Source organism: Sylvia atricapilla, chromosome 4 (genome assembly GCF_009819655.1).
Source record: "Sylvia atricapilla isolate bSylAtr1 chromosome 4, bSylAtr1.pri, whole genome shotgun sequence".
NCBI classification, from domain to species: Eukaryota; Metazoa; Chordata; class Aves; order Passeriformes; family Sylviidae; genus Sylvia; species Sylvia atricapilla.
In genome coordinates, this window is record NC_089143.1 from 68,909,153 (window position 1) to 69,053,331 (window position 144,179).

Genomic DNA, 144,179 nt, shown 5'->3' on the forward strand with positions numbered 1-144,179 from the left:
TGCTAAATCGAGGAACTGCAGGAAACCACAGAAAACCTGGCCAAAAAATTCCTAGTGGGGACAGTGGGAGGAGAGAAGACCTTCAGGGAAGATGACCTTGAAATCAAGCTTTCTTGGTATTAAAGTCATTATCAAACACAAGATACTTGCATTCCAAGTGTTGTCTCATGAAGGGAACTGGTGGATCGGAGCTGTCCTGGGATTTCTATTGTCGCGCACACACACACTCACAAACGCACAGGTTCTCTTTCCAAGCCTCTTTGACTCCTACAAGTCTTAGTTTTTTGTATGTGACTCCACTGCATACCAACATCCAAGAATCCATTGCACAGCTGCTGTAGCTACTTCCAAGAACTGGAGACAGGATTCCTGTGTTGTACACGACGAGGGGCTTTAATATCTCCCCTCCCGACATCATGTGTGGCCCGGTGCACACAGACACTCCATGCACATGGTCTCTGTGGCCATAAAGCAGTGCCTGTACTTCATCCACGAGTTTTGCCAAACTGCTGCACACAGCATTCCAATATATCCCTCCTGCTTCCTGTCCTCAGGGAAAACACAATGTTTTATCACAGGCAAAGAAACCCTGAGCTGTCCAGCAAAACTGATGTAGGCACAATGCAATGGAAGACATGCAGTGCTTTCCGCCAACACTCCAAGGTGCACTCTCCTAACTAAGGCAGCTTGATAAAATGTTTAATTCCTGAGCACTAATCTGACTTTTCTGGAAAACTCAGAGCAAGCTGAATTCTCCCAGAGCAGTGGATTCCAACAGCGGGGAAAGGAGCCCCAGAGCATCTCCCGTTTCTTTACATCTAACGTGGAAAGCCCAGCAAACAAAACCCGGGAGGAGGCATTTTGCCGGGCACTTCAGAAGAGGACTAAACTGGAGCCACTCCGATAGGCACTGCTGGGGGTCTGCAAGGCGCCGTCCCGCCGGCGTGAGCCCAACGCTACGGAATGAGGAATGAGGATGAGGAGGCAGCCGGCGGGAGGCAGGCCCAGGCGCGGCGGTAGCGTGGAGCAAGGCTGACACCTGCGGGGAGAGCCGGGCATGAGCGGGGAGGATGCCCCGACCACCACGAGCCTCGGGGGCTCCTGTCAGCCACCTGCTCCCGCTCCGCAACACGGCCGGGCTACAGACAGGGAAAGCAAGGTCGGAAAAAAAAAAAAAATCTGCCTCAAATCTCAGCACCGAGAATATTTCCACCCTTTCAGCTTTAAAATTCAACCACTTTGGGGTTTGCTCACATTCTGCCATCAACATTTGAGATATCTGTCTGGGATCATTGTTCTTCACCCGGTTGCTCCCTGGAAAACCAGAGTGTAAATGGAGCAGGGCAAAACCAGATCTTGGGATCGCACACAGTCCGACCAGGTTTCCTTACCAGCTCGGCTCTAGGCTTTCAGTAGCAGAGCCCCACACCTCTTGCTCCCTAAATAATTTTAATGCAGACACACACAGCTCCTCGCCGAGGGCACCGGCCGTTCCTCCACCCTGGGCACAACCTGCAGCTGCTCCCTGAGCCACCTGCTCTCAATGCGCTCCTCAGCAGGCGGGGAGGGCCAACAGAGACAGTTCGGCTCCTGGGTGGCCTCCTCAGCCACCTCTCTGAGAGCCTTCCCTGCCTCTCTCTGGACAGCTGACTCCGGTCCTAACAGAAAAGTATGGAACCTCTCAAGCACATTCATCTTTCATCTCAATTAATCTTATCTGCCAGTGAAATTCGAGAGCCGGTGTAGGAATTCGGGTGAGCTACTTACTTACCCAGGAAGGTCAATTTAGGTCAAAACTACTTCCCACAGATGGCTAATTTCAATCTCTTACACATACAACGCAATTGTTCAATAAACTCAAAATGAATAGCGTAAGTAATTAATTGAAATCTGCCCTAATTGTTTCTCAACTTTCCCTATTACTTTAACCTATAACACTCCTCCTATCCAAGCTTCAAAGCTCTAACTTAACAGCCAATTAAGCTTCTTTACGGAAAAAACAAGCGCTGTCAGCACCGATTTCTTCTGACTGAACCCCTTGAAGCACTTGGGAGTTCATTTAAATTTCACCAGGCTTAGAACCAAAGTGCTTTTTGCAGGTATAATGTTCTCAGTAAGCTAATGAGACAATGGACAATTAAGACTAATTAAGATTTTTAACTCGGTATCAAATTTCTGATCACCCTTTGGTTTGACAAAAGCGGTTTGACGCTGGAGCAAACAAGAAATTCCCAAGTCTGTCAGCAGGAGCTGGCAAGAGTGCACACAGTTTTCCCCCAGCTCACCGAGATTCGAGGCTCTCTCCTCCTGCCACAACAGCTACGACTGAGGATCTCCCTGCAGAATGCATTTCCTCTGTGCTTCTTTCCTAAATTAGTCTTACTAACTTCATTAGTTGCAAACTTGGGTGAATGGGAAATGCTGAACCAGAGAAGCAGTTACAGAACAGAAAAGAGAAACTAAGTAAAACAGAAATGAACCATTCTGGGTCAGGCTCCCAGGAAGTTGAAACGCAAGTATCTTAGAGCTAAGCCTGCTCAATTCTTATTGTGAACAGGCTTCCTCTGGGAAACTCCAAGGTCCTGGGGTTACATGAGGGGAAAAGGTACCCAGAGCACAGAGCAGCTGAGCAGAGGAGGAGCTACCAGCAGGTCTGCAGGGGCAGGAGCAACAGCACTCTAAGGACACTAACAGGAAGAAATCTCAATAAATGATTGATTGGTACAAATAATCAAGAGCTGCTGCTGACCTAATCCAACTTAATTTGGGGAACCAAATGGCGCAACACAAATCTGGAGGTCAGACAGGACAGCTGGTTCTGTTGAACACCTGGCCTTGACTGTCAGTGTGGATTTTAAACTCCCATCATCCCCAATTTTTACTTCACATTACACATCTCTGCCATGGGAAAACCCCACACACTCCTCATACTTTTTGGTTTAATGACACCAAACACCTTTGCAGGGGCCTTCCCAGCACAGGACTGGCTGGGAGGACCAAGTGAACCAGGATTACCCTGTGGCACACTTGTCTGCAACTTTGAAACCAGAAATCTTACTATACCTAGGGAATTACTGGTTTTCCCCCACATTTTTTTTTATTATTTTTTTTTAGCAGAAAACACATTAAAATCAGCTGGTACACAACATACAACTTTTCTTACTGAGGCAATGCAAATTTTTGGAAGAGTCTTGCTCACTAGTAAGGCCTTTCTGGTCCTTCATAGAGTATCCAGGGAAATCCCCAAAATGCTAGTAATTATGATCTCAACTAACCAGAGATTGCTCTTGCACAGTGCAATTGCAATTCCCACAGGGAATGACAGCCCTCAGTGTTGTTAGATCTGACAGGTGTGTTCCTGGCCTCTCTCACTGAGGTTTGCAGACTCGGGCCTACCTGAGAGGAAGACATGACTGGCTCAAAAGCATGTCTCTGTTGTTTCAGAGAGCTGAAGGGTATGAGGGAACCCCTGGGGGGCCCAATGGGTTCAGAGGTTCTGAGAAGTCCTGGAGGATCCTGGAAGGTCTGAGGCACCCCAGGGCTCTGAGGTATCCAAGGTATCTCAGGGGATCTTGGAAGTCTGATGGGTCCAGGAGGGACTGAGGCACCCCAGGGTGTCTCAGAGGGTTGTGAGGGTCTGAGAGCCCTGAGGGGCCCTGAGAGTCTGAGATGCCCTGGGGGGTTCTGCCTGAAGGCTCTGAGGGGTTCTGGCAGGTCTGAGGGATCTGAGGCACCCCGGGGGTCTGAGGAGTCCAAGGCACCTCAGGGGGCCCCAGAGGTCTGAGGGCTTTGAGGTGCCCTGAGGGGGTTCCAAAGGTCTCAGGGACTCGAGGAGTCCAGGAGGTCTGAGGAGTCGGAGGCACCTCAGGGAGTCCCGGCGGGTCTGAGGGCTCTGAGGGGCCCTGAAAGGTTCCAGCAGGTATGAGGGGTCCCAGAGCGACCCCAGAGATCTGAGGGCTCAGAGGGTGTCCAGGGCGATCCCAGAGATCTGAGGGCTCCCAGGGTCCCGGAGGTCTGAGGGCTCTGAGGGGGTCTCAGGGGCTCGAGGGATTCCGGCGGGTCTGAGAGGCCACAGGGATTTGAGAGCTCTGAGGGATCCCGGGAGGCTGACGGCTCTGAGGGGTCCCGGACGGTCTCAGAGGTGTGAGGGCTCTGACAGATCCCGGGAGTCTGAGGCGCCTCGGGGCATCCCGGCGGGTCTGACGCCTCTGAAGTGTCTTGGAGATGGGAGGACTCCAAGGCGCCCTAAGGGCTCCGGGCACTCGGAGCGGCCCCGGCGCCTCTCGGGCGCCACCTCGCGGTCATCGCCGGCACGGGATGGGCGGGGCTGCACTGTGACGTCATCGGTGTGCGCCGCGGGGTGACGCCATCACGGCCGTTCCCGGCGCCGCTCCCGATCCCGATCCCGCTGCCGGTCGCGGCCCCCGGCCCGGGAGGACGGCTTGGGGCGCTCCGATGCGGTGGCGGGCAGGATGCACCAGAAGCTGCTGCGCAGCGCGCACTACATCGAGCTGGGCAGCTACCAGTACTGGCCGGTGCTGGTGCCCCGCGGCATCCGGCTCTACACGTACGAGCAGATCCCGGTGTTCCTGAAGGACAACCCCTACATCACCGATGGATACCGCGCCTACCTGCCCTCCCGCCTCTGCATCAAGAGGTGAGCGCGGCCCGCGGCCCCGGGCCTCCCCCGCCCCCGTCGCCGCTCACCGCCTGCCCCTCCTTATGTCTCCTCTCCCTCAGCCTCTTCATCCTCTCCAACGAGACCATCAACATCTGGAGCCACCTGCTCGGCTTCCTGCTCTTCTTCACGCTGGGCATCTACGACCTGACGGCCGTGCTGCCGGCGGCCGGCGCCTCCCGCGAGGACTTCGTCATCTGCTCCGTCTGCCTCTTCTGCTTCCAGGTGGGCGCCGGCTCCCGGCGTGTTGAAGCTGTCCCGCTCTGCGGGCTCGGGGCGCGCCGGGAACAGCGCGGTTTGGGGGGCAAAGCTCCTCGAGGTGAAAGCCGCTCTGGTTGGCTCGGATTTGACCTGGGATAAGCTGGGGAAAACTGAACACGGCTGGCATAGGGTAGAGTCAGTGGTAAACAAGCGCATTTGTCCAGGCCGAGTCTTAGAGCTTCAGCAGTTTGAGGGGGGCCTGCCGCGGCTCCAGGCGGCACCACGTGCTGCTGGAAAAGGCCAAGCACCGGAGCAGGGACATCAGCCGTGGCCTGATGGTTGGGAAGGGCAAGAGGGCTGGTGGCCTGACTTCTTACTTGTCTGTAAAAAAAAATCTGTTCTTACTTGTCTGTAACATAAATCTGTTTCCACACCACTTCAAAGGGCCACTGCAGCTCCGATGAAATGCACTGTCCTTGCAAGAGCACAGAGAGATCTTGTTTGTGTTCTCTGCAGGGTACAGGATGCCTTTGTACAGCCACAAGCGGGGAAAACTCTCTCACTGGCTGGAAAAGCATTACTCTAGTGCTCCTCCCTCCTCTTGCAGAAGGTTACAGAGAACCAAGCACTTCTAAGGGAAAAGATTTTAAGCCAGCCTAGGAGCAAACAAGCAGCCTGTGCATTAGGAGTTAAACTTCTGTATGTTCCCTCAGTAAAGGCACATGGTGGGTGCTGGGCAGTCAGGGCAGATTTGAGCTTTGGGCTCTGCCTGGGACAGTTTGGCCCAGTGGAATTCATCCTCCCCCTGTATTGGTGCAGATGTGTCTCCCTGGAGCACTGCCAGCTCACGTTTCTCACTTGTGCAGCTGGTCATCATGGTTTGCAGTGTCCTGCTCCTCCTCCCCACTGCCAGAGCAGCTTTATGGCTGGCTGGCAGGGATCACAGGTGCCTGCACCAAGGAGCACTGCACAATGTGTCATGGGCCGGGTGCCTGCTCCAGCTGCAGAGCTGAAACTTGCTGTGCTCCCTGTTCCTTTGTAAGGAATTAACCCTCCTCCTCTGGCCCTCTGTGTAGGTCTGTATGCTTTGCTCAGTAGGATATCACCTGTTCTGCTGTCACCGCTCTGAGAAGACCAGCCGGCGCTGGATGGCTCTGGATTACGCGGGAATTTCCATCGGGATCCTGGGCTGCTACGTGTCAGGGGTGTTCTATGCCTTCTATTGCAGTAACGTGAGTCAGGAGCGCATGTCCTTGCAGGGTTTAATTTGTGTGGTCTCACTGTAGCTTCTGTGCTGCAGGAAGGGGGTTCAGTACAGGCGTCCAGATAGAACAGGAGTGGGGAGACAGGGATGGGAACTGGAACACGTCCCTCTGACCTCAGCAGAACTGTGCCAGCTGAAGAGACAGGCAAATGCAGGTTTTCGTTTCCAACTGTTGATCACACAGGCCAAAAGGAAATATTTAAATTTCTCTCAAGGTAGGGAAAGTACAGGTCCTACCTGTATCCTGTGCCTGAGGCTGATCATGGGATGTTTCCCATCACAGGTACTTTATTCAAACCGCATTGCCCATGAGGTAGCAGCTATGAGGGAAAAACAACCTTGTTTTCCCTCCATCTAATACAAGATGAGTAAATGAGTTCCCTGTCAGCCTGTTGTGGACCTGGCTGTCCAGGAGCTGAACTGGGCTGGTGAGGCACAGGTGCATTGAAATGTTTGGTGCCGGAAGTGCTTGGAATAAAGGATGCTTGTGGTGCTAGGGGCCCCCAAGCAACTGAGTTGCTTCCCCTCAGAGCCAGCTGACAAACACAGGCCCTGCACTGAGACCCACCACTGGTACTCGTGGCAGGGACAGGTTGAGGTATCGCTGTGCTCAGTCACTGAAACTTTGTGCCCAGAGCTGACTTTTGTACCTGATAAGAAACCCACAAACTTGCCTTTGTTTCTTTTTGCCCTCAGTACTGGCGCCAGGTGTATTTGATCACTGTGCTGGCCATGATCCTGGCAGTATTTTTTGCTCAGATTCACCCCAGTTACCTCACACAGCAGTGGCACAAGCTGCGCTCCATCATCTTCTGCTCCGTGTCTGGCTATGGAATCATTCCCACCATCCACTGGGTTTGGCTCAATGGTGGCGTGGGTGCGTCCATTGTACAGGTAAAAAAAAAAAAAAAAAAAAAAAAGGAAATAAGATTCCCTTTTGCTTTTCACTTGCCATTTTCTTGAGTATTCTTACACTTGGGGAAACAACAGGGAAGCAGGAGGAGGTAAAATTCCTCAAAGGACAAAATTCTTTTGGTCAGTACGATCCAAACGGGAGCACTGAGAAATGTACTGAAAGGGGGTAAACAGCTTGGGAAGCTTCATTCTGCTGTGCTGCCTTAAAGCTGCACGGTGAGAAGGAAAGTGGGATCCAGGTGTGTCTGTGCCTGGGCACGGAGCAGTCTGTGCAGGCAGACCACACCCTCACCAGGGTGGGGAGCCAGGAGCTGAGGTGGCTGTGGAACAGGAAAGAGCCTGTCAGGCTGCATGAGTGCTCAGGGCTGGCCACCTCCACAGCTCCAGAGGGCAACCAGGAGACACTGGGATGATTATCTGTCTCCTCTTCTGTTTCCTAGGATGGCAGCAGAAATCAGCATTTACCTGCTCAGCCCTCTGTCTGCTACACAATCCCCTAACAGCTCTTTCATGTTACTATTTTCCTGTTTGTTTCACCATTTGGAATTACTCTATGAAAGCAGCATCCCAGTACAGCTAAAGGCAGTCCAGCGTGCCCCACTATGAACCTCCCTGAAATCACTGCAGTCACCCAGGGACACCTGATGTTGCTGAAGGAAACACTTCCTTTTCTTAGTGCAAAAGTGCACAAACTGCACATACCTGAGCTGGCCTGGATGGATGGCTGTCCCTTGGGGTGAAAGTTTAGCCTGGTCCAGAGCTGCTGTGGAATGTGGCAGAGAACCATTTGGAAATAGATGTGGCCTTTATACAGGGCATTTCACACTCGCCCTCTAAAAATCGTATCAACAGCAGTTGTGCTCCCACACTTCCCCATTGGGCTTCCTCTGGGATAGCAGGATGGTGTCTACAGTACACAGTTTGTTTCCACAGTTCAGAAAAATGGTCCACTTTTGGTATTCTGCTAACAAAATCCACCTGGTGGCTGAATTGCTGGTTATTGACCAGGCAGTGTGGGCAGTGCTGTGGGCTCTGATGCAGCAGCTACAATCCCAAAGTGCAGTGTCACTCACCCTGGCTGTTCTGTGCAGCGGCAGGGGAGTGGCAAGTGACCTTTCACAGACAGATGCTGTCTGCTGTCGCTGAACTCAGTAGCTTGCATGTAGAAGTAAGAGGCTGGAATAAAAGAGGTTTCTTCCCACTCAGGCTTTCCCGGAGTTTGGCACGTGCATCCCCATTGGATTTGTGCGTAGCTAACACTGGCAGGGAAGGAAGATTTGGTGCTGTCATGCCTTCTTTTTTATCTTCAGCGACTTTTTTTTTCTGTTTTTGCCTTCTAACAGAATAGGAGAGCTTCCTTTTCTTTTGCAGGAGTTTGCTCCTCGAGTATTTGTCATGTACTTCATCGCTGCTGTAGCTTTTCTCTTCTATATTTCCAAAGTTCCAGAAAGATACTTCCCAGGTAGGAAATTCTCTTCTGGCTTTTTTTCTTTTTTTCCTGCAGTTAAGCTTCCCGCAGTGTCACAGTCCTTGCTGTGGGTCCTGAACTTCCTGGGAGAGAGCAGGCTGACCATGTTCCCCATGCAGAGTAAAAGAGTGGGAGGAGGCAGACAGCTTCCATCAAGTTTGTTAAAGAACTTTCCCTGTCACCCCTTAGGGACAGGGTGTGGCAGAGCTCTGCAGGAGGCTGATTGCACTGCAGGCGCTGTGGCCTGATTTTAACAGCTGAACTCCATGCCCCTGTTCTCCCCTACAGGCCAGCTGAACTACCTCGGCTCGAGCCACCAAGTGTGGCACATCCTGGCAGTAGTGATGTTGTATTGGTGGCACCAGTCCACAGTGTACATCATGCAGTACCGACACAGCAAGCCCTGCCCTGAGTACAGCGTGGACTTGTGAGCCAAGGTACGGCTGTTGCCATCCTCGGGGAACAGGATACTCTAAACACAGGCTTCGGGAATCCTGGCCTGAACCTCAGGTCACTGCCCCAGAGTGGGTCCTGTGAGCTGTTTCAGAGCAGGCTGGACTTAGCCCTGCCAGAGCCCTTCCAGCTCAGTGTCACAACCCTTCTAGTCTCAAACCATCGGGGTTTTCCTCAGGCTCTTGTCAGGTTTTTAGTTTGCTTTGCATTGATTTGGATGTTGTCGAAATCAACAACAATGAATTGCCAAGTACATGTGCACAGTTATTTACCTCATTTCCCTGCTCTGTTTCAAAGGGCAGCACAGGAGGATTTGCGACTGAGCATCTGGACCTCATGTGATGAGCTGTGCTGTCAAGAACTTAGGCCATTCCTTTCCAGACTCCTGGACTGTTACCTTCTTGCTGGGACAAAGCATTACTGCAAGCTTTGATAAACACAGCAGCAGTGCCTGGGATCTGTGGGGCATTTCCTTCTCAGCCAGTTCCTGCTCTGCAGTCAAGCACCAAACAGCTCTTCCTGGAGTGGGACAGCAAGAGGCTGAGCTATCTTGGCATGCAGATCCCAGCAGGATGTTTTGTTGCCTGGCAAACACAAACGGCTCAGCCAAGGGTTCTCGGGCCTGGACACCAGGTTTTTGGGTGGTGTGCACCATTAGGAGAATGCTTCTGACAACGTGCCTGTAAAATTGTAGGAACTGTGGGAACCGGTCCTGGATCCAAACCATAGCCCTGTGGGCTGTGCATCCTTCAGTCTTTGCATGGAAGATGTTTTTTTATGCTTCAGCATTGGCACAGGAACATATGAACTGGAATCCAGTGGATTTGCGTCCTGGTCTGGACAAGCTCTTTCCCATTCCCTGGGAGATAAGATCACATGACATCCAGCACACCTACATCTTCACTGCAGATCTTAAAAATAGCCTCCCCCAAGGGGGGGTCATGCCATTGCCTGAAGAAATCACTCTAGCTCCCTTCAGTAATCTGGAATTGGTATTCCAGAATATTCCAGGAGTAGCACTAAACCTGGGTGTCCATATTTGTTGCTGTTTTGCAATCAGTGAACCTGCTGGGGCTGCAGATTACTGACCTTTGGCCTTTCCGTGGGTGCAGGATGATACTGTATTTGCAGACACTGCTGTCCAAAAGGAGTTGCTGCCACAATCCTGCCAAAGTGCAAAGGCTGTCTGGAGTTTCAGGATGTGTCATGGAACCATCTCTTGTTAAATGAACAGCAGGGAGCCATGAAATACTCTGGTTATTGCATAGCTACAGCCCAGCACAATTAAGCTCCAGAGGTGCCAGTCTTCCAAGCAGCATTGAAATCCTTCAGACTCCTGGGTTAGAGGCCACAGTGCTGTTGGGACTAACCCTAAGTGTCTCATGTCCTTGTGGAGAGGGCTTCCCTGTAATCCACTGGGGGAGCCTGGCTCAGCGTAGTGACTTTCTCAGGGTAGGCAGGCTCTGTTATTTGCCCAAAGCTGCCTCTCCCTGGGCTAAGGCAGAGGAGCAGGACTTGTTTTCTGGTCAGGATGTGCCAAGGAGACTTGTAATGGAGGTGGAAGCTTACAGATAGGCACCTGAACTCCTTGGGCATGGAGAAGGCAGGATAGTACCTCCTCCTGATGTGCTGGACAGGGGTGCTGTGCTGGCTGTTTAGGTCAGAGGGTGGTTTTGGTACTTTTTTGTTGTGGTGGTTTTGTTTTGGTTTTTTTTTAACTCCAAAGACAAGTATTGGCACAACTGACTCTGCATTGATGATTCAGCTCCCAGACCTTTAAGCCTTTCAGTATAAGCACTGATTTTTTTTTATGTGTTTTTTTTTTTTTTTTAACTTGACAGCCAAACAAGTTTCAAGTGCACTAATTACTACTACTGAAGCCTGACAAGGAACTTGGAAGTATAAGTCTTTTTCCAGTGTTATGTGTACAGTGATACCTGAAGAATGTGTCTGTGCTCTAAAATAATACTGACTTTAGCATTCACTAATGTATTTTTTAATGGAAATTCTTAATTACCCAGCAGTTTTCACCAGATCAGGAAACTGATTGCCAAGCTGTGCATTTTTACCTGACACAAAATTTATCAAGCTGCATGATGATCTTTGATGTACATACTGAACCTATAAATAAATTCCAGTTCATTAGCTTTTTCCGTGGAGTAACATCATTCCTGCATCTCATGCAGTGAAACAATAGATGTCAATGGCTCAGCCATGGAACTTGTGTCACATCCTGTGGGTTACACAGACAGGGATTTTTGGGGGAGAATCTCTAGCTGAATTTGCTGATGAACTCAGCTTTGCAGCCTACTACCACTACTCTTTATTTTAAGAGTCCTGTTGCTGCTATATCTGCTCTTGACCATTTTCATTCTTACTTCAGCTCACCCAAGAGTAAAATCAATACAAGGAGCTTTTAATACACCTGTTCCACTAAACAACTGCAGGAAGGGGCACACATCACATTATAGTTCTGTCCAGAAGCACAGAGCTCGGTCCACAGCAGTGGCATTGGGAATCATACATGACCTTCCTGCAGGAGGGCTTTAAGGAGTAACAATGAACCAAAGGAATTCAAAATAACACACGACCCACAGATTTTTAACCAGTTGACACAGCAAGATGATTGGGCAGCAAATACAACTACTTAAAACACTTTTAAGAGAGTCCCAGGTGCTTACAGCTGCAAAATAATTCAGCAGCAGCACTGCTTATAATGAGTAAATGAAAGCCTACACATGAACACTTCACAATCCAGTGTTGAAGAAACCTACAAAGACACTGTTACCAGGTTCGTTTATTTAACAACTCCAAGGATTTTTATGATATACATCAGCTTCACAAAAAAAGTTAAAAGTTCTTGCTTTAGTAGTACACAAAAAAGCTTTAGAAACTCCAAGTCTAACAAGAAATGGAAGAGTAGTTCAGGCAAGTGCACTTAAAAGCTGAATGCCAGCAATTTTAAAATAGTATTTATGCTCTTTAATACTAGGTGGTGCCTCAGTCACAACTTTAGCCATACATACAATCTCCTTGATTTCCTTTCAAAATAAGCACTATGGAACAGTAACACAGCAGCCACCCTTGGTGCTGAACTCATATTCACTCAAGTCACAAACGTGATTCTGGCTGCCACGTTACCAAAACCACAGCACCTCCAAGGGGTCTGTGATGTGTGTGAGCATGTGTATATTTTATATATACTTCTCATATATAAAAATACACGCTATAGTATAAAAAAACTCCAGATAAACTCTTTTTCTCACAGTAGCAAATATATCAATTTATTTTCACAGTACTCGGTTTTACTAACTGGGACACCCAGAGTGATTATAACCTTTTTGCTCCAACGCTGGTGCTCACAGAGCCCCCCACCACACACAGGGAAGCCAAAGCATTAATTATATTAATTACACACCTCGGGGCCCGTTGAGCCCACAAACACAACTACCTGGTTTTTCTTTCTGTGACCACAACCACTAAGGGCTTCTTAGTACCTTGGTACAGACACTCTCTCCAGCAGCTGATCCTTCAAGGCCTGTGCTTCAGTCCCTCAGCATGCTGAAGGAGCAGCTGTAAAAATCCATTGGGATTTCTGTGTGGAAGTGTCAACCTTGCCCTCTTGCTACCACAGGCAGCATGTACATGTCTACTGCAGCAAGGGCTTTCCTGATTTCAAGTAAGGTCACATTGCACTCTACACACCCTTAAAAAAGTCAAAGGATATCCCATTCCCTGACAGTCACACATTTCACCTCCTCTGAATAGTGGATAGTGGCTGAAAAGAACCCCAAACTTGGGTTCAGTTGTGCATAAACTACATACACCAGGCAAAGTCAGCTTAGTGGGGTGCACCAATCTCACATCAACCATGAGAAAGGATAAAATAGCTCTAAAGAGAAAAAGTTACATTTAAGCAAAAACCTGATTGGTGTCTCCAGTATGAAGAATCAGGTTTGTTAAGGCCATTAGGAGACAAATATCATGGGCCATAACTCGTGCCAGCTCTAGAGTCACCGGGGTCTGCAGTTTGCCTTACCTCTCCCTTCAGCTTTGCTGTGCTGCAATATAATTACATACAGACCCTCTGCCAAAAGCCCCTGCAGCCCTCCTCAGCCCGGAGTCTCAGAGTTAATCCACAATATGTGAACACATTTCCTATTTTTAATTTACCTGATCACTTCTGCCCACACTGGGTCTGCTGGTGCCCAGCCTCCTCCCTATATGTCCAACAGCCCCTGGAGCCAGGCCCCAGTGCCATGTACATTGTTAACCCTTCCCATTGCTTTCCTACTGGGAAGGCAGCAACAGCATGGCTTTGGTGAGGACCAGCCACATTTAGGACCACAGCTTTAATCTCATTTTGTGTCCACCCCACTGCACCATTTATCATCTCACTGTTCCAGGAGCTTGTCAGGCAGGTAACAGCTCTGAAGGACATTGAGAAAGGCAGCCCATAAGCATGTACAGAGGAGGGAAAAAAAAAAAAAAAAAAAAAAAAAGACCATTAACCTGAGTGTCAGAAATGCTACAAAAACTGGCATGTGCTTCTGGCAGCCTTTGGCACCAAACAGGTGAGAAGAGCAGTAATAAAGCCCATAAAGCCCTGTGTTGAAACATTTCTACTCAATCTTCTACGGGCTTAACTTCCAAGCCTGGAAAAGGCACACTGTAGCAGGCACAGCTGGAATATTCCACTTACACCCTGTGAGAAATGAAACTGTGGAAGATGAAGGTAACTATCTATACACCATCACTAAGAGCTACGTTCAGATTCCAGGGCAAAGCAATCTCACATACATCCTAGGGGGCATTTTATCAAACTGATCCCAAAGGAGTCACGTGATTTGTCTTCAATGTGTTTTCAGTGACTATTCTAAGGGACCAAATCCCACCCCTCAGAGATCTCAGGATCACAGATCTCCTGTATATCCAGCAGGAGGCATCAGGGGTGGGGGGGGAAGCTCATGACCCTGAATATTTCACTTCACCTGTGATGGGGGGGGACTTGAGGACACCCGGCCACAAACAGTGATGTCTTCCATGTGCAAACACCCAGCTACCTACTCCTCAGCCTCCAGTGGAGCAGGACAGAATGTGAGACAACCCGAGGAGCCACCTCCTTCCGTGTCCCCGTGAGGATGGCCATGGAAGCCAGGCATGGGCTGTCCTGAGGGACTGTCTGCAGAGCTGTCCTGCCTTCACACAGCACCAGCTTCTGCAGCAAGGAAGCAAGCCCTGTGCTCGGCAGTGTTCACAGCTCCTCCCATCACCCAGGGCACCTCCCAGAGTTCCTCAGCCTCCGAGGTCCTGGGTAGCAGGGCAGGGGTCCTGCCTGAAAGACTCCGTGGGGTGAAATGCAGCTCAGTGGTCCGGCAGCCACCAGCTCCTGCTGGAACACAGCCAGGGCAGGAAGCATCTCCAAAGCTCAGTGCATTTAGCAAACCTTAAAAGAGCATTAGGTTACAATCATTTCATAAAACTGTTGTGGTACAAAACCAACAGGTTTGAGAGAATACACATTTTCTTTGCAATAAAAATCCAAGAGGAAAACAGACACAAATCCCAGTTTGTAATCAAATCAGTCCAATGCTTGTACCTCATAGTCAACTCTGCAAGTCATCTGAAACACTCCATATGTGCCCAAGGACAGCCCCTCTTGCAGTGGGATGAGGAGCCTCCTAAGTGCTGCAATCCCAGCCCCAACCCTACTGGCTCACTATCCTACACATTCAGGCTTCTCACAGATCAGTAAATCATCTGCTTTACATTATCAGTTTGCTATTGTACATTAATGGCACTTACTATAGAAAAAAAAATTAAAATTGACCATTTAGGCACACAAAAAATAATCTTTCATCTCTGCTGCTGCATAGATGTCTGTAAGGTTCCATGCCATAGCTGTGCTCTCGAATTCTGGGCCACAGCCCCTTGAGGACGTGGCTGCTTTATTTTCACGATCAATAAAGGTAGCTTTCACCTAGGAAGCGAAGACTTACAATTTCCAGCGCATAATCTGGATATCAGTATGTCTTGGTTCTTAGGTCTGCTGAGACACGATGAAGCACCACAGTTCATCAGCCCCTTGTACATATGGAAAACATTTTCCGTGTGCTCCCTGCCTCTTCTGCTCCACTGGGGCACATGGCAGAGGGATGGAAAGGCAACACCAAAGTGCACAATGACAGTATGTCCCAGGGTGCCAATAACAGGGATTCATATCCAATTTCTCATTCCATTCCGGGAGCCATCTGCCATAAGGAAACAACATTCCTGATTTTTTCTTTTTCTCAAAAAGACCCAAATCAGAATTAGCCATTATTTGCAATTCCATCATGCATGCAGGCCACTGCCTCCTCAACCTGAACAAGCTCTACCTAGGCCCCTGGCATTTTAACCACATAAATTACTCCACTAAACCTTTATTCTGGGACTCAAGAGAAGTGGAGCGGAGGGAACTCACAGGAAGCCTCTACTGTTTAGAAGGGAATGGAGCTGCTCCAAAGGGATCTAACTCCAGTGACTGCTGTGGTTGGCTCTGTGTGCCCTGCACGACCAGCTCTGTGAAGGGCACCGCACCAAAGTCATCTGTTTTCAGCCCGTCCCCACTGTGAACGGCCCCATGCAAGGAGCTCTGCCTCGGCCTGCCAGCCACGACTACTGCCCCATGGTCCCCACAGCTGTCCCCAAAGCCCTGGTGCTGGGCATGGCGCATCAGGTCCGGCGGGTGGAAGGGTTTGGCTCCGAAAGGATCCAGTAGAGCCTCGTCTGTCTGCAGAGGGTTGGCTCGATCCTTGCTGTCAGACAAGGCCACACTGATGTTCTCCTTGGAGTCTGAGATGGTCAGGAACTCGTTGCTGCTCTGGGAGTCCCTGCGGCCAGCCTTCCTGTGCCGGCGGGCACGCTCCGGGGTGCGGTAGCTGGGTTTCAGCCCCTTCTTTGTGGTGGTGGGGGTGCCGTGATGGCGCTTCCCATTGTTCTTGGACACCTCCTGCTTCATGCGCCTCTGGCGGGAAGACAGTTTCTGCAGGTTCCGCTGCTGCTTCACCTTCTGATGCTGCTGGCTCCCTGTGATCTCCTCAAATGGAACCAGCCCAAACAGGTCCTCTCTACTCCCAGCAGACTTGGGGAGAAGGGATGGCTGAAATGGGGTGCAACCAAAGATATCCACGCTCCGTGGAGAGATAGGGGAGAGCAGAGGCTCCATCCCTGACCCCTGCTCGTCTTTCTGGGGCACCTTTTTGCTGAAAGGAGCTTTTATGAAAACATCAAAGTCATCCTGCTCTTGGCTTAGGTTGGGAAAAGCCATCTGAGAAGAAACATTTTTGTCCATCTTCTCTCTTGCCTGAGGCTGCAGAGTGAAAAAGGGCACAGCTCCAAACACATCAAATTCTTGGCCAGAGCTGATCAGAGTGCTTGGCACCTCAGGCGGGGACATAGGCACTGAACTGGGCTCTGTGATTTCACCACTGCCCATACCATCTCTAAACCGAGTGCTCAGGAGCCCTTCCACACGTTTTTGTTTGGTTCGGTCACAATCAGAATCAGAGCTCTGCTTTTCTTCCTCCTCCTCTTCCACCTCTTCCTCAGAATCCATGAGGAGAGGTCGGTGGCCTAAGTTCTCTGGTTCCGTATCATTGTCATCATTGAAGTCTCCATTCTCTCCATGCAAGACTTCTTCATCCTCCTGTTCTTCTTCTTCCTCACTGCTCTTGGGAGAAGGAGGATCAGATTCAAAATCACTCTCTGACTCCTCACCACGTTTTGTCATGTGTCCCTCTGCACTTCTCCTCCCTGCCTGGGGATCTCTAAACGCATGGCTCACTTTTCCAGCCTTTGTTGGAGTCCCTAAGTTCTTTCCTTGATTGCTGGATGAGTTATCCACTTGTTTTCCAGGAGAACCTGCAGGTCCAAAGAAAAAAAGCACATGAGAACTTAAAACATATAACAGCAAAACTTACTCCACACACGCTGCAGCCACACATCCAAAGAGATGATGCAAACATGTATCCTGTACTTAGGGAGGGAAGTGAGCTAAAAATCAGAACTGACATTTCAAACAACACTCATAAAATCAACAGATAGAGCTGCCAGCTTTACTTCTAAAGCAAAAGGTGTCTAGAAATACAGTACCAGTATTTAGGGAGCATACAGAGGGGCTAATGGACACAGCTGATCTCTAGAGACAGCTTTTCAAACCCAGTCATTATACTGCCACTCTTCTTTGGGAAAATGGGAGGCAACAGAATTTAAACACTTTAATTTTCTCTATTATATTTTTTTAAGCAGATAAGCTATTTTTTGATGGGCTTCTGCTTTGACAGTCTGCTCTGACAAACAATGCTGTAGTCACGAGAGCAGCTCCTATCTTCTGCAGCAACTGAGGCACAACAGCTCTTGCTTTTCCTCACGTTTGAGAGCAATGCTTTCTGATTGTGTCTAAATGCAACCTGTCAGCTGAGCTTCTCTACGGCAAGGAAATTTATCTACTTGTTTTCCTCTGCCAGCTCTCTCCCCACTATTCACTGACAACTAGAACTGAAAGAACAATTCACTAATGAGTCTTTTGTGGTTGTAGTTGCCTTGGGAACACTGGAAGCAGTAAAAATTTTGCAGCAGTACAAAAAAGACATGGCAAGAGCAGGGGAGGCTGTACAGTGGCACTTGCACTACTCTCGTCACTAAGCAATCCCAGTTTCTCCCTGTGTCAGAGCCCCGTGATGTGGGAGATGTTTTCAGGAATGTAAATGACTTGGATTTCTATGAGAAGAAGCAGGAGGAAAATCAAAACACTTAAGTCTCCACTGGGTAAAGCACATTTTCCCCTGAAATATCCTCTTGGCCACAGATAGGGTGCATAATGTTACATGTAACACCAGCAACAGCAGTGAGAATTCACCTCCTGGCAGGCACAGAGCCATTGCCCAAAACCTGTGTGCCACTCTGCCCCAGAGAGGCTGTCACAGACACCCTGGCACTGGGGATGAGCTTCTCACATCTCCAGCATCTGACACCAGCTGCGGCCAGGCTGCTCCTGTTCAAGCAGTTACTAGAGAACTCTACCCACAGCATTGCACTGGACCACTGACCTCACACAAACAAAACCATGGATGTCTTCCACTTAGAGCTTTGTTACACAAATACTGACGTTTAACCCACTCCATGTGTTCCAAGGATTGAAAAAGCTAGGGATGGCTACAGATGTCTACTATTTCTCCAAAAGTCATCTTCAGCCAGAATCCAATAGCTCTTGTTCTTGCAACATATAAAATATTTTATCAGCTATTTCCTTCTTTCACAAGGAAACTAGCATGCAACTTCCAGGGCAAGTTAGATTATTTTCTTTCTATGCTCCAGTTTACAAGAGCCATTTCTTCCAATTTTAAAGGGAATTAACAGCGATTTCCTCATTCCATCAGCTTCCTCACTCCTTTGCAGTTACACTTAAAATAATCAAAATTCAGCAGCAATACAATTTATGTAAGGATTTAAAACCAAGATGACCAGAATGACTAAAAACATCAGGTGATTAGGATTTTGAGCTGTTTCTTCTTGCCTTCTGGTGTCAGATTGCTTCTTATCTACTGTAATTTTAAATGCTACATATTTGCTTTACCCACTAAATTAGAATCTGGATTATTCTGTTGCTTACTTTAGATTTCCCAAAGGTACAGCCTTCACATTGCACTATTTAACCCCCATAACCTCCAAATCCTGCTGTTTCCAATATTTACTGGAACACTAACGTTAGCATAAATGCAAATAGATTTAAAAGAAAAAGGGATTTCTTCTAGGTTAGCTGTTAACACCACTCACAAAAAAAGGCCCAAACCTTTTCTCTGTGTCCATATTCACAAGAGTTTACAGTCCCACAGAACGGTTAGACCTTTGCACTTAATCTCAACATGCAGTAAACAACTAATAAAGCAATTTTTTTTCAAGGAAGAACTGAATAATAGTGTTATCTAATATACCTGACTTCCCAATAGGTTTAAATACTATTCGTTAAGTGCTGCTACAGTCAGAGTCCGTAGAAAATGAACTGTAACAGGCACTGAGGAGGCAGAATGCTCAACCTCTACCAAGAGCAGCTGAACTGCTTACGAGGCCGTCTGAGGCACAGGAGGTGCAGCTCTCAGCCCCAGACCTCTCCAGAGAGATGGCACAGCAAAGAGAATGCTTCCCACCACACCTCCGTGGCACCCTGGCTGCTCCAGCATCCCAACAGACCCACCTTTATTCAGAACTGTGACTTTTGCTGGCAACACACAGTAAATGATCTCGGGAATCAGGCACCGAGACAACCCAGCCTTTCCACCCTAAAATTTCCTCTCTTCAGTCTAACAAGTACTGAATCCTCAGAGGAACTCAGATGAAGCCAGGGACAATTGACCTCTTGCTTGGAGACATGCATCCACAGCAATGCAGAAGCCAGGTGTTCTCTCCATGTACTTGGAGCTCTGAACCACTCTTCAAGGAAATGCTGAGCACCTTCCTGGCTGACAGAGGCAGACACAGGGGAAGTGCTTGAATAGCCAACGAGAATACTGAAAGTTTGATGTACGTGTTGATTTTTAGCTTGCCCACAGCAATCTGTCCTGGCACCAGTCAGTTTTGTGGGCTCTTGCTCTACTGAGGACAATGCCACGGCACACTGAATATAGCATACACCAACCTTTGTGCTAGCAGGAATGAGGAAAGGGAAGCTTAAGGTGTGGATTTGTAAATGTCTGTCCCTGCACGTGAGAAAACATAGTCCAAAATATCTTAATTCTGAGGCCACTCAAAGACACGGCAGGAAGTTTTTCCCATTCTAACACCATCACAGCAGTCAATAACTGCATCTCAGCTCAGCAGTGGTTTCTGAAGGTGGCTTCCAAATTGCAAGCCCTTCAGCTGAGACTCCTCCTTCTCCAGTAGCTTTGCCAGAGTTATCCATGCGACTTACTTATTGCAGCAGGAAACCAGTGTCTAGGTATTATGTAGAGACTGGGAATTACCCAACAGTGACCAGAAACTCAAAACCTCCACTAAGAGCTCACTGTTATTGGAATTGCAGAGCCAACATACATGACCCTACATTGGCAGTCACCTGTCAATGGAAAGCAGGCGGCACACAGCAGATGATGCTGTGAAAAGTAACTGCTCCCAATATTTGGGTTTGAAGAAAATACTTTTACTCCAAGGAGTATTTCCAGAATGGTCACAACACTGCTCCCACACTGCAGTATGTCAGGAAAGAACAAATATTTTCCTTTACCCTCCTGTGTATTTGGAGGTTAGCCACCTGCTCCAAGCAGAAACTACTCTAAGATACTCCTCTTGCACACTTGTAGCCTACCTGGCCAACCCTGAGGGAACAAACCATCTCTGCACCCACCTTTGCAGCTGCAGCGGCTTCAGGTTAGCCCCAAGAACAGGGATAAAACTGCATCATATAAGAATCAAAACCAAACCAAAGAAAGAAAAATATCCTCCCCAGAACTATAATTTTTGAACTAAGATAGAAATACTTTGGTCTTCTACACTACAGTTACCCCTGTTTCTTTCACTGCTAATGAAGTTAGGAAATTAAATAAAGAGCACTACATAGAGAAACAATTCCCCAAAAGGGAAAAGCTCCTGCTTAATGACAATTGAATGCCTGAATTGAATGAAACAGATTTCCAGACTGAAGTGTTGTGTCATGTTGATTTCATGCAATCTTGTCAGGCAGCACTGCTGCAGAGATGTTCAGATACACATTTATACAGCAATGCGGCACACTGCTGCACAACATCTGCTTGCAATGTGCTGCTCAGATTACCACACTTCTAATCAGGTTTGTAGCTTGTAGGGAACAATTGTTCTTTGCTCAAATGCGAGACAGGTGGAACATCTTTAATCATATAAGAAGATCCCAATCTTCAAAGAAATTTTCTGTTCCGATGTTCTTTTTCGAGACACAAGATTATAAGAGGATGAATTGCCTTTAACAAATGCAGTAATTACATGCCTTCTGCTGGTTCCTCATTTTAAGATATCGTGAGGGTAGCCTAAGAGTGGGGCATAAGAGCTTTAATCTCCCTTGGAATTGGGAACATACTGCCACCATCATTTCATAACAATTTGCCACATGTCAGCCCATGGATTACCAGCGGGCTGCAACTAAATCTGCACCAGTTCTCTGACAACAACCAGGGCAGCAGCTGCTCAACACTGTAATGGATTTATGTGTCTTATCACCTTTATTTTCAAGAGGAACAAAAATGGAAGAACGCCACACTTGTGCCTGGCAGCTATTGCTGACATTCTTTTAAATAATTACTCCAGAGATTAAAGTGCAATATAAAATAATAGTGCAATGTGCCCATGACTGCTGTAAGATTTGAAAAAAACTTTTTAAAAAAATTGGTAGATCATTTTGAAGAGAAAATGCAGACCCTTGGCAGAGCCCAGACATACCATATATGATGGGTGAACAATTTCAGGTTACTTAGAAAGTGCTACCTAGAATAGCTAAAATTTAAGATGATCATGATACAGAAAAATATCCTGAACCTCTATTCAGCAAGCACTGAATGGAGTGCTTGAAATAACTGAAACCACAGCCAAGAAGGTACAGAGTAATATCAGCAAAGCTTTCAATGAGTACTGATATTGACAAGAACTTACTCTGCCAAGTTACCTAAACCTGAAATGTTTTATTATCAGTTATCTGACAGCCAGATCACTGCATCTTTAAACATCACTGGGCATCTTTAAACAATCAACATCAGCTGTCAAAGAAACGTAAACTGTTGGCAGGAGCATTTTTCAAGTTGTAAAAATGGCTCAAGTCTCTTTTGTTTCTATTGGTCTGGTATTAATAATTTCTTCTTAAATTCTAGCAAGCTGTGTCTCAAAGGCAGAGACTGTACAGTGGTTCCAGGACTCCACAGCCATGGTGCAGAACTTGCATTGGTTTGAAACCTTATTAGAAGGCATACACAAAAAAACAACGGAATGAACAATCATCCCCCATGTCTGCTCCTGCCAGGACACCCCATGATTCTGCTGTGACACAGTGCACAGCCAGCAGCACCACTGCACCAGAGGATTCTCAGGGATGTGTACAATGCTCCAGATGATTCCCACAGCAGTGCTATCTGGCACACAGCTGGCTGGTTTTCCGCAAGATCCACGCAGCTGGGACAAAACCACACCACACCACAAAGCCCCTCTTATTCCAAGACAGACACCTGCAGAGACCATTTGAAGACACCACCACGTTGCTGAGTCAGAAGGAATCTGTTACAGAACTGGACTTGCTTTTATTCAGTCTGTGCAAAGAGAACAGCCCTGCAGAGGCTCAGAAGGGGTTACTCATGGAGGCTACAAAAACCAAATTACTTGATCACATCTACAGCATACATGATCCGTACAATATTCAGCAGAACTGTTAACAAGACGACCTGCACTAGAACCCTGTCCCAAGATCTAAGCCGGGCCGGGCAACAGCTCATTGAGATTCTTCCACAGAAGCCAAATGCTTGAAAGAGTTTCAGGCAACATTTCCCAATATCTCCACTTCTCTCACACAGCCCATACATATAATTTTGAGTGTTACCTCAATTCTTGTAGTCCTTCTGGAAATCACAGTATTAAGCTGAAGGAAGCAAAAGGCCATCCTAGGCTGGCTACATCCTACAAATCATTAGTATGAATAAATGCAAGATGACTAAAGGCACTGACTACAACTACCAGACAACTGTACCCTATATGACATTTGCTTCTTACATTTGAGAGCAGCAAAAAGTGTGTTTTCCTGAGATTCTGAAACATTTGATAATAACAAAGGGTATTACAACACAAGCTAGTTAATACACACTTGAGTCAGAAACTTCCATTCCAAAATGCTGACCACAGGAGATGTTTTTTCCACTGTCACCATCCAGTTCGGGCATTCCAGGACCAGATCTGTTTTCCACATGTGAAGTGCCTAAGTGCCCCACTGCTGGCTATTTAATTGCACTGTCTTCTTTCTCTTTCATTAAGGAGTTTGCAATGTAGGGTTTGTTTCTACCAGATCAATTCTTTCCCAGGCCAAGTTTCTTTTCCAGTCATCTCAGGTCTTAGGGTATTAGTATTTTCCACAAAAGTTCAGGCATAAGGTAGTGTGTGTAGCAAGTTTACTTGTGAGAATGTTTATAATAGGATACACACCAAGGGTGAGACACCGACAGCTTCCACAGTGCTTCCCTATTCCCCAGACTGAGAGGAACCCAACACTTGTTAGCTCATTTTGCACCCCTTTCCCTCTGTGTATGCCAAGGGACACAAGTGTTGCTGCTGGCTCTTCATTCCCACCAGACAAAAATAAGCACAGAAGGTCTAACAGACAAGCAGCTATAGTCCATCCAGTTCCAGGCTTCTTCTCCTGATGACCCTTGCAGCAGTGCCAGCCTGAAATGCACTGTCAGCTTCACAGGAGATATCCCAAGTCACAGCAGCCCACAGATCATCTCCCAGCGACGATGGAAGGCTTCCAATTCCAGCCTCTGCTGCTCCCTTGTCTCACCTTCCCAGACACATGTTAACATACCTGGTGACACTTACTTTGCCAGATTACCAGCACTTGATGTTGGTGAGTTGAAAGATGACACATGATATTCATCATCTTGCTGCTCTCTCTCGGGAGGTGACAGTCATTTAATTAATGAGTGAAGAGCTGCTTTCAGCAGAGAACTCTTAAGCCTCCAAAACAGGAGGAATCCTCTGAGTGAACTCTACTCAGCCACAGCCCACATACACGATTTATACATCAGACCTATGCCAGAGCAAGGAAAACCAAGCAGAAAAAACCCAACCTTAGAGTTGGAACTGTGGTTGATACAGCAGAACACAACTTCAGTAAGAACTGTCACTTTTCAAGAAAGTCTATTTTATTTACTTTAAAAATCCTGTGTTTATAAGGTCAACATTTCATCTCATTGCAATTCAACAAGTCAGAACTCAGTGGTCAGGGCCCTGGGCAAACAGTGCTAACACGGTTCCCATGTGGCCTGAGACATGTTACAACAAGGAAATGAAACCTGTGTTTTAACAAGATCCAAGAGTCTTTCTTGCAAATGCTGGAATTGAATTTAAGGTGTTAAACCTCTGTTCCACTTGCTAAGCAATCACCTGCCCTTAGAGGTCATGAGTAAGGGACACAGGTGGTTCACTTCTTAGTTACATGTTTCACCATCACAGGGAACAAACCAGAAAAAACAGTGTTAAGTATGTGTGGAAATCAAAATATTAGGGAGGCACATTTGTCAAGTTTGCCCCAGAAAGTCCTCAGACAGAAATTAAGTAGGTCCAAGTCAATAGCTCTCTCCTTTTCTTAGCTGTCTTGCAACACCTCTTTTCAAGACATTACCAAGAACAGTTTGGTGGGGAACACAAACCAGCTTTTAAAAGATGTATATGGACATTTAAAGATTTATTGTACCTGATTTGTTTGCTAAGTGCATTTCACAGTTAACACATAATTAACAATACCTTTCTTGAAATCAAGCCAGTATTTACTCTTGTTTAAATGCCAGTTACAAGTCCACAGGGTAAAAGGCTATTGAAAAGTGGATGATTTTTTCCCAATGCCATAGCTATCAGTTCAACATGTCTCAAACAGCCTGGTTTTTCAGTCATGATTGAATTTCAGGGGATTTTTCCTCCCCTTAAGAGAAGCAACTACTATTTTTTTTTCCACTTTAGTATGTCAAGACTTAGAGCTTGGATTCCAAGTAACAAAAATAAAGCGCATGATACAATACAGCCAGGACATTTGTTAAAATCTAAAGCTATATTATAACCTAAAAAAACCCCAGCAACAGTTAAATGCCCTTCCAAGGTGTCAGGTGATAAAAGCAATAAAATAACCTCTGGACACAAGGGTATGAATATTTGGCAGGAGACTGAGTACCTGATGGTCCCCATCTTAAATGGAGTGTAAACTATTCCTATTCATTTTCCATGTGAATTCAGGCTCACCTATAAGTCAAAGCAACCTCTGGAATGAAGATGCCAGGGAAACCTTTCCAATCAGCACCTGTAGAGCAAACCCTTCTTCACTTAAATGGCTTTCACATGGCACTGAACTACTGAATATGAACAAGGTGACAGAAAGCAAATTTGTCCTGAGAGAGCAAAACAAAACCACAAACTAAGAATACAATCCTAAAACCAGCAGAATGAATTCAGGTCTAGGGACTGGAGCAGCCATGGGCATAGAGGGATTTTCACCAAAGGCTTTGCTGAACACAACAGCATTCCCTGTCCACCCTTCACCACATGGAGCACTGGAGCATTTGTGAGCACTTCACAGCTCTAGCAGAGCATCTCCAAGAATGCAAGATCGAAGTGAAAGAAAACACAGATACTACCTTAGGTTGACCCCAGCTGATTTATTTTAAGGCATGTTACCTGAGCTTTTGAACTTCCATAAGAACAGTCTTTACAAGTCATACTAAGGCACCTTTATCACTTTTTTTGCAACAAAATCCAAGTGGCTCCAGAATTGACTGATGCTCCTTTTACCATTCAACTACCACACAGGCTTCACTTTGTCAAATGTACCAAAATAAATACTAAAGTGCTGATCAACCAAATGTTAAAAACTGTCGCTTAAGTTGCAGGATGATGCAGTTTCCCACTCACAATGCCCAAAATACATTATTTTTACTTCCATTCAAGGTAAACATAGTTAAAGTTTAACTGAAAAGCAATAATGAATGCCCACCTTCCCCATGTATACGCAATGTAAAATGTTTCTGTTTGAGTCAACTTGTACCAAAACTGTGCATTAAATGCATAGAAGCTTACTGTCTTCACTTGGCTGGACAACTGAACTACAGAAACAGTGTGAGTCAGAAGCAGACTACAGGGAAGCAGCAAAATTTGGCCTTAGCAAGGAATCTGCCTTCAGCAAAAGCACTTGGGGTTCTTCAGCAAAAGCCCAGGTGATGCCCATTGCACTGGCCCAGCAGAACCACACCCTACACAGTCTGTCCCAAGGCTCCACAGGCACCAGGAGCTGAATGAACAAGTGGCTTTAATTTGAGGTAATGAACACACCAACACATCCCTTCAACCCAAGTGCTGTTAGAGGCAGCCGAGCCCTTTGCCATACTTTGGTCACTGAACTGCAGTGCATACTTCAGCAGATACATACACCTACAGGTATGTATGCATACAGCTCCGAGGTAATCATGTCACAGATGGAACTTGCCTTGCTGAGAAATGAAAGGAACTGAACCAAAGGGATCTTCAGGAGGACTTGTCTGTGGAGCAGCATGTGGCTCCACATTCTTATCTGAAGATGCTCTCCTGTCCACCAGCCTGTCTGTAAAAAACAAAATGAAACAGAACAAAAAATAAAGTAAAATAAAATAAAAATGGCAGGACTTACACCTATGCAAAGCTATGCACTGTACAGGGTGAGGGAGGAATATCTTCTCTGGCAGGGGGTTTGACAAAGGCTTATAAGAAGCACAGCTCTTGTCTGCACAGGAACTAGTCTGGGCAGCTCCTTCCTACTGCAAGGAGGCAGGCAGAGTGCCTGGGAGGCTCAGTACCCACACCTGTCCCTGCTGGAGCACAGGGTGATCCCAAACCTTTGTGCAATGCTATGAAAGCTGGGCTGGGATTTTTTTCCCAGTGAGAAAGTAGATTCGGTTTCTTGGCTCCCAATTCTGCACAGATGATTAAGTGGTTACAGGAGCTGCTTAAGAAATCTACTTCACAATGCTGTCAGAAATGCAGCATCAGATGTCACTTCTGGCCCATCACTAACTGATGATCACAGCAACACCAACAGAGAAACAACAACAGCCAGGAGCTCCAATCTGTCACTCTGTGTCACAGCTCTCCACAAAGGTGCTCAGTTCAGAAATCCACCCAATTGCACATTATGTTTTACTGCAACCAGCATCGTTCTACTAGAAAAATACCGAGTATAAGCAATGTATTCTGTCCCAGGAATTGGATGCCCTTTTACAAGTGAAGTGATTAATCATCCCAGCAGTAGCCATCACTGCACACACTGACATTAAGCCCCTCAACACATGAAATCTGATGGTAATGCCAGCCTGACAAATTGTGGCAACATCTTCATCCTCTAACAAAGAGTTTGTAAATTTACTTAGGTGTTACTGTCACAAACATGTAAGCTTTAAAAGCATTTAAAAGCATAGAAACCTCTTTAATTTACGTATAAAGCATCAACAATATCAACTAGGCTTCTGAGAAGAGAAAGAAAGAATTCATGTTTTGAACACTGGTCATCCCCACAAACTTACACACCACTGTATGTGAGTTATTGAATACATGACAGCAGTTGACTTAGTAACAGAAAAAAAGAACCACTGATCAATTCTGCATCTGCAATTCTCTTTTCTCTAGGTAGCAGAAAAGTTACCTAGTACTCAACAGCCTTTTTCTCTCATAGGAGATAACCTACATCTAAAGAGAACTCAGCCTTCAACATTAATAAATATCTAAGGAAATTCCAGTAAGTCTTACACAGTTAAAGACAATTTTATAGGTACAAGACTTAATTTTACAATAAATCTACTGATCTCTCATTATTCCGGCCAAGTTTGAGAAAGTACCAGTAGACAACATGAAGTGTAATTGTTTTTGCTTTGACTGCAGCAAAGGCATTAAATACTGCCAAGAATGGTCATATGATCTCTGGCAAAACACCCTCTGTATCAAAATGCCAAGTTAAAAGGTCTCTGAAGGCTGTGACGTGTATCTACACGCACACACAGACACAAACCACCAGTGCTCCCCTTCCTCTGAGGGGCACCAAGCCCCAGGAGCTCAGAGCAGCTGTAAGGCAGCCCCAATACCCATACAGACAAGGCTGCCATCTGCTGCTGGCAAGGGAGTAATTTGGGGTTATTTCTGCATTTTCTCTACGTGCGTGACTAAAATCCCAAATGCTGCTTACTACTGAGCAGGGGTGTGCTGTTGGGTTTAGTTTACTTTTCAGATACAGCATATCAAGTGCATTAGCACACCCAGCTCTCCTGTCCCCTGAATTACCTTGAAGAGCTGAGCCCAGAATGCATCTTGGTTATCATCTTCTTTGGAACATGCATTTGTTCAAAACTTGTGGCTTAACCAAATTAATCTCATCCAACTTACATAAGTGCCACCAGCAGTCCAGCAGTTACAGATTCTGAATGTGGGTGGTGTTGTGCTGACCTTTGGTACAAACTAACCTGCTCCAGATCCACGAGTGCATTATTTCAAAAGACTAAGGGTCGCATTTGGAAGAAACATGCTTACAGATATTCAATTCTACTACTGAATCAAATCCTTAACTTGGATTTGGAAGGAATGCTTAATTTCAGCTAGTACACTAGCCATTTTTCCCAGCTAACAGTGAGACATCTGACTGTAAAATGTGTGCAAGCTACATTGCCATCTCAAAAACAGGAGTCTGATTCAATCCACACAGGATACAAAGGGAAAACTAACAATCACAGTTTCACAGACTAAACCACCCCGTCGCCTTCCTAAAGGATTAACAGGTAATGTGCACACCCAATAAAAAAATATTCAGCTGAAGGCAGTATTGTTTTCAGTTACTCAAAATTCAACTTTACTGTACTTTTAATTGCAAGAAACTTGCTGATAGACAGCCAAGCATATACAATCTGTTTTTTAACAATGTCACATCTTCCAAGTCCCACTGATAAATCTGATCTCAACAAAACCAGTTATAGGAAGAGCAACTAACAAGCATGTGTTCAGCAATTAAAAACAGAAAGTAATTCCAAGTAAGAACCATGAAGATAACTGACTTCACGAGGAAAAAGTTTATTCAACTATTGCCATATCAGTACAATAAACCAGCCCTTACATGTAGCCACTCAAAAAGGACAGTACAAAACATTAACATAATGTAATAGATCAATTTTCTTTCAGGCATTTTCAAAGGACATATCAGACCCACACAATCTTCTGCTCTGGTGTGCAAGAAAAAAGCTGGAAAGGAATAAAGCAAGCAGCCAAAATTCTCTTCCCATCACAACATACTTCTGCTGTTGAGAGCCTCTTGGCAATGAAGGTGACACAAGCAGTGTAGAAGAGCTAAGATACCACCATTTCTGCAGTAATCGAGCCAGTAACTACCAGTTTCAGACGGTGAGTTCCTATTGCACGTTTTCAAAAAGGAAAAGGAAAGGAAGACAGGCCCAACTGTGCCCTCAAATGCTCAGAAAGAATGTTCTGTACACAGCCTGCACAGTCCTTGGACAAGCAGGTGTTGGAACTGCTGAGCAATCACAGAGCCCTCATTTACTGGGAAGCAAAGTAAGCCTTCAAGCGTCCCTTACTTGATCTTAGCAGGTCAAACTCTCTGTCCAGCAGCTCCTCCTCTGTCAACTTGGAAAAATTGTCCTCTCCAAACGGGTTCCAGCCTGACATATCAGGTGGGTTACTGATGTTCTGTTTCGGGTAATTGGCAATCGCTTCAGCATCAGGAATACCTGACCTGTAGAGTCGGTTCAAGGAAGCAAATAAAGAGAAACATGACAGAATTGGTTATCAGGGTCAAAATCTGAGATACTTCATAATGCCAAGTCCTACACACAAGCAGCACACATGCATGAAGAGCTCATCCCAAAAAATCTGAAGGCAAATCTAAAAGAAGCCTAATAGGAACCTAAACAAATATATAACCTGGTTTTTAACATCCAGTGAAACTGGACAGATCTGTAGGGTTTTTTTTATTTTTAAATCAGAAAGGAAGGAGTTTTTTTATTACATACACTGTTGTTCACAAGAATTAATGTAAAAGTGGTCATTTATTACCATTTATTAAACAAAGGCAGGTCTGAGGGCCACTGCTCAGGGACCATATCTCTTCCGAGGTGTACATCATGTCATGTTGCACCTCTAAGCACAGAAGCTGCCAGCCCTAGTACATCAAGGCCAACTACAAAGCTGCTCTTAACAGGGTGTTTGAAACTCCTTTCAGATGCACTTAACCCCATTCAACATAGGCTACTGACCATCCCAAGCTAAGTGGTTAGCAATCAGTTCCTGGAGTAAGTCCATGAACAAGAAGACAGATACTTTAAGAAATTGTGCCAGGCACATCTGTTAACCAACATTCTCACTTTGCTCCCAAAATATCCTTTATCACTGAACATCCACCATCCAACTCTATGTAATCTCTTACTACCAAAGCAAGTGACTTCTGAAAAAAGGATCTGGCAATGCTAACCACAAAACTAGTAATGTAAGCCATAAGTAACCCCTAGGCTCAGCTGAGCCACAATTCTCACCTGTTTGTAGGGTAGGGAGGATCTGCCACTCTTCCACCATGCACTGGGAGTGACCTGGGGTAGGAGATTAAGGCTGGTGCAAGGTCTTGTGGAGAAGTGATATATTCAGGGGACTGCACCTGCTGTGCCCGCTGCTGAGCCTGCATCTGCTGCTGCAGGAGAGCCTGCTGGTACTGCTGCACCTGGGGAAATCAGGGCTGTGTTACCAGAACAAGCATGGGTTGGCTGAAACTCTTCTGCCAAGTATCAGTGCTGCTCTTGCAGCCAAACACATCCACTACCACCACTACCCTCCAGAACACCTGAGCATAGATAGAGAAACCACATCAACAGGTCAGCAAGACTGCTTTCCTTTTCTAGCGTATTACCACTTAGATTTTCGTAATTATTGCTACTGCAATATATGCTACTGCAGCACTGCTAATTGCATTTTCATCATACTCTATTCTTAAATCTTAATACAAGATTTCAGGACAGTTTCTCCTGATCTTCAAAAAACAGGCTATGGCAGTCAGCTCTATTACTTTTCAAGTAAGAACTGGACATCACTATCTTCAGTCACACTGTTGAGTAACATGTATTTGCTGCTGTGGCTAGTACTGGAAACATTATCCAAGTATGTTTCAAATGAACACAGACCTTCTTATGAAACTTGAGACAGATCCCATCCTATTATTAATAAAAGTGCAACTCCAGTTAAGCTAGTTTGGATTAACTTCCCACCAACTAAATATTATTTTAGATGCCAAACTGCATGCTAATTACCATGTCCACAGCTCCGGACAACTAACCAGGCACTGTTCTTACTGCATCTACACAAGAGATTTACAACACAGGCTATATTTTAAGACTGTACCATCTCTGTGACATACCATGGCAGGATACTGTAACTGGGCAGTCTGCTGCTGGTACACAGATTGCAGCAACAGCTGTTGCTGGACCATCTGCTGGTGCACTGCTTGGTGATACTGAAAAGACAAAAAAGTGCTTTAAAAAGTAATGATGTCCCCTCAGAAATATGCAGGTATTGTAATTAATGCTTCTTCAGAAGCACTATCACATCTATGACACCACAGCATTTTTCAATTAAGACATCCTATAATCAAGAACCAGCTTGCAATTCAGTCACTGCACCTCAATCACTCTGTTCGGAAGCTTTTTCCTTACCCCACTTCCCAGCCAATTCTTAATAAAACAAAACAAATCAGACTACACGTTCAGTTCTGGTGCACATACAACCGTCTTATTACAAGCACAACATCATCATCCATAATCACTCTTAATATTCATCCCAAGCTCCTTTACACACGGGTAAAGCCTTGAAATCACACTGTGGTGATGCACAGCAAGATGGAATTAAGGGTCAAACTGCATGAACACAGCACTAGGCAAGCAACTTTCTAGGACAAGCATTACAGGGCCAATGAAGGGACAATGCAATAGTAAGAAGGGACAGGAGCCTTTTTAGCAGGAAAAGCACAGAGGCAGAAGTGTTGAACTGGCACACAACTCCAACGGCTACTAACACACACAAAAAGTCTCAGACACTTGTCTAACAGATCTGACTGTACCTGCTGCATATAAGCATCCTGCATGGCAGGCTGGTGCTGAAAGTGGTGCAGCTGCTGTAATCTCCAATCTCCCTGCTGCAGCTGCTGGAGGACCCTGTGCTGCTGTGGGGTGGTCCCTTGGGACTGTGAGATGTCTTGTCCATTCCCTGGTCGCGTGGTTCCTGTGACAGACAGGAACACTACTGACAACCAGACCCCTCAGCTTCACTTGGAGCTCTCCCTGGCAGTTTTTCATCTCAAACTGACTCTTTCCAGTCTGACAACCAGGACACCTGGTAGATACCAAGTTGACTTCTTTAAAAGTAATTCCACACCTGCAAATGAACCATTTCGATGTGCAAGATGCCGGAAGCTTCCTCTGGTCTCCTAACAGCAAGCTGGGTTCCAGACTTGTGCTTTACTAACACTTAAGCTACACAGCCCAGGATCTCAAACCATACAGCTTTCAACATCCAACACAGATGTATTTTAAATTTTTTTCCCTAAGAAAAGTATCAGCTCATCCACCAAACTCCCTTAAACAGAACACCTGATTAATTTTGCCACTCAACTGCTTTTTCAACTTTTGAGAGACATGTACTACCGTAAATTTCTCTCTTGCACACTGTGCTTATAATTCTGAAGTGCCCATGAAAGATCTGTTCCTTGTCATAACAGAAAAAACTTTTCAAGTTGGATGTTATGTGGATCCCACCTACTAAAAAGTACTTATACCTGAACACAAACATTCTCAGAGGCCTTTTAAAACTTTTCCAATACCATCCCTAAAACTACTCTTCCTTTTCTGCAGCAGACACGTAACAGCACGAAATGCAATTAGAAAGTGTTCTAGGTACAAATGTCAACTTTTTAAGTGAATATTTATCAGAGTCATAACTCTTTCTAGATGAGAAAAAACCAAGGATTTTTCAAAAACCCATTTTACTTGACTGAGTCTCCCCTAATTTCTCCTGCACTCACAGTGCCATGTGGAATGAGTCTGTCAATCATGAGAGAAGTGACATGGTTCCAGCCTACAAATACCACTAACATATTGGTGCTATATCATGACTTCTTGAGGCACAGGAGAATATTTTTCCTACTACAACAAACCCAGTGTGATACAGAAGGGCTCTATACTTTTTCTGAATTATTCACAAGCCAAAACAAGCAAGAACTTCTGTCTGCAGTGGGCAAGTTCATTCCAAAACCAGTGTTAAGCACAAGGGAAAAACACTTTCACTTCAAAATCTCCATCTAGTTTTTGTGGCACCTCGAATTCACAACTCAAACATTTAGAGTCTTACAGAAATATACCAAACCCAAACTTTTGTCCTAACAAACTATGAGTGATAAAACTGAGTTTTAAATGTTATCTCTAGTAGATCAAAAAAAAAAAAATAGAGGCACAGCTGCTTCTTTATTTTGGTCCATTCTTAGACTTTAAGTTACCTTTTTGTCCACGATTAACAAATTCACCAGGAACTTGTACTTTGACAGGAGCTGCTGAGCTCTGGATCGCCAGCACATTGGAAGGGGCAGTGCTTGAATTGGCCTTTGGTCTTTGTCGAGGTGCAATTGAGGTTTCTGTTGGTCCAACAGCATCTGTTATTCTGAAAGGGCAATTTTTCCCGGATAAGATACTTGATGAAAAGACAACTATTTGTACTTCATATTTGACACAGTACATCTCTTAATAGCTATGTCTTAATCATGTGCTAGACTACTTCTGAACTGCACATAAGTATCTTAAAATTCGTTTCCTAAAATTCCAGTCCTGTGCTTAAGTCCACAGACCTACAATTAGAAACAGGACTACAGCTCATATGTACAAGAAATAAGAGAAAAGAAAACATTACATGTTAGGTCAAATTATTTCTACTTCTATTAATTTTGCATGGTTTTGTTTCTCTTTTTTGCCAATGGAGCTGACAATTATAGCTGAAGGTAGAAGTACCTGAGTCACACATGCTGGTAGATTCAAACTCAAGTAACTTCCATTAACAAGGAATGAAAGAGTAAAGGATTTATCCAACATCAGCCTTAAGTGCATACACATCAGATCATAGCAGAAATCAGAAGCATGGAGAGGAATTTCCAAGGTTTTGGGTTTGTTTTTACTAACAATGACAAGAAAGTATTTTTCCATAAAAACTTCAATTTGTCAAAAAAAAACCCAAACAAACCATTTACCTTCAAAATATCAGTTTCTCTCCCTGCATTCTCAATAAAATGAAAAAAGGCAAAGGAGTGGAATCCAAACAGACTTGAAGCTCTTAGAAACACAGTTTATCTAATGACTTCTACTGAGGTAATATTTCATCTATTAACAAGCATATGATAACAGATTTTAAACAAAAATGTAGCTTAACAATATTAGGAGAAAAAAATTGTAAAGCCACATCCTCTGCTCACCTTGCTTTTATTTGGCTTTTTCTAGCAGCTGCCTCACTAGCTGTCATGGGTTCAGGAAGAGTTGAAGGGACAGGAGAATTCTTGAGGAAAAAAATATTAATAAATTAAAAAAACAAAATCCTGAATGAAAAAATTTCATTACATATCGAAGAGGAATACTGGGATTCAAGACCTCCACATTACAAGGGTTCATGCAGAACTCACAGCTGCAGATGCAAATGGGTTTACATTAATAGCATCTCTATATCCTCTCAATGTGCTGCAGAAGTAAAGTCTAACCTGACTGGTCTGACTCTTTTGTCATCTGCTTCACTTCATTTACACTGCCAACTATCAACAAGAAGGTACAACATGTTCTGCAAGCAGTTTTGTGTGACTGCACAGAGACTTACTTCAGCCTCAAGCTCCAGAGCAAATCCAGCCTTTGGACAAGACTGGTTTTGGCATACTCTGCTCTTCCACCAGAACACAAATTCCAGCAAACCATGCAGCACCAAAGCTTCAATGGGCTTTTACCTTACCCCCACCTCAATCACATTCACAAATGAATCCCACATCACCTAGACGCTCTGTTTTACAAGGAGTATGGCAGTTTGGGGCAAAGGAGGAAATTCATCATCTCTAATGGCAAATGCACATAACGAATGCAAATCTAAATCTGGTCACAAATAATAGAGACAGTTAATTATCAAGTATTTCAAGACTTCCTGGTTTATTTTAGTCTGTGTTTCTGAAAGACAACACTCAAATTTACTGAGAGCCTCCTTCCACAATGATAAAGGAAAAAAGGAATTCAAAGGAACATCAGAAATTTCACTCTTCTGCCTCTGAAGACAGAGATTACTACAACTGATACCTCTTGCAAACTATTTTAAAATGGATTTTTCCCAATACCTGTCTTGAGAAACACTTTATAATACTCAACATTTAGCTAAATGTCTCCAAATGCCATTGCACTGCAGATGTAATTACATCTGTGAAGCAGGTGATCTTGGAGACCACCCTCAGACCCCCATGGAAAGCAAGGGTAAGAAAGCAGGTTGACTCAAGTACTGGTCTGTTTGCTTTCCAACTCACTGGAGTCCTTCCAATGGACTAACACAATTGCTAAGAATGCCTAAGCAAAGGGTCTATCCAGAGCAAACATACATGCTCTTGACACTCCATTTACAACATTAAGCCTTCTATGGTCAACAAGGTTACTATCTCTAAATTTCATACTGATTGCATTAAGAGATTACTAATGGCTAAAATCCTAAGCCAGGTATTGCTATGGTATCAATACAGCTCACAAAGTCCTGCCCTTAAAATTAAAAACGCATTTTGTTTATAGAGAGCTCATACTGCGTGTACACAAGATCAGCTTGACGTGTTCTGTGTTACGTTTAGGAACCAGGCATATGACAGAATTGACGTGATCTCTCAGCTCATCTGACAGACATCTCAATACTACCTACATAACACACTGAAAATACTGAAGGAAGTCAAGAGTACTCACATTAATATTAGACACTGGACACTCCTTTTTGGCAATTTTAAAGGCAAAGTAAGACACTTGAAAGATGTCAGGTCTCTGCTCTTGATCTGGTTCAAGCATATATCCTGCAAAAATTGGTAAGATTTAACACTGCTAGATCACAAAAAACCTGTTGAGACAGTATGCTACCAGCAAGGAAAAAATCCAGCAGTTCCACCAAATCAGCTTACCACTGTAAGAGTCATTTGCACTGTTATCTTGGGTTTGGGGGGGACTTTTTTTAATACTTTTTGTCAAGTCAAATAGTTTATAGGGTCAAAACCAATTCTAGAACACTTATGCTGCTGGGTATGCTGATACTCAGCTGTGCAAAAGGGAACTAAAACTGAAGTAGGAATTAGTTATTGCAGAGAGAAACAACACAATCAACTCACCTTACTAATGTTTTCCAGGATTAATATAGAATTCAATGTAGCTAAAATGAGATTGACATATCTTACTACATCATACTAAGGCTTTTGTCTGTAGGTTACATTGACTATGAACAATTTTACATATAAAAAAATACAGTTTCATGAATAAAAGGACCTTTCCTTGACAAGACACACAATTCCTGATGATCCCTCTCAAACACTGGCTTCCCAAATCAAAAGATTTGGTGTTTTTTTAAGAAATCAAAGTTACTTGGTACTGTCTCTAATATAACACAGTATACATAATCAGGCAATCTTGCCTAGATAACCAGAGAACCCAAATAAACAGTAAAAAGCATTTTCTAAAAAACCCTAAGCCTCTAAAATATGTTCTGCTATGAAGTAAATGAACAAACTATGAAAACATCTCACTTTTGATGAGTGGAATGAACTACACTTGCACAAACACTCAGTAGAACAGCCGATCTTACACATTATTTTACAAAAATCTCCATAGGTTGAAAATATAATTCTAGACAGATCCTAGAATTTTACACAAAGCCATTATTTCATGTCCTGTACAGTTCACTGTAAGTTTAATTTTTAACAGATTTTTAAAAATAACAGATTCCAGCACTTGGTTGCAGCACCATGACATGGAAGAAGAACACTCGCTGAAGTGACTCCTGCCACTTGATTCTGAAATGTTAAATTCATGGGGTGAGGCATGTTCAGCTTGTTCCTCCCCAGCCCCTGCCTTGTAAAAGAGCAGAGATGAAGCCACAGTCCCTGAAATACCTTTTATGACCAAGTGCAGCTTTTTACAGCTTCCACTCCAAATGGAAAGAAGGGAAGTTTACACACAAACATTCTGCCCCACCCACATATATTCCACGTCAGTATTGCTCATCTTGGCACAGCCATTCATTGAATTAAAAAATCTGTATTTATACCTAGGAGAAAGGATTAAAAGCCATACTTTTCTTAAAAAAAAAAGTAACACTGTGACAGCAAAGTACTTTAGTAAACTGGAAATTAATTTCATTTTGTCAGTACTGGCAGAAGGCAAGTGCTTACTACTGTAACTGCCGTTTCTCAATTGTGAATGTGCACTAAAAAAGTGGTTTGGATTTGGGATGGTCTATTACATACAAGCATAAACTACGTGGTCAGCACATTCATAACTTAACATTACAAAAGCTCCTACTCAAACCCTTTGAATTTTTTGTATGCTGTCCATCTCACTCTTTCAAGTGAGCCTACTCTAAGTTGAAAACAAAGACAATACTGTTGATTACCATAAATAATAGCTCCCACATCTCTATACTTAGGAAATGAATGAATCACAAGCCTTAGAGTTGCTTCTTGTCCAAAATTTTCCTTCACACACTTTGTGCTTTCAAACTTCCAGACTGTCATGTCTGACACTTGGGGTTGCACAAAAATTTCCAGACTTTTGTTCTGGTGTAAATCATGCAACTACTATTAAAACTATCCCTAGTGCAATTAATTGCAGCACTGATGTTGCTATGCTAAAGCTGCACTTCAAATTTATATAAACTGTCCAACTTGGACAGAAAATACTGTCAACAGTCTGACATTCCACAGAAAATAGAAACTTAAGGGCAAAAAGTATGAATAAATAGAGCTAAATAATAAGTACAAGCACTCTTTGCATTCCCCCTATCCCTTTGGGATTTAGAGACACCTAAGGAAAAAAACCTCATCCTTAAGTCCCAGATAAACCAAAAGGTTCCCTGAGCTTCAACAACACTCCTGAGGAGATCAGAGGCACAGTTGAACATGGCAAGCCTTTACACCAACAGTGCTTAGCACCACGTGCTGTGCTTTGCTGGCGTGTGTACTTACTTATCAAGCAGTGAACGCTGTGGGAGTACTGTGAGCCATCCGGGATAGTAAAGCTTCCATCGCAAATGGCAACCTGACTTTCTCCAAAGGGAAGTGAAAAGAAGCAGAGCTTATACAGCAAACAGCCCAGTGCCTGTAAAGGAAACACGAGCCCTGTGAGGGGATGAGAGCAAGCCCTTGCTGCAACAGGGCAGCACTAAGATGCTGCACCCTGGCTACAGTGGATGTCCACACCCTGTGTAGGAGCTGCACTCTGGAACACAGCTGATGTGACAACCTGATGGAACAAAGGCAGCTCTAACAACACTTGCCCTTCCACTGATTCCTGTAGCAGACCAAATACAAAACCAGAGCACACCAAGAACTTTACTCTCAGTGCTGTATCACCCACAGATATCACTTAGGACTAAATTTCACATTCTTTTCTTCTCTGCACATCAACTAATAAAAATACCTTTCTTGATCATGCTGGCAACAGGTTCCCATAAGAAATCACTGGGGGCTATCAAGCAGACATTAGAGCTAACATAAGAAGAGTTGTTCTAAATCACATCCCCCTTCCTTTAAATTAAAAAAAAAAAAAAAATCAAACATGGAAATCATTTTATATACAAAAATGTAACTACCCAAGATACTGCTATTGTTCTGCATTCTATAGCTGCCCAATATATTTCATTTTCCAATAATTAGGTGTTTAGCCCCTAAAGGCTGGTTTTAGTCTCCCCTTCCTTAACAAGTCTCATATATCATACTATCCAATTTTTTGCTTACCCAGATATCTGCCTTGGTAGTAATTGGCTTTCCTCCATACAGATTGATCATCTCAGGAGCTCTGTATGATAGTGTAGTGTACCTAGCAATGTAAAATAGAGAGGACATAGCTAAAAATCTTGCCTCAGAACTGAGAGGGTGTTTTCCTGAACCACCATGCACACGCCAATCACACAAGCTTCAGACATGTGCCTAGAATTATCTTGCATGATCCAAACCACTGCTGCATTTGCAGTATCTCAAATAATCCCTGGAGGAGCAATGTGAGCTATCATACACAAGAACAAGTATTAAGCCAGGTAAAATTCACTTGTGGTGTTATTCCCCCAGAGCACAGACTTTTGCCTGAGTGATTGTGCATACACAGCCAGTCAACTGAGTCGGGATAACTGCAGAGTCCTACAAGGCCTCTCCCTATCTCACACTGAAACATAAACAATGCAGATTTCAAAACACTAACATCCCAAAACAACTGCTAAACTGGTACTTCAAATACTTCAGAGCTGGAAAAGGCCTGTATTACTTCTTGACTTGAAAACAACCAGCCTGTATTTACCCCTCTGCAGTAGTTAGCCCAGAAGGAGAAAAACCAAAATACAGGTTTTCAAGAGTGCGTCTAAGAAAAGTTGAAATATTTTTCTGATCAGTCTTAGAAGAATGGACATGGACCATACTCTGCAAATGAGACTCTACATAAATCCACTGAAGTGTTTATTTACATCAGTTCTTGGTATCTTAGCAAGTATTTGCTTAGCAGTATCAAAACAGCACAAACTAAAAATATCCAACTCCTAAAATGGCCAGGAGCCAGACATATATTTTTGAACAATTTACTTTCACAACAGCATGCTTTTTCCCAACAGTTTTATTTTTAAGAATCTCAGTTTTGAAAACCAATCTGTGAATAAATGCAGGAAATCTTATCAAATAGCTGTGGTTTTTTACTATATTTACGCCAAAATTAATTCAAGATCAGCCATTAATTTCAATTCATTTGTGATACATGCACACCACACACTATAATACGTGGAGTTTCCTGGCAGCACAATCATTGCTTATGACAAATCACCCAAAAGTCAACTTACTTTTTAATTTCTTCTTCAACCATATTAACACCATCTTTTTGAGGGTTCAGGAATTTGTTAGTGGCACTGCCAAAATCACAGAGAACGTAGTTCCCATTATCATTTAACAACAGATTCTCCACCTTGAAAGGAAATTAAGGCACAAAAAGTAGGTTAATATAAAAGCATTAATTTCCAGGTTAAGCACTAGTTGATGTTCTCACACACAAACAGTAAAAATCAACTGCTAAACTTTGTTTTAGCAATAAACGATGTCCTAGGCTAAATGTCTGGTTTTAGTTCCAACAACAGCAAGCTCCCAACTAGAAACCTGTCTTATGGAAACTTCTCCTACATCTCCAATCCTTTACATGCAGATCAGTGATTTTAGCCTGGATTTTCTTACAGTGAAGGTCATACCTTCAGATCCCGGTGAACTATAGGTGTTTTGCACTGATGCAACCGGGCAACAGCTTCACAGGTGTCACAAAATATTCTCATTACTTCTGACTCAGTGAAGCCTGTCTGCAGACGCTGGTTCATCTGGTTCACAACTTGCCCAGCTAAAGAAATAAGAGAAATTTTTTTCAAGTAATTCCTATCAGGTATAGAAGTAAAGACTTTGTTATATGCATTAAGTCCACAAATACCATGCAAGAAAGTTTTCCACAGTTACTGTACTTGAACAAAAAACACCTGGTTTTCCAACTGCACACTCTTGCATCACCCTAAACAGAAAAATTATTGGCTCAAATATAAAAATCCTGTCCCTGTGGCTGAAACATGTTTGAAACCAACTGTTGCAAACTCAAAAAAATGCATCCATCACACCAGTATGTCCCCTCAAAACTGTCTCTTGCATTAGATCCATAACCCAAACTCCATCAACCGAGTTCATGAATTCATTCTCTAGACACCCTCTCTGTCTTTCTGGGAGACAAAGAAGGAAGAAAGGGGAGGCGGGGAAGGAGGCAAACAAAGCCCTGAACCCGTCCTCCAAGGAAGAAGACATACCTTTCCCTTTTCATAGGTTTCTTTTAAGATTGGGTATCAATATTTCCCTGTTTCTTGGAGTAATTTTACCAGATGCCACTAAGCCCTTCCTACCACAATGCTCACTGCATGCAGGGATGAAGCAGGAGTCTTGCAGAGACACAGCAGGGTCTCCTTGGTGGCATTCTGTCAAAGAAGGATGCTTAGAACACAGAAAGCCTACCACTGCCAAGTGATCTGACAGCTGACATCCACAGGGCTATTTACCAGGATCATTAGGAAAAGAGTACTACCCACAGGACATCAGAGATGAGCTCCCACAAAGGTACAGAAATTCACCCATAGAAGCAGGGTAAAGGGCCAAAAATGCGGCCATTAGTTTTCAAGTTCTCCTTATTCCATTCCCCAAAACGTACATTACGGTTTTCTTCAGCTGCTTATGGTACGGGTTGCACAAGCTGCAATGCTCACTGCTTCCTCTGCAAATAAAACCCACAGATGCCTCAGCTCAAGGTATTTGTTGAGCAGTACAGACCATGGGATGGCTTCTTTCTAGGCTCAAAGTATTTACTTTGTACTTGCAGCACTTGTTCAAGCATCAGAAATTACCTGAGTTAACCACCATCTCATACTAGGAGGATAGCACCCAGTCTCCCTAGATTTCAGACAAACTTCACAAGTTAAATTCATTACCAAGTTTATTCCATACATGTATGACCTGGGGGAAAGAAAACCCCAAAACAGACAGTTCCTGACTTAGGTATTGTTTCAAACAAAGTTACATTGTCATGCAGGAACAAAGGGCTAACATCTTTTTGGACAGCACTATCAACCTTAACTTCACTATGGCCATTTATAGCAAACCACCAGTCCAGTAAAGCAGTAGAGGGAGTAGAGTGGTCAAAATCTGCTGATCTTTCCTGTTGAGTTATGTTCCAGGTACATGTTGCTGGGCACCACCAGCAGAACAGCACAACTGCACTTCATAGGTAGAGAAGTAACTTTCCTATTTGTAACCATATTTAATTACAAAGCTTTGTGTAACTTTTACATTTTGCCCAGTGCCTAGGTAGCAATGCCAACAGAAAAGTGAAAGGAACTACCTGGATTCCAGCTGTGACACATAGGTGTTAACTTCTTATATTAAAGGGAACAGTTTTAAGTAAAGTCACAAATGACAGTACAAATATTTTCCTCTGGAAACCTAGGCAATGACTCTTACCTCGACAGTACTCCATGAGGATGAGCACTTCCCACACATTAGCACTTAGTGAATTGACAGCACAGTCCAAATAGCTCACAATGTTCTTGTGCCCAGATAACTCCTTCTGAAAAAGAAAATGCACATTACACTTCAGTACTGAGAAAATGAAGAGCGATTTTCAGTTGCCACTGCAGCACTAGAAGAAATTCCTTTTGCTTGAGAACCAGACATACTGACCAAAGGGAATATATGCATTTGATCTGAGGTATCAAACACATATTTGAATAATTCCTTTAGAAATTAATCATGCACCAACCCTAAAGCCAGCATTAGTTTCTGTAAGTACTGGTGGAAAACCAGGAACACAGGATCAAAAGCAAGGTATTTAGAAACACTGGAGAGGCATTTGATGTGTGCACACTACAAACTGACACATTCTCCAGTCCCAAATAATGGCCTTCTTACCATAATGGTGATTTCTCTCCTGCAGATGTTGAGGTCTGACACATTATTCACACACATCCGCTTCAGCGCGCAGCGGGTCCCGCTAGGAGTGCGCACCAGAAACACCGTTGAGAACCCACCTGGAGGACACAAGTGCAAAAAGCAGGAGAGACTTGAGATTCTTGGTGTTCCTCTAGCCAACATCCCCCCATTCTAAGGATGAGCAACAAAGGCTACATTGGTCATTGAGTGACTAATAACAAACGCCCCAGAAGTTAAATATTTGTTACCTCGACCCAGTTCTTTTAAACTAGATATTCATGACAAAACCATTGAAGTCTTACTATTTTCTTACAACATTGTATGAAAATTTGAAAAACATTTTCCCATTCAAATGAGTTCATAAAGCACAGAACAACTACATACTGATATCAACCCCAAAGTACTTAAAAGCAATTCAAATCCTGAATCAAGTAAAGGTATACTAATTCCCTAAACTCACATACTAATATATAAACAATTAAATATTTAGAAAAAGTATTGAGAGGCACTGAAGAAGTCATGTAACTTTTCAGGTTAGCCTCAAGAGCCTCCCTGGAGCTCCAGACAGTGCAAGCAACCAGCCCTAAAGAAGTGCTTTTATTTAAATCACACCGAATGTGCATAGTAGAATTAAGCATTTTCTAACAAGCAGTCCCACCAGGAACATTCCTAGACCAATGAACTAGGAACCACACAGTCAAGCCCACTTCCCAGCATGAGGGTTTTTTCTCTCCTCACTGGTTAGAGAAGAATCACGGAGGCAGGAAATACACACACAAGTGAAACAAACTACACAGAAAGTACTTCCCTATGCCCAGGAAACCAAAGTGAAACCCAACACTGCTGTTTTAGCTGCCTCCTGTTAATCCTGCCTGCTGCTTAAGGAGGCCACACTGGCATCACCTCAAGGCTCACATGCACAGCTTTCCCACAGTTACAAGAAACCCACCTCATAGGAGAGCTCATGTAAATCCCTGCTTTCCTTAACTGCTGTCTGATCAAAAGCCAATCAGCACCACAGGAACTCTGCACTAGGGCAGGAGCTTGGGTACACCATCAGGGCACAAATATGTAAATTAAAACTATTAACTACTCAGATAATCAAACAAGCAATTGAAATGCACACGTCTCATGGTACCCAGTAGCATCTTCAAGCCATGTTTATAAAGTATAATGTACCTCATTTGATGCAAGTCTCCATGTGCTTGAGCAAACAAGCACATAATCACACCCACTCAAGAAACTAAGTTTTATTAAAGAATTTCTCTTCAAGATTAAATATTTATTATTTTAAACTTATTTTTCATTTAGTCAAATGACATGCTAGTCTGTCAAAGCAGAATTACTGCTGAGTTTAATTCAACAGCCTCACCCTAGTTTACATAGGGCCTTCCTAAAACATTCACAGGACACCGACTCTAAACAGCTCAAGTTCTTAATGCTGAACTCCAGCTGGGACTGAAATAATCCAAGAGGGCTCCAGCCTGGGAAATTCAGCCAGAGCAATGTGCAGACCTTAGCAGAAGAGGTTTTTTTACTATCCTCACAATAAAACTACCTGGTTTTTAAGCACCAATATTTGACCAAAAAGATAAAGCAGTAGTCAGGTAAAGCAAAAGACCTGTGACGAGAAGGTAATAATCACTTCTTGACTTGTCAACCAGTTTTATAGCCTTGAAATTCTCTCAGACTAGGAGGAGGACAAAACAGAATTCCAGATTACAAGTTTCCCTAACACCTGTTCCGATGTACATAGCCTGAGCAGACGAGACTAGGTAGAAGCCATCTGTGGAAATAAGAGAAAGCCCCTAAATTCTCAGCCAAGTGCTGCTCTTGCCATTAGGTGGCGGTATCAGCCAGCAGTTGAATCCCGGGTACTGGAAAAAGCAGACTTGGTCCTGTTCTGGCAAGCAGCAGATCCCTGACCTTGAATGGTTTTCCATCAGTAAATACCGCTGCTATAAAAATCCTTTCCTCCCAGAGTCAAGTGGCACAACCCTGAGCAAGACTCGACTAGGTGAACTGTGTTGATATCAGCTCACAGGTTTTCTCACTGCTCCCCTTCCTGTTCTCTCCCCCACACCACTGGGCTGTGTGGGGCTCCGTTGCTGTCTGGCGTTCAACTCAGAAAGAAGCTTCATCTCTTTCAGTCTTATTTCCACCAAAGTCACTCGAAGTTTAAATCCTCCAAAGGACAGTCACATTGCACTTCTCCCTGGAATACTTAGTAAGAAGCCTTTCTACAGCGTCTATAGTTATATAAGCCAATAAATACTTAACAGAATTAAACTCCTTTAAAAAGCTTGCACATCTTTCTTACCCTTCTTTCCTTGAACTGTCACCTTAAATATGCACTTTCGGGATGTTATTATCAGCTAACCAGCAATGATTTGGGCTTTTTTCTGGGCTAGTTATTTTGTTTGTTTTTAATGAAATTCTACATCAGTCACATGTGTTTGGGGTTTTTTTTCCTATGTGTATTTAAGGTCAACCTTGACTAATTTCACAGGCCTCAACATGTCATTTACACTCTATCATATTACATTCCTGAAACTCCAACCAGGAAACAGTGGAGCTGTCAGAATTTTAAGTACCCTATTTGCTTACTCAGGTAGAACAAAATAAGGCTGAAAAATCTTTCAGCAACTTTACCATCTTTCAGACTGCCAAGAGCCATTTTGTGGAGACAGTCTAGAAGAATATTAACAAAGATATTCTGAATAAAAATATGCATATTACGTACATAGAGTTAATATCATTTTTTAAATCATACTTTTTTTTTTTGAAACTTACAAAAGCACTTAATACTGTTTCTCCTAGTAGTGAATCCCTTGACTATTTATTCAAATCTCAGACAAACAGTACAGAACTTCTGGCACAGAAGGATTTTAGAACTACAGTAACACACAGCAACCACCAACCACATCTGTAAAAGCTGAACCAGCTACTACACTACAAATGGTTCCTTACAAATCCGTTGAACCTTGGCTTTTTTTGAGAGGTGACTGAGTTCTTAGCATCCATTTCCATTCAGACAAATAAGTACTCAAAAGTATGTTTTGATAAAGCTAATGATTATATAAAAGTATATTTAAAGATACAGTATCTACATCTTGTTTCTTCTGTACATTTCAAAACCTGAAATGAATGAAGAAATACATGTGTAAACCAACAGATCCTAATCATTCTCATGTGCTTACACAATTTGGACAGTTAGGTATTTAGGAACTTCCTCAACTAATCTTCCCCAAATAATTTTGGGTTCAGGAGGACAGTTTTTGAAGACACGAAGCCTTGGAGCTGTGAGCCCTAAGAGGGGTTCTAAGGCAACAGGACTGCCTCCCATTACTGCACAGTTCCAGGAGCTCCACACTGGCTTTACAGTCCCTGTGGAAAGCGGTTCTTAATAAAGTTCAATGTAAAGCTGTTGTTAACAAAGCCCAACAACAACCCAAAGGATAGTTTATCTCTAATTTCAAGCCTGCTGCCAAGACAGGCTCTCAGCTTCACATGACTTTGGCCAGTGAGATAGCCTTGTGTCCCTCTCCACAAATCTAGAGAAACAGGTTCAAGTGCAGTTATTTCCCTGTGACTTGTCTATCCACACATACCCTGCTAACCCTCTTTTTCCCCAGTTTTGCAGCAAGACGGCTGCATCTGTTCACATGCTGATTTTCTTTAAAATACCAGGTCTGGCTTCTTTGGCATTCCAGATACTCTCCCATACAATGATGATTTCAGTACATTTATCTGTGTTCTGAATAAACTTCTGCACTTAACACTTTCACTGCTAACTTACTCTGAGAATCACTTGATGCCTGGGCAGCTTGTACGTGTTTGCTCCCTGTTAATTCCAGAGACAGATCTTCAAGATCAGGCTGATCTGCAGCCATTGCAAACTCACTCCAGAACTGACCCACCTCCCAGAACCGCATAGCCTTCCAAGCACTGCAGCTGCAAACACAATGCCTGAAGAGAACCACTTAATGGACTACGAATCCACTCAAAATACAGAATAAGACCTGTTCAAGCATAAATGCCTTGAAATAGGCTCCCAGGAATATGAATAAATAAAACCTTGCTGCAAGTCTGCAACGACAGAGAGCAGTAAGACCTTATCAAATGTTTTAAGCATCTTCTGGGGGCAGGGGGAAACTAAAACAAACAAAAACCCCACCAAAACAAACCAATTACAAAAATAACCCCGAACATCCCCCCTCTCCCCAACTCGGACCGCTATAGCTTGTGTGGCGCTCAGACACAAAAGAAACCACTGTCCAAAAGCAAAGGACGTAAAGAAGAAACTCCAAAAAGAACTAGTCCATCTCCACAAAAAAAAAGCACAATCTCAAGAAAAACAGCTCTTTCATATGCAGCACTGGCAAAGACCCTTTTCCAACCTGCATCAAACAATATATCCACGTGCTGTTTTAACAGGAATTTGGAGTCAACTTTCCACCACAGTTGCAGACAAACCCATGTCAGGAGCTATTTCCTACAGTTTTGACCCCATCTTCACGTGGTGTATAACACACACTGGCATTCTGGCTCTTGAGGGTCCTTCCACAACCCTCATAGGCTGCTACGGTGCCACAGAGCCCCATCCTCCACCCTGCTGCTCCCTTTCTCTCACGGTGTGCTGCTGCAGTCCGTAACTCCGCATGTCCATTGGCATCCTATCGGGACACTTTCACTTGTACAAATTCCCAGAACCTCCCCCTTCTTCCCACAAAGGACAGCAGTCCCTTCCCCCAGAGACACTGCCTTCTGTCAGCCAGCATTGATGCTGTATTGCAGGCACTTATAGGAGTGGCAGATTAAAAGCATACACAAGAACTATCTGAGTTTTGCATAGAAAATATTAATTTAATTCTCGAAGACGTGCAGCTTTCTATCTGTTCTTGACAGCAAAACCTTTAAAAACATACATAATTCAAACATTCGAATTTCTTACCAGATTCCAAACACTGTGTGATTGTTGAAGGAGTACCCTATAATAGAAACTTAAAATGCCTTCTTCAAACCTTATGAAAAATTTTTGATGAAACGTTTAGGTTTTGTCACAAGTTTCACCAGAGAAGGAAGCCACAGTTCTGTCTTCCCATTCCTGAAGCACCTCTGCATTAAAAGATGAGGGGATGTCCCATTACTAGAGGTCTGTTTTCCAGCAGAGCAACACAAATTCCTGCAGCAGCTGGTGGGTACCTCATGCCACACACCAGCCTCCAGACTGTGGGCTGAGGAGCATCCAGTGTTCCCCATCTCAGAACACTGCCACACTCTGCTCATTCCAACACCACTGCCTCAGTGCCCCAGTCACTGCTGGCCCTGAGCATCCCAGACCACAGGAAGGTGCCATGTGTGACCTGCCCCTAGCCCTGCTGTGTGGCTGCCAAGCCAAGTTGTAACCACCTGTGTGTGTGCTCACTGCCTGGAAAGCAATGGAAAGTGACCTTCTTGCTGAATGAAGGCAGTGTTAACTAACACTGAGTTAACATGTTAACTGTACATCCACCTTTCTGAACATTTACATCTATGCTTTTGTGTGCACGTACATACTTTTAGTGAAGTTACCCCACAAGCATCAGTCATGAACACGAGGCTCTGAGACACAGCTCCATCCAGAAGAACACTTGACAGATGCTGCTCCCAAGCTCAAGAGCTCAGCATTCCCCAAAACAAGAGAAATAGCTCTCTACCTCTAAAATACTCCATATTCCTACACACAAATTTCAGAGGTCAGTATTTCTCCACTTTATTTTAAGCATGCAGACAATGCATTCCTAGGGACATACCACTGCTCCCTTTCCCACTGCCCACACAAATTCTCACCATGTAGCAAGCTGCATATCAGGGCTAGTTTAGACAAGCAGCACTGTTTTTCTGAAATCAGCATCTGCTTCTACAGCAACATTGGGAAAAAACCAGCTGTGAATCACATCCCAGCAGGACATCACCGTGCAGCCACAGCAGGCAGGTCTGCCACACACACCTCTGCTAATGGCACTGTTACCCTGCCACAGGCATGTATGCTTGGATTCCAGTTCTCCCAGCATCAGCTGCAGGCCAACCTCACAAAAAAGCTCTGACAGAAGCACCAGAGACTGCCTGGAGGATACAAGACACCGAAGTTACTGAGCAAGCTGGGAAAACTGAACTTATGTCTGCTATAGACTTTTGTGAAAAGTTTCTGTATTTATTAACACCCATACACCAGACATGCCCAAGGGCCAAACTTGAGATGCTTACGATTTGGCCCAGTGAGCAGCAAAAGGAACAGAGCTCTGTGTCCTGCAGTACAGCCCATCATCACCCCACCTGCTTCTCCATGTCCAGGTGACTTGCTAGCCATGTTTGACTACTGCTTCCATGGCACCTTCTGCCTGACAGCCTTGGCTACTTGGCTGCTAGAGAAACAAAAAACACCCATCTCTTAAAGCAGATAAATTTCCTAATGCACTCGCAATTCCTGCAGTAATCTAAGTTTAAGGAAGATGAAAGCAGATTGACTAAAAAGCTCATTTAATGCATGCTTTAAAAAAAACCAACCAAACAAACCCAAAAAACCCAAGCATTTGATACACCCTGCAAGGAATACATCTTATGCACCCAAGACAAAACATTTTATTTCTTAGGGTAAAGCTGATGCTTTCGCATACTCTGGCTAGAAAAAGACCAAAAACCTCTCCATATTTCTATCTTCAATCAAGATGCTTGAGAGTTAGTCACAACCACTGTACTACTTTCATGTATTACATCATCACCGCCTCTTTCTGCTCAATGGAAAAAAAAATAACCTAATGCATTTACCTCTACAACTATATTTAACAGAAGCTTGTATTTAGGTCAAGTAATACTTCCTTTCTGTCTATAAGGAAAGGACCATAGAATATGGCCAGCAGATCACCAAGAGTCCAACTTATTGACTGTGAAAATTATTGTTAACCTCTACTTACTCATCTGTGCTTTTCACGAGAAAGCTTTCCAACTTACCTAAAACATTGATAAGACACCTACAATGAGCATCCACTAGCACAGTTTACAAAAAATAATCCCAAAACCTGAAAACTCTGAACAGCAGTTTTATCTTTTACATGTCTTCCCCATCTTGTGTCTTTGTTGTGGTTTTTCAGCTCACTGTTTTCAGGTCAGACCAAACTACTGCTGGAGCTGAGTTCAGTGAACAATTACGTGATCTGTGGATTTAGGCCTGACAAACACAGAGTTCACCATCCTACAACAGTGAGGTTAAGAGCAAGAACTCATTTCGTTTTATAGATCAATTTCAAATGTAATTTTTTAATGTTCTTTTATGTACTTTTTCAAATATATTTTTATAAACAGAGCTTGATTTTAGATCCATTATAATCAAAAAAATCAAATAAAGTTACAAATTAGTTAAATCAGTAGGTAGATATTATAGAGCCAATATGCAAGTACCATGCCTTTTTTGGAACTGAACTTGTCATACCATGCAGTTACCAACCAGTTAAGAAAACCTGATCTCTACCAAGCTCTTACTCGCTCTCTAGCCGCTCTTTCCTTTTCCTTGAAATTAGTGCTTTAATCGTGATTTCAGTGCGGAAGAGCAGGAACGCAGAGCAAGGCAGGGCTCTCTAAGCTCCCCCATGACTAAGCACACTGAATGCCCCGCGGCGCAGGAACGAGGCCCCGCACACAGCGCCCAGCTCCGGCCCAGCGGCGGGCTCACGGCGCCCTGGAGCTGCGCCACTTCTGGCGGCCACACAAACACCAGAGCCGTGCAGACACAGACCAAGCATTTTGTAACGCCAGCAGCACTTCAGACTCCGGCAGATGTCACAGGAAGATTCTCTGGTTTCCTCCTTTTCCAAGGCATCTTACACATATAAATTAGGAAGATGAAGCCCATCTCTTCCCTGCTAGGAAGAGCCTACAGTCTCACTCACCTTCGCATCTGAGCATAATTTCATCCAGGGACATGACTAGAATGAGACTGACTGACTGGAATTAGTGCTAAAACACCCAATATGAATAATTAAGAAGAATTTTCATTATCTTAACTCATAGTCGTTATCTGTCTGCAAATACTGGTATGTGTTTAAACTCTGGCACACCAAGGAGTGTGCAGAGATACAGACTTACTGCGCATAAGAACAACAGGGGACCAGTAAACTAAGAGCACAATATCTGAGATCCAACCAGCTTACACCAATAAATACAATGATACTGCCTCGGCACCTACATGGGGACAGGCAGTTCCTGAACATCTATCTGATACATGCTGAACACACTTGAATACTTGAAATTGCATACAAAGCATCTCTGAAGACTTTGCAGCACTTCTGTGCTTGGGATTCCAAAGTTCACACTGTAACATCTAACAATTTTAAAAGATACACTGAGATTTCATAACAATCTAAGTATCTTGATAATTTTAAATAAACAAGCTATGCTGCAATGGCAACATGATTCCAAATAGAGTCAAGATTATCAAAATCATTTAATATCTCTCATGCACCTCCCATGTTTCAAGGAGCCAGTTAACAGTGGTAACTCAGAACAAGGCAGTTATTTATTAAATGGAATTATCTGGAAACTCGTGGGTTTGGGGAAGTCCCAGAAAATGAAAGTGCTAGGACCCAACTACCATCTAAACTCAAAGATGTCCTTGAGCAAAAGCTTCCTCTTAAAATGCAGCTATACAATTTGATGTCAGTTCAACAAAACAGCAAGGCATAAGAAAAGCATAAATTGGAGAAATCAAATATTTGAAGAAAGCACAGAGCTGAGAGGATAATACTGTAAAGTCACACCAAGATGGATGGAACCTGAAGACTACAAGACTAAACTGAGTAAGATGCAGCATACTACTTCCTCTTGAGTTGCCAAAATAACATGAATACTTGCTTTTCTACCTTCAGATTTCCTAAGACGACTCTGGAAAACTTCTTGTGGCATCAAATACTCCTCCTGCTGCTTCCGTAAGTTCTCATAAAGTAAAAGTCAAGTGATAATCCATCTAAACTCACTGCAAGTTGAAGGTCTCAAGTCTATAGACGCAGACTGTGCCACTGAGCTCTACAAAGAGACAGCACGGCTCAAAGGATGCAATTATTTCATTTGCTTTTCTCCAAACAATTCATTTTCCTGCACATCACACACAAACCAGAACTGATCCCATGTCTAATGCTGACACATTAAATTTCATTTACTCTTCCTATTCTAGTCTCATGAACACACATCGTATTCAGGTCAGGTTCTCATACATAAATGTCAGCTGAGTAGAATTTAGTGCTTTACATTCTTTAATGATCTATTTGCTCTGCACCACTTTCATAGTTATATGCAAGTTAATTATCCAGAACAAGAAAAAACTTGTTTAGCAACAATTTCTCAAAATAAAAGCACATTCAGTTTTTCAACCTGCAAGAATTGCAAAAGAACATAAGAAAATGTCATATTAATCACTGACTTTCAAAGCTATTTTTTGTTTCATAAGAAGCAAAAACGCTGCAACAATTACTCATTACAACTGCTACTGAAAGACAAGATGCACAGATAAAAATCACAGCCAGAGTAACAAATTTTAAAAAATGAGTCAGCTCAACAGAACTGAAATAAACCAGGAATTGGACCATGCCTGTGTTTTGGTACACAATTGGTAGAGACTTGCCTATTGAAGTTTCTAGGCACCACAGGAATAAATCCACCCATTAAAATAACATGCAGGTTTGGAAGGAAACCCAACATTTACACGACTGAATAAAATCCCCTCAAGCCCTGTAAGATCAAAATTCCTATCTTAGTTTTGTGTGTGGCAATTAAGGCACAGAAGGGATGAGGAAGAACCCATCACAGAGCCAGGATGTTCCAAACTCTACCTGTATCTCTTGTACAGACTCATGACTTGGAGCAAATCCCTTCATCTTTGCTCCTCCATCTGTAGAGTAATGAATCTCCCAAGAGTGATGTGATTAGAGGAGCTCCAAGAGGAGCTTTGACACCTCTTGAAGAGCAAGATAAGGACTGCTCAGAGATGCTCACCCTCACCTGAGTGTCTGTAATCATTTCTTCACCACTAGCCTCAGAAGCAAAGTAGACCTAATGACCAGCAAGGCTCAGGGAAGTCTCTTCTACCTTTACAGAGAGAACACTCCAAGTCCACCAATTTTCACTGCCACTACACAAGAGAGCTTTAACACCTGACACTCAAGGACAAAGCAGCATGTTTTCTGCTATCAAACCAAAATAAGTATTTCCTATTTAATGGAGACAATCCTCTAGGACCAAAGCTAGTTTTTTTATTTCCAGTTGGCAACCTTCACTTTTCTATTTTCCTCCACCCAGCCTCTGTTCAGAGACAGTTTCACAGACAAACCCACCAATATCCAAGACATCCCACAGGAACCAGAAAAAAGTAACCAACCTAGACAAGCGTGAGCAAGGAACATGTGAATGTGGAAAGGAAGGCAAAGGTTCCTACCTTCTTAACCAGGAGACAAACACTGAAAGAAACTGAAATCCATTCCCAAGACAACCAGGAAAGCAGGAAAAGAGGAATTCATGCTCCTTTCTCACCAGCAGCTAGACAATGATGCAGAGAAATACAGGCTCTCTCCTTGGAGGAGAGCAGGGGTTCCACGATCACCGCACGTCTCCATCGACTGCAGGAGAAAAGGCAGGAGGAGCCATTTCTGCACAACAGACCAGAGATGACGTGACCCACACTGGTGTGCTGATGCTTGGCACCACTGGGACCTGCCAACTACCCACAGACTGCCAGCTCCAGGCATCACTAACAGGCAAATATCCCAAACACATCAGGAAGCAGCTGCTCATCCAGCACATTAACAGTTTTTAAACTAAGCCTATGAACACAAATGAGGAAAACCTTCCATTTCATAATAGATGCTTGCAAATGTAACATTTTCTTAGGAAAAGGACAGCATCTGAAGCAATCAAGTTACAATCAGTTAAGTGATTGACCCTACCTGTGTTCTGAGTTAGTCCCCAAGCTGTCACCCAACTCTCTACATTGCCCTTTGGCAGGCACAGAGCATTCATAGTGTCAGTTAACACAGCTCAGCTTACAAACACCAATTCCTTCGACGGTGGCAGCCTGCTCAGCTAGGATATTACAGAGGCAAAAAATAGCTACAGCAAGTAAAATATAGCACAAGGTTAAGGAATTAGGAGAATGAAGACAAACAAAACACTGTAAACCAAAACAATGCCAGAGATAAGCGGCACAACCTGAGCACCTCCAACACCTCCCCTCTGAACCAGAGGTGATATCTATTTAGCTGCAAGTGAGAGACCCACTAAATGTGCACATTTACAGAGCAAACTAACACCTACAGCTGGAAAGGCAGCTGAGCTCACACAGTTAATATGCTTATGCAATACAACATGCTCATTCTTCCCTGCTGCAAAAGCCAAGTGGGCCAGTGACTGTGCTGCTCCCTAGACACTGAGTCCCATCCCTGGTGTTAACTTCAGTTCTCCATGTACAGAACCACTGGAGAACCCCTTCCCCGTGGGTAACATACTGACTGACAGCTCTGCTACTACACTAACAACAGCCCAGACAAATACAAACCCTCTTCCCAATTACTGGTTCCTAGTTAATGTATGTCTGAAAAGGAAATCGACAACGTTCTTTTATCCAACATTTCTTCTTTTCCATGCTGACATGCAAAATACTGAGATTTAGTAACAAAAGAAAAATAAATTTTCAGTTAAACCAGTAAAGCACTTTGGAAAAACTTTAAGATCCTGCACAGCTTCTTTTAAAGCTATGCCACATCCTTCTCAGACACAGCTGACATAAGCTCCAGTCTTCCATGCTGCCTTATCCTTGTGAAGGTGTCCAAGAGCTTTCTCCTGTAACACACCTGCACACATACCCTGTCCTAATGACTACTATAACATTAGCATACTTTACCAAAATGCATCTGCAAGGCAAAAGGCAAATAGATGGCACATGCGTTGGCACATCTGTCTTTCCTCAAAATTTGGCAAAGATGGCTTGAGTTTGTGTGTGATATTAACATGATACTGCTACAAATCAAGCTCCTTCTCCTGTAACCATCTGACTCTCGGCCACTAGCCTGAAAACTTAGCTCAGAATTACTAGAGTCCCAAGTACTTCCTCTTTATTTAACTACTCCTGGCCACACAAAAATTAAAGGGATATCATCCTCAAAAAAGAACATAACTGTGTGCAGTTAACAGAGGTGTAACACGACCCATCCATATACACATGATGCAGGAAGGAGTGTCTGCAGGGCATGCAAGGACTAATAACTGGATAATCAAAGAGCATTAGACCACGTGTCCCAAGAGCTGAACTTGGCCCTGGCTGTACAATAGATGCCTTTGTCAGCCTACAGATGTTTCCCAACCTGTTCATTTCTCCACCCATGTCCCAGAGGCACACAGGAGCTCTGGAGAGCACAGCAAGAGCAACTGTTCTGCCCAAGTGCCACCACACAGTGGTCAGCACGCCAGATGTGTGACCGACTGAACTGAGTTAGAGCTTTCATTCTGTGTGCTACGTTATATGAAAATAGACATTTACCTGCATATTGGTGGAAGACGACGATCACAGGCAAATCCCCAAACTGCTTTTGGTTTGCCTGCTCACGACACAGGACACAGCTACATGCTGCACTATCCAAACAACGCTCTTTTTTCACACTGTGAGCTGCCTTCATGAGGCTCAGGAAGCCCCAAGAAAATCCCCACATACCACAGCACAGGCTCCCCATCTTTCACCACCCACAAATCAAAAGCTGGTCTAGGATCTCAGCACCTGCCAATCTGCAGATACACTTGCTGTAAGGCAACCGTGACTATTTCGGGGAGTGTTCACCTGGATTGTATTATACTTTCAGCCAAAATAAAAGTCAGTTTCAAGTACTTTGCTTTTTCTCCCTTATATCTTGAACTGAACAAACCATATCTGCTACTCCAATATTAGCAAAGCAAAACTGTTTGAGAGAGAATAACAGACTTGACCTTTACAGTCATGTGCAAACAGATTCAGAAATGTTACACTGTGGAAAAAAATCAGCGTGACCAAACCCAATTCAAATTCCACAAGTTAGCTTTCCAGACAGCCTTCCAGCTCATAATCCACCTAAACAACTGAACTAGATTACAAATGAAAATTAAACAGCAGCTTCCACAGAGCAGTAAGTCACATGCAATAACCCAATTAATGAAGACCAGTTCTGTACACGTCACCTTGTCTCATAGGAGAAGACTAGCACACCAGAGTGACAACATAAGTAATGCTGAACTAGGCATATTCATAACACGTGCCACAGAAATAAGCTCTCCCAGAGTTAAAAACCAGGGCCACACCACGTTGAAACACTTGGAAGTACTAAAGTTCACAGATCCATTATAATGGTAACTCTCTGTATTTACTTCTCCAGAACAAAGAACAGCAAACAAGCCCCACCTTGACAGGAGATGAAGCAGTGTAGGCTATACAGCAGCCTGCTTCCAAATTTACAGCAGCTGCTGGAGCTGCAAACCCTCACCATACCTTACTCTGGGGACCAAAAATGATGGTATGAGACATTAATTGAGGTCTGAGGGGTTAACAAAAGCAAAGACAATCTTATGCACAACACAAAGTCTGTTTATTTAGATTACAAACTGAACTGGTATTGCTGAGACGGAAGGTAGAAAAAAACAAAAACACAACAGAACATTCAAGACTACCCTAATTTCAAGAGAGGTTTGGAAGAACTTAAGCAGCACGACTATCTATAAACGCACAGCACAAGAGCTCACAAAACAGGACCTGGATTCCTCTCCATTAAGGTGACATTTTTCTTAGGCCTCGACTAGAACAGTATGAATGTAAGAGACAAACCAAATCTTAAGAGTTGTTAAGTACTTGCAAAGATTACACACAACTGATGTAGGACAGTAGAACTCACAAGAAATTCACTCCTTCACTGGCTAAGAGACTGGATGAATGGTTGACTGGCTCAAAATAACCAGGTGGGAAGTATGTGGGGTAAGGGGGTGAGCTCTGCATAACTGGGACAGACACTGCTCTCCCCCTGCCCCTATGAGTCCACACTATAATGGCAGTGACCAACCCATTTCCTTACCCAAAATGGCAGTGGCTGACCCATGGCCTGTGGTAACCCAGACCTGCAGAGAGGTTTTGTCTGGGAGAAAGTCAAGCTGAGCCCCCGAGTGGGTAAATGGGGAGAAAGTCACTGACCCTCTCTGGGTTAATGACCACTTTGTTATCGAACCTCCTGAGAAGTTGGTTGTTTCTGCTGAGCACCACCCAGAAGGAATCAAGCTACCTTCCCCAAACCTGACTGTAGGCTGGGGCTTTATAACTGGTTCACCAGTAATGACTCCAAGAGGCTGCACTGTAAGAAAAATGATAAAACAGAGCGTGCCATTTCCAGTTATATCAAGCTGTTTTTACTTTCTTTCCCTATTGAGAGGCCCCTTTTCATAGAAAACTATGCTTGAACCACCATATCTACTAAACAAAGCAAACATTCTATTATACAAACATGCACTAATGAACTTATAAGTACTTAATGAAGCACCTAAGAAATGAACTTTACACAACTTGAGTGGCTTTTTCCCTGCCTCTCTAGTCCTAGACACAAGGTCACTTAGAAAAGTCACACTTTTCTCCTAAGCTACAGCAGCAGAGGCTCATCACACAGCTCCAGACTCATCGCTTTATCAGCCCAGACAATAAAAAACAAACCACTGTACCCACTATCACACAGCTTCTCACCAGGGCGAAGGAAAGTCACAACACGAGACCAGCAATGTGTCGTGTTCACTCTTTCCCATCCAGACCTGAAGAGCTACTTTACATCCCCTCTGAGAGCAAGGGGCACACAGAACTACCCCACTGCTCTCTGAAGGTGCCTGGAATTTCACCTCCACACTCCTCAGCAATCCACTGGCTGCAAGAGCGTGAACTCTGGGGGGGGACACCACACAGCACTGTTCTATTTCTGTAAGAGGCAACAGCATATGCCCCATGACTCCATTAACCAATTCTGAATGAAAACAAAAAGCAGATGATGACCATCTTTCCCGGTTCACAAATCAGCTGCCAAACCAAGCCAGTCAAGACTGAGAAGGAAGTTGGAGAGTGTGCTGCCCTTTTTTTTTAAATGGCTGAAATTGTCTCTTTCTTGCTTCATCTGATACTCAATTACACCACTCAATTACAACACTTCCCATAACCTCTTTGGTCTGGTCGTGGTAAAAAGACAACTTAGAACCTGGCAAAATCTTTATTTATTCAGTTTAATCATCTCAAACCCTGCCAAGCAATCAAGACAGCAAGACAAATGAGCATCTTCTAATGCCTGCCTTTAAAGTAGGCAGAAAAATCACTTTTACTGCAGTTATTAAGCAAAAAGGACTTCATGAAGTCCAAGTCAAGGCAAACAGCTAAGGAGTATCACGATGTCAAGCCACAGCTTTCTATCTCCTCCCCATGTAAGACAAAAATATTTTGAGAACTCACTAATTTTCACTTTCCTTTTTGCTCTTCACAACATAAACTATTCTGCATTGAGATTTGAGATAAATTTTAAAGTATGTTTCATACCTGGCCACTTCTAGCTCACTGCAATTTCTGAACCATAAAGTCTTTTTCAATACTGGAGTTCTCATAACTGGAGTTCCCCATCCACCACCTGTAACTTTCAACACAGAACCCCATATTTTTATTAGATTTCACTGTCCAAATTTCAGCTGCATTGCAAATACTCTGGTTCAACAAAAAGACAGAAAGACAAGGCCATCACTCTATATCACTCATTTATTCCACATATTTCTACCCTGCCCTCAAAATGGACAGGAATTAATTTTCTACATCAAACTGAAACCTGAAACCAAATTAACTGCTTTTTCCCCCCATCTCTGAGAAATAAAAAGTAAAAACACACAGCTCCATCCAACCATCTACTGACCACTAGGTTATGGAGGCCAAGAAGTCACCACAGAATTGGTGTGTTTAGAACCAAATAAACCATCTAGCAGCCTAATAACTACAGCTCTTCAACTTCACACCTTCTTTAGTCAAAAAGATGCATTTCCTTTAGACAGCATTATACCTTATTCAAAACAACCAGATCATAATGCTTAACACTTCTGCCTTTAGGACACTGCAATAAAACCATTTTGTCAAAGACTACAGAAAAGCATCTCAAGGGCAACACCTGTATCAACACGGGAAATGTACCCAAAGATCCCTCAGTGCAGCCCAGGAAGGTCACCACAACCCGAGCTTTTTGGTCCTCTAGTCCTCAGTCCTCTACAACACCAGAAGCCTTCCTAAGGCTACCCAGAGCAAAACCTGCAAAGATGATGGGGTTAAACAGCTTGCATAAAACAGACATATAATGCCATTAATTAATTCTATTAGCTAATAAAAATACACTCTAACACACCTCTGCTAACAGAATACTGACCCATTACCAAATCTATTTCAGAGGAGATATACAGAACAGACAGTATATCTCCTCCTAAATATATTTGTTAAGTTCTTTAGATTCATTAACTTAATATATCATTAATGCTTCATAACACAAGCTCTAACTTGGATATTAGCATCTTAAACACTATTCCACCAGCATTGAGTAATAGGAACTACCTGACAAGCTTACAAGTCTCAGTTAATCTGGGTTTCAGAAACTGAAAGAAAAAAAATGCCTTGTGCAAAGAGGACAGGGAAAAAAAAAAGTTTTCTCCTCTCCCCTCCCAGGAGAAAGATTATTAAGCAGATTTGTAAAGTGTTCAGCATTAATTACAGGTAGGAATATGACTAATGTAACAGCAGTAACACACAATCCTTACTATTAATTGTTACTGAGGCAAGGGATTGATTGTCAACAAGTTATTCCTGGATAAAAAGCTACCTCTCGATCCGTAAACCCTTGGGAGCACCCAAGTGCCACTGGCACACTCAAACACAGTGCCCTTTTCCCCCCGGTGGTGCGGGGCACACACACACCCTGTGACAGTGACAGCCCAGCTGCTCCGTGACAGCCAGAGGAGCTGTGAGAGACTGGCCCGTCCTCCCTCACATCCCTATTTCCTCACCCCTGCACTTCTGTCACCTGTTATTTTCCTATCCTCCAGGCCCCCTTGGGTCCTCCCTACTGACCCACTCCAGGGGTAATTTGGAGACTTTTCTCAAGATGTAGCAGATTTGCACTGCCCCAACCTTTATCCTAAGCATCCATATTCAAGAGGCTACATAAAAGGTGAAGGAAAAAAAAAAAAAAAAAAGCAGCAGAAAATATCTTTCAGACTCAAAAGTAGGAAGTTAATTCACACACCAGTCACATGTTAAAATTTGGACTTCCCCTGCCCCAAAGCCCTTATAGGCTACCAATTTGTTTCTGCCAGTTACATAAGGCAAAAAAACCCCATCATCTGTAGCGACTCTAAACACAGAACATTCTGAGAAAACTTTTAATGGTGTGCTACGCTAAACAAAGCACTATGCAACGTCTCTACTTTCCACTACATACGTTCTCTGAGTTACCTCCTCAGTTTGTTCAAGAGCCTATTGTTGAGGGTTTTTGGAATTTTTTTTTTGGTTTGGTTTGGTTTTTTTATTATTATTTTAAAGTCTCTATCTTGCCATCAGCCCTGCCAAGATATGATCTTCTGTCAGATCATAATGACTTGGAAGTAGTACCCAGCAAGGAGCAGCTGGACTTTAGGCAACCAGGTATGCAGTTGGCTAATTCCTGACACCATCTTCACACCCCAAACACTAAATACTGAGTATCAAATACAATTTTCTATGAAAATAATTTCTAGACAGCAATGAAAATGTATGTGCCACTTACACGTTCCCATTTCAATTAGTAATATTTTCTGTATGCACTTGTTAAAACCTTATCTTAAATCTCCACCAAGAAATGCACATGAGCAGTGAAAGTTTACTAGTATATTTATGCATAAATATACTTACTCATAGACTAAGCAACAAATAGACAAAAGTAACAGAGATTAATTATTTAAACCACAACACCCAGAGCAGTGTGTCGTAAACCATTCAGTAACTGTGAAATATACAGGACCAGCCCTGAGCTCAGTGACCCGGGAAGTGAATAACGCTTTACACATCACATCAATTACCAGCTCTGGGAGATGAACACCACACTGCTTAACACCCAGAGCAAAACTCAAAAATGGCTGTTTTGATGGTGTCCCATGCCAGCACACAGTGAAGCAGTACAGCTAAGAAAGTCCAGCCAGCCCTATGACTACAACAATTCGCACAACTCTCCCTTCAGTCCCAGTGTAAGTCCGACGACACGAAGTGCAAGTTCACCGCAAGAAGCACAAGCCGAGCACCCTGCAGCGAGGGGAGGCTCCGCAGCACAACCTGCCAGCACTGCACCTCCACTCGTGACCGTGACACCAATCGGCTGCCTAACACCAAGGAAGACCAGGAATTTTATTTCTGTTGGGTATGGTTTTGGCTTGGCTTTTCTTTTGGTTTTGTTCGGTTTTTTTCTTTCATACTAGGGGCCAAAAGCAAAAGGCGCAGGCTGACAGAGGCGCCGGTGACACCTCACCCCGCCTCACTCACCAAAGCCGGGGGACTCCGAGGGCTCCAGCGAGCCCCCGGCCCAAAGCACACACAGCCCAAAGCCCCGCCGCCGGCTCAGGGCGGCTGAGCGACCCCGCGGGGCCGGGAGGGCCCGGCTCCGGCCCGTCTCACTGCCCCCGGCCCGCTCTTACCTTCGGCAAGCGGCTCCTCGGGGGTCACCTGGTACCGCCCCACCGCCAGCGCCCTGCCCAGGGCCACGCCGCTCCCGGAGCCACCGCACGCCGTCCCGCCGCCACTCCCCTCGGACTTGGGCATGCGGGAAAACTTCTTCATGGCGAGCGGAGCCCCAGGAAGAACCGGGGAGGAACCGGACGCAAGCGGCGGCGAGGGGGTTGCCCCGCTTCACATGCCGGCTGCGGAACTCGCTTCTCCTCGCCCGCCGCCGGCTGCTGAAGGCGAGGAGGAAGAGGAAAAAGGAGGAGGGGAAAGGAGGAAGCAGCAGCCGCGGCACCGGGCGGCCGGGGCGGCTGAGGGGACGCCGCGCGCTGTGCCGGGAGCGGCCGCCCCGCCGGCGCGCGGCCTCACGGCGCAGGCGCGGCCCCGCCCCTCGCACGGGCACCCGCCCAGCCGGAAGTGCGGCCGGCCCTGCACGTGCCGCGGGAGCGAGGCGCGGCGCGAGACCGCCCCCTCGCCCCTCCCTCACGACGCCCCCCCCCGGGGATTCCCTGAGGGGGAATTCCCTCATTCCCTGAGGGGGAATTCTCTCATTGCCTGAGGGGGAATTCCCTCATTGCCTGAGGGGGAATTCCCTCATTCCCTGAGGGGGAATGGCGCGGGGCGGCGAGGGGAGGTGTTTGCACCGACCCGCACATCGCAGACTTCCCCTCAGCCTGCCCCTCGCCGCCCTCACGGCGCCGATCGTGTTGCACCGACCCTGCCCGGAGCGGGACGTCCCCTCGGGAAGGAGTCTGCGGGGAGCAAAGCGGTGTGCAGACAGTGTAGTAATGATGGCGATGGTAAAATGGCTCTGTGCGCTCAGGGCTGTGGAGCGTCTTGCGTCTGTGGAGTGCTTCTAGAAGGGAAACCTTAGGGTGGTGGTGGAGTCTCCTTCTCTCCAGACATTCCAAACTCACCTGGATGCTTCCTGTGTCACCTGCTCGAGGTGACCCTGCCCTGGCAGGGGGGTTTGATTGCATGATCTCCAGAGGTCCCTCACAAAACTAACCTAAAAATCTGTTTATCTGGGAAATATGTGTGAAAAGCGTTGATGGCAAGTATGGATTCCAGTGGCATGTCTCCATATATACTCTGTGCAGAGGTTTGAAGGTGTCTGAAAAGAAGGGGTAAAATGGTGTGTCTAGACAGGAAACCATCAGCAGTGTAATTTAAAATGTGCATTTCCCCACTGCTGAAGTGTACTGACAAGGTCCAGTTTCCCTATAGACATTGACCAAACAAACCAGGGAATTTGCCAACCGTGGTTCACAGTGCCCAGGGGGATTTCACACCTTGGGAGCCCCCCCGCATGCAAATAAAAATGTGGTACTTCTGTGGGGTTTTTTTCCTCCTTACCAAATGAAAACGTACAGTAAGACCAAAATTGGTAAGGGACACTCTATCAGTCTCTCATAGGAATGAACAAAGCTGGATTTTTGGCATTGACAGTGGTTATTTAACAAACCAACCTTTCCCACTGAACACGTAGGTTGTAGATTGGTTCAATAGAAACTAGAACAGCCATTGGTTCAATAAAAACTTCGGAGAAGTCCGAAGGGCAAATCTTCGGGATGATGTTTCAGTAACCAAATTAGTTTCAACTTAATCATGTTGCCACACTCCTAGTCGGTGGAGAAAATGACAGTGTTTCTGTACTGAAGGGACAACCTGTCACATGTGGAAAGCACTGATAAGCTGTTTGCATGAGCAGTCCCCTTTCTGAGGTCGCTGCTATCCTTTCAGTAACAGCAGATCAGTTTTTCAGCAGCATACAGAGATTAATTTACAGTTTTCCTTGGGAGAGAAAGGTATTTTCAGTGAAGATGAAAGGAAGAGAGTTCTGTGAGAGGAATGACATAAGCAGCAGCGTTGTGGTAATGAGGGCATTCCTACAGTAAGATCTGCCTATGCCTCAGATATTTAGTGATCTCAGAGAAAAAATGCAGCTAGGTTAAGAGCACATACATTTGATGCCACTGACCACTATGATTTTACTGGTCCTCAGTAAAAATAATCTATTTGCCACAAGCCACTGTGACTTTCAGAGTATGACTAGCTTTTAGGTTACCTGGTGAGTTTTTATTTGCCTTTGGGGATCCCATCCACATGTTCTTGTTCTTTTCAAAGTAAGAGGTTGAATTATTGCTGGAGTTATTTATAGGCCAAAGAAAATGAGCCCTCTTGTTGTACTGGGATTAACGCTGCTGATGTCTGTCTTGGCATCCTGGAGGAGACGGAGGTCCCTTCCTGGGCACAGCTGGCAGACAAGTGTTTCAGCAGTGCCCACTGAGCTGCACTTGTCAGCGTGTAGTGGCTGCAGGGCTGGCTGGTCTCCAGTCAGGAGTCTCCAGGAGCCACCACTCCCTTACAGTGTTCCACAGCACCTTTTCCCTCGGCTTTAGCATCAGATGGTTTTTTCCTGTGAGAGGCCAGCATGTCTTTGTGTTAAAGAGTCCATTTTATTTAAGTGTAGGTCAAGGAAGTTCAATAATAGAGAGGATTTTGACAATTCACTTAAAAACACAGGCCTGACCCACCAAGCAGGTAACTGAGTGATAATTTAAATTTAAATCCTCACCTGAGCAAAACAACATTGTGACCTTTCTACAAGCTGTAATTTCCAGAAAGGAGGAGTTGTGAGTTGTTGTTCACTAAATCTATGAAATCCAAAGTAAACTTTGTTCTCCCTTACTGAGGAGAAACCTCTCCTTTGGTTCAGGCACAGCAGGGATGCTTTGGTCTCCTGCATCTGCAAAGTGTGCAGCAAACCCCAACTACTTAATGCAACACGTGTTTGGCAGTGTGATAAACAGATCAGAAAGGTGTTTGCGCTACTTCAAAAACAAACAAAACAAATTTCAATACCTGGAAAGTACTCACAAGCAGTTATTTTCTGGTTGATGTGAAACAGTAGATGATCTGATGAAAAATCTGGTGATAACAGAAAATCAGAAATACAAATCCTGAAGTCAGGAGAGATCTGCTACAAAGGTGGAGAAAATCGGGAATCATTATGCAGAGCCTGCACTGAAGCCAGGATATCAGTGATCATTTTGGGGGTGGGGGGGATGATGGCCTATGTAATTTTTTTTTTTCTTAAACCTTCAACTTGATGAATTGTGAAATCATAGGAGATACTCAGCTTTCATATATTAAAAAAAAAAAAAAAAAAAGCAATATGACAGTGGAGCCAATGCAGAACTTCCCCTGCATGGAAACAAAGTCCCAGTCACCTGCTGTGTATGTCTCCACCACAATACTGAAACATTTTGCTTCTTCCTTCCTTTTATTCCTTGGGCTCTACAATGTAGATATGTTCCTCTTTTTTAAATGGTTGTGCAATGGCAGATCTATATGGCACATAAATGGTCCACTTCCTGGCTCTGTTCAGCACATGACACACATCCTGAAGGTTCTGTCCCAGTTAATGTCACAGGAGCAGATCTAGAGGGGTTTTTAACATTTAAGCAGTAACTGTGTTCTCTGTGTCCAGACTGCGAGAGCCAGTGCTTCTGTCAGAGGGTGTATCCATACTTTTATTTCCGAGCACTGGAAATCTTGGTTCTGCCTGACTCGTGGCCTGCCTTAAGCACCTGCTCTGCCTCAGAACTCAGACAAGTGTCCTGTCTGTGGGAGCAAAGTAAGGCAGCTTTGTGTAGACTGAGTCACCTCCGTGTGCTAAGAACTTTGTAATCTATAAAATCAGTGCAGTGTTTCGCTAGACCACTGTAAAACCTTTCAAGATTTCTGGAGGAAAGCTCTAGCTGAGAACGCTGCTTGAACATGAAACATCAGATACTTCACGTGTGCTTGGAGTGTGAAACGTGATGGGACTCACAGGGAGGAGATGCAGGTGCTCTTACTCTTCTGCAGACAACCTGCAGAGATGTGAGACTATCAGGTCAGTGATCCAGCTGCCTGTGCTGAAAAAATATTGTATACATCATTTTACTTCTCTACCATGAAATCTGCAACATAAAGAAGGGTCATGTTGTTGTAGTCATTTAGTCACTACACCATTTAGCAAATGGCCTTCCTTTTCTTGCCGTGGGAACAGACTCTCTGAAGGCAGTTTGCTTTCAATCTTCTGCTTTTTGAGAGCAATAGGATGTGATTTGTTCCAAGGCAAAGTGTTTTCTGAAGAGGCTGTTACATGCTTTCCAGATGGGCTCTGCATTATCTGTCCATACTGTTGGGATACAGTTACACAGCACTGCCAGACACAGGAAGTTGCTAATGTGCTCGCTCACATGGTTTAAAATGCCTTAAGGTGAGCTGCCAGATTTTCAAACAGAGGTTCTTCTGTTTAGCATGCCAGATATTTCTTAAAGAAAGCATGCTCTATTTTCTCTTGTCTGTGATAGCACTCAGTTGCCCTGTTGACACAGAAATGATGTTCTAGGTATGCTGCAGACTAAGATAAACCAGGTTTTGCTTTTTTCCCGGGAAGGGGTACCAGGCAAAACAAACAAACAGATGGTTCAATCACACCCTTATAATGAACACCCTTTATATTAAAAACTTTTGCCTGTGGATATCACTGTCAGCATTCAGAGAGGTAATCATACGTAGGTAGCAATGCCAGATGTGTGCACTGATGTTGTTTCCGAACGGAACGTTGTTGTGTTGGACAGCGTTTCCGAATGGAATGCTGTCGGTGCATGCCGACATGTCTTACACCACTGTCTAGACATGGCCAAAGTTACTCTCAGCCTAGACTGACACTTGTTACTGAGACAGAGATAAATCTGTAATACAGTTTTTCAACCCACTCAACATAGTGCGAAAGAATTTCTGTAACCTGAACTAAAAATGAGCCTAGACAATAGAAGCATACTAACATCTTGGCCTACTAATACAAGGCACAATTATTTTTGCCTTCACGTGTCAAAATGAAAAATGTGCAGCTTAAGTGATCATTTTCGTATTGTAAAATAAGAAAAATTGTTCAAGAGTGGAAAGAAACCCCCAGTTTCTTCATGCAGGAGCTGAGCAAAACAGTTATCAGCTGGAAAGCACAGCCACCTGTCAGTGGTTGAGCTGTGTGTCCTGTTGGTTCCCATCTACTCGGCGAAGCAGCCATGCTAAGGTGATGCTGTGGCCACACAGCCCAGGCTTTAACATAGATGGCAGCACGTCAGAACAAACTGTGAACCTGTCTCAGGTCCCTTCAGGTGCACAGAAAGGTAAGACTTCTATGTGCCTCTCTTTTTAAACACATGACATGGCATTATCACCAGAGTTTGCCTGTTCTGCTGAGGTTTATGAAAAAATGACATAAAGCCCCCAGAAAGTTGCTTTTATTAATGTTTGATATATTTAGTCTAACATACAGAACATATTTCAACTAAAAATTTGGTTATGGGTGAATTTGTCTTGAATTGCCTTTGGGGTTTTTCCTTTCCTCTGGTACTCAGTTTGTTGGGGTGTGTATGTGAACACACAGGTGTGTATAAACACATCGGGGAAAGTTACATTTCTTACAAAGAAAGGTAATGACCAGAGCTGACACTGATCCTGGAGACCAGACAGCATCATGTGCTCAGTACTCGGGCTATAAATCTCTGAGCAGCATATGCTGCACTCACATTACAGAGACACAGCATGGCCTGCTCTGCTGCTCATTCACTGGATTATGCTGAAAAAATCCTTCTGACTGCCTCTTTGTAAAATGAAAGCAATACGTGTCTCTGGAGTCCCAATTACTGACTTCAGTGGGAGTTGTGCTTGACAAAGCATTGAATAAATGTAGGTTTCATTCCTGTATCAGCCTATATTAGGTGACTTGATGTTATTCTGAGTCAGCAGCTGCTCAAAACAGCTCTTTGGAAACCTTGGAGTTTCCCTTTAAGATCTGATGAGATCAGTGTCATTCAGCAGCTCATTTTACTTCCTCAGCATTTTCTCACTTCCGCATTGTACATACTGGCAGTCGGGATCAGATTGTTTCAAAATAACCCCGAACACAGGAGATTTCTAAGCACCTGGCCTGATCTCACACCAGCAGTGAGCCAGCAAAACATCACTATGTCAGCAGTTTCTCTGTATTGCTGTTAGGGTACAAGGGGGTAAAAGATGATCCAGACTCATTTCCAAAAAGTGTAACACAACATTCTGCAAATTATTGAATTGTGTTACTCTTTAAGACAGGAAAGCATGTTGTCAAGAGGATGGATTTGCATTACCCAAGGTCTGTCAGTGTCACCATCTAAAGCCTAGAGAAGCTCTCAGTGACTATGGGATTACACCAGCAGTGTAGGGAGCATACACCATAAAAACCCCGAATCAGTCTAAGATAGCTTCCCAAGGAATGCTAGGTTTTTGTTTTTCACCATGCCCTCTCTCACCAGTGAAGTAGTAGACGTTTGTCTATCACATAAATTGCAGTTTCACATGTACCAGACCATACAGTGAAGAAGCTCAGTTCTTTCCTCCTGCAGTTCTGCTCTCAATTTCAGAGAAGTCATGCCTGCTCTACACCAGTCCAAAGAGAAGGCAAGCAGACATTCCATCTTCAGGGCTTTTGTTTTAAAGATAAATGACTCTGTTTTGCAGCTCTCCCTGTAGCTTATTCCAGAGATCTGCTGCCAATTCAGACTGGCTCAGTGTCAAGACTTGACACACCGCAAAAACAGTTGAAAAATAGCAACGCTCCATCTGATCGGCTAATCTGGGACTTTCATGTGCTGGGAAGTGTAACATTTGGGAAGGCAGCAGAGCCACAGCATTTTTAGGTACCTGTTTCTGTTAGAATCATCTGCAGAGGTTTACTCTATGTGTTTTGGACAGGAAGCAGATGAATCCAAAAGCTTAAAAACTGAATGAACGAGGAGGGAGAAAAGAACCAGCTTATTCCTATAGAACACATGCAAATGTGAATGTGAAGCCAAGCACAACACATCAATGTGTCACTTTTGGACAGAAGATAAACTGAAGGTCAGCTAAAGCAGTGCTGCTACGACTGGTGACATGCAATTAAAGTCTCTTTTGTAAAGAATGGTCTTGTTGCAGAGTTCGGTACCCCTGCAAAGATTCACAATTGTTTTATAACTTTTCACAAGTAACAAAACATTTGCTTCCTGCCTTGGCTTAAAGGCAATAAAAGAAATAGGGCCAGATTCATTTCCTTTGGGACTTTTCTAGTGATCATCAGAAAGAAATATCTCCATAAATACTTAGCACATTTCACCTTCATCAGTAATCAAGTCCACACTGGTGACTATAAAAGCTTTAAAATGAACCCAACACCATTTCCATGGGGAAGTTTTATTTTACATCAAGTGTGGAGTGGACAGATTCACATCTTAAAGCAGTTTGCACATGGTATACTGTTTTGGAAATAAGTTTTAAGTTAGAGCAACTATTTTATCAGAAATTACTCCTTGAACTACAACATGTGGAAGGCAAAAGAGTTCAGCCACAGTCAGAAACATGTCAGCTGTTCATGTCATGTTGTAATGTGCATAACTTCTTAAAGAGCCATTCAGGCCATGAACTTTAGCTTCAGTCTAACACCTGCTTCCAAACAAAATCATTGCCTAAGTTCTCTATGCAATTTTGAGTAGAAGCTTCACGCTGCAGAGTCCGTACATGAAGTTACGTTTATTTTTTTTTTCTTTGCTGTGGGTGTTCAGAGCCACTGACTAATCAAAAGGAGAGTGTCCTGCTTCCCTACTTCTGGAGCCAAAAAAGAAACACGGTACACAGGAGTGAGACTTTACATCTCCCATTGTCAAGGAATGGATTGTGGTGCTGTTACTCAACAGCATGCCAAATTTTATTCCACTGTCATCTGAGCTGTGAGAGACACTAATTAATTTGGAAAGATTTTTTTTCTTTTCAGGATATGTGTGAGCAAACCTAGCTGAAATGTCAGCTTCCACATTTCAAACCTGACAGTTAAAACTAAAGAAAACTTTCTGCTTGTCAGCTGCTGAGGTTTGCTTGAGGGATACATAGAAAGCAGTTCCACATGGGGGTGTGTGTGTCCCCTTCCCTTTTTAAAAAACATCATTTTTTAATACTAGAACTGCATTTCAAATCTTCTAACAACCGCCTGACTAAAATAGGCTTTTTGAGAAACTATTCAGTAAAGCACAGTGTGAAACTCCCATTGTGGATAAGAAACCTAATAAGGGTCTAAGTCTTGTTTTGACCACCCCAGGTGCCCATCAGCTTGAAAATGGCATTGCAATCCTTCTGTTAGAGGAACATCTGGAATCAGCTGTGAGACAGCACAGAGCACAGTCACAGAGCAGTAACTCAGCTCTGAACCTAGCCTCAGCCAAGTAATTTGGGCTGTTCAAGTGTTCCCAAGGGATGGACAACATTTTCTGCTTTCAGGACTGTAGCAGAGCAGAAATGTTACAACCAACAGATGGGTAGATGTAAAATACTCTGATGACTTCAATGGCAAGTGTTATGTAATTACTTTAGGAGCAACCTTTTTTTATTATTAAAAAAAAATCACATCTTTTACCCTACATCCAAAGCCTTGATAATACTGCCTCTCTGAACTTAACCACTCCTAAAAGCAGAGTTTGTTCTCTCTCTGCATCCTTGCTGATCTGAGGGCAAATGGCAGGTCATCTGGGAGAATTTAGTCAGCATTACATCATCAGCCTACTCCTCCCATTCCAAGATGCCCACAACCCCACATCAATGGCTAAAATGAGCACATTCTGCATACAGTTGTTATTAAGACAGCGAGTCCCAAGTCAATCCCAAAAGATGGTATTTTTTCTTTTTTCAAGCAGAAATGTCTCAGCTTACCCCATTTTGCATTTCTAGGATTCACTCCTTCAGCTTCTCTTTGCCATCATATAAGAGGACTATTTATAATTCCCCAGAAAACTCTCCCTTAATTATAAGATTTCCAGAGCAGCTATTCAAACAAGGAACAGCTCACATGAGATTTGTGGTTTGTAGTACCGATCTGTGGAACCTCTCTAGCTCACATTCTTTAACTGACATAACAAAGGGTATTTTTTCTTCCCTAAAGCACAAAATCCTCCAGAAAGCTGCATGAGACCGTCTACTGCCAGAAAGAGAAAGCAATGTCAGTCACTCTAGATAACATAGCTGACTGCCTTCCAATTAAAGGCCCATTCCCTGCGAGGCAAATACTTTTTGCCTTGGACATGGAAATCATATAGTAGTCTCCCTCCTGCATTACCTGAGGTATGTGGAGACGACCATCAAGGTTCTTATAAGCCTTTCAGGTAGAAATCTCCAAGAGTGTCACATAAAGAAAAGATAAAACACAGGCATAACAAATCCTTGCTTTCTTACAAGACTGAAAGTAACGTGTTGCTGTAGAAATATCTATTTTATTGAGTTCTTGGTACTTCAGAAGATCCTAAGGCAATTTCCAAACCACAGCCCTAGTTCTGAGGAGGTTTAAGGTCAACCATGGGCTTACTCACTGGGGCTGGAAACAAACACTGTGTTTTGTTGCACATTTCTACCCACCCCTCCCTAAGTATCCACAATCAAAGCCATGGGAAGCTCCAGAGGAAGGAGTCAACAGACTGACATGGAGATCATATTGTTACTGGACTGCATTGCAGCAAACAGGAAAACAGCAAGAACAGCTGCTCTTTCACCACACACTTGCAGGTAAAGAACAGCCCAAGCCATATTTGGCTAACAGGAATCTCTACAGCAAAATTTTAAACCTGATGTAATTGTATTGTTGAGATGCTCTCCACACCAGTGTTGCAGTGCCAGAGGGAGGCAAAGAGAAGTTTTCCATTTATTTTTGAAATTAAAAACCTCCACTAATATTAAGGATGAGATTTGAAATATTTAAACAATATTCAAAGTGCTCTCCAGTGATGCTTGACACCCCAGATGGGAATCCTAAGGCTTAAGCAGGATCAGTCAAATTGCTTCTCCTGACAAAGCTTGTCTAAAACCCTGTTTCCATTTTTCTGACCTGTGTTTTCATGTAATGATAATTTGCAAGCTGTGGGTATTCAGCTTCACTGAAGGGACAAACAAAAAGCTTTCTGGTGCAAAACAGTTTAAGCAGTTGGGAGGGAGAACTCAGGCCTCATCTCTTCTCTGCAAAACACAGCCTTCTCATATTTATTTTGAGTCATTTCAGCATTAGTATATACCTTGGTTTAGAGCTATTATGGGAGAATACTACACATTATTTGTGCACTCAACGTATTTCACATTTTAATGAGCTACTGCACATTAGCATATTATATTAGCATAAAATCAACATCATATTTCTTGTTTTAACACTTCGATCCTGACAACCTTTAGTATATCTTTAAAAACCCAGACCAGTCCTACTGTGAGGGGAATGAGCAATGCAAAGCAGGCCTGAAACACCAAAGCCTATTTCAGCTCACCAGCATCTTGTGCCAGGGGAGCACTGTAAGCTAAGTGACACACAGGGCTTGGTATCAGACAGGAGGCAAAGCTGGGAAGGCAGAAATCTTCCAGGCATAACTCCCATTAACCTCTGTACCCATTGCCAAAGGGAACTGTCATTTCCCTGTTGGTAAGTTTTCATCTGGGCTGTTGCTGACAAGCTATCAAAGCATCCAGCCAGTCCTGCTTACACAACCAGTTGGACAGTCATAGGGGAGAGGACAGGAGCTAGACCTGAGAAGGCTTTTGGCCTCCTGCTGTGCTTAGATTATGATTTAATGCAAAAAAGTTGGCATGGCAACCAAATGCTTGGCAACAAAAGGCCAAGGAATGGGTCCAAAAGAGGGCCAAGCAAAAAGCACTGCCCAGCTCTTCCATGGGCAGATCTGTGCCCTGCATACCCATCTTGTCAGCACTTCTGTAGCGGCCAGGGTTGCAGCAGAAGAAGGCATTATTAATAAGCTAGACAGGTCTGCAATGAGCGAATAGCGAATTTCTCCGAATCACTTGAAATGGACCCTGGCACCTCATTCAGGCTCCTTTTGCTCCATCCACCAATTGCCACAGGTTGCCAGGAGACGGTCTTGCTCCACAGGAGGACTCGCCACTGGCTGCCATTGTGCTGTCTATGTTCCCCTCCTCCCCCGTCTTGCTCTTGCTCTCTGCAATAACAGAAGCCTGGCAGTGCTCTGTTTCTCAGTTCTGGCACAATAACTTAATCTGAAAGTTTTCAAAAGCTTTTTGATTTTTCTGCAGTGATTAACTGAGCAAAATCCCCAATCTGCACAACTCCAATTTGCAAGACACAGGCTGGAAAAGGGACGCACGTGCATTAAAGGGTAGGGCTGATCTGAAGGGGGACAAGTGACATACACTGTGAAGACCACTTGTTTGCTGCATGAGCACCTTGGTTGCATTTCTTGAACTCCAAGGTAATAAGTTTGGGTGCCTGGTTAGGGTGCACAAGTTCCATTTAGTCTCACTTGTGCTAGGAACTGTCTATAGTCCATTAAAGCATGCCCTTGGCTATTTAAACATTCCCAGACTTTTTTTATCATATAGGGCCTCAGAAAGCTCTCTTGCCTTTGGGTATTGGCAGGCTTAGTCCCATGCACATAAGGAAAGAAGCCATTAATTCTTCAGCCTTCCTGAGGTACTTCCCTTGTACCCCTAAAGAAAACTATACTCAGGAAACGGAGTATAGACTCAGTACGGGCCGATACCGCATCACCTTCCCAAGTCTGCTGGTGCCAGTGCCAATCTCCTGCTTCAGAGAGCTGGGCTGCTAAGCAGATAAGGGAAGTTAAAGGTTAATCAGTTCCAGGGTTGGTTTGCCAAATACTGTGAGCCAAGGATCAATTTATGCTGCCATTTGGCATCATCTTCTGTGGACAGAACAAACTGAAAGGTGGCAGTTGAGGAGGAGACTGCTGTTGTGACAGAGACCTTGGCACTGAAAGGCTCCAGCACAACAATGTGGCCAGGGTGTAACTAGAGATTGTAGCTCTTCAACTTCCTCAAGGACCTTGGAAAGCAGACAGAAATTGAGTGGGGATTTTAATGTGCTGTTTGCAGGGGCTTAATGACACAGCCTGTCCCTGCGCCTGTGGGGAGGACAATTCCTTTGCCTGTTATTCTCAGTGCTGCACATCATCCTTTCTCTATCTGGATGAGAAATCCTTCACTGTGTGCAACTAAATTAAACTGAGTATCCAATCATTATCACTCCAATACTTCTTTTTTTAATTCCAGCATTCCTTTTCTCTGTCTGTTTTTTCACCATCCCACCTCTTTTTCCTCCCTAATGTCAGAGATTTCCACATGCTCTTAGACACACATCAGATCTTCCCCTCCATATCATTTAACACAGACAAACGGACACAAAGAAAATAATTTTAATTAAATGGACAGGCTAATTAGACTAATTTATTTCATTTCACCAGAATTTCACTGTTCTGTTTCAAATTCACTCTGGAACTATGGGACATATTCCCCTCATTCTTCCTACCCATCACTAGGAGCAGTGACAAATGAGCTACATCTTGTCATTCTTCTGACAATCCACAGTTAAAAAAGACATTGGAAAATAAAGCATCAACCTCACTGTTTCCAGCTTTCACAATCTGAACAGAGGAGCTGTCTTGTGATCCAAGAGCACAGGAGTGGATGGTCTATCAGCAATCCGGGCTCCATGCCTTACTAGCTGAAAATGAATAGTTGAGATGTTCCTTTGTACAAAACAGAAAGGGAATTTCAGACTACTCAGTCACTCACGGTGACTTCCGTGGTGCCAGGTGATACAGTGCAGCTGGCTGGTGTTGAGGTGCACATAAGGATGTTTGGGGAGCACCAAGCTGCTCATTTCACCCTCTCTCACCATGCAGGCCTAATGACCATGTTAGTAAACCAAATCAGCTGTGCTTATAAGCCTCTCTCATAGCTGTTTTGTTTGTAGAGCTCCATGAGGTAATTGTAGCTTGTCCTGATTCATGTGAACTTACTTTCCAACTCTGCTTTTATGAACACACGGAACTACATACTGAAATCTTTCAGATACACCAGAGACAGACCATAGGTCTGGCACAGATTAACTGCAGGTCACCCAGTGTGTGGAAGGGTTGTTTGGCGTCCCATCCCTCTCCTTTTGTCTTTGATTAAAGATACAAGCCACACACTGACCAGCACATGGACAGCCAGCAAAATAAATGCAAGGAGGTTCAAAAGCACACACATATACAGCTGAGGCTTTGTTCAGGTCCTGTTTACTTGCAGGGCGAACAGTTGAGCATTGTTTGTTTGACAAATTGTAACTGTGCAGCTAGGAGAGATCTAGTTCCAGCTGCTTAGAGCTGCTTGCATATCTTACCTCCTCCCTTTCCCTCTTCCATAGCTCCATGAATCCATCTTACCTAGGGACAGAAAGAACAAGTACAAGCTACTTGTTAGATTCCTTCCCACTCTGAATTGACCCTGACCTCATCGGAGTTCCTATGCAACTGCCAGCAGAGGTAAGATCCTTATGAAGCATGGCTCAAAAGGTGAACTCACACTTGCAGGTGTCCCAAAGACCTTAGAGCCCTGCACTTGTGTTATGATTAGGAGCAGTGAAGGGAGACCCTTTGGTAGTTCCACCAAGTGCTCTCAGCTTGTCAGGCACTGGAGAACAGCAGACACTTGATAGTGTTGGAGCACAGCCACAGGAATCTCAGAGCTGTTTACTACCTAATTACTTTTTTGCCTCGTATAGCACCTGATGCAGCAGAGACTGATCGTCCACTGTACTACACCAAATGTCAAGTATGACTCTTGAGCCCAGTCTCAGAAAATGAGTATCAGAAGAACACTATTGTCAGACCAAAGTTGCTCATTTTCTGTTAGACAGACAAAGTAAGGCCAGAATGCCACTAAGTGCTGAATTTATGTCCTCTTTCCATCAAGTAAATTATGTTACCTTTTCCAAGACAACTTACTACTTTAGAAGGACATTGAGGCTCTAACATAGCAGAAGAAACAGCTATCTCAAGGACTGTCATCTCAAGTCTTCACAGAGAAGGGGTGGCTGAATCAGTTTGGTGCTAAAGGACATAAGATGTGTTAAAAATCTACAAAGAGAATACAGTGGTTCTAGAAATACAGAACCAAACTGAAATTCCTGGCTTAGTGAGGCCTAAAGTCTTACTCCTAAAGACATCAGTGTCATATGAACTCCATATGAACAGGTGCTTGCTAGCTTCACTGTTCAGTCAGAAAGGTAGATTCAGAAACTCTAATTCATTTTACAATTAATCCTATTTATGTATAATTTCAAAACTAGTTTCCATTTCATTTTTTTCCATTCTGTAATTAAAAGCCAGTGTTCTTTACCTAGTGCTGAAATGCCTCTAAATAGACACACACAGGGAAGTCTTTGAGAGCATAATTTGAAGCTAAATTTAAATTAAGGTCCCATCATCCAAAACCCTGACCTTTGACTCCTGATGAAACAGTAGGCCTGGATACTGAGTGCACAGTTTATGTGTATATAGTTTGTGCTCAAATATGTAGTTAAAATAATGCAGTTTAAGTGCTATAAAATGTGTCACAAAATTCAAATGAAATAAGCAGAACATAAGCCCTAAAGTTCTTTATTTGTTTATCTCACTAGCAGTACACAAACCAAGACTGAGTGCAGTATTAACATTTCTGCTGTGTTGCATTTAATGGGCTGCTTTAAACTTCTTTGCATGCCAGCCTTGTGTGCAAGAACACTGATGTGCCGTTTAGAAGGGGAAATTGTTCTTGTGGGCCCTGTGAGGGAAGACACACTCAGCTTCAGTACTGTGAGCCTAGCTCCTATCAGCAGATCTCATGATTGTCCCTCTCACTTGTTCCTCCAGTTGCTAAGAATTCTGTAGATAAAGTTCACTTTATCAGAAGGGAGGAAGTTGCCGCTGGATGCAGAGTCAGGAAGGACAGCAGCCTATTGCACACAGCAACAGCTTTAGAGGAACAGTCATTTTCCTATGCAGATGGGAAAACAAGACTGTTAACCACTCGTGTGCCATGACATTCAGCCTGTAGCACTCCAGCAAACTGGAAGGAAAGGCCTTTTCCCTTATCATTTAAAGGGGGAAAATATATTAGTGAAGCTCATTGGTAGCCTGAGCTGACAGAAATAGAAATCTTGAAATTAGAGGCTGTGAGACAGGGCCTCTGTACCTTGCACTGCAACAGGAATCAAACCTTTCCCTCTGCTCTCAACTCCCCATATAACCATAACTGGTTTGGCTTAGTGATTAGCTAAGAACACAATGCCCAGGAGAACTGATAGCTGCCAGTCCAGTTCAGCTGCCAAGGGTCAAGGCAGCTGGAGAAAGCACAGTATGCTCAGGAGTTGATCACACAGTCGTTTTCAGAGTCACTCAGGCTATCTTTGGAGGGCACTTGGAAGATTAAGCTGATCTGAAAGAATGCAGACAAGCAGGACATTCTCTTTCCACATGTGCTCTGCTCAGTCATCCTTTCTTTTGCTCAAGTAGGAAGTCTGAGGGCAAGTGATAGCACCTTCTGTATCAGGCTGCCAAGCCCTCATATTTGTCAAAATTATACTTTTGACAGATGGCTTCTATGGCAGTAAAGCTCACAATGCCCATCCCTACGCTCAGACTAAGTGGCACCATCGCCAAGCTACAGAGGTACACAGTACCTCCTCGTTTCAGCTGCTAAGCAGATAATTTAGGGGGATTGAAAAAAAAAAAAAAAAAAAAAGAGTAAAGCCTTAAAGCCTTCTAAGGGTTAACTCCCCATTAAACACTTCTTCCTGGGAGGGCTGAAACAAGCAAACAGATGCAAGGGCATGTGTCTCCCAAAATCCAAAGACAAGTCTCCCTGTACTGAAAAAGTGCTTTACTGAATTCCTGCATGATGCAATGCAGGCAGGCAGCCCCCGAGCTGGCTCTTCTGTAGGAACTGAAGCAAGTGGATCAGGATCTTGTTTACAAAGAGCAGCCACTTGAGTTTGGAGATAGTGACATTTAACCTCAGAAGCTGGGAGGGCTTGAAATATCCCCAAGGATGCAACATGTGTGTACCCCAAGCCTTGGTCCCCTCTGCCTGTGTCTGCTGCTTTATGGGGGAGTTATGGTTCATAGTTTGAAACGTCATTTTAATTTTTTATTGCTCTAGGATTAAAGTCCTCCAGGACTTCCTCACCTTAAGGAAGCAAGGCTCATCGACTCAGCCTTTACACAACCAAAAATTTACCACTTGGCCAGCCTCTCAGAGGCCTTACATCTGCATATCCTGATAAGATAAGGATACATCAAAGGTATGATTAACTCTCCAATTGCCTCTCTGAGCTCCTTTAGCTTTGTCCCTGAAGCATTGTTACTTTGAAGTGCAAGTCATTTGCTCCCCACTTACATAAGTCCTTCAGGGAAATCTCTACCTTATGTTAGGTGCAGACTGGCTGTCCCTCTGCCAGAGAAAAGTTACAGCAAAGCCCTACCCGGAGCCTGGAAGGAACAGCATGCCATAATCTCTTCTCAGCATGAACAGCCACCCTGCTCTGAAGTACAAGTTGCCCAGCCCATGGCTGGGATGTCACCTCGCCAGTCTGTTGGTGGAGTGCTCGCTCAACAGAGTTCTCCTCTGGAGAATAGCATTATTTTTAATGATTTAGAACAGATCTGAACTTAATCACATCACTGAGCCCCCCTAGTGAAACACACCTGTATAACTGGTAGTCCCAGTTCCTATCATTCCTGGAGCTCTTTGTTCTCAGTACAAAATCATTATCTTTCAACCCTTCAAAACAGTTTGTCAGACATCCCAAGCACTATTGTATACAGGTTATTTGCGCAGGGTGCTTGGGCTAAAGAACAGGTAGCTGTAGCCAAAGAAAAGTGATTCCTCCCCAGGACTGGGGCTTTATCGCATAGGTAGCCACCTTTCTTGAGGCATAGAGTCTCTCAGAGCAGCAAAGGCTCTCTGTGACTGTGACACAATCTTCCATTCTAAGGTCTTGATATGCTTTCTGGACAGGACATGGCTAAACAAAGTGACTAGCACAACCACAGCGGCAGTCTCCTGGTCACACATGTCTCATCCAGAGGTGTTTCAACTTATTCTAAAAGCAAAGTTGCCCAGTTAAGCGTGGGTGAAGGATGTTTCATGCTTTCTGAACTCAAAGTCTCTCTGTACACGTGCACCAAGAGACATAAATACCTGCTTGTTGAAGGAAGTCCTCTTCATAATGATACATTTCCCATATCAAATGAAATATCTGGAAGAAATGGCTTGACAACGAAATCTTGAAATCTGCTGGAAGCCACAGAAAATTTTTATCTTCATCCTTTGAAACCACTTTGATATTCAACCATGCAGAGAATTCAGTGTTTGAGAGTTGTTGTTTTTTTTTTTTTTTTTTTTGGGTGACAGAGAAAGAGTTGCATTTCCCTTCACGCACTGAGCACATGGACACCAGGGGTGCAAAAAGCAAGATACATTCCAGACAGGGAGGGGAAAGGAGGGGGCAGTGAGAAGCATGGAGACGGACCACGTAGGCAAAACAGGAAGTTCTGGCTGAAGAGGAAATGCTTCAATGCTATCTTAAAAACAGTTTGCTATGAAACTCCATGCAGCTATAGAGAGGTGAAAGAAAAGCATCTTTCTGCAGATTCAGCAGAGTCTGAAGCTCACATCCTGCCACTCACGGCCTGTTGTCCCTTTCCCTGAAGACGAGCTGCAGCTTGTGCTGCCCCTCTACGAGCAGCTGGAGAGAGGAACCGAGCTCCCAGGAGTCAGCCTGAACACAGACACTTCCATTTTGTGTGTGCAGGCTGCTTGTGTCCTTTCAGGTGATTTCTAGAAGTAGTTGAGACACACTCATAGTCCTTCAGTAGCACATACTCTTCTACTTTAGAAGCAGCTTGTCTAGTGACCAGATCAGCTACATCATGCAGTATCATTCCCAGTCTGTTTTTTTGTCTGTTAGGATCCCACACAGGGAAATATGGTTTGGCAGCAGCCTCAAAAACCTCAGTGACACTTCACTTCATCAGCAGATTAGTTTCCCCAGGACTCTCAGAAAGTCTTCTAACATAAAGGTTTTAAGAAAAAATGAATCAACAGGATCACAGTGAACTTATCTGAACAGACCCATTTAGAAGTGATGTATTCTTCATCTGCTTTACTGTATTTTAGTGCCTGTGCAACTAGAGAGGAAGCAGACTCCTTTTTAAGGGCTGGGAGATTAAGTGTGAGCAGTAAGAAAAGGCCAGAAGTGGCAAGTGTCTAGAGACAAGAACAATCCTTGCATGTCAGGTTGTGATGTCAGGTGAGGCACAGATATCACTAATGCCTTGCATGGTCGCAGCCACACAGCTCCTTCCTCTGTGAATTATAATCATTACAGGCATTTATGCCTTCAGACAGCCTTTCTCTAAGCATTCAAGGGTACTCCCCATGAATGAAAGACAGGATGAGAATCAATGAGCACTGTTCTTCCTAATTCTGACATCTCAAGAAATAATTGAAACCTCATGGACCTCAGTTGTAACTTCCCATTTAGTTTGTTAAATGCCAGGACGCCTCTTGTGCAGAAGCAAGTTAGCCTCTTAAAGCCAATTTAGATAATCCCATGATCCATGGGACAACAAACAGGCAGAATTTCTGAGTACAAAGATAGCCCTGTAGTCGACATCTCTGAAGCTGAAAGACTCTTTGTGTTGTGCAACCAGTATCATCTCTGAGTTTTCTCAGGAGCCAGTGTAAAGAGGATCACTCCAGCCTCTGTTCTGTAGAGGGTAAAGCTTTCTTCTGTGCTGGCTTCTCCAGCACAGAGGGCAGCTGCGGTAAGGCTCACACATGCCCAGACACACACGTACCCACACATGCATGATTCACCCAAACTGCTTTTGTTGCTCTGGGGCTTCAGCAAAGCCTGTTACCCGTTTCGCTGAGTAGTCTTCTTTTTCTTTCTAATAATGGTGAAAGGCAGTTTTCAGTTCGCTGTCAGTGGTGATCTCAAAATGACAGGCCAGCGAAACATTGCGTAGACCACAAAGGAGTGTTTTCCTTGGCAGCATGCCCAACTCTGTCATATTAATGCTCAGCCAAGAGCTATTGTCCTTGACAAGTGACTCTGCACTGGCAGAACAGGATCCACTGCAAAAGAGTTCTTCCCATGTGCTACACTGCTGGTGTCTTCTGAGCCTTTGGGACGGCTGAAATATTTGCCAGTGCTGGAAAACCCACATCCCCTAAACCAATTATTTATTTCACAGGGCTATGGGGCAGTAATTTGGTATTGGAGGGGAGAAGCTGTTCTGCCCAGAAGTTAGCTACAGAACAGCATTAAATGCACCCAGAAGACACCTAGGCCAAACAAAACCAAGTGGGCTGGGGGACAGTGAGGAAAAGGCATTCACACTGTGCAAGTGTAGACAGCTAAGTGAGCAGAGTAGGCAGTGCACAGCTGGCTCCTTCACAGTTGACTTACAGCAGGGGGTAAAAAGCACTTTGATGACTACTACTACTAAACCCTCATGTTTTATCAACACTGAAATATCCTGTCCGTGCTCTGCTTTGTTATTGCTCCCTCACTTGTGATCAAAGAAAGTGCAGGTTCCCAAATACAAGATTGAAACACTATTTTGGTGATGAACAAATCCTCGTCACGGAAACCCTCCCACACAAAACTTTCCTTCCATTTTTCTGTGACTTCCAATTAATAAATGCTTTGTTATAAAGTTGTCAGCCCTCTTGAGTGGAGCAGGGCACTATCAAACTGCTTAAATACTGACAGTAAGGATTTCCTCTTGAAAAAAGGAAATGAAAATGCATGATGAGAGTCACAGAAAACTTCCTCCATGTAAAGAACAGATCTGAAGGGGATTTTGGGGAGCCAGTGAAACCAGAGAACACAGCACTGGCATGTTGGGCACTTAAACTTCAGATAGTTCTTAGCTTCTGTCCAGAGCCTGCATGTCAACAAAGCCTAGAGGAAGTCTGTATGCACTAACTTTCACCAAGGAACAGAACTACCTGAGTTCTGTTCATAAGTGCCCAGCTTGTGTTTAAGAGAAATGACCTTCCCCAGCAAAAGTTAGCCCTTGGTTATGGCTGCTGCCTGTCAAAACACTAAGCTGCTGAGCCCAAAGGAGAGGTGCCCCCGGCCAGCATGGTGCACAGAACCCCACTCACCCTTGGAGGGCCCTGTAGGCAGTTCCTGGAGCAACCTGGAAGGTGTTTCCATGCTCAAAGAGATATTCGTGTTCCCTACAACTGAATGAGAATGTGATAAGCTTAAGGTCATGACATATTCTAGTCATATGACAAGTTCTAGTTAGATAAATGCTAAGGAGCTAAAAGGAGCTAGGAGCCAAAAGGACACCCATCCATGCTATTCTGGCTGTTTGTGAGGGCAGAGATCTCAGAGACTGAAAAATCAAATGGTTCCAGTCTCCACTTCTTTGTCTTTCAGTTGAAAACTTTCTGGTGCCTTGTGTCATTCACAGGGGAATCTCACCCCTGTCACTTTCATTGTGCTTTTAAGACAGAAGAGGAAAGGACACATTATTTTCATTCTTTTTCATTCTGTAAGTCTTGGAACGGAACACTGTGTCTGTTTTATTTAATTGTTTATGTTATTATCACTTTCTAATTTGGGATATTAGGCAAACCTTCCTTTCCCTGATGAAAGAGCGAGAACACCCACTGCATGTCTAAGAATATAAAAGACAAGCTCCATAAATGGTTTTGCTCTGGTTTTGAGATGGAATCTGAAGAGGAGGTTTGTGAATGAAGTCTCAGTTTTATGGAAATGCATTACACTTGTGGACTTTAAAGAGAAATCTGTAGTTGCTGTGCTCTGCCACTTGTAGCTTTTTGGTATTCTTTACATAGACCTTTTCTCTTTTCAGGCTTAGACAAGGTTGTGCTTCCTTTCCCATCCTAGGGGATTGCCAATGAGGTTTCAATAGAGTAATTTCTTTTCCTAAGTTTGGAACGTGTTACCACTTCTTTAGCATGATTGGAGCTTTAAAGATACAATTTTCAAAGACGGCTGGGTATTTGACTACTCAATTAAACCAAGAGAAACGGAATCTCCCAATCCTCTCAGGTGCTTTGGGAAAATCTCTTGTTAAATGTAGCAGCTTAATGATGATCTAAAGATACATAAAGGTATTTTCATCTCATTTTACTGAAAAATCAAGGGCTACTTCCACACAGTGGAAACTTGACAGGCATCAAAGAACATCACAAACTCCACAGAGGCAAATCTTACTCCATTCCTCTGGAGTGCAGCTCAGTTAGTAGCGCTGTTGTTTTTTTCCTGAAGCATGGCTAATTTATAGGGCTAGGGCAGTATATCTGCTGTATTTTGGGGCTGCCTTTCCACAGAGGACATGTGGAATGGTATGTCAGAAGTCTGCAGCATACTGTTAGGACACAGGAAGTGTTCATCTGGGTCAGGTGGTTTGATTCAAGTTCACATCTCTGTATTTCCATTCCTATTCATAAGTAAAATAAGAATTGGCACTAGAACACTGATATGAAAGCTGTCAGAGCACTAAGGCCACCAGGTTGCCCTAGTTGCCCTAACCACCCTCTGCCCATTGGCCCAGGAGTCCTACTTTGGCTCAGGCATTAGCTTCTTCTATAAGTGCTATCTTGTTATAGTTTTATTAGTCTGTGTCCTGCTGTCCTGACTGTATTTCAGGGTTGTCTTACTGCTGCAGAATGGCCTGTTACCGTTTAGGTGCTGCAGTTGCCTTCATGAAGCCTGCTGTGCCCTGGGCTTGCTCTCTTGAAGCAGTGTGGGCTGTGCCATGCCTGAAGATGGTTAGCTGGACATCCCAGCTCGCCTGCTCCTGCCTGAGTGCTGACTTAACACCCATTCCTGGCAATGGGTAACAACAGAAGGGCTTCAATAAAACCCCTGAGAGCCAGGTTGTCCCAGGCACAAAGTGCTAGGTGAAGACTTACGCTTTAGCTTTCATGTTTTTCAGATTCTGTGCTGCCTGGGGGTGTAGTTCTGAGGCTCATATTAAGTGTTAGTGAGCTCTTTTCACAGAGTAGATAGACAAACCAAATCCTTTTCCTGCTGGAGATCAAGGATGACCATTACAAGTTTTCAGGCCCAAAAGCACAAACAGTGGACTGAAAACAGAAAACAAGAAGGATGGGACTGCCTAATCTGAAGCTGTCATTAGATAATTAACTCCAATGTGCAAATGGACCAAAACTTATAAAAGTGTGAGACCTCTTTACCGGTCGTCCATTTTGTGATCATTTTGAGTCCATCTTGGGTGTAGCCCTGCCCAGGCTCTTGTACTGCCCAAGATGTATCCTTTTTTAATAAATACCTACTTTATTCTTTTAGCTCTGTCTAGTCTCTGTTCCAGATCAGCCTTCACAAGGCATCACAGGTACCACTCTATTTACCAACATATTGTAAGCTTAGGTGCAGCTGTAAGTGAAGTTTTGATTGCTCTGTAAGCTGTTGTCACACTTTGTTGGCTGGTACATCCAACATGAGTCTGTAATCACTCCAGAGGACTTAGCTATCCTGTTGCTGTTTACATATTGAAAGCTTCTTAGTTCACAGTTTTGTTTGATGCAATAATTTTTTTTTCACTTAGTCCCTTGATTTATTTCATTTAAAGGTGTACACATGAGCCTGGTGAGTTATCTGATTGAGAAACATGGTGAGAATCAGAGCAATAGCTGGTGGGTTGTTCTGTTTATTGATAGGCTGTATTTCCCTTAGCATGAGCTATAAACAACAGATGACTTATGGAAAAAAAAATTGTGGAAAATTATGGATATTATCTACGTAAAGGTTGTCTGTGACATTCAGAAAACATGATTTGCACAAATTCTGAAGTTCACACCACAGCAGAGGTTTGCAAACACATCCATCTGGTAGCTTCCTTATGTTTTTCTAGGCTGAATCTGTGATTTGGCTTCAGTGATAATACAATCCAGATGTTGCCTACAGGGAGCAAAAGTATTTACTAAGCAGAATAATTCCCCTTTTTTCAGTGATAAATTAACTTGATTCCTGTCACCTTGTGAGAATGGAACACACTATGCTGAATAGTAGCAGGAAGCTCTGCGTCTTATTAAAGGGCTCACTTGTAAAAGTTGCTGACAGCCACCCAATACTGGCATGAAGCTTTGTTTTGGTGTGGGAAGGGGTGAATTTTGATTCATTTACCTTATGGGCCAAAGTTTCTGGAAATCTGGTATATTCACTAAGCAGCAGACAAGTTGGGGTGATTTGCTCTGACAGAGCATGCAGTCTGTCAGCAGTCAAGTGCTTAAGGGAGGGGGGAAGATTTGGGATTTATTTGCTTAGAGAATATCATATCTAATTGTTAAGGAAACTAATTTTTTCCTAAAGCAGGCTAGCCAGCATGATTCTGCATTTGTAAGCTCTCTACAGCACTTGGCTTTTGCTCTAGATCATTCCATGATTGCATTCTGCTGATGTTTACACAGTTGTAAAATGCTGTAACACTAAGTCCATTCAGGAGTGAAACTGGGAGCTGCATCCTGGTGCCCTGATAATCCAGGTAATTGCTTCTTTGACATTGCACTGTAACTGGTTGTAAATGGAATTTGCGAGAGAAAATATGGAAGTATATAGACCTCTGTTGCTGGCAAAACACTGCTAAAAAGATAGCTGTTGGTGAACATTTAGGGAGATAGCCAATAAAGCAGCAGGAGTGGAAGGTTTTGAAAATAGTCTGAGACTTGCTGTAGACCTCTTTTTTTTTTTTCCTGTGCAGCTCAGTGCATACTGCCTTTCATGGCTCTTTTATGAGCATTGTTATCTTGAGTTCTGCAAGCTTAATTGACAATATTGGAAGGCAAAGCTATTGCCCTAACAGACAATGCATGTAGGCAGAAATCTAAATGATGCTCAAGTTGTAGAAAGGATATCTCTGTTGCAGTATAACCAACAAGTTGCCCCAGGAAAATGCAGGCAGTGTGTTAATGTGTCTTCCCACCTGCTGCCTACAGATTTCAGCCAATTTCTAGCCAGTGGTTACTTCTAATCTATTCCCTGTATGGAAGGATTTTTGTCAAGGTGGAAGTCAGACCAGTCACTGATTTTTCAGGGCTTATTTTGTTTTATTAAATCTTGTCCAGAATTAAATACAGGAGCCCTTGCTGCAAGGGAAGGTAATTGTTTTACAGACCTGGTCTGTAGGGAACTTTTAATAAAAAGCAGATGGAAGGATGCCATGATTTAATTGAAAGGCCATCCCACAGATCAAGGCACGGGCTAAAACAGGGAGGATGTGGATTAAGCCCTGCATCACCAAGTAGAGCCATGAACATGCTGTCCTGTGACACCAATTTTCTGGCCCAAATGGGTACCTGCCCCAGCAAGTCTTTCCCAGCTCCTGCTGGTAATATTTTCTGGAATGCTGTGAGGGGCTTCCCAGCTGTCTGCCAGCAGGCAGCCCTGCCCTTGTAAGGGCTCCATGTGTCCGAAATGAGACTCACAGCTGGTGCCTTGCTGCTCTTTATGTTCAAGAGGAGCTTACAGGACCTGCCAGCAGCACTCTGGGGACACATCAGGGTGTGCCTGACAGGAGGCTGTGTGCAGTGCTGGACTGAGTAACTCGGCTCCACTGGAAAACCACTGAAACCAGGAAAAACTGTGCTGCCTAGGTGGAGCTGGGAAGATAATCGAAGTTCCCTAATCAGTCTTTCATTGACAAAAATCGCTAGACAAGGTTCTCCTGCCCTTGTTTTTAAGTCAGTGCATTGGTTTAATGTTGATATAGGAATGACAGCAGTGCTGATCCTTTTCCTTATCTGGTGTGGTAGGCATGAGCTCTGTAACTGGTTTCCTGTCTATCAAGGGTGGGCACATGTTTGAGGCAGCAGCTCTCCTAGGAGAGAAACTGGGGCTTGGATCGAGTATTGTGCAGCTTTGGCAGACAGCTGTTTCTCCCAGTTTGATGCAGCGTCTCATGTTCCATTCCCAGAATGCTTCTTCTAGTGAGGTGACACCACCTGGTGCCGGCCTGCAAAGCTGCCTCTTTCTCTCCCTGGATACAGTCACCTGCTAAGAGCCTGTGCTAGTAGTGCACTAAAGCTCAGGCAGGAAATTTCAGGCACCAAGGGCTCGAGTTTGTCTTAGTATTACCATGTCTGGGTGGCATGGTTGCACACAGGATATGGGTTTATGTAGATGTGCTGAGTGCCCTCATGAAATCCTGACCAGATTTGCCAAATGGGAGATGAGAAAGCAAATATTTCTCTGCTCTGCACCTGGTCTAGTATTTTGTAGATGGTCATAAGATCAGCAGCAAATAGGAGATGACTGATTCCAGACCCCAGAGATATAAAATTATGCCAAGGGGTGGGGGGGGGGTGGGGGGGTGGGGAGAAAGTGGGAGAGTGTGGAAGACTTCATGACTTCTTATTGCAGCTGTTATAGATTAAAAAAAAAAAAAAAAAAAAAAAAAGACAATCAAACCCCACAAAAACAAACAAAAAACCAAACAGAAAAAGCCACTAACAAAACCAAAACAACAACAACAAAACCCCCACAACTCACATGTCCTCCCACCACAGTAACAGCTATTTCCCTTTTGTGGTAGCCTGGTAGTTTTAGGGGTTTTCTGGAACACATTGTTGGAAAGGGCTCCTTTACAGCCTACATCCTTAGCTGCTAGAGAAAGCAATCAGTGTAGCAGCAACTTAAATAACAGTGAGACATAAAATCATAAACAGATACTCAAGCTTGCTATAAAACCAGACAACAAAGAAGCTCTGAAAAACTATTGTTATTTCTAGAGAATTTCTGTGAGCATAAACATCCAGGCTGAAGTGGAAGTGACCGTACAGAATCTTCAGCCACGAGAGGATAGGTCCACAAGAGAGAAACAAAAACCTGCCCTCATCATCAGCTGGTGAGCTGCTCTGGGAGGAAGGACAGAATTATGGGCAGTTTTACTTCATCTCCACAGTCTTTGATTTATGTTGGATAGAGTAATGCATTGCCATTAGCTTGCCAGTTTGTTTTGACTTCTACCTGCAGCTTCAAAATCCCATTGTAAGTTTTCCACCTCTTTTTGCTCTGATAATAGATATTGGGACAATCTGGAAACTGGTCTTTAAATGTCTAACTGCATCTCCGGGACTGGTGAAATCTGACTGGCACTTCCTAGCATGAGGCAAACACATAAGCAAGCAGAAGCAAAATGTCATACACAGATATGAGTGGATTTATTGGAGAAGAATCCAAGGTCTAGGCAGTTTGCTGGCAGAACTCAGCTAGAAAATTAGGATTGGAGGAAGCTTTACCAGTTCCACCAGTTCCAAAATTATGTGACGTTTCTTTAATGCCATACGGCTACTGTAGGGCTGGTAAGTGCTTTCAAAGATGCTTTTACCTTGCAGGCAGGCACAAACTGTATTTGGCACCAGCCTCAGATAATATGTAAGCACAGACCACAGCATGTGGCAAATAACTGCTAGCAACTGACTGAAGAAACCCCTTAAAATAAGTGGCTGTTTATTCTGATGGTTAATGAAAAAGCAGTTAGAGTGTTGCGATTTTACACTTACTGAAACATTTAAGAGCTCTTCAAGGGAAATGACAGTAAACTGGGGTAATACAAGTCTTGTGTTTATCTAGAGCTTACCTTCAGGTACCTCCTTAGAGCTCATCAGCACAGGAGCTACGGGGAGCTCAGAAGTGTGCGACTGCCTGAGAGGGGGAACAAGTCAAACCTCGAGACATTAAAGCTTGAGGAGGGCATTTCTTTCAGGTACTGGAACAAGAGCTGTTGTTCTAAACATCAGGTTTTGCTGTGATTAACATGGAATCCCTCCTCCCCTTTTTTTTTTGACCTAAAAATTGATGTGTGGAGGTAGAGATACTTGCTTTAAAAAAATCCAACAAAGTTCTTGAGTTTGGGGGATGAGGGTTGGGTAGAAGATAATTGTAATTATTTCAGTGGAATTCATAATAATGAAAGTGCTCTAGAATGAACCTGCTCAGAGTCACCTATTGGATTGTTGGTTGTTGTTGTTGGTTGGTTTTTTTGGTTGTTTTGTTGTGGTGGTGGTTGGTTGGTTGGTTTTTTGTTTTGTTTTTGTTGTTGTTGTTGTTGTTTTCCCTCAATTTACTAAAGGACTAAATTCTTAAGAAGCTTGCTAGAGTTAATTGCTTGGTAGAAATGTAAGGTCAGTGGCCCCTGTTATGGTTTGACTGGCAGTAGTTTAAACAGATACTAGCAAAATGAAGCAATGCTTTAATTGTAGCTGATGCTTTTAAGTTTAAATGAGGCTTTGTTTCATAAGGTCATTATGATACCAACTGCAATTTCTAAGGAAGTAAGGTTCAGGGATATTTTTGATTACCCTGAAAAGATTCTCATTTAGACTACAGAAATGAAAACACATACCTGTCAAAGGATTTGCCCCAGGTCATATGAATTTAGCTTCATTATCTTAGCAGAGCCAACTTTCTTAAGAAGATCTGATTCATGACTCAGTTTCATTGGAGGATATATGTAGCTAACATAAAAGCTGCTTATGTCTGCAGAATATCCAAATAAATCCTGATGTGAGGATCAGCACTTGGAATAAATGCAGTGATGCCAAACTCTTGAGGCAAGAAGGGGACTTGGAAGATCCCAGAGGATACTTCATCAGTGTCTGAAGTAGGTCTACAGCACCCGTGCATGCATGAGGACTGTGTCACTCTGTCTTGATTGTACCAGTCAGTGAGCCAATGCTAGAAAGCAGCACCATTCTGAGTAGTTAACACTTAATGGGAGCATGAAAAGAAGTGAGGTGTAGGACAAGGATGACAGCTGCCTGACCTTGTTGTTTCTTGATGCCTCGGGTTAGCACCACTTGAGGGAACCCAGGCAGTGAGTGAACTGTGACCATGAGTTTACCTACCACTTCAGTACTTCTGGAGGGAAGGATTTCATCCAGTGAAAATTTTGTATTGAGAGACTTCTTTTGGTCAGAAGAGTGTGTTTTGAGCAGTGTGTTCATGCGCTCTGGGGGTGCCCAGAAAAAATCCTGTTGCCTATCCAGAGGTTTGGCCAGTATGTGGTCTGTAATGCTCAATGTTGACACCACTGTGTTAGAACTCCACTACAATCCAGAGTGTCTTTGAGACTGAGGAAAAAAACATTGGCTGTGGGATTTAAGACCAGGCACCCAGTCTTTTCTCAGCAAAGGTGAAAAGAGACTTACGCCATTCTATGGGTCATAGTAATTTTGAATTCAGAAGCATTTGGCTGGGGCAAATGTGCTCTGGAGCAATTATTTCAGTTTGCAGTTGTATTAAGGGCTTCCTTAAAGAAATTGATGCAGTGTCATCCTTGTCATAAGTAACGATAAAAATTTCAGGACTTAATACTAAGGAGTCTGAAATCTTCAAAAGCTCTTCACAGTGATGACAGAACAGTGTTCCTGCCTTTATCGGCTCATCTCTAAATTCAACATGTCATAAGAAAGTGTGCAGAAAACATCTCAACGAAAAATTCACAAAGCAGTCAGTAAAAGTGTGCTTCATTTCAGATGTGCACCACCACCACTACCGCTGGCCTCTGTAGTGGGTTGGATAGAAGTTAACATTCTTTCTGAGAACGTGCTGATACCTGCTCAGGACGAAGCTGATACACCTAACTTACTGCCTGAAGTTAAAAAAAAAAACCGACCCAGAGTAATTACCCCAACAAATGTATCAGAAGTAGATACTTAGAAATAATAATTGCAATGCAAATATTTCATTTGTTTAAATATTCTGTGTCTTGCCCTGGAATTCTCCTAGGAACATAGGCCAGCCCGGGCCCTGCAGTGATTGTGTTTGACAGCAGCAGGAGAACTGACAGCCACTGTTCCCTCCCATGCTTTCTGTATAGCAACACACCCAAACTGAGCTTGGAATATATATATTCACTGAGTCATTTCTGTATGCATTAACAAGCTTTGACACTAATGCTAATGCTTCATTAGAAGAAACATGACAAGTAGGGTGGTTCGATGTGCATTTAGCACTGAAAGATTTCTAGCATACACAGCGAGACTTTTGCTGCTGTTTGACACCTTTGGCAATCTCTGGCACGCTGGGAGAGGGGGAAACACAGACACGGCGCATGGCCACTGGGCCCCAACAGCTCCTTCCCAACCTGTGCTTTCTGACTGCCAGAGATTTTAGGGACTGCCTGTCTCAGAGGATGGTCAGAGTAACAGAGATTTCCTGTGACTGGGTGCAACACACCTGCTTGGCAAGACGGTAAAACCACCCCGGTTTCAGGTCACCGTGTCCAATTTCATATCCAGGTTTTTTCACATCAACGGCAGCTTCTTGCCAACAAGTTCATAATATCCCTAAGCACCATATCCATCAGCCCAAACTGGTCCACAGCTGCAGCAGTCAGCAGAAGGGTGAATTTCTGCTTTGTAGTGCCCCACAGTGAGTGGTGAGGAGGCTGGTGCTCCAGCTAATGGCCAGGCACAGCCCACGTTACCTGTGGTAGGGATGTGGCAGGTGCTTGGTACCGTGGCTCTGCTTCCTATTTCCAGCTGGACTCTGGGGCTGAGCCAGGGAGAAACACCCAAGTCTCAGCTACACGAAATACTAAAGCCTTATGTGTACAGCTGGATTTAAAGCACTTACACTCCCCAGGACTAACTGGCTGTCCCTCAGTCACATGACTGAGTTTCCTTTCTTTTTGAAGGGCCAGAATTATGATATGTTCTCTCCTGTTTCTGATTTCTTTCCAGGCCGTGAAAATACACTTACAACCCCTGGCCCAGCCACGCTGAGTTCTTTTCTGCTGATGTCTTGGGTTGCAATGCAAGATATAACCAAAAGTATGTATTCTATTGCCATCTGTTGAAACCGTTTGGGGAAGTGTTTTTCTTTATCTCTTCTATGACCCATTCCTCATAACTCTGGGGCGGGGCAGGGTTGGGGGGAGCAGGTGTCTTCTGTTAATGGGCAGCTGTTAAAACCAGCTGGGGCAGTATTCTTTATCTTTTCCAGGACCCATCCTCCCTCCAGGGACTATCTGCTATTAATGGGCCATTGAGGCTCACTGGATGGCTGATAAAACAACATCATCCAGTTATGAGATACTCCACTCAGCGAGAGAAGCCAAGCATTCCTCCCTGGATAAAACCTGAGATTCAGAACATCAGGACAGCCTGTTTCCACTGAATACCCAAAGGAAGACCAGACCCATCTTGCCACCACTGGACCTTCAGAGAAAACAACACCCTTCTACAGGATCATCTCTGCTCCAACAGAACCACATCTGTCACTCCAAGAGGACTTGATTGCACTGCTACCAACACCCGGACCAGCAGGGTGTCAGGTTGTATTCTGACTCGGTCAGGGTTTTCTTTTCTGTTTGCTTTTTTGTACTACTACATTTTAATTTTTAATATTCCTAGTAAAGAACTGTTATTCCTATTCCCATATCTTTGCCTGAAAGCCCCTTAATTTCAAAGCTATAATAATTCAGGGGAAAGGGGTTTATATTTTTCATTCCAAGGGAGGCTCCAGCTTTCCCTGGCAGACACCTGTCTTTCCAAGCCAGGACAGCTGCACTGTCTGGGAAGCTGCCTGACAGAGCCATGGGTTCTCAGGCAGCTGGTGAGTGGCTGTGACCTTCCTGGAGATGTGCAGGGCACACAGTCCTTCACAGAGATAAAAGAGACTTTTTCCCTTTGGCCCTGAGCTTCCAGTCTCAGTTGTTGCAGTGCTCTGTTGGGCAGCTGCTGTGGACAGCAGGGCTTTGTCCCATCCAAGTACAGGCAGCACATTTGTACCTCTCTCTGTGACACCACCACTGCCAGGACAAATCCCACTCCCTCCCATGATTGAGGCAGGAGTTGAGACACACAGACTTCCCACTTGCTCTCCATTTCCCATGTGGGTGCCTACTCCTCCTTATCTCCTGGAAGAATAGATCGCTCTGGATTACTTCCATTTTTTGAGAGAGAAACTTTGATCCTCCAGGAGGAAGATTTTGCCCAGCTCATAACTGTTGCCTGCTGGGGCCTGGCTTTCTACATCTCCACGATGCCAGAGCACCCCTCCCTCCTGGTGCCTGCTGCAGAAGGCTCCTTGCAGGAGGCTCTGGCACACTGTCATCCCTGTGAAGCTGGGGAAGCTTGGCACAGCCTGGGGCACTGTGATGAGGGAAACTCAGACTTGCCAGTTTGGTCTGTGCCTGCTGAGAAATTTGGATTTTCCTCCAGTCTTTTATTATTTTGGTTTGAGTTTGTCTGTTTGCCTGTATTTCTAGGTTTTGTTAAAGTTAAGAAATACAGTGAAGAGAGGGATGTGAGAGAAGCAGGGAAAAGCAGATTTATTAGAGGGTAAAGAAGAGTCTTGTCAGTTTTGGGGTGTGAAGTTCATCGGGCTGAAACAGCACAGGGAAGGCAAGAGGAAAGCAGAAGCAAAAAGATAAACAGGGAAAATGCTTTGATCTAACAGCCCATCACACGCGCTCGTTGATGGTCAGCAGAGCAGGAGCCCGGGTTCGGCTGAGCTCGGTTCGGTTCGCTTGAGTTTGTAAGGTTCGGTTGAAGTCAGTTCAGTTTGGCCCAGCTCTTAAGGTTCGGCTGACTTTTATTCGGTCCAGTCGAGATTGGCTCGGTTCGGCTGAGTTTGGCTGAGCAGGGCTCGATTCGCCTCAGCTTCAGACCATGAACTGGTCTCGTGTGAAATGCGACTCGGCTGCCCCGTCTCCAAGCCGGGCTTCTCTGGCAGCAGCGGGAACGGGGAAGAGGTGGGATCGCTTCTCCCCGAGAATGATCGGGGACCAAACCCGGCTGCCACCGCGGGCTGACACAGGGACATTGTGGGAGCGGGCAGGGCCCTACAGGGACACAGCGCTGGGGATGGGACGGGCTGTGTCACTCGTCACAGGCAGAGGGGCCACGGGCAGCGGGCGAGGAGCCGTGTGTGGGGCGCCGGGGCCGTGGCAGCGGGGTGCGGCCCGGCTGTGCCCGGCACACGGGGCTGCTGGAGGGGCGCTTTCCGCGGCCCGGCCCGCCTTGGGCAGGGCGCTGTAGGAGCCTCCCCGCGGTGTCGGGGCCGGGCCCCGCGGTGTCGGGGTGCGGCCCCGCAGGCGGCAGGGGCGGAGCGCTGGTGACGGGCGCGGCCCCAGCCCTGCGCCGTGCGCCCCGCGGCTTTCCTGCCGGGAAGGCACGGCCCTGACCGGAGCTGTGCTCCGCCCGGGAGAGGCAGGCGGGTCCCGCGGCGATGCTGAGCTGCGGCGGGGCGCTGGGCGCTGCTCGGGCGCGTGGTTGGGGCAAAGGAGCTACTGCTGGCAAGGGGGCCGGGGCTGGGCCGGGGCTCTGTGCTGTGAGCCGGTTCGCCCCCCCCTTTCCAGGCTGCGCTGTGCTCGTGGAGAGACCTTTGGATGTCTGCGGGGATGGACGAGGCGTTCCGGAGCTCGGGCCCAGGAGGAGTACGTGCTCTCCCACCGCGGGGCTATCCCGGCCTGCGCCCTCTTCCCGGAGGAAAATGGCATATGGTAGAGAAGGGGGCCAGGCGCTGCTCCGGAGCTTTGAACTTACACAAGTGCTTTCCAAATGTTTTCGCGGAGATTCAGCTGTGGGGAGCTGCCGAGAAGGATGCTCGGCACAGCTCCCCAGAATGGGCCTCCCTCGATTGGGCTCTCGCAGTGGACGGGGCAATTGCAGCCACCTGGTAATTCCTGTGAAGTTCGGTAACTCTGGGGAAGCGTTTCCTGACTGTCCCTGTCTCCAAGCAAGCTGAGCCTTGTCCAGAGGCTCTGCGCACTCGGCACAGCTCGGTTCCTGCTCCCAGGCTCAGCGGAGGGAGGCAGAGCCACCAAAGTGCGGGTCAGGCTGGAAAGCGGCACCTGGAGCCTGCAGACACAGCAGGGGGAAGGAGAGCAGCCAAAGCCTCTACACCAGCCCTGGGCCCAGCCTGCCCAGGAGAAGGTCCTGAGGAGCACCGGGGCTTCTTGCTTGCCCGGAAAGCTGCAGCCGTCGGGGGGCTCAGAGGGGTGGCCTGGCCCTTGCAGCACTGCAGAGAAAAGGGGCAGGTAATGTCCCACAGGGATTTGTCCTTAAAACCAGGGCTTGCTTTCACCTCTGCGTTTTGCTGCCTGCAGAGACCTGTGGTGTGGGTTGGGAGCTCCTGCTTGGGCAAGCGCTGCATCTTCCAAGATCAAAGCTGCACCCTCTTCCTCACCAGGGGCCGTCTCCATGCAGGAAACAGCACAGGGGACTGGCCGAGGGGCTCAGCCTGGACACGGCCCCAACAGCAGCAGCGTTGGGCACACTGGCACAGCAGGATGAGCCCAGGTGAGGAGCGTGGCCCCAGCGCAGAGCCAGGAGAGGCTGGCACGGGAGGATGAGCTCAGGTGAGTGCTCTGACCCAGGCAGCTCTGCTGTGCTCTCGGGGAATGCAGCAGGATCAGACGGGAAGGAAGGAATCCCCCAATGCCCCAGATGCACATGAGCTGAGGGAGTTGTGCCAGGCTATGTCTGAGGAGAATGTGCTGTGCTGGTGGCCTCTGGTGCTGGCCAGTTTGAGGCTGGCACCAGTCCCAGGGTTGTGGCTGTGCCCTGCTTCTGCATTGTGCCTAGCTGTTCCTTGGGAAGAAAATGGTTGTGCTTGTGGTTTCTGGTTGTGTGGCCTGTTCTGTTGTGGTGGGTTTGGGGCCGCACTGCCAGTGCTCCTGGCTGCAGGGGGATCAGGCAGGAACGGGGGCTTGGATTCAGCTGTGCCCAACAATTGTGGGAGTCATCACTGTGAAGGGAGCTGAGAGAAGGTGCTGCACCAGAGCTGCCCGAGGGTGGCCTCTCCCCACACCATCAGCAACCATCCAGTGTCCTGCTCCCCCTCCTGGAGGGCTTCTGTAATTCTGGGCCCTTCGTGGCCTGTTTCATTTGATACTTAGTGTTGGGCTTGGCCCAGATGTGTTTGATGAACGTGCCCTTTGGCATGTTTAGGCTGGGATCAGAATTTGTGCTGTGCTTGGGTCAGTGATTTTTATCAGGATGTGCAGCACAGTCTGTGGCTCCCCACTCCTGCTCCAGGGCAGGGCGAGGGTGGCCAGGGGAAGGTGCTGGGTACAGCCCACCCTCAGCCCCAGTATTGTTTGGTGGCTGGTTCCCAAAATGCCCCTCACTGAGCAGAGGGGCTGCAGCAGTCCGTGCCTCCTCCCTTGCTCTTCTGGGCAGAAACGTGCATTTTTTGGGCTGAGCCCTGAGCTCTGCCATTGTTGTTTCTCCTTCCCTTCCCCAGGGTGCAGTGCTGGCCAGTCTGTGCCCAAAGCAGGGGGCAGCAGGGAGGGAAGGCCTGCCCCTGCCTGGGAGGGGGCAGGTGTCTCCTGTGGGTTATGTGGGGCTGTGCTGTGCCCCCGGGGATGCTGACTGACCCCCTTTTGGCAGAGACAGAGAAGACACTGCTGTACCACGTCCCCAGGAGAGCCCCTGCCTCACTTCTGCTCTCAGGCATGGGACTGGGAGACACCTCCAGGCAGAGAGTGGCTTCAATCCCCGGTGGAAGAGGCTGGGCTCCCTGCTGCTCCTGATTAGGGACATCCATGCCTGTGCCTGGCTCCGAATCCACGGTGCACTAATTCCGGACCCAACCATAAGATATTCCTGCTGCAGCTAAGCTCAGCTCTCCCTCAGGGATGCCTGTGCTTATTACAGCTCTACCTGATGGACACTCTGGGCAAGAACTGCTCCTGGTTCTCACAGCTCCTGCTGATGGACCCCCCTGCTGGCTTAGATCTGGACCCAGGTGATTTCTATTCCTTCTGCTTCTTTCACTTGCAGGTGTTACCCAGTCCAGCTTGCTGAACCTTCAGCTCTGGCTGTGAGATGCTGCAGCTGATGGCTGCTAGAGTTCCTTCCAGTTCTGGCTTTATAACTGCTGCTTTTTGTTACAAGCCAATTTAAAGCTCCAGCTAATTGCAGTTATCTGGGCTTTTGGCCAAGTTGTAAATCACTCACTGTCATCAACTGCAAATAACTATTAATTGTCATGAAGTTGTTTAAATATAAGTCATAACTGTTGTAGCAGTTGTACACAATAAACAGTTGGACATGGAAAAGGGGCTGAAAAGTGCTTTTGACTCCTGAAACTGTCTCAGACCCTTGAAACAGCCTGATGCATGCCAGCATCCCTAAGTCTGAGAACCAAGGTGACTGGCCCTCCTCCTCTGAAGAGGGTCCTCATCCCCAGCCCTCCCACTCAAAGTTCCAGCCCAAGCCACTGTTTTGGGGGCTGCTGTTTCCAAGTCTCCAAAAAGTGGCACTTAATCATTTTTCTGAGTCCCAGAAACACTGGACTGGACCTCCATTTTCAAGAAAATGCAGGACTTAGTTTTTTTCTGATCTTCAGAAAGGCATTGCTCACCCTCTGCTTCTTAGCCCCAAAAGCAGAACACTGAGGTAGTGTCCTTCTCTGAACTGGAAAATGCAGGACTTAAACTGCAGCTTCAAGAAAAGGAAATGCAGGACTTAGTTTTTCTTCTGAGCTTCATAAACATCGAGCTGTGCTTTTGGGACCCAAAATCATCCCCCAGAGCTTGGTCTCAAGGCCCAAAACTGCAACACTTAGGCTCAGTTCTCAAAAGGTGAAAACACAAGACTTAGTTTTGCTTTTAGACCTGAACCCACAGAACTTAGTTTCCATTTTCAGCTGCAGAAAATGCAGGACTTAGTCCCTTTCTGAGCTCAAACCCAACCCCTTCAGCATGTTCCAAGCACCACAAACACAGCACTTGGCAGTTAAGAGCCAGCACTGCAACTGAGTGACCCCGTCTGTGATGTAGTGGTGGGCAGCTGGAATGGAGTGTTGCCCACCCACCCATTTCCAGTCTACGGGAAGTGCTTGGGAACTGGGATGGAGGCACAGGGTGGGTCCCGTCCTGTGTCTCTGTGGGACAGCACTAGCAGATGTGGGGAATCACTTTATTCAAGTTTATTTCAGAAAAAGCTGCGACACCTTCCACCCCGCCCGGGAACACAGCCCAGCCAGATACACCCGTTTCCAGGGGAAAAGCCCTCGCTCACACCCCACACTCCTCCAGGGGTACCCTGTTCCCGACCCCCAAAAACACCCCCAGGAGGAACCTCCCGCCTGTCCCCAACCTCCATCAGAGGAAACTCCCTCACTCGCTTCCAAACCTCCCCCGGGGAAAGCCGCGGGCGGCAGCCGCTGCTGCCCTTCCCAGCCCGTGCTGCCTCCGGGCCTCGCCCCACCCGCACCGGGAGCGGCGGGATGGGACTGTCCCCGCTTCCCCTCGGAACTCCTGGCCCGGCCCGCGGCAATTTCTACCCGCACCGGCCCGGGAGGCTCCCGGGACTGCCGCGGCCCCCGCCAAGGCTCTCGACTCCCGCCACCCCCTCGCCCGCTCGCGTAGCCGCTGCCACTCTGTCCATGCCGAGCGCGGAACTGAAAAGAAGATCAGCCTTTTTTCCGCTGCCGCTTTTGTGGCCCCGCCCGCCCCGGCTCGACCCCGCCTCGCTGCCGGTCCCGCCCCAACACCGACACCGGCCCCGACACCGGCCCCGACCCCGGCCCCGACACCGGCCCGCCCCGGAGCCCCCGGACACCCGTGCGGCCGTCCCGGGTTCGCCGTCCGGGGCTCTGTACGAGAATCCGGGCCCGGTGCAGCCCCGGGAGAGGCGGGGGCCGCGCTGGACGCGGCAGCGGCGGCCCCGCTGCTGGACCCTCCTCGGGGAAGCTGACAGCCCGCGGCCCCGGCGATCCCTACGGCCGGCAGCCCAAAGGAAAGGCTGGGGACTCAGGCAGCCGAGAGGGGAGCGCGCTGTTCGGCGTGAGGGGGCCGCCGCTTTTCCGCCCAGCGCCTCGGCCCGGCCCGCGCTGGCCTCACTTAGCCGAGCCGAAATCGGCCGAAGGCAGCGAGCGGCTCCGAGCTCTGCCGAACCGAGCCCTGCTCTGCCGAACCGAGTTCTGCCGAACCGAACCGAGTTCTGCCGAGCCGAACCGAGCCCTGCTCTGCCGAGCCGAGCCGAGTTCTGCCGAACCGAACCGAGCCCTGCTCTGCCGAACCCAGGCTCCTGCTCTGGTGACCATCAATGAGCGCGTGTGATGGGCTGTTAGATCAAAGCATTTTCCCTGTTTATCTTCCTGCCTCTCTTTTCCTCTTGCCTTCCCTGTGCTGTTTCAGCCCGATGAACTCCATACCCCAAAACTGCTTTGACTCTTCTCTACCCGCTAATAAATCCACTTTTCCCTGCTTCTCTCATGTCTCATGTCCCTCTCTTCACTGTATTCCTTAACTTTAACAAACCGCCCCTGACCTGTAAGCTTTGTTATCTTTTTTTCCCCAACTCTTGGCTTAAAATTATAGAATGATTTTATAGAATTTATTATTTACAGAATAATTCTCTTATTAATAAAATGTTTTTCACCTCTGGATATGCCTGAACAGCACATCCCCACAGGATTTTACTGACTCTTTCTACCAGAACTGTATTTCAGTATTTTTCTGACCAATACCGAATCTAAGGCCACCTCAGCTGAACAGCAAAACCAAACGTGCATCCACAGTGATAAATGGATTTGTGCTCTGCACACAGTGTTGTGTACACCTTGCCAAGGCCATAGGACAGGACCTGCTGCTGTCACCTCACTCACCGAACCTGTCACAAGCACATCAATCACCCTCCTGACACTATTGCTCCCAGAGATCTTCCTTTTTCCAGGGTCCAGAACTCATCAAGAGGAGTGAGGAAATGCCGTTGGCATAAGGAGCTGCACAGTTTGTGGGAATGTCCTCACTGTACAAGTGACACAAATGGCACAGGGAGCATTTAACCCAAACCAAGTGACAAAAAGCCTCATTTAGTTCAGAGAGAGGCTGGATCCCTGTAACGAAATCCACTGAAATTATAAGCTAAGTGACAGAAATTCAGGGTTTGGCTGTGGCCACCATCTTCTGGTACACAATGTTATTTTATTATCCCGAAGTCACAGGCCAAAACAAAGGCACTTAAAATCCTAAGCTTATGGAGTGTAAGTGCAAATGAGATGAAATTAGAGAAAATCTGCTTGTAGCCACTTGTAAATTACTTTTCAATCACTGAATAGTTATTTTTGTAATGGTGGCCTTGAACTACATCATGTGAACTGCTCTGGCTTGTTGTAACATTGCCTTTAAACAAAGAAAGATTATCCTGGGCACCTCAAATAAGGTAAGAAAGAAAAAAAAAAGTAAAATGTCACAAAAAGGACAGGACAGTGACTGCTGAAGCACTTGGTCAGCAGGGCAATGTATAAATTCAGGTAAGATACAGACTGTAATCACTGTTTCTGTGAGTAATGGCTTTGGGTCCAAACTTGAGTAACTCCCATTTCCTCTGTCACCTGCACGTCCTCCTGTGTTTCCTTGAATGTCCCATAATACTTTGGAATAAATTCTTCCCCTGCTCTTGTCAGCGTGTCAGAAATGCCTCATTTAGACAGCACAGCACTCACAAAGAACCAACCACACAACAGTCACAGCAACATTTCACTCACTCTAAAATCCTGGCCAGCAGCATCAGGTCTCTGTCCTATCCCAGACCTGTCTTCCGGCAGTTTTCAGTCCCAATTCAACAACACAAGAGAAATGGAAAGGATTAAAACTTGAACATCAGATGGTGAAAAAAAGGGCTTATTTTAGGAAGAGTGGACGTTCCTCTTCAATCCAAAGAGGATTGGAGGACCTACTTGGAAACACCTATTTTCCACATGGGCTGTGCAAGAAATTATTTAATATTCCAATGCTTCCACCTGGAGACATGCTCTGCTGCTTCAAGGAACTCCCATTTGCAGCTGGAAGGCAACTGTCATTTAATCCCTACCTCTTAACCATTAATTATTTTTATTTGTGCCCTCTGTACTCCCCTGTCCCTAACCATTTTCCTAGGTAGGATTATAAACTGCACATTGAAATAACACGCTTGCTCCAACCTGAGGAGCTTTGATCAGCACCTCGACCTTTCTTTCTGAATTCACATCCCAGTAACATGATTTTGGGCAGTGTAAAGTTTTACAATTTGATTTACTCCATACAATTTCTAGGCAACATGTTCTGCACATTCCTTGCCTTCCTCACATGTTTGTTACCTTCATAAGACAAAGGCAGCTGAGGTAAGCTAGAGACACCAGGTAAAAACAACCAACTACTGCAGGAGGACAATGAACTCTGCACAGATTTATTTTATTTACATCTCTATAATTTGAGCTCTAACATTCAACACAACTCGGATCTGACAGAAAGGATCTGACAGCTGGCTGCTGAGCCCTGTGTGGGACTGGGCTGGACCCAAACTGCATCCCTGGGGAGGCCATGAGCCCAACCCTCCATGGCTGTAACTCCTGGCCTCTCACTGAGCACTCCTCAATTCCCTTTCAAACAGAAAACACAGGAAGGAACACTTTATTCCAACTACAAAACTCACTGAGATGCCTTTCAGAACCCAACAGTGTTTAGTCAGTTCTTACTTTGCAGTTCACAAGGTATTTCAGCAATAAATTCCCCGTCATTGCTAAGAGCTGAGCAGTTCCTGAGTGGGAGGGTTTCCAGTTATGTTTTTCTGGTTTTTAACAGTAGCTCAAAGCTTAAGCAGTTTCAGCATCCACCAGCTGAAGCCAGTAGATTTCAGGCATCTTGCATGGTATATTTTATAACTTAAATGAAAATTCTACCTGCAGTCTTAAATACACAAATATTTTCTGCCACTTGGCTCTACTGAAAAGCTTTCTGCTAATATATTAACGCTAATATTTCTCTAATAGAGGGATAACCCTGTTCCTAATTTGCATATTTCTATCAGCACGCTGGTTAATGCAGTATTTGTCTATCCCAGCCTCTTGGTGCCAGGTCATGCATCAGCAGGACTTAAAGCCTTGGGCTTTCCAGGGGATTTTTTTGCCTAAGTTCCAGGCCAGATTCAGCATCTGCTGTTCAGGTGATGTAGTGCATCTCCTTAGGTGGTTCCAGCCTGCACTCCAGCGCTGCAGGAGTGGGGGCAGCTGCAGTTGTTTAATGGTGAAGAGAGACTTCCCCACTCCGTGCTCCCCGAGGCTGGAGCATCCTCAGTCCCAGCAAGGACTGCCCTTCAGCAGCCCAGGCATTCAGGAGGGGCCATTCCCAGGTGTTCCCAAGGGGCCATCCCATCATACTGTAGTCTCTGTTTTTTTAACTCTTCGACTGCGAAGGTGTTGCTGGATCAGTTTCCTCTCTCTTACGTACCTGAGAGGGAGAATGCATTGGAATAACCTCTGCAAACTTTCAACCCAAATTTCAATGAGCTGGTCAAATGACAACAAAAACTTGCCCAACGCAGGCAAGTTTGGTATTTTCTAAATATTTCCTGGACACTTTGATTCAACATGGTTATCAGCCTATCATCCAGTAACAGATCTATGGCTGCTGTAGCCTCTTAATGCTCTTGGACTCAGAGGGCTCACAAATACGGGAGCCCCTCTGGCTTGTATCTGAGGGGCATTTTGAGCTACTGCCAGGGGGATTCCTATCATTCACCTCAAGTTTTAAAGGGACATCCGGCACTGAAATGGCTTAAATGCTACAGAACCAAAACAGTACCATGTGTGTACTGCATTTGTATTCCAAGGGAATACGCAGCATCAAGTACAAACTGAGGAACCAGTCAAAGGCTCAGAAAGCAAACAGCAAACAAAATAAAGAGAAGTTACCCTGAGGGTTGAAATTTTCTGAAGACCTCACTCTGTGTGTAGTCAGTAATTCAGGAATCTTTAAGAGCAACAGGATGAGGAAAGGATTACAAACCCTCCCACTCCCTTCAGCCTTCCCATCACAGTGTTCTATCTGCACTCTGCCACATCCATATGTCCTCCTCATGAGCCAGGCCACAATCATACAGATTGCTCTGGACTCTGTGACACCTCATTTTACGTGTGTTTACCTGGCAACTGTCTGTTGAATCTCCTGCTTCTCTTCTTCATTTATTCTGTGCAGAATCGATTCCAAAAAGGGAAGATGAAATGAAATGTACTGAGCAACCTAACAAGGAGAAGATAAGAAAGGCACTACTAACTATGGTCATTGAGAAAAATTCCATGAACTACAAGAAGTGAGGATGTACGTACATCACTGCTGATCTCTTCCACGTCCCCATCCATGAGGAAAAACTTGGCAATCTTCACAGAGGGCCCCTGCAGCAGCCTATGCAGCAAGGGAACATCTCCACTCCTCAACTGCTTCTTTTCTGGAATTTATAAGCAATGTCCTGAAACATGAAACATCCCACAGGGACTCTATCTACCACCTGCAGTCATGTGCCTTTTTTCCTGACATGGATCCCATACTGACTGAAGTGCAATTACCTGATATCTAACAAGTCCCTAATATTTGGCCTTTTATAGTACCTTCTCCCTCAGTTCCCAATAATAAAGATAAATCTCCCTTTTCCTGAGAAAGTAAGAGTAAACTGCTATGGAAGTAAACCTTTTCCACTGAACAATGAATACTTTGAACTCAGCACATGCAATCCAGATCTGACAGATGAAAGGTCCCACAACACAATTATTCAGCTTTTTCTCTCCAGAGGAGACATCTCTGAAGGGTCCCTGAGAAGACAAAATACCACACCACACACACAGTGCACAAACAAGGACGGAGGCCTGAAACAAGTCCTGTTACTCCAAGGGACACATTCCACCCACACACACACAGAATGATTAGAGATGAAGTGATCAGGCAGCAGTGGCGAGCTTACCTCCAGACGCATGGATGACATAAAGTGCAAATTCATGGGGACTGTTTTCTATCTGTGAAACAAAAGAAAATCCATTCAGACCCACAGATCTTCCCAGCACTTCCCTCTCGGCACATTTTCCCTGTGCATATCAGCTCAGAGATTTGGATCAAAGTCTGAGACAGGGATCCAGTCTGTAGAAGTGTTAAAAGATCCTGGACCTGGATAGAAGAGAAAGCTGTGCTGCCTGTTCACTGTCCCTGTGCCAGCCCCAACCCATGTTCCCATGCTGTCCAAATCAGTAACACACTGTAACTCCAGATCTTTCCTGCCTGGTTTCCTTGCAGCATCCTTAACTACTTCATGTAGCTTACTTCTCCCATCACATGTAGGTCTGCTATTTGTGTTGCCATCAAGGTATACCCCTGTGACCTACACTTGTGCCTGACAGCCACATTCAGAAAACAGCAGAGCTTTTGAACATTTACTTTGCCATTTATTCCCTACAACTTTACACCCTGCTCTGTAATTCCCTTCCTTATTACTCCTAGAAGTTAAGTTTTCCTTCCAAGACACTCCCAAGTCTTACTAACTACATGAAGTAATTCTGCAACAGTGAAGTCTCTCGACAAGGTAAACAGGAATTTTAAGACCATTAAAGTACAAATTAAACACTAAGCAGCCATGCAAAATCAAGGTATTTGAGAAATATGCAGTAGTAGGGGCAAAGCTATTTTTGACCACATACAGCTGTGTTAGTGGGAGATGGTTCCAAAGAATTTCCAGGGAGGGGAAAGTAAAAAAACAAAACAAAACAAAACACCAAACCAAACCAAAAAAAAAAAAAAAAAAAAACAAAAAGGAAGAAGAAGAAGAAAGTAGTTTCTGACACTAACTATGGCACTGACCTTGAGCAGTACCTTTAACTCTAACTTTCCATATGAGGGTCATGAAACACTAACAAAATAAACCCAACCCATGCATTTAAAATTGCCCATGTGGGTGGTTTTTTTTTACCCTCTACTCCCTGCACTATCCCCGCCCAGTTATTCCTCACCTTTACCGCAGTGCTGGAGTGCACATGCGAATGAACACTTTCAGAACACGGCCACACTTCCTCCTGCCAGCAGACTTACCTTGAACTTACGAAGCAACTGTTCTATCACTTGTCTGGTTCTCATCTGGCTGTTGATTCTTATTTTGGTTTCTGACCCAAAAGCCGGAGTGAAAACTGACGTCTGGGAACAGGAACAGTCACACCATGGCGTGAGCATAAGGAAGGACTCACTGGGTAGGGTTCCCTGTCCCTCAGGTGACAAAGCCAAGCCTGAAATTTCCTACCTCGTGGTTGTAGAAGTGGCCATTGATCGAGAACCTGTGAGCTTCTACTTCTGTCCTGGTTATGGTGGGGAGCTTGGTCCTCCTGCGCACGGCCGTGGCATCACTGCTGGTCCGGGGTAGGGTGGCACAGTCAAGCTCCTGCTCCCTCCTGGACCTCAGCGTGTGACTTTCGTAACATGGATAGCCTGGACAGAAGAAAAGCACACATTGTGTGCAGCTGCTCACCATTCCCTGGAGCACCCCCAGAGGAAGGAGGCCCCCGGTGAAGGGCTTTATTTACTATTTATCATTTGGGGAGGTGAGGGGAGGGTGGAGCAGCAAAGGAACAAGGCACAGGCATATAGTGAAGAAAAGGCAGATTGCAGTGGTTGTAGTTTGCTGTTTTGTTCCCTTGGAAATGATTTCTTTGATAAAAGCACAGCTCATTCCCACAGGCTGTTCACCAAGTCACCTGCACAGCATCGTTAGCCCTAACCAGCCCAATGGCATTGTTTCCCCAGCTTGTGGTGCATGATACACAGAGCAAAGGGATTTCCCTTTGCTGGCAGGGAAGGCCTGATGTGAGAGACTCCTTTTGCACTGCCACAGAACACAGAATTTTTTTGTTAACATGAAAGCACTGATACTGACTTTGCTCAAGGTCTGGCTGTTCCTCGGTAGACTTCAGGGTATCCCCGCTGATGTGATAAAGGTCATCAAATTCTCCCCAGCGAGTCATCCCCCTGAAAGACCAAACATGGAGTTATCACTGACTGCTCCTCATTAACTCAGTGACTTCAGTTTATCCTGTGGCCAGGGTTCATGTAACACATTCCTGTCCCTGCTCAACTTACAGACTTCAGCATGGTAATTTTAGTTTAAGTCATAATAAAATCAGGTATTAGAATATGGTATGACCAAGGATCCCAAATGTAACACATCCAATTCAGAACCTGTTGAACATCAAAACAGGACATAACTTAAACAACACGAAGTAATTCCTGACCTGTTTCACATCAACATCTGATTAATCACACTCAGACTACCAGGCAGGCACATAAAACACATATATTGTTGTTTAATAGTTACAGAACACAGGTGTGTTACACAGGTCAAATTACACACAAACCAGCACTAATAAAGAGAGCAGGAAGTTCCATCCAGCCTTTCAGAAAACTATATTTGTGTCAATATTTCCATAAATCATTAACTCTTCAGCGTAAGGTCTTCAGCCAGTTACTACTCCAACTGAGAATAAACAAATCTGTAGCCTAATATTAAAAATTAATTCCGTGTGTGTGTGTGCATATCTATATCTATGTATACCTATCTATATCTATCTATATAACCAACAATATTCAGCTATCCCCAGTTTACATGCCAAACAAGATCTTGGTTGTATTCCACACATTTACCAAGTTCATTTAAGATCAGACAGCCAAACTGCTCTGCATACCTTAAAGCATGTCAGGGCAGCCCCACGTTGCTGGGATCACGAGTTAAATGTTTACTTTAGGATAGAAATTTCCACCAGTCAGAAGTTTTTTAAGAACAGCCCTGCAGGCCACGTGCACCCCAAACCAGCACACCTGGCCCAGGTAAACTGAGAGCCAGATCTGCCTAAAGTTCAGGTTCTTTCCTAGTTATTCCTGTCAAAATTCATCCCTGAATTTCAACAGCCAAGGATGGGGAAGAAGACTTTACTGGAATTCCACAGCTGCAAAAGTGTCAGAATTAAATCCCCACTTCCAACATGTTCCACATGCAATCTAAGATGGTAAGTAATTAGAAAAATAAATTTTGCAATGCACAGTTTATCAGGGAGTCATTCAGGATTAACATTGGCTCTGACTCTGTATTAGAAGATTCAGATTCAGCTCATCAAATTCACCAACCAAGGCTGGGGAAAGAGTGTTCAAAACAAAGAAAAAGTACACTGAGTGCCTATATCAGCTGAGCACAACTGGGACATAAAGTGTCATTGGCAGCACCTGGAACAGCTGCTCTGTGGGAATTTTAAGGGGTTTTTACAGTAAATTTTGCACAGACAAAGGCAGTATTCATTCCCTGACTTGAACTTCACCTGAGCAGCAATGGTTCCACACCTCAGATAGCTGGGAATGTAAGCTGGGACAGACACTCTCTCAGCAGTTACCTACCAGATTTTGGCTTCATGCTCTAGTGTGTGCACCAACATGAGGCCTTGCAGGGGCTACCAGTAGCAGCTGTACGTGGAAACATGTAGGGTTTGTTTGGGTCTTTTCCAATATTCTAATATACATCAACTTCCCAGTCTTTGTATAGGAATAGCCAGTTCCCATGAAAAAGAGCAGCCTCCTCCAGCTCCTCAGCCTGAGGGCCAAACACAGATGCTACAAACACACATCTTTCTACCCAGCAGAAGCTGTAGAAAGGCTCTGCTGTCCAGCAACCACCACGGCCTTTGGGGAATCTGGGATATCCAATGCAGCCAGCCACATCCATTGAAGCCACAACATGAGGTATCTTGCAATGCTAGCCTCCTTAGGGAAGTTCATACATTACCTTCTACTAGGGAAAAAACCCACATTCTCTGTTGACTTCAGGGTTACAAAAGAGGGTATCTGCTTCTCATCCTGAATTTTTAGTCGGATAGGATGTCGCACTCCCCAGAATATTGAGAGGATTCCTTCAATGAATGGTGCGCTTCCTTCTTGCTGGAGAAAAACAGTGAAACAGTTAGTGCTGCAGAATAACGCAGTAAAAATAATCAACTAATAATAATCTATCTCCCCTCAAAGTAACAGGAATACAGTGAAATCACTGAGGCTGACACAGCCCTGGAACAGATTACCTGGAGAACATGTAACTTCACTTTTAAGCAATTTTCAAAACAGCCAAAGCTGCAGGCTGACTTGAACAGCTCAAGAAACCAGTTCTGGTTTATTGTATTAGATGGAATATGTGATGCAATAAAAACACCACAGCAAGTGCTGGAGTCCAGAGCTGTGAGAGAAGAGAGCACTAATTTGTGATGTCCAGATTAGTGGAGTTTCTCACCCCCTAAATCCTTACCTGATTGTATGTCAGCTGCAGATTCTCTTGGTCTGAATAGTAAGAGTTATAATTCTTCAGAAGAGAACTGAGCTGCTCTCTAGAATAAAGATCACAATGAAAAAGTATTTTTTACGTGTCTGTAAAATGCAGGTGGTACGTGGCAGGGTAACACCCCATAACTGCGCTCCCCACATGATCCTTGTATAGGTTTGTTTATGCATCATTTTCTAAGAGTAAAGTTCTGTCAGGTTACTGGGTTGCTCATAAGTTGCTTCTTGAAAGACACAGAGAAAATTAATTAGTGAGTCCCACATGACCTTAATGGCACTGCCCCATAACAGCTCGTACTTTGCACCTCTGCAGCAGTCATGAGGAGGAAGCAAACACAACAACATCCCCATGCACCAACGTTGCAGGCTACTTTAACTAGGCTACACTTGGTTTTCCCTGTATGACGGCTTCCATTCAGTTTTAATACTGCTGCAGACACTTTTCTTATCTCCAAACTCCTACAGGATGTCTAACATTTCTATTTCCTTCTGCCTGAAACAGAACAGATTTGCACCATGTCTTTATTGAGAGGAGAAAGGGAGGAAGATAAAGAGAACCTCTGCAAACAAGCAAGGAGTCATGGAGACAAAAAGCCAGCTGCAGCTCAGGCTATGGAAGGCTGAACAATGACAGAATTAATTAAATTGTATTTCAAGCCCATCGAGAATGAAACACTCTTCCCCACACCATTTAAAGATGACTCAGACCATAATTCAAACAAGCAATTCCCACCAGCAGAGGTGGTTAACCATGGGGAACAACTGCATGGAAGTGTACAAATTCTTCCTTATGGACTAATGATTACAGTGGTTTCATGTCCTGCCTCCCAATGATGTGTGAAGACACCAGGTTTGTTTCCAAATAGTGCCTGTTATTTCCACATTTGTGTGAGCTATTGGAACAGCAGGCCCACAGATAGAACATGCAGCACCTGCAGACTCTGCACCACAAAGAGCTGCTGAAGCTATTCAGAACTCATGTACCATCAGAAACACCAGGACAACTCCTCCACCAATTTTAAATACAGAAGTGCCCCAGAGGAACTGACAGCCCAACATGGGGACAGGCCCCAGCCACGTGGCATTCCCCCGGGCCCAGCTGCCCAAACACCAGAGAGGAACCAGGAGAGCAGGTAACATATCCAGGCTGTGCTTGGGGCAGAGCATGAACACAGAAAGCTTTCTCTGGCATACCTGTCCCTCCCCTCTCCACTTAACAAACAGGACAGTGTCCTGTTGCTTTAGAGAGCCTTTTCCCATGGTCAGAAGGGAAAAGATCAACTAGGCTTTTACCTAGCAGGTAATGTGAGGACAAGGGCTGCACCCCTAAACTCACTGCATTCCCTGCTAACTCTGTGGATGTACATTATTTAACTTACATTACTGCAATTCCACACACGAAAATATTTTTAACTACCTTTATCAACTGGATTCTAAACAAGGATTTTCAACATTTACTTCAACTTACTTTGATCTTAAATCCTCAGAATACTGGTGGCAAAACCCCTTCTTTGCTTTGAGTTGAAATAGCCCATTACAGGTTCTTTGTGTCTCATGAGCTGTGAGGGACCACATTTAGGTCATCCCACCAAAAAGGAATGCAAACAGATTTGGATAAGGATCAGATACAAGCCCAGTTCTGATCATGCTGGCTACAGGTAAGGAAGATTAAGCAAGTCTTGGCCTCATCCACAGGCAAGGTCCAGATGCAATTCATGATTATCAGGCAAGTAGGAGATAGGCAGTTCTGTCTGAGAGATATTGTGACAGACCTGCTAATCCTGCTCAAGAGGTGCTTCAAACTCAAGTCTCTTGTATTTCACAGCATTTGGCGATCATTTTATTGACAGCTGTTATTTCACAAATTTTTTTTTGAAGTAGGAAGTTGGCAAGGTGAAGATGGATTAGAAATACATTAGGGACTTGGGTCACACTCTGAGGCCCACCTATTAGTCTTAGTCCACGTTGACTGCAAAGGCAAATAAAATCATAGACTAACAGCAGTAAGTGGTCTGGTAAGGGTCATCTCTGAATGATGATTCTGTTTCTCAGAGCAAGGTCTCAAGATTTTCACACAGCTTCTTGCCTTGTCTAGAAAAACTTGCCATTACCTTCCTCAGAAGTTTGTGTAAATAAATCTTTCAGGTTTCACCCTTGCATTAGTGCAACCAACAGTGACAAACCACACAAGCAATTAGAAAAGCCCTGAGGGAGAGATTAACAGCAGCTCACTGTGACTTGTTTGTCCTTGTGTAGTAGAAACATTAAGAAAAAAACCAACAATTTTCCTTCTTTTTCCCCAGAAGGGAATACGTGCACCAACCTAGTTCTAGAAGTTGTCTTATTCTAACACATCTTCCTACTGCCCTAACCTAGAGACAGGTGCCATCTCTGCTGAGTTTGGTGCCTGGAAAACCAGCAGCTGCTGTGTTGCAAGCAGCTTTGTGACAACAGGCAAACACAGACATTAACAGAAACCAAAGCCACGTAACTGGCAGAAAAACTCACCCCAAAAACATAACATGCACTGCAGATTCACCACTTTCTTCAGCAGCAAAAGCAGGATACAAAGGAGCTGCAAGATCAGGTGCCCCAGTGGTAAACCACAACAGAGTCCAGGCTGCTTTCTGGAAACACTAACCCAGGCCAGCTCACCTGTGCCCTCTCCTGCCCAAGCCCTACACACCATCTGTGAATATTTATGGTAGTTACGCTGGAGATGCAGCAGTTCAGCCAGCCAAATCATCCCACAAGCTTTGGTCAGCCTTTTGATCCAGCCATTGTGCAATTCCCAAACAGCAAGCTTGCCCCATCAGCAAGATTCACAGGACAGAACTGGAAGAGAAGTAGTGTAACAGCAGATTCAAGGTATAGATGAGGGATGACAGTCTGGAAATTGCATTGGAAGCAAGCCTGAGTGCATATGGAATGTCAGTGGTTCTTGAAACTCTGATTTCCCTTTTTGCAAGGCAAACGAAGTTTAAACCATGGCTGTCATGCAGAAAGGTCTCAACTGGGATGCACATTTCATCACAGGAACAGACAAGTATATAGGTGAATAAAGCCCCTGGTTCAATTGGTACATTTCCAAACACCTTTGCATTACACACACATTAATCACCTCTGACACAAACGCACTGCATCCCAAATTAGCAGCAGTATAAAGGGAACAACTCTTGAAGAGAAAGGGAGTGATGCATCTGCTGCCCATGTGTTCTGGGCAAAGCCCTGACACCCTTCCTTGAAAAGGGAGAAAACAGCATTGCTTAGGCCACACAGGAAAGTACCAGGATTCAGGAACAAGTCTCTACTGCAGCACAATAAATTCCCATTGCAGACCCCATCCCAAGTTGAGTCTACAGGTAGTTTCTTTCCCATGGGAAGACCAAGAGTGATGAAAATGAAGAGAGAAGAGAGGCCCTTCTTCCAGCTCCTGTGCTCTTGTCAACAGGGGAAAAACAATCCTGTAAGAAAGGGGATGGAGCTAAATGCCAGGTGGCTCAGAGTTTGGGGCAGCAGTAGGAACAATTCCTCCCAGGGAGACTGAACTGTGGAAAAGCATCCCACAGATGACAGGCTGTGATTCCAAGCTTTTTGTTTTTTTTACAAGTAGGTCACTTCCTCTGACCACAGCAGAGAGCTAGCAGCCCAAAAGTCCTTCTGCACAGACACCCTGCAATCCAGGGCTGCCAAACTCCAAGCTGCAGACAAGCAGAGCTCAACTCTGGAACTTATGGTCAATTCCAACAGATTTCCAAGACAGGAAGGTCTTCTTTCCCAACTTGTAATTTTATTTCAGAATCCTGTAGAAGGGCTGTTCTCCTTACGGAACAAAAACCACAGACCCAAAGGTTCAATGCTCTATTCTTCTAATTCCATGTATAGGCCAACTCTGTTCTGTAGACAGCTTAAACTAACTAAATGGTATGGATTGCTGTTGCTGCAGACTCAGCTCCCAACAGGACCCCCTGTCAAGGAATAAATGTGGGATAAGTTGAAAGAAAGCAGCAAAGTCATTAAATACTCAGGGTTTTAATAATTTACCTGGTTACGAACTTCTCTTCACTGATGAAAACAGAAGGCAGATGCTGTGCCTCCATAGTCACTTTCTTCATTTACTCAGAAGAGATGAATCTAAGCAAAAGGTCAAAAAAAGTGAATACGTTCACTACTGCTACTACAAAAAAATGGAATAGTAATCAAGCACAAAGCTTTAGTTGGCCAAGTGAAACAGGCTGGGACACTCAAGCTGAGGGCTCATTACACCATATTTTGACTACTTCATCCTTTGTCTTAGTACCAAAGTATTTCCCACTCATGATAAAAAAAGCCATAAGCAATTCCCATCGAGTACGTAACAGTGCTTTAAATCCCAAGTACGACATCTGCCAGGACTTTCTCAAGCAGTTTTAAAACTACTTCAACTCCAGGATTATGCTCAAGTTGTTAGCAAGCTGAGACAGCAGCCCATGCACTGGTCAGAATCCATGTGTCCACTGTGGATAGAGCATTGCCCAGGGTCACTGAAACACCCCGTGACTCAGCAAACCACTCTCATCCAGATTCCTGAAACTAGGCAAGGGAAGGAGTGTTGATGATTAGCAGTGTGCTGCAGCACACCAAGAAAGCACGTGGAATAGCAAAGAGAGAACAACGGTGATTTCAGGGAGGTAGCAATACAATTTACAGATTTCCACATTGGGATTTGAGCATATTATGTAGGAAATGAGCCAGACCTGCAAAACTTCAAAAATGCACTCCTCAGCAGGCTTAATTACAGACTCTAGGCTCTTTCCTTCACCCTCAGGTACCAGAATAAAAGGAAGACTGAGGAGTTAACTGAACAAGTAGTATCAGACATTGCGGGGGAAAAAAACTCAAAAAAATCCCATGAAAAGCAGTAACATCTCCAAGACTGCACTGGAAGTTGATCATTCCACTTCCATTCCTCTTATTTGGGCACGATGACAAAGGAGCTTGGCTCACAGTACTCAAAGTCCGTTGTCCCTTATGCCAGGGGATTGACTTGAATCTGATTTCAGACTGCATTGGACAGGGCCCGGTCCTATCCAAAGATATCTGCAAAGCAGTTGATTGTAGTCCCAATGTCAAGCAGCCTTCCACAAACTGATTTAGGGAACATTCAGCCTTGAACAGATCATGGCTGGGCAAAGAGTAAACACCTCACCTCTGTGTACTGCACTACTGAGCTGCTTTTCTAGATGCCAGCAGTTTTCCATAACCATAGATAAATAGCTTCTAGAAAACAACATATGTGAACAAATGAGAAGTTTTGCATATAAAAACCATGATCTCCACCCTATAAATATACAGGAAGTTATTTCATAACCCCTAAAAGCAGAGTGCACTACCAAAATGAGCTTCACCTGAACAGCTGGTGTTTCCGGCAGTGCTCTATCAGGGGCTCACTGAAAGGAGCAGCACTCCCTTTGTCCTTTGGGTGACATCCATCAAGACAAAAACATACCTGAAAGCCAAACAAGCCCTGGGACTTCTGTACAGACATGACTTTGTGTGTGAGGAATACACTGCTGTATACCACCCCTCCTAAATGACTTCAGTAACCACTGGCCACACCCTGAAATCTGATTTTATGCAATTTACTTAAGACCTCTAAGTGGAGCAGCAGCCTGTGTCAGTGTAATTTCAAGCCGTTTTTACCAGATGCAGAGGAGTTTATGTACTTTGGCACCTGAATAACTGAACATATACTTCAGCTTCCTCCCACCTGTCAGGAAACAACATGTTAAGAGCAGTGGATAGCCAAGTCTCCTCTATTAAGAGGAGCTTAATAGTGCTGAGCAGTGACACTGGAAAGCTCCAGCACCGCTTCACTGCTTGTGGTGTCACTCTTTTCTACAGTATTTGGCCTTAAAATGATTAATCTGAAAGAAAAAGCTGATCTCTGCACATGGAGAGAAGTGACCTTTACACACACAAAAAAGAGATGAACACTGTGTTTTGCTATGCAGTGGATGGCTCCTGGTAAAATATTTGCCTTAAGCACCTTGAACAGATTTTAATCAGCTGGGTGCCATTAAAATGCTGAAAATATCTAACTGGAAGAGTGGGTAGTGATGGGGATAATTCTTCACCAATGCCTTTTTCGTTCTCTTTCCTTCGCTCACAGCCCCAACATGCAGGACAAAGCCTCCTCTCCTAGGCCTGGCAGAGAAGCACAGCTCTCACAATGTTTTCCTCAGTTATGGGACCTGCTGTGCTTATCAAACACTTCCACACCACCAGCTCACTCCAGAGATGAGCCTCTCCTCCCTGGACCCTTCCCGTGGGCACATTCTGCCTGCACACCTCTTACAGCACTTTTTTTTAACCGAGCCCTAAACCTGTGGGTTGCCACCACACCGTGACTTCCCCAACACCAGCAGCTGACACAACAGATGTCAGGATATTTGCACTGGCGCTCCCTAAATCCACAAAGCTGTTAGATTTTCCATCCATTCTATCTTGCTGCTTTCCATGTCACTTCCCTGTAGTCCTTTTGAGGAAGCAAACAGAAGTGAAGTACCTTTTTCATTGCTGCCTTTGATTTGAACTAACCAAATCATGCTAAGCCTGTGTCATTTATTCAAAGCCATATCCTGACTTACTTGGTGTCTTTATCATTATGTTAAACTGGACTAAAAGGGCAAAATTTCCTCAGATAGGTTACTCCTAGAAAGTGGGATCTTGGCTGGACTAAATTGCTGGCCTAAGACTTAACCAAGTAGAAACGTAATGCAGGAAGACTGAAGCATGAAATACATAGTGAAGGAAAGAAAAGAAAGCAAAGGGAAAGTCAGGAGGAAATGAAAATTGGGCCAGCTGCAAACTCAGCATCTCTAGAGGATGCAATTATTGGAGGGGTCTAGGAAAGGCAAAAGGAAAACAGACCAGTGAACCTTTCAGAGCCACAGGAGCATCAACACATCAGGGCACAAGACAAATCTCGCAAAGGTAATGAGCTGTACTTGTCTGTAAGATTCCTATGTTACCTGAAAGGTAGGGGTTTTTTCCCAAAGAAAAAGTCCAAGTGTCAGTGCAGAGGCAGATAAGAGGACTTGCTCCCTTTCACTGAGTCCAGTGATGTTTAAGTCATTTACTTAAGTGGACAGACCAGGGACGGTAGAGTACAGGAATGACAAAGCAAACGGCTACACAGATTTTTAGACAAGGATAAAAAAGAGCAACTGCAGAGGCAGACTGGAAGGAGAGGGACACCTGGAATCCAGAACTGAGCCAAGCAGGAGCAGCAAGGCAGCACCTCAATTTGTGTAACAGCCTGGATGTGCTTTCTAGTGCATCCATATGAAGACAGGGGCTGCAGAGTGCAGTGGCTATGCAGAACCTCTGCTAGTGCCAGAGAAACTAAAACCCCAAACCTCAGTGAAGTTCCCTAGGTATTCTGACCCAGTGCTTCCCAAAGCCCTTCCAAAAACACAGGAAGTCAGGATAGGGTGAACTTCTTCCACTTTTATAGAAACCACAAGGCTCAGCTGTCTGTTAACCCAGCTATCAAATACACACACGGAATATTTTGTCCAGCACAAAGCTTTGTACCATAAGACACACCAACATATCCAGCTGAGTCATCTTCTAAACCCACAAATGTCTAGTATTTAGCAAATTTTTCAATCATGATTGGTTTCTATAAAGGTGAATTTAATATTTGTTCAGAGAGATAAACTCCGTATCAGCAGAATAACTTTACCAGTCACATACTCTAGTTATGGGACTTCACATTCCCTTTTTTTTGTTCTTTTTGTTTATGTTAGATGTCCCTACCACCAAAGAAAAAGGTGGTAATTAAAAAAAAAGTACTTACTCTGAACAATTGTGTTTTCCCCACTAAAAAAAAAAAAGGGGCTTTGTTTTTTCCTTGGGCTTTCAGATTTCTTCACACCTTATTTTGATAATTAGCTGTTCGGTACAGAGCATTAAGTGCATTCCTTGAGCACAAATCACAGCATAAGCTCTCTGCGCAGGCAGGCTCGGAATGGGATTTGACAAACAGCAATGAGTCGGTTTATGTGAATATGGCCCCTTAACTTTGGCGGGCGCAATGCAGGAGGCGCACACGCTCCCTCCTCTCGGGCACTGCTGGGACTCGCACACATCCCTTTCAAACGCTGTGTTACCCCATTTTAGAAGCAGAAATGACTTTCTCTTTGCAGCCGACCGGCACAGGCCGGTCGAAAAGAGCGCGCAGGGTCACCGATGTCATTTGTGAATGCCGCCCGTGGGGAATGAAGGGCACCGCGGCCACGGGCACACGAGCAGCAGCACAACCTGCCACCACCCGCCTCATCTCGGCTGGCTCTCACAAAACCGCTGAGGAACCTCAGCGAGCATTTCTCTTCCCTCCGGCACCCAGATGACCCCAGAGGAGTGTGGCCGGAGTTCCGGGTGGCTGCGAAGGACCTTGCTTCCCCGGAGACCGCAGCTCACACAGCGGGCAGAGCAGCTCCAGCCTTCCTTTGCACTTACCTGCGCGATCCGAGCCGGAGAGGCACAGGAGGAGTTTCACACACCTTTCCCCGAGCCCTGAAAGAGGCATGGCAACACGGCCCTGGCGGCCAGCTACCTCTGCTGCCGCACGGGACCCACCGAGCCCTTCATTACTGTTCTGCTTAACAAACTGGGAATGCTGGAAACCCCAGGACACTCCCCGCACCTCGGTGCACGTCGGGAATATTTACCTACCACTTTCCTTTCTCCGAGCGCTGACAGGAGCCCGCCCTTAGTCACGGTTCCACCTCCAGGAGGCTCCGGTTAACACTTTAATCGCTAACTCTACAGAGGGAGGCAACCTGCCGACTCCCTGGAATCATCTGGTGCCGCGCCGTGAAACATCCTGTGCCCAAAGCACTTGTCAGGCTTTAACCTCCTCTGTTTCCTAATCCATTGGGTAAAGTATGCTTTCCCCCAGATACATGCTTATCTTCAGTGTTTGGGTGAATAACTGGTACAGTCCATCAGATCATGCCCCAGTGTAGATATATAGATTTAGAACGTTATGACGAATTGTGACAGCACAGCTTGATCCCTTAACCCCACACAGTTATTTTTGCTGAACTGTATAATACCCTCATGAATATTACTGGGCAAGAGTTGCATCTGTAAGAAGGAAGACATTGCCTCTTACTTTAATTGCTCAGCAGTAAATTGCATAAGCACATGCTTAAGCTAGAAAAATGAATTGAACCAAGGAACCAGGAACCTTCTCAGTTCCTACTGTTTGCCCATCTGTTTCCAGCAAATAATTCATCTATCAGATCAACCCCAAAACAAGAAATTACTGGGCCACAGAGAAGAGCATGAAAAATGCCAGACCTGAATTTGCCTTCACAACCATTTTATTGCACTGATTTATATCAAGTTACTTTTGCTTTATATAATTTAATGTTAGGAAGAGGCAGAACAGACTCGCATACTCAAATATTTGATTCCTAATCACATCCTATCTTGTGGTAGACTTCTCTCCAGAGACAGACACACTGCCAAAGACACACCACAGTAAGCCTGGTATTTGGGATTAAAGTTTGTGTTGTAGTTTCTGGCTTTGTACCTCAAAAATATTGACACAAGGATTTAATTGGTATTTACAACGTTGAGAATCACTCAAAACAAGAGGGAAGCAACATGCAAGGGTTTTTTACTCAGTTCACAACAGCACAGAAGCTTCATGCTGGGGTTTGGAGCTTCATGCCAAACTCAGTCTCTGGAGCTGCCCCATCTCAAGTGGGACAGTTGAGCACAAATCCACACAGCTTCCTAATTGCTCTAAAACCAGAGGTTTGATTTTTCCTGTCCCAGCTTCAGATACTTGAGCACACTGCCTGATGCTCTGGGAGCAAGGAGCTGGAGCAGAGAGCAATAGCAGCCCTGACCCCTTCAAATCTCTAACCAAAGATAATATAAAATACCTGTTTTTGACAAGTCTGCCACCCTGCTGGACACTCACACCGTCAAACTGTTGGGCACCAGGAGGTACCTGAGTATTTTTATGCCTGAAAACCACACTATTGGCTTACAACAGCAAAATGTGATGTTACCCCTCTCCCCCTCCACCTGAGGATAAATCACACTTCATCCTGACCCTGAAGTTTTCAACTGAAAAGACAAACAAAACCTCAGGTTTCTAGGGATAGCTTTTTTTTTTTTTTTTTTTTTTTAGGTTTATAACCAAGTTTTGAAAACCCAATGCTTAAAGTACCTAGATTCATGCAAAGATGTCTCAGAAAGAAATTAATAAAATAAAGCAATGAAACCTCTAATTGTAACAAAAAACACCTGGTGTGTTGTTCCTTACCTTGGCCTGGGCAATGTGCCTCTGGTTTGTTTCTAGTTTTCTCTCTCACCTTTGAACTCTTCCTACCAATGGACAAGATTTTACCTCATCTGAGTCACACAAAATTACCTGGTGAGTACTTGGGAAGGACTGGTCAGGCTGGGAACAGGTATGGGCAGTGGAAACAGGTCTTCAGGACCACAGAGCAGGAACTACTTTACTGCCAACTCCAAGAAACAGAAGGCTTTGATGCCTTTAATAGAAATTAAATAATCAATGCACAGAGACAATTATATTTTTGTCTTTCATAATCAGCATAGTTTGCATGCCCTGGAAATCTATGAACAAGTCACAGCTTGGTAATACTATTTCACTTCTTGAGTGAAAGGGTAATGAAGATTTCTTTAGAACATGCAGTCAATGTGTTGATCCTGGAGTCTTTACAGACTGTATTACACGTCTGCTCCTTGCATGATTAATAACTAAGTAATTTTAGGTTAATAAGTAATTGGAAGTTGGAGTTGAGCTACTTCATAACTTGGCCTCAAATCATTAACAAACACACTGCTAAAGATAAGAGAGAACCTCTAACTGGAAAAATAGAGATTCCTGTTCTATTTTTGTAGTGGACAATTACAATAAGCAGGCTGCCATGGCAGCATCACACACGTGCTGCACTTCAGTGGAAGGACTTTGCTAAACACAAAAATATTCCTTTGTTTTTAAATAAGAACTAAAATCCCTAATCCCATTTGTAAACACCTATTTCTAGACAACTCATAGACTTCAAACACAGAAAATTCTTCCAGGATTTTCTGAGCTAACTACTCTAATGCAAAAGGAGAGCCTCATCTGAAATGACCTGAATTTAACTTAAAAACCAAGTGATCAATTCTTTCATCCTCATTATAAACGCTACCAGAGTAGTGTTATAGTTTCTGGCTACAATCATAGGAACAGATCAAGAAATTAAACATAGGAACAATCATAGGAACAGATCAAGAAATTAAAACTGAATTTAGGTTGCAGAGGGCCTCAATCATAGGAACAGATCAAGAAATTAAAACTGAATTTAGGTTGCAGAGGGCCTCCCACTCCTCAGCGAGATTATTTTCTGTCATCACACCCAAGTGCCAACAGCAATACTTGTGTGCCAGGACGTGTTCTGGAGCCACAACTGATAGGCACAGAAACCAGAACCTGGGTAACAGACACTAGCTCAGCTAATGAAATAGGCAGTGCACGCAGAGTCTTGTGCACTGTCACTGGGCATAATCCGTCTGTGCTGGTTTTGCATTGACTGACATTTAGCGAGTGGAGAAGAAGCGGCTAGCATCTTCCTCCGTGCCTGACAGGGCCAATCACGGCTAGTTTGAATATCCACAACCTGTTAAATCAATTGGGAAGCCGCATACGCCTCAGCGAACACACACATGTTAAAAATCAAAGGAAGTCCAAGAAAGCCCGGGGAAAGGTCTCTCAGCTCGAGCAGCTCACCCTGGGCCGGGCTGTGCTGCGCTGCTGGTCCCTTCCCGGCAGAGCCCTGCGGATACAGCGGCCCCGGGAGCATCACACAGCCAGGACCAGCGCCGAGAGGGACAGCCGGGGCCGGGACTGCCTCGGCACGGCTCGCCATGGACTCGGTTTGCTTAGCCAGTTTTTCAGCCAGCTGTGCTGCTGGCCGAGGACAAAACCAGCAGCAGCAGGTTGTCTTGTTTCGGCACCCCGCAGGAAGGCAGGCGCTGAGCATCCAGCGGCGGGCAGAGACCGCGTAACCAGCAGCGAGGGATCTCTGTGTTCAGAGCCTGGATGGGACTGACCTCTCGGCCTTGAAGGACTCTATAAAGACTGCTTTAATTTATAAAGCTTGAGAGCAGACAGACTTGCGAACACCGGTTCTCTCCCGGATCAGAAAAGGGAAGGGGCGAGGACACGCAGAGAGAACAACGTGAGACACTGAGTTCTGTTTAAATAAAGTTTCTTTATACCGTTTAAATTTAAAGCCTGCTTTGCTCTCCTATTGCTTCTTATCTCACAGCAGAAAAAGAATAAATAATTCTAGTGGGTGCATTGTCATTTAGGCATTAGACCCACCACACATCATTTGGTGGATTTGAAGGCCACGAGTTTTTAAGGAATAGAAAAGAAGCAGAGCTTAGGTTGGCAGTAGCACACGTACTAAAGGCTGTGGTTTTAAATATCACATCAAGAATTGGAACTCGCCAAGCACTGACCTTTGCCTGCATGGATAGCAGCTTGCATGTCTCACTGTTATATCCCCATGAGCCACCGCTGGACAGGTCTGACCTAAGCATCTGAAACACCTTTAGTGATGCCTCGTGGCTGTCATCGCTTATCCACACCCGTGAAGTCATCCATTTAATACTGCAACACCTCATCGAGGCACACCAGGACTTTTACTGCCTGGAGCTACAAAATATCAGAGGTGGCAGGACTAGAGGCAGAACTTTGCCCTGTCCCAAAGAGCTACAGTAATACAGCTTGTCACTCCTATTAGAGCTCAGCCAGGAGTAAAATCACCGCCTCATCACACCCAGCCACCTTGCACAGCACTTAGAAACTGGGACTTGGCCACACTCAAGGTTTTCAGATGTGCATTTTTGTTAAGTCCATAAAACATAATTTCTCTGATTTTTTTTTCTTTAAGTCATGATATATATCTGGATTATTCCATCTTCAAGATACAAAATTCTTGGTCTCCCTTACTTTTGACAGCCTCTATCAAGACTTCCTCCATCCCCACACAACAAACCTCCCCCAATGCCTTACAGGATCCTTTTATGCTAGGTCACTCCTCTGAAATGACCAGCTGAGGCCATGTGACTGTAGCCCCTGATTCCCTTTTCCTATCTACAATGACTTTTCTTCAATTTTTTCTTAAAGGTTGTGAGTCATCATGTGGATTGTCTCCTATTTTCTATTTCTTTAAAATATGTCTGTCCAGAACTCCCTTCAATTGAGCAGCCACTTCCTAGAGTTCTGGGGAAGATTCAGATCTTAATCCTGAACTGAAATTGTTACTATTGTTCCTGAAAAGGCAGACTCAGCTGCTACAGCTGGGATATCCTTGCAAAATAACCTGCCATTTTTTCCAATACTTCCATTTAGATTAGGTATAAATATGCGTTTTCGATTTGAAAAGTGTTACACATCAAAGCTTCTCCTGTACAGACAAGAGGACAGTTTGTCCCTGCAGCAAATCACACTGAAGTAAGTGTCAGTGATCCTTACATTTGTAACAATTAGTGCAATAAAAGAATGATAAACAACTCTCTCTTGTTTTAGCTCTGACTGTGCAGCAGGGGATCAGAGGCTGGCAGGCACTGGGGAATGCTGGCAGTGGCAGAATGCCTGAGCAGCCCACACTCCTGTGCTCACAGCCTCTGTGCACTGCAGGCATTCTTTGCTGAGCACAAATTCCTCCACTGATACCCCAGACTGCCGGGAAGCTGTGAAACGTGCCACATCTGAGACCTAAAAAATGCTCCTGTAGTGACTATTGGCAAGCAACAGCCCTGAAGCATTAGAAAAATTGTTCATGGAGAGAACTATGTAATGTCTGTGCATTAGAGATCAATACAGACACTAGAGCAGATGATCTAGAAGCATCCATGGCACTTATTAATTTGGTCTTGAAAACATGAGCCCAGAGGGCACTGGGAAGGAAAAGCGCAAAGCAGAACAGATGACTGAGGCTGACTCACTGAGGTTCTGCCCCGAGCTGGGTGTGTTGAGGGATCATTGTGACTCGTCTCTAAGAAAGTTCGTGCTCTGACACAGACACTCCTTAACTCAGCTCAGTCTTCTCACTGGAAATCACCCCAACTGCAGTTGCCTGCTCCGTCTCTCCCGGCCTTCCATAATGCTCCTTTTCCCTTACAGTGTCAAATAACCCCTTGGAGCATTGTGGCTGCTGAACACATTTTACCAAGAATAAATTAATTTATATACTTACTGCATCACATTCATATCCTTCTCCCAAGTGTGATTGTATGGACCACACTTTTCCTCTCATTCAGATATTCAAGGCCCAAATTCTTAGGTTCCTAGAGCTTATGGTGGCTTTTAAATGTCCCCTTCAGGGCAGAGGCGGTGGCATTTCAGTAGCATTGGAGGAAACAATAAAGTCTCTAATTTGAAGGGCCAAACCCTCTTGGCTCACACATTTCTCAAACTATGCTAGGCTTTATGGGAATTAAGGGGGCCAAATTTTGATTTAATTGACAGGGATATCTGAATGTCTTTCTGGCATAGAAGTGCTTTGGAAAAACGAATCCAGATGAGAGGCCCGTGGAACACGGTGGAATATCAAACCACTATCTGATCGGGACTACGAGCTCTGCCTATGCCTGTGTAAGGTAATATAAACAAGTCAATATCTGTTTGGGAGATGCTGAAATTCTGGAAGGATTCTTCAGTATGCAGTTGTTTGGAGGGTGTGACTTCTAATTTGTAATTTGACCCGTCTGAAACTGTCATTCTCAGCCCCATGGGCAAAGCTTTGATTCTAGCCAGTACACATGTCCTTACAAGTGAAAAATCTGAACGCACTGGGAATGCAGATTCGGCCTCTGAGATAATGTTGTCCTAACTTCTAAATAGCACACAGGAAACCACAGGATGCTGGGTGACAGAGCCCATCTCCAACAAGAGGATGGTCAGTCACCTAAAAAGCTGCAGAGTGCCTTTAGGATTGTTACCTGGAAGTTGTTCTCGCCCTGCTCTGTGCAGAGAGCACAGGTTCTAACAGGGGCAGGAACGGATGCAGTTTCAGGCATGAAATGTTATGCCTAAGTTATTGCAGAAACATGAACTGCATTGAGCAGTAAATGTCAGAGGTAGCTCCCACGTGAGGGCATTGGTGAGGCCTCACCTTGAATATTGTGTCCAGTTCTGGGCCCCTCAGTTTAGGAAGGACGTTGAGATGCTTCCAGGGGAGGCAACAAGGCTGGTGAGGGGCTTGGAGCACAAGCCCTATGAGGAACGACCGAGGGAGCTGGGGTTGTCAACCCTGGAGAAGAGAAGACTCAGGTGACCTTATCACTCTCTACAGCTTCCTGAAAGGTGGTGGTGCTCAGGTGGGGGTTGGTCACTTTCTTCAGACAGCAACTGACAGAATGAGAGGACACAGTCTCAAACTGTGCCAAGGGAAATATAGGCTGGATATGAGGAAAAAGTTTTTTACAGAAAGGGTGATAAAGTATTGGAATGGTCTGCCCAGAGAGGTGGTGGAGTCACCATCCCTGGATGTGTTTAAGAAAAGACTAGATGTGGCACTTGGTGCCATGGTTTAGTTGAAGTCGGGGTTGGGTATGACTTGATGATCTCAGGGGTCTCTTCCAACCTAATGATTCTGATTCCGAAACCTTCTGGTACTTAAGTACATACACAGCTCGGGTGAGGTGGTCCGGGTGTGCGTGTCCGGAGGATATCTGAATGTCTTTCTGGCATAGAAGTGCTTTGGAAAAACGAATCGAGATGAGTGGAACACGGTGGACTATCAAACCACTATCTGATCGGGACTAAGAGCTCTGCCTATGCCTGTGTAAGGCAATATAAACAAGTCAATATCTGTTTAGGGTATCTGTTATCAACATATCTGTTGATATATTGATATCAATATATCAGATCTGTTATCTGATATCTGTTGATCAATATCTGTTTGGGAGGCGCTGGAATTCTGGGGCCGGACTGTTCCCGGGGCTGCAGTACCGGTCACAGACACCAGGGGGTGCTGCTCGCCCGCCCGAGCTGCGGCTCCGCGCCGCTTCGGAGCTTCGGTGTTCCCGGGAAAAAGTGGATTCCTCTGCCTTACAGGGCTGCCCTACACCTCCCCGCTCGAACACACACGGGGGAGAAGTTGACTTCGCAGCCATCCCGCCCTAAGAAGCACCGTGGTTACGTTTTATTGCGCTTCGTGCAGTGAGAAGCAGAGCGGAGAAGGACAGAGACAGAGCTGCTCTCCGCACGCTGCGCGGCACAGGGTGAGCACCCACAGCAGTGTTTCCCTGCCAAAGCCTGCCCCTGGGGGCTCTGAGGCGGCGGCAGTGGGTGTGAAACAGAAAAGGAGTCCGTCCTCAGCGATATTGGTACATCTTCCTGCGCGAGAAATAAGAGCAGGAAAAGAGCATGAAAGATTCAGTTTTGGTTACAAAATCTACGCTGGTTCAATGACAGGAGAGATGGCTGGTCCTGAACAATACGATACTATAGGCTCCTGCTTGGTTGAAGTTGTTAGGGAAGCACTTGCAAAGAGAAATCCCAATATTTCTAGAAAAGCCAAATACTATCAAAAGAAAAAAATCTGCATCGAAAATGCTGGGTGCTGGACAAAACAAGGAATGGACACGGCCAGTGTAGCGTGTTCTGCTCTAAGGGCGAGATGCTGCTTCTGCCCTTGTTGTGAACAGGAAAATATCCCTCCTTTTCACTTGCGAATTTATGAGTTCCTATGGGAAACAGTGTCCTCTCCCATCAAACATGGCAATCACATAAAGAGGGATCCTATCAACTGGATCTAAAATGTTTGAGATACCGGTATTGGGAGGCACACCAGCACTGGGTCATCTCCAGGAAGCATAGATACTGTTTTTTATCCCAGCTGCTGCTCTCCCTGTCTGTTGGACACTGTTTGCATTGGCTGCTGAATTAGAAATTGTAAGCTGCTGACCAATTATGACCCATCAGGATAACCTGACCATTTCTGGGTTCAGGCTGATATGTCTGAAACTGACACAGCAAAATGTTACAAGCACAAACCTCAAAACACTCTGACACCACAACGCAGCACTTGTCTTCAAGAGTTAGGCAGTCAGCAGCTTGCTATTTCCTGGGTGGTTTGTGTGTGCACGCAGGGACTTGCTCTGCAGGTCACTTCCAGTGTAACACCAGAAATTAATCTGTTCCTCATAAAATAAAACATGAGTACTTCTTTGTCATCGTTTCTGAAAGTCACGTGGGCATCAATTTGTTCTATTTCTGTAAAAAGCAATCCTCAACAACACAATTCAAGTCTGTGTTTGGACACTGTTGGGGCAGAACTTGAAAATAAATGGGAAAACATTTAATGTGCAGTTCAAAGCCTCCACAAGATGCAACCATTTTATTTTTGATGTCTTTATACATGTCTCATGCATTTCACTGACAACATTTCTGGTTGTTATCAATGTGCCCTCATATAGTACTGTACTTTGTTCAAAAATAAATACCAGACCAAAATGTGTGGGAAAACATTTCATCTCATTGTGTGTGATGACAGGAGGAACTACTTCTTAATTCTTTTTTTTTTTTTTTTTTTTTTTTTTTTCCCCATAGTTGTAAAAGCAATTTCCCAGGGGAAAAAATGTACAGTAGCTATTGATAGTAAGGAGCTGCCTCTATGTAACATCTCTCACTTGGGAACATGAATAAATTGAGTCTAAAGCTTCCACATTAGTGACTGAAGTATTAATATTAAAAGCCTAAGAAATAGTGAAATCCATGGACAAGGATTTTTCCAAATGTTGACATGACTTTGAGTACCCGAGATTCAAATATACCTGGCTTACAAAAAGAAGAGAAGGTTTACTCTGAAAATCACACCATGTCTAGGGTTTCAGGAAAACCAAAAGCATTTGCAGCCAACAAATGAACTAGGAAGTACACTAGAAAATTTCTGCCACCACTGCAAAGACAGAGAAAATCAAGCCTAGAGCAAGCATATGTGATTTAAAATTGTTCGGTGTCTGACACTGAGCAAGGAACCTCACATAGGAAAGAAGAAAAAGGCCTGCTTACATTGAGGTGTGTATTGGAGATGATAAAAAAAGAAAATCAAGGATGTCTCTAAAGTTCAGCTGTCATTTAAAGATGGAAGGCTGAGAGATTCAGGAAAGGGTTTTCTGCTGTGCTGTAACTTGAAGGAAAACTTCTGTATTTTATCTTCGCTGTTCAGAAATGATTTAGACTTGAGTATTACTCAATACTCCTTCAGTATTTCCAGCTAAATCCTTTCATGATCCCTCAAACTCCTCTAGTAATTGACCTTCATACTCCTGGGACTTCTCCATGCATCCTCTCTTGCCTGTGTGTCCAGAAGCCCATTTCAGCTTGGGCTTTGGCAATTTTCCTGTTTTTGGACTTTGTTGGAGGAGTGCTTGTGTTGGGTTCAGCCTCTAATCAGAGCACTGATCAGGCACTAATCGGGGTGCCTGACCTGGCACTTGGTTTTCCAGCTTGACCTAGGACTTTCCTCATTGCTCTGATGTAGGCTCTTAGTTGAACCTGGCTGTGTTGTCTGGGCCTGGCAGGATCTCCTTGCTCAGGTTCTGTGGGAGGGAGCCTGGGCAATGAGGTGCCTGCCCCGTCTCCTGGGTTTGAGTGCTTGGCTCCCTGTCCCTTAGGGAGCAGCTGGTCCTTCCTAGGCCCCAATATCCACCTGCTGGAATTTGCCCACTTGCTACAAACTTCAGCACTGACTCCTTGTAGTAATTTCCTGGGGGCTGTCTAGCTGAAGAAGTAAAATCTATTGAAAATAAATGTAGAAAAATTTAAATATCGTGATTTATGTAAGTGCAGGGGAAACACATAAAGATGTTTCAAGTGGATGCTGTGAATTCAGTTCTACTGCAAGTAGCAACATTCTCATTTGGTATCCTGAAATAGCATCCCCTTCTTACTGGTATCTGGTCATCTAATGCTTCATCCTGGACCTTTTGGAACAAAATATTCCCATGGACTCTCATGATCATTGAATGATCAGATGCTTATTATATTCACTTCTTTCACACCTTCTGAAACGGAATCATTAAACCTTTGAAGCCCAAAGAATGGTGAACAGTGGTGAACAGCCCACAAGAAAGGAACGCATCACATGCCAACAGGAAGTCTTGACAGTGTTTTTTACTTCAGGGATTTTGTTAATCCACGTGAGATGGGAGGAAAATTATCAGATTACAGAAGAGGAAAGGGGGACAGGGAAATCACCTCAGTGACTTCAGTGGGATGAATAAGGGGGGGGTGCAATTCCTAACAACAGGGCAAATAATGCAGAAGAGAAATAAATCATGCAAATCCTTCATTAAAGGATTGATATCTGCATAGCTTTAAGCAGGAAATTCTGCTTTCAGGAATTACTGTGAAAACAAAATGGGCTTCATTGAAACCAGTGTGTCATTGGAGGCTGAATTTCCTGGCTCTAAGGTGTGGAATGAAATGTTAATCCCCCTCAAATCCTTTTTCCTGTGATAGTTTGTTTGTTTGTGAAATGTATTATTGAGGGTGATATATATTGCTTAAATCCTTTCCAAAGGATTATAAGGCAGATCTGTCCCAGAAATTAAGAAAGCAAGACACTATTTTTCCGAGTCACAGATTTACACGATTTCTTTTTAAAGGGTTTAAATGCCTGAAATATTAAAGATAAGATTATGTACCCATTATTTGTATTGTTTTACACAAAACATACAGAGTAAAGTTGATGTTTCTTTCAAAGGTCTTTTAAATTCATACTTCTAGTTACACTTGGTAGCTCCCAAACACTACTTTTGAATGAAAGAAAACCCAGTATCACTTATATTGCCTGAGATCTGTACTACTTGTGTTTGAGAATTGTGCAAATTCCTTATTTAATCCATGTAATCCATGGCAATCTTCTACTCCTTTTTTTTTTAAATGCATATATATGTATACAAATATTAAAATATTAATCATTAAGTTCTTAAGGACACCAAGTTTTCTCCATGCTGTATATTTTAGTGTTTCTTTTTCTGAACCTCTAGAAATTATTCTGAAATTATTCTGAGTAATTCAAACCCATCTCCTGGGAGACATGCGCCTTCAATCTTTGCAGCCACGTAATTGTGTTGAGGAGAAGTCAAGCACAAAGAAATAAACCTTCAATCTTCAGCAGTAATTAATTTGCTCTGGTAGGACCTTTGAGAATGACAGTCTCATCCTTGATGAGGACTTGGCAAATCCTGGCTTAATCAACTATCCCAGAGTCACAAACCTCTGCTCTAAAGCCAAGAGCTGCATCAAAATCTCCACGGTTCCAGGTTAACACTTTAGGCATGTGGTTGTCTTTTCTCTGAATCTATCCATCTTCCAAATCACGTACATGCAATAAATATAATTTACTTGCTGAATTTGTCTTGGGTAGTCCTTATTATTTTCTTTCATGACGGACATGCCTAAGGCTGAAAATTTCTAATAGGTCCATGTTTTCACAGGCACACTTGGAAAGTAGAATACTGAACTTCTCTTGATTGTTGCTTTCCCAGATACCCAACAACTCCAACTGTAATTAAAAATGTGAAGATCATTTATTCAATGGTACAACTGTAAATGTGAAAGGCCAGACTGTTAACTTGCCGGTGGAAAGTTAGCATCCTATGCCATACCAGGCAACACTCGCTAGAAAATAACTCAAAGTGATTTCATATCCTTGGGTTGAGCCTTAGAGAAAATTCCTCCTCCTGGGTAGGATGATGCCCTGCTCGCCTGAGAGAGGGCCCACCACAGCTCTTTCAAAATGACACTGTCCTTGTGTGCATGCCATCAGTGCAGAGGTGACACAGGGCTCCCGGGCTGACACAGCAATACAGCACATTGCGACATGGCGTGGGGAGGATTTGATTGTCTTGCTGGAACTCATTACCGAGATCCTGCCTCCAAGAACAGGAATGACGTGAAAATGGCCTTTGGATGTCCCAGCGATTAATCAGTTTGAAATGAGTGATGGCTGCTTCACAGGTTTGAGAATGAGACCTTGAAAACCAGCAAAGGTGCAATGTACTGGCCTTTTGCAATTCCTCTGGGCAACAACCGCTCCTGCCTTCTCCTTCTCCCCCTGTACCATCACAGTCTCATGCAGCACCATGCTCTTGCTGCAGTGCTCCAGCTGGGATAGAAGATGTGCACTGGAAATCACCCCAGTAGGGATGGCCTGACTGCTTCCTGAGCAGCACTGAGTGCTTCATACCCTCACTGGCAGCTGCTGAGGTTCATGGATCCAGCATGTTATTCATCATGTCCTTAACTTACACTCATTGCTGTTAGCAGGAAGAGCAAACGTGACTGAACTTGTCATGAAATGAAGTGACCTATATGTTAGCAAGAATAGTTCTGTGATAAAAATGGCATTATGCCTTGAGATTCCATTGTGTTGTATAATTTAAATTCATAGTGCCTTGGTTCGTAAAGGCTGTAGAGCCATTGCCACTACTCCTTCAGGTATTTTCTGCCAGCTAATATAGTGTCTCTGCTGCTTCATGCAATTAATCAGAGTAAATAATTTTCTGGGCCGTTCTGGTATACTACTTGAAGTATACAGTTTTGGGTAGGTCACTCAGATGTTTTTATTTCTTTTCCAGTCCTGGTCTCTTCTTCCCACCTTTGCAGTGCCGCTTTTGCACCTTTTCCTCAGTTATTTCACCACCAGTGTCCTAGAGTCAGACTATTAAATGGACTCCCTCAAAAAAAGAAGAATCACCCTGAAAGCAAAATGACCAGCATTGCAATTAAAGAAATGTGTCTGTAATGACAAGCACCTCAGAAATCTCAGCCTATCCTATTCCCAGGTCTCAAAGTCAGTCCCAGAAGTCCTCCACTGAATGCTTCTCCTCAATATGCAGTCAAATGCATATTGAGGAGAAGCACTATTTCTTTCTGGGTTAATCTGTTAAAAGCATAGTAAAACAACACGATAGCTATAGAATGGGAACTATCTTTGATTCAGAGAAGAAATAAAAGCAAGTAAATAAAGGAGGACTCTGAGGAACTCACAATGTTGTAACATGACTTCCCTTAATGTTCTGCTTAAAGAATAAAATGTGATTTTTGGTATCTTCAGAAAGGGAGGCAATTAGTTGTCTGAACTTCTGACACTTGGCTTATGTTTCTTACTGTCAAAAAAATCACATAAGCACTGAAAAAATGTGTTTAAAAACCAAGTTGCTTTGCTCTTACGCCTTCTGCTCCAGACATATGTTTTTCATCTGAAATTTCTTTTTGAAATCATGCTAAATTATTACCCTGGTTTTTGGAATTTCCTTTTGGAATGGACCATGAAAAGGATAGGACATGCAGTGGCTTATACAGAATTACCAGCATTACTTTCAGAGTGCTTGGGATGAGTTCAGACCATGACACATAGCTTTGTAAACAGGGATCATAAAACACCCAATCCAGAAAGTACATGGTGAAAAATTCTACTGTGACAGAAAGTCTTGGAAAGGATCTGACTATCCATCATGGCAAGATTGTTTACACCAGAGCAACAAAGAATCCAGCAGCTTTTTCATTCTGAGTGTATATTTCAGGGCTTGGAAGGTCGATAAGGAGCCTATCTTGAAAGTGGACACAAAAGACAAAAAATTTCAATCAGGTTGCACAAACACACTCCAGAACTCCTTTTCTGCTTGCTATCCAACTCTATACCTTCAAACTGAAGCTTTATTACTAAAAGTTTATAATAAGAAAGGCTGCAAGTTCAAGTGTGATGTGTAGCTATTCCCTCTTCCGCATCTCTCTGATGTACTTCAGGAACTTGTGTGAAAGGTGAACAGTGACGTTCAAGTCAACAAGTGAACATCCTGCTCATCTTGCAACATTAGCTGGAAGGAAATTGTTTTCAAACTGTAGTTTAGTAACAGTTCTTTGATCAAAACCACCATCACATTGCTCTCACTAAAGTGCAAATGAAATCCTTATGTTCTAATAATTGTGCACCACCACTGCTACAGACCTGGTAATTGTTGTTTAAAACACTATTGCCTGAAAACTGTTTGTGTCCCAGCTGTAGGAGCTTCCTAGGCCTGCTATGTTCATGCAGACTTTTGTCTCTTATCACACTCCATGTGCAATCAGCACCGGAGTTTTGTCTCTTATCTCACTCCATGTGCAATCAGCACCAGAGGTGCACTCAATACAAGAGTGTCGATAAAGCTCCTGTGCAGTAGTAGAAGAGTTGGAGCTGCTGCGTCAATGTGTTGCGAGAGCCTTACTGGATTTGGAGGAACAGAACTTGGCCAAATGCCTCAAGGAGAACAGTAAAACTAGAACACATGGGGAAAATCTTCTCAGAAGAGAGTTCTTAAAACTTCATATAAGGCAAAAAGCAGATGAAGCATGTAGTCTAACCAAGAAGAAATGCTCCTAGGTGTCCTGCATTTCATAGTTACTCTCTGACAGTCTATGAGAAACTCTTCTGGAGGCCGTCTTACCAGCCAAGGAGCTTCTATCTTCTAAAGCCATCAGAATCATGGGGATCTTGCAGGAGAAATAGAAATGTCCTCTGAAGAATATGTGTGATTTACGGGACGAACCTTACGAAAGGCTGTCGGGCGGTATGCAGCCACACATGCCACTTCAGAAACGAAAATGATAAAGCAGTGGCTGGAATCAAAGCTCATAATGACTGTTAGCAGTTTCCAAGCTCTCCAGTGTTTATTACACTTTAAAGGAATGGGGAAGGGATATGGTTTTCTGTGGGTGATTAAACATTCGGCTCTGTGCCCTGTGCTCATAATGGATAGTTTCCTGATTAATTGTACTGGGATTGGATACCTCAACGGGTTGGACCTAACAAACAGGTATTGTCAGACTTTCAGGAAAAAGATGCTGGGGAAAATCAAGCTCCCTGCTGTACATTAAATATTCTGGTGTTTGAGTTTGGTATTGACTACTGAAGTTCTGCGTCAAACAGCAACTCAGCTGTTTATGCTAAATGGAAGTTGGTTGATACCTGGGTTCTAGACACATTATTTCCTATAAGAGGAAATTAGCTCTGTGCTGAAAGCAGGAGAAACAGTGACACACAAAAGTAATTTCCACATTCCATTGAATCCAAATGACAAATACTTTTACTCAAATGAAGAGGCGACTATGCTTTTAATGCAAAGAGTATCCAAGCCCAGGAATAACAAACACTGAAACCTGATACTGAAGAGAGGGAAGGGTGGGAAGGGCAGAAGGAGAGTAGAATTTTTGAAGTTCAGAACACACCTTAGGAATTGCTAAGGGTATAAACACACCTGCAGTTCAAAGTGTGACTGTCCAAGCTAGCTCAGATCTTGGCTGATGGTGGTTTGGTAAACCATCAGGCCCAGAGACACACGTCAGTCATACAGAGAGGGGATCTATCTCTGATGAAGAAGATTGATCTGGGTAGAAAGATTACAAATCACTATTTTAAACCGTCCAGACATTTTATTTTTTTAAGAGTTAAAGATTAGCTTTATCCTTTTCTCCCAAGGGCACTAGGATGTTAGTGTGCAGAGGAGATATGATTCAGTGTACAAATATCAAGGTAGTTAGGCAGAGATTTACACAGCTGAACAATGGTATTTCAAATTTCTCACAGAATCTGAGATAGTTTATACATATATAGTGTTGCTTTCCAAAAGTGCTGTAATTCTACAGGCAATCTATGGAGGCTTAAAACAGTGTGAATTCTGTCTTTGTACCACTGGGCCTTTAAAAATCTAGAGAGCTACTTGTGAGTGCTTGAAGAAAATCCAAGGTGCAAGTTCCCAAACTCTCCCTGTCACACAAGTATTCTGGCTTGTTCTTACATACCTGTGAGGAAAACAAGAAGGCAAACAGGTCATGCCTGAAGCATTTGTTTGACCTGTTGGTAACTCATGATCAGTGTTACAAAATTCACGGCAGTTAAAGGAAGTTCTCCATGGCAGGAACTACCAACAGTTCAATATAATGTAAATTATTCCCCGGGGTTTTCCCTTTCATATAGGAGTGAAACAACATGAAATGAAAGAAAGAAGCGGAAAACCCAATGACAAGAAAAATCGGTTTGATTTCTCTGAAAATCATTACCTTCCAGCACAGTGTTCCCAAGAAGGAAAAGTAAATGTTGGTATTTGAGGCCAGTGCACCCTCTTTGTCTCCTCATAGCTGTTGTGCTTTGCATGGTGCCTCTCTTTGCATCTCAGTGCCTCTGAATTCAGGACCTTGTTCTTGTTGGATCTACATCCCACGCAGAAGTGTGACTCCACTGACTTTAATTTATTCCCAATTTACACCAGTAAGGCTGTGATTAGAAGTGCAATGCACATGGAATGTAGCATAGGGTTGTTCATTCTGCTTTGCTTAAATTCTTGAAAATACTATATCTTTGGAAAACCTGTCATTATTTTATCCTCCTCCCCCAAGCAGGTAAACCCTAGAACACAGGCTTCTACTATTGGGACAGCTGAGGGGATGGATATAGGCTGGCAAAGAGAGGGCTGGGGAGTAAGGGAGGGAGCATAAGCAAGTGATGCTCCTAAGTGCCTTCTCCAGTCCTTTCCCTATTCTCAGCTACTCCTTCTGCCCAGTCCTGGAAGTCTTGGCTTTGTCACATTGAATAAAATATTTTTCTGAGTAACTCTTTTGTTCATGTATTGTAATAGGTTTTTAGTTACATATGATGATTAATGAAGAAAGGTATCTATCTAATAGGAAAGACAATACATGGTGATACCAGACGCAATACTGGAAATGAGTAATCCTACTGCAATTAGGGTTTTTTTCTTAAAAATGCAACTAGTGCAATTAAACTGGTCTCTTTTGTTCTTTGAAAAAGTCGTTGCATGCACACCCTAACAATGTTTCTGGCAGCATCCTGTCCCTTTTTTTTTTTTTTTTTTTTTTTCCTATAGTACTTCCCTTTCTAGAGATGATTTCATTTCCTATGCAGTTACTACATACATGGGGAAAACCCAGGAATACACAAAGACAGATATTTTCCATCAAACTCCATCAGTAAATGGCTTTTGTTGTATTGTAAACTTGCCAAAGGGCACAGAAATGAGGAGTGCAATTCTGGAGTCCTTCAAACTGCTGAAAAATGTGAACCAAGTTCTGAGTCAACCAGAAATATTCTGCTGGAAGCTCAGGAACTGCTGAAGCAAAGCTCAGCCTCGCCATTAGTGAATTTTAGACGTACAGCTGCAAGCATGGAGTATTAAATGCACAGCACTAGGACCCAGAAGAGCAATCAGGATGAACACTGGGAAATCAAGCTGGCTAACAGAAAATTCAGGAGAGAGAGAAAAAAGTGCTAGCGATGGATTTAGGTGTGTGATATAATTGTGTATCCCTGGAGCAGCTACTTATGCAGCAGGGACATCCACTTGCCATGTGCTCTCGAGGCAGAACTCCAGAGCACTTCTCCTGCCTCTGAACCAGAGTTTTCACCAGCAGGGCAGGTGGAAAAATACATTCACCAGCAGAGATGTTGCAACTGTGCTTCTCTGCAGCAAGAATCATGGGCTGCACGGAAAATACAGGAAAATGCTGTGAGGAAGTACTGCTGTGGTACAGCAGAACTCTACCTCTCATCCTTGTTCTCAGAAGACTGTGCAATTTTATGACTAATTAATACTCCTTTCCTAAACAATTTGCACAGTGACCTTTGTAACACCTGCACAGTGCAGGACTGATTTGTCAAAGGCCTTCAGCACTTTTAAAACTGAACAAATGCTGTTTCACTTTTTAAAATGAGGGCAAATATCAAACACAAGCAGTTTCAGGAAGAGGAGAGGAGGCAGCCACACAAATTTCAGTGAGCCTTTCCTGAGATGGAGGGCTCAGCAAAACAAGTTAGGTTTGTAGAATTAACTAAACAAGAGACATTAACTAAACAAAAGAGAATTAATATTTTTGGACAGGACTGATCAGACATTGCAGAAGCTCATGAGAAAACAGATACTAAAAGTGAATCTCATGGTTACATTTCTAATTACAGCCCTTTATTCTATATTTTTCATGTAAAAGTTATTCAGTGTGAAAGTTGGCAAACTTAAAATCTTGGAGAGTTTGTTGATATCTATGTAAGGAATAGTAGGGGGGAAACACATAGAGTTATGGCATTTGCAACTGTAATTATTTCTCTGTTTGGCCCTCTCAGGTCAGTCAACTTGCCTCAAGAAATGTTCATAGTAGAGATCATCTCATCTCCAAAACACAGATGACACTAAAGACCCCAACTGGCAGGAAAAAGAACCACAAAGAGGTTGAGATATTTTCCTATTGCACATCCAAAATATGAAGAGATTTTGCCTACAGGGTCACAGAGGTAAGAAATTAAGAGGAAGGGTTTTCCTAAAGGAAATCTAAAGCAAAACAGGACTATCCTTTCCTGTCGAACCTAATACTCTTTCAAAAAACCCCATCGCGTCACATGGACTGACTCAGCTGCTCAGCAATTTTTAAATCATTTTTTACATGTTTGAATGTAAAATTCCAGGCATGAGGCAGGATTACTAAAGATAGTGGTGAACAATCATTGAGGGAAATAAGGACAGGGCACTGCAAGTAGCCCTCCAGGCAAAAGAAAATTCCTTACTGCTGATCTGAGCATAAGGAAATGTAAATTTCCTGGGCACTCAAGTCAGAGAAGAGCAGGAACACACAGACAATTATCTGAGAAACTACTGTGTTTTCACTTGGGTACCTCAGCCTCCCTCCTGCCTTTTGTTTTCTATAGTATAACTGATGTGAAAGCCTTGATTAGTGGAATTAGTGAATCTTATGCGCACTGTAGCGCCTCCAGATTGATCTGAACTAATCCTGCATGTACCAGTTTACCATGTGATTTGGACAGGGTCTGTTGGACCACACACCAGTGTCAAAAGTTGGACACAGGACATTCTGCTTCCCGTGTCTCATATACTGCTCATAAGCATCAATACTCAGAAATCTTATTTCTTGGTAGCTGTTAAGACACTCTCATGCCGAGAAAACTGAAGCTTCTCAATAACTATATTTATGACCTTTATGACAGAAAAAGTGTTTATACAGCTGAAGGCTACCAGATACCATTTATGACACTCTTAGTTTAAGGCTTAGCAATGGTTCTCTTCAGTCAGAGTGTGCAGGAACTAGAATTCCAGCAGCTTTTAATTCACATGTCTCCAAAACAAGGTCCTTTTAAATCAATTGGATCAGCAGCTGCTCTCTTTGGCCCAAATCACACAGTTTACAATAAAACATGTGACCTTGTCATTCAGAGTTCATCTCTTCTGACTTCTCTCTGTAATCACAAGAGAGATTTTATCTTTTTCGACTCTGAGGTTTTTTTCAGGCCACTCCTGAGCACTCTGCTCCCTACATCCTAAATTAAAGTCAAAGCACAGCCTCCAGAACACTACTCAGTTGTTCCCACTGCTCCATATCAAGATTTTTTATGCTGTAATTATGTTATCTCTTATAAACATAAAACACTTAAGCCCTTTCTTTATATTTGAGTAGAAACACGTAGAGCCACAAACATCTGACCTGTCTGGACCAAGAAAGCAGAAGTGACGTTTCCTTAAAATGGAACAGGCAGAAAGTTTTGAACAAAGCAGACAAAGGATAAAAGCTTCTTTGCATATAGAGCACTGAAAGAATAACTTTTTCTTTGAGATACCAAAAATCATTAGTGAAATTAAAGAGGAGTAACACTTTCTTGGATTTATTTTGAAAAAAATCCACACTCCTTAGGCAATGCAATTCATCCTTCCATTTTCTCCTTTTAGGCAGGCTGGAAGACTTTTCCATTGATGCTCTAGTTTGCATTTCTGCAAACAGCTTGCTGTGCTTGGAAATATTGTGTGAAGGGAAAAATACAAAGCCCAGAATTAGGAGCAAACAACCCAGTCTGTGCTGCTGTCAGGCAACAGGACAGCACTTTGTAAAAAGAGATTGACCTGGAGACATGGTAAAGGCCTACAGAATTATGAAGCCAGTGGAAATCAAGGGTAAGGTTCAATATCTACTTCTTATTATCTTGTAAAACAATCAGGAGCCAGCAAATGAAATCAGATTCAGACTACTGGGGATAAGTCTCAAAGACACTTAATCTTTTCTTACACATTCCTAGACACCTCATTGCCATGGTTGAAGAGGACAATCCCTAGGCAGACCTCAGGTCTGACAAGCAAGGGGAGTAATTAGGGGTTTATCTGTTTATCTGTTAATTAGGGGTTTATCTGTTTATCTGTTAGCTAATCCAGCTGTAAAATGACAGGAAAACTAGGTGCTTACTTCCATAGATTCTGGAATAGCTACTGTTCAGATCATGTGCTCTAAGGCTATTTATAAACTATGAACAATGATAGATATGGTTATAGTAAGTGGAATTCTGTCTGGCATATGTACATCTCTGAGACCTTCATAATCAGGAAGAGAAAAATAACCTCCATTCATATCTGGCCCCGTGCTTTGTTTCTTTGACTTCCTAATTGCCTGGCAGAGGAATGGTAATGGGAGTCCTTAATGTTTGACTCAAATAAGGTAAACCTGCATTTCAATGTTTGCCTCTACTGTCAAAAGAAATGATGGAACACCTCTGACTTTATCTGAATAATCCTTCTTCATAATTCCATCTTCAGTCTTATTTATTTTCATCATAACCATAAGAAATATTCTCTTTACAGGGTCAAATTTAAATTTGCAAAAATGCCTCATTTTATTTCAGAAGCAGAATTTTACAGCAGCTTTTAGAATTTTCCTTTGCCCAAATTCAAAGCAGCAAATAAGTAAGAGGTTTTTGCTCCAGAACAAGCAGTCATCCTCAAAACCCAAAATCCATCTTAGGTTAGGCAATGCAAATCATCATATCATATTTACATATTCTCTGTGTTCTCAATGGTACTACAGAGTGCTAGTGGTACTATTGCTTATTTCAGTGAAGCTAGACTTAAATTCATCGAAAGAATACTGTAAGTGTTTCTGCTAAATCTATCTCAGCATATAAAGAAGGTTTTTTTAAATGTACATAAACATAAGGAAAAGGAGAGCGAGTATCTATAATTTCTAGGATTATTGGCTCCTATTTCTATCATGTCTTGAAATGGAAAAAAATAAAATTGAAGTCCAAAGACACAGAGATGGAAAATCACAGAGCAAATGCCTTCGACCTGTGGTGGAAAGTCACAAGGAGGACACGAGTACAGATTAAAATTATCCCAAGAAGTTACAAACTCTCCACAGACTCAACACAGCTCAGTGCAGGGCAACTATACATGTCTTTACTTAATAAAGTGCTTTCTATTAATGAGAAGCAATTTTGTGGTCATGAAGGGAAAGGGGCTTACCCACTCACCTGTGACTCAGCAGCATCTCGCTGGTTCGGAGTTTCCGTGGATATGACCCACCCATGATGCTGGAGTGCCCCGGGTGGCCCAGGCAGGATATAAACATGGCCCGTCCCAGATCACAGGCACTTGTCACCCTGGGATCTGCCAGAGCTCACTCCACCACACAGCCAGGCCCAGGCCACACGAGGAAGACACGCTCTTGCATCATGATCAAGACTGTGGCTGTTGTCCTGATGCTGCTCCTGATCTCAGCACTTGGAACACAAGGTAAAGAAACCCTTCCTAAAGCTCTCCTGACTAATGGCCAGAGAACATGTTGACAGGGAGACGCTGTGCTGTCTTGTGCAGCAAAGGACTCTGCTAATGCTGTCAGCAAAACCCCCACATTGTGCTTCCTGTGAAAATAGTGAGACACTCCAACTGTTTTTGTTTTCCAGGTGAGGCAGTGCCACGATCAGCCATTGAACTCCGGTGCCAGTGTATAAGCACCCATTCCAAGTTCATCCATCCCAAGTTCATCCAAAACGTGAACCTCACCCCCAGTGGACCTCACTGCAAGAATGTTGAAGTCATGTAAGTGTTTTGCAAAAGCTTCCTGATTACTTAACAAGAAGGAAGCAGATTTTGCTCTAGAGAGGATGTAAGTGTTCTGTGAGCAGTGTGAACAGCCAGCAGAAGCAGTGCTCAGAAAGCAGAACAGCAACATTCCCTGCTCCTACAGGCAATGTGCTGCGTGTTGTGAACCCTGTGTTGTTCTGCCAGTCTCTGCTTTTTAAACCCATGCAATATTTTGACCTAAAATCACAGTCATCAGACAGCTAATAACTTTCTAAAACTCTGAATTCTATTGACTTGTGAAAATGCATGGAGCTATGTTGAACATGAGATCATAATTTTCAAGGGCTAGGTCAAAAACATTATCATACTTCTGCTCAAGTCAATGAAAAACTACCATTTGCATACAAAATATTCCACTTTCATTCCAGAATTTTACTGTAAGTAACCAAATAACTATGGACTGGGCAGTACAATTTCTGAATCAAGATGGAAAGATTTAACTCTTCAGTGAAAGACCAATATACAAATACAAAGCCAGTTGGAGGGAAAAAAGCAGTTTTGAAATAAGGGAGAATCCTCTTTTGGACTCTTTTTGGAGATGATTTAATTCATCAAACAAACAGATATGAGAAGATATGAAACCTATGAAAAAGATCCTTTTATGTTAGGCTACAGCCTCAATTTATACAGCTTAAAGTGGAACGTGTCTAGTGTATCCCTAGAATGATGTTATGAGAGAAAGGTGTCATTGCCTTGGATTTCATTTAATAGCCCTTTTCCCTTCCTTTCTTTCCTGTTGCAGAGCTACCCTGAGAGATGGCAGAGAAGTGTGCCTGGAGCCCACTGCTCCCTGGGTGAAGCTGATAATCAAGGCAATTCTGGACAAGTGAGTCATTTCTCCTCAATAAGCACAGGTTATTGAAAACCTGTATTTTAATTGGACTACCAAACACGCACGGTGTGAAGTGCTCCAAAATTCTGTCTCCTAGGGCAGGTATTACCTTCTGTGTTCACTAATTGTGACAGACACTGTGATTGCTTTGAGCCTTAATTATAGCATTTGCTACTGAAGCCTTACTGTGGCACACATCTCTGGGATCTGTCCCCTAAGGCACAGGCATTTTGAAAACCTGCAGCCCAACTGCTCAGAAAATCCAAGCATTAACTGACTGCTTTTCTCATGTTTGCAGTGCTAGAAAGCAGCAATCAGTTTTTCAAATTAATGGCATATAGATAAGTAGGGGGGAAATCAGACTCCAGTTGTCAAGTGAAGCATCAAACTATGGAAATTCGCTGCTATCGAATCATTTTGGGAATGTTATGATGTACCAGTGTCTTTTGAGTTCTGTAGCAGCTTTTCAGGGGCTTGGGCACAGAAGCACAAAGTGGTGGATTTCAGCTAACATCAGCAAGTCTTACCTGTTGTATGGTTGATTTTTTTCCATCTTCTTTCTTTTTCATCTTCTTTCTTTCTAGGGCCAACACCAAACCCAAGACAGTGTCCTAAAACAAAGAAGAAAAATGTCATAACTCCTCCAGCAAGGCAAAAATAGAGAAGACACTCACCCAGCTTCTGGCAGCTCACCTCCTCCTGCCTTCTACATTCGCAATGTCACAACGTTTAGAAGATATATTCCCTGGTTTTGTAGTTGGTTGACAACAGTGCTTGTAGTCTTTTAAACAGGTCTCATCATGTAGGAAAGAAACCACTGCCATGTTAACAAGAAGGCAGAAAAAATGCTTTGTGAAGGAATATGGAGAGGATTCTGGAATAAATTTTGCTAAACACAACTGGAAGAGTGCAGTGCATGCCCAGCAGAGCTTTCATTAAATGACTCCTTTTTGCTAATAGTTTAGGAAAAGACCAGCAACAACTTTTCCCCAGCTAGGGTAACTCCAACTGTACCTGTGTCACTGCCACTAACAGTGGGCTACTGGCTGAAGAAGGGAGCTTCCAGAATTAACATGTCAAAATTCTGAAACATCAGGTGTTGTGTCATCATTTTCGAGATATTATTTATTGTGAATGAGTGTTGTGAAGGTATAAACATATATTTAAATGCCATCTTTTGGGTATAAAAAACCCACTTTAATTATTTATAGAATAATTTTATTTATTTATTTATTTATTTATTTATTTATTTATTTATTGAAGACTTTTTTGTTTGCATACCTAATAAATGCTTGTTGAAATGTTTTCACTTCAGTATTGTTTGTTATTAATTTTCTTTTTGGAACACAACTGAAAAAAAGAGGAAGCATTTTCTTTCAGTTTGTTTCTTCCAGTTTAATTTTCAGTTTTTTCAGTTTCACAAAATGGGCTCCCAGAAGGGCATCAGGGGGGTCTGGGTTGTGGGGGGCAGCAAATTAAAACAGCAAGTTGTTGCCTCTCCAAAGTGTAGATAATTAACAATCAGAGGAAGTATGAAAGTTATCTATCTACTCTCTTCCTCTTTTCTTGACAGACTCAGTGTTTTCAGAAATCTGGACAATAAAATTCCAGATAGTAATGAACAAACACTAGTTAGTTGCAGAAATTGCAGGGCCATAGCAGTGTGGTGGTCTGACAACACATCAGTTGAGACCATGGCAATGAACAAGAGTTTTCATTAACTTAAATAAATAGGGAAATCTAATAAACATTAAGGAAGTCACTGAGCATTCTCTCTAATTCCAGTCAGGAGGGAGGACTACATCAGGGGAAATCCTGAGAAACATAGCTCCAATTATATGGGCTCATATCTACCTGTAGCACAGCAATTTACAGAGGAATGTTGAAATTCAAGCAGTGAGCACTTGAGAAATGGGGAAGTTGAGCAAATATTTTGATATTTGTTTAGGTTTGGTCTTTTCCAACAAGGAGCCACTCCATATTCTGCACAATCTTCTCATGTTTGCTCATGGTGCAAGACATAAAGGGAGTTTTTTGGCTGTATTTCAGCAAGTTCTTGAGCAAGAGCACAACTGTTTTGACCACACTTTGCTGCCTGTCCCCATATTTGCCCCTCTCTCAATGCACAGCACTGCACAGGCTGCTAGACCTCAAAATGGGAAGGAGTCAAAGTTTCTCAAGGAGACAGGTTTTGTTCAGACTTGTCTTACAAGTCTAAGCCTTCCTGTTTCCTGAGGGATTTTTACAAGCTAGCTTTTTTCAGAGACATAATTTGGAGATGAAGATGTCGCAAGTATCAGCCAAGGATTGGGAGAGGTTGGGAAGGACCACTCAATCTGCACAGCCATAAAAGTATGGGTGTATCCTAAGGCACTGGCATCAGTTTTAGTGTAATACAGATACACGTAACCTTTGCCACCAGCAAAATCCCAGTCACATTATTGGGAGCCGAGTTCTTTAGTCCAAAATGCCAGCAATGGCTGCACTTGTAGGACCCCGGGCATCTGCACCTTCCTCCTCAGGCTCATCAGTGAGATGTGATTCCAAGGGTAGAAATGACAACATATCCCATCTCTGTTCTGCGTGCAGTTATAGAATACCTTCCTTAAGAGCACAACGAGCACCCTCATGCTTCCAAAAATGTGTTTCAATGCTCTTGGAGACTGCTAAGAGAAGCACTGTGGCTCTTCTGACTTGGTGTCTACCTTCACCAGACTGGGCTGCTCTTCCTTGTCAATAGAAGTCGCTTATGACATGTGTTTATCTGCTGTCTTAAACACCTGTGATTATTCTGAATGCACGAGGTTAGAAAGAAAAACAAGCAGCTTGCTAAGGGCTTATTTTAACCAGTACCATTACAGCCCTTACTGCCAGATACTTTCTCCTTTTGTATTCTGAACAGATGGAAGCTTCAGAAGAGTTTAAGTGACTTTGGTGACAATGCCTCAGTCATTTTAAGCTCATCATTTCCTGCTTAATGACTAGAGAGACTTTTCAGTACAGAATAAAGCGTCTAAGTCCAAACTGAAAAAGACAAAATCCTTTCAGAAAACAAGAGAAACTAGTTGTGTCTAGTCTTCATGAAACACTGACTAAGTAACTTCATTGGATTCATATCAAAATATAGTGTGTAAGATTGGGATGAAAAGTTCTTATAATTATGCTAATTACTGGCTAAAGCAATATCCCATGAAGAAATTACAAACAGAAAGTGATGGATAACAATAACAATTTAAAGAATAATTGAAAATATACAGCAGCAAAAGCCGTAGAAGTTTGAGGTGCCACTGAATGGAGTACACAGAGGTTTGGATTTCTTATGCAACACTCTCATGTGTTAGGAAACCTACATGTGCAGAACCCACCTCTCAGCACTCAGGCTGCTGAAAGTGCACCTTGCAGGTATAAAACCTGATGGGAAACAGCACCAGAGCAGGACCTCTGTCAAGAAGAAAACGTGCACAGCAATGGATGGCAAATCTGTTGCTGTCGCTTTGGTTCTCTGCTTGGTCTCAATGTCAGGGTCAGAAGGTAAGAAAATTATTTCTTAAAACTCATGTAAGCAATTAATAAGTATACACATGTAAATGCGGGTGGGCTTACACTATGTCCATGATGACGTTTTGCAATAGAATAGCATCCTCAGTAAACTGTCATTTTCAAGTAAAAAAGGATCATTTGTACCTGTTAGGATGCTGTGGATGTTTCCAGGAGTAAAATATGCTTCTGTCTGCAAATGAGTTTATACCTATGCCGCAATATATGCTTGTCTCTAGATTTTAAAAAGTGTTTGAATTAAAACACTTAAAGGACCTTTTCCCCTAAATATGTCCATATAGCTCTTCTTTTACAAATGACAATTTTATCTTTTTTGCGATTTTATTCTTGGTAGGCAGGTCGATGACAGAGCATGAATTATCCTGTTTGCAAGAAAGAGTAAGAAATATGAGCAGAAATTTAGCAATCCAAGTTTAAATTCAAATGCATCTCTGAAAATGCAGCTGCTGTGTTGTGCAGATGCAGTTAATTTCATCTCAGCATCCAGCAAATCAGAGTGTCTGAGGAACAAGAATGAGGCTACAGGAGAGAATACAGTTTGCTTAAGGGGAGCAAATAAAGACACTGTTCATGTACCTAGACATAACAGAGTTCTGTTCCACAGGTCAGGCTCTGGAGAAGACAGATGAAAGAGGCTCTCAATGCCAGTGCATAAGCACTCATTCCAAGTTCATCCCTCCCAAGACTATTCAGGATGTCAGATTAAGCCGAAGACGACCTCACTGCAAAAATGTAGAAATCATGTAAGCAGTTTTTCCTAAACAGCACCTTACTTCCTAGAGGAGGAATCAACTCATCATTTCTCATCCTATTTACTTATTTACCTATGTACTTTGAGTGGCAAGATGTTTCCCTAGCAAAGCCTGAGACACCAAGTATCGGGAATGAATAAGCTAATTCCTGGCCAGCGTTACAAGCAGCTTCCAGGCAGTATTTTAAATATCTTTCTGCTGTTACCTTACTTATGAACAATGTCAGAGGGGAGAACCAGATTCCCACAACACAGGGCACAATTAACAACTTGGGCAATGAAGAACAAATCGAAGATACAAACTTGATCCCCTTGACATGAATTAGAACAATTTCCTCTGACTTGGCCTGCATCTGGCAAAGTTTGAAGGGCCCCAAGTTATTTCCTGTGTCAGAATTGCACATGGAGCACTTCGCTGTTTGAGGAGTGGGGAATTTGGATTATACTCCATGTGGGTACTAAATAGAAGATACAGCATGCTTCATTTAAAACCACTCCTGGAACTAGCCACAGGAACCAGACCAATGCAGTCAGTAAACAGAAGGGCTCTGTCAGGCCTATGTGTGCTTTTGCTATGATTACTTAAGCAAATAATGGTAGTACAAACACACCCTCTGTGCAGTACTGCATGGCATCCTGGTCCACCTCACCTGGAATTGGTAATTTAAACCAGATTCGGTTTAAAAAAATACTTCTCAAGA

At 44.2% G+C, this 144,179-nt stretch overlaps 4 protein-coding genes and 1 long non-coding RNA gene across 7 annotated transcripts; 3 read left to right on the forward strand and 2 right to left on the reverse strand.

The window, feature by feature from the left end:
* The first annotated feature begins 4,359 nt into the window (after window positions 1-4,359).
* Window positions 4,360-11,130, forward strand: PAQR3 (progestin and adipoQ receptor family member 3). Its single transcript, XM_066318244.1, has 7 exons — window positions 4,360-4,657; window positions 4,741-4,903; window positions 5,956-6,111; window positions 6,840-7,037; window positions 8,430-8,520; window positions 8,815-8,963; window positions 9,277-11,130. Exons 1-6 carry the CDS (start codon window positions 4,473-4,475, stop codon window positions 8,955-8,957), a joined length of 936 nt encoding a protein of 311 aa, XP_066174341.1. The 5' UTR covers window positions 4,360-4,472; the 3' UTR covers window positions 8,958-8,963; window positions 9,277-11,130.
* A 630-nt stretch (window positions 11,131-11,760) lies between these two features.
* On the reverse strand, window positions 11,761-61,676 carry BMP2K (BMP2 inducible kinase). 2 transcript variants are annotated; one of them, XM_066318242.1, is made up of 16 exons: window positions 61,280-61,676; window positions 42,503-42,621; window positions 42,056-42,161; window positions 40,261-40,403; window positions 39,862-39,983; window positions 38,777-38,858; window positions 38,006-38,138; window positions 35,745-35,848; window positions 34,247-34,326; window positions 33,284-33,444; window positions 31,853-32,013; window positions 31,154-31,249; window positions 30,282-30,463; window positions 29,328-29,485; window positions 26,210-26,323; window positions 11,761-16,881 (listed from the first exon to the last, which is right to left on the reverse strand). In XM_066318242.1, exons 1-16 carry the CDS (start codon window positions 61,419-61,421, stop codon window positions 15,452-15,454), a joined length of 3,333 nt encoding a protein of 1,110 aa, XP_066174339.1. In that variant the 5' UTR covers window positions 61,422-61,676; the 3' UTR covers window positions 11,761-15,451. The 2 variants fall into 2 exon arrangements, with proteins under 2 accessions (XP_066174339.1, XP_066174338.1); XM_066318241.1 differs by lacking the exon at window positions 26,210-26,323.
* Window positions 61,677-94,377: 32,701 nt separating this feature from the next.
* On the forward strand, window positions 94,378-96,277 carry LOC136360732 (uncharacterized). Its single transcript, XR_010743504.1, has 2 exons — window positions 94,378-94,573; window positions 95,607-96,277. It is a non-coding gene; the product is annotated as an uncharacterized lncRNA (long non-coding RNA).
* Window positions 96,278-99,893: 3,616 nt separating this feature from the next.
* RASSF6 (Ras association domain family member 6) lies at window positions 99,894-116,017 on the reverse strand. Of its 2 annotated transcripts, none has more exons than XM_066318245.1 (10): window positions 115,828-116,017; window positions 107,295-107,373; window positions 106,785-106,936; window positions 104,892-104,983; window positions 104,262-104,446; window positions 104,057-104,158; window positions 102,942-102,993; window positions 102,313-102,431; window positions 102,129-102,226; window positions 99,894-101,434 (listed from the first exon to the last, which is right to left on the reverse strand). In XM_066318245.1, the coding sequence occupies exons 1-10, from the start codon at window positions 115,899-115,901 to the stop codon at window positions 101,359-101,361; spliced, it is 1,029 nt and encodes a 342-aa protein (XP_066174342.1). In that variant the 5' UTR covers window positions 115,902-116,017; the 3' UTR covers window positions 99,894-101,358. The 2 variants fall into 2 exon arrangements, with proteins under 2 accessions (XP_066174342.1, XP_066174343.1); XM_066318246.1 differs by lacking the exon at window positions 115,828-116,017 and adding an exon at window positions 111,371-111,458.
* Window positions 116,018-137,925: 21,908 nt separating this feature from the next.
* Window positions 137,926-139,979, forward strand: LOC136360734 (interleukin-8-like). Its single transcript, XM_066318247.1, has 4 exons — window positions 137,926-137,986; window positions 138,157-138,292; window positions 139,080-139,163; window positions 139,754-139,979. Exons 1-4 carry the CDS (start codon window positions 137,926-137,928, stop codon window positions 139,782-139,784), a joined length of 312 nt encoding a protein of 103 aa, XP_066174344.1. The 3' UTR covers window positions 139,785-139,979.
* The last annotated feature ends 4,200 nt before the right edge of the window (window positions 139,980-144,179 follow it).

Coding starts and splice junctions, on each gene's coding strand:
- LOC136360734 (XM_066318247.1), top strand. CDS start 137,926: ATGATCAAGACTGTGGCTGTTGTCCTGATGCTGCTCCTGATCTCAGCA. Junction 138,293..139,079: donor TGCAAGAATGTTGAAGTCAT/GTAAGTGTTTTG, acceptor TTCCTGTTGCAG/AGCTACCCTGAGAGATGGCA. Junction 139,164..139,753: donor ATCAAGGCAATTCTGGACAA/GTGAGTCATTTC, acceptor CTTTCTTTCTAG/GGCCAACACCAAACCCAAGA.
- RASSF6 (XM_066318245.1), bottom strand. CDS start 115,901: ATGCCTCTTTCAGGGCTCGGGGAAAGGTGTGTGAAACTCCTCCTGTGC. Junction 104,447..104,891: donor ACAGCCAGACCTTGAGCAAA/GTCAGTATCAGT, acceptor TCTTCTGTCCAG/GCTATCCATGTTACGAAAGT. Junction 102,432..102,941: donor TGTCATCCATGCGTCTGGAG/GTAAGCTCGCCA, acceptor TATAAATTCCAG/AAAAGAAGCAGTTGAGGAGT.
- PAQR3 (XM_066318244.1), top strand. CDS start 4,473: ATGCACCAGAAGCTGCTGCGCAGCGCGCACTACATCGAGCTGGGCAGC. Junction 4,904..5,955: donor TCTGCCTCTTCTGCTTCCAG/GTGGGCGCCGGC, acceptor CCCTCTGTGTAG/GTCTGTATGCTTTGCTCAGT. Junction 6,112..6,839: donor ATGCCTTCTATTGCAGTAAC/GTGAGTCAGGAG, acceptor TTTTGCCCTCAG/TACTGGCGCCAGGTGTATTT.
- BMP2K (XM_066318242.1), bottom strand. CDS start 61,421: ATGAAGAAGTTTTCCCGCATGCCCAAGTCCGAGGGGAGTGGCGGCGGG. Junction 31,250..31,852: donor AGGATGCTTATATGCAGCAG/GTACAGTCAGAT, acceptor TTGTCTTTTCAG/TATCACCAAGCAGTGCACCA. Junction 26,324..29,327: donor GTTTGACCTGCTAAGATCAA/GTAAGGGACGCT, acceptor TGTTTTTTACAG/ACAGGCTGGTGGACAGGAGA.